The 103,662-nt window shown below is 49.7% G+C and overlaps 1 protein-coding gene across 1 annotated transcript; it reads left to right on the top strand.

Moving 5' to 3' along the window:
- Positions 1-55,149: 55,149 nt before the first annotated feature.
- GFPT2 (glutamine-fructose-6-phosphate transaminase 2) lies at positions 55,150-102,561 on the top strand. Its single transcript, XM_003943945.4, has 19 exons — positions 55,150-55,273; positions 69,176-69,283; positions 70,872-70,970; positions 71,833-71,958; positions 75,843-75,901; positions 76,544-76,678; positions 79,117-79,178; positions 82,567-82,646; positions 83,164-83,281; positions 87,271-87,434; positions 88,886-88,981; positions 89,083-89,180; positions 89,475-89,595; positions 91,943-92,100; positions 93,069-93,183; positions 95,561-95,688; positions 97,922-98,089; positions 99,986-100,147; positions 101,655-102,561. The coding sequence occupies exons 1-19, from the start codon at positions 55,267-55,269 to the stop codon at positions 101,697-101,699; spliced, it is 2,049 nt and encodes a 682-aa protein (XP_003943994.3). The 5' UTR covers positions 55,150-55,266; the 3' UTR covers positions 101,700-102,561.
- The last annotated feature ends 1,101 nt before the right edge of the window (positions 102,562-103,662 follow it).

The raw sequence follows: 103,662 nt of genomic DNA, 5'->3' as shown, positions 1-103,662 counted from the left end.
ACTGTACCCAGTGTGTAGTCTTTTATCCCTCACCTGCTTTCCATGCTTCCCCCTGAGTCCCCAAATTCCATTGTGCCATTCTTTTTTTTTTTAAACCTGATCAGTCCTGCTGCAAAATTGTGCCATTCTTATGCCTTTGTGTCCTCATAGCTTAGCTCCCACTTATGTTTTTATTTTTATTTTTATTTTTTTTTTGAGATGGTTTTACTCTTTTGCCCCGGCTGGAGTGCAGTGGTTCGATCTTGGTCCACCGCAACCTCCACCCACTGGGATCAAGTGATTCTCCTGCCTCAGCCTCCCCAGTAGTTGGGATTACAGGTGCCTGCCACCAAGCCCAGCTAATTTTTGTTTATTTGGTTTTGTTTGTTTGTTTTTAGTAGAGACAGGGTTTCGCCATGTCGGCCAGGCTAGTCTGGACCTCCTGATCTCAGGTGATCCACCCACCTTGGCCTCCCAAAGTGTTGGGATTTATAGGCATGAGCCACCATACCTGGTCCACGAAGCAGGTTTCTTTAACACCCCTCAAAAGATTGCACCAGCTCACAGCAATGGATCCAAACCAAGAAGTCGTCTCTGAATTGCCAGGAAAAGAATTCAGAAGGTTGATTATTAAGCGACACAAGGAGGTACCAGAGTAAGGTGAAAACCAACCTAAAAACATTAAAAAAATAATAATACAGGAAGGGATTTAAAAGTCTCCAGAGAAATAGCACAAATAAAAAGCAGTCACAACTTCTGGAAATGGAAGGCATGCTTAGAGAAACACAAAACATGCTGGAAAGTTTCAACAATAGAATAGAACAAGTAGAAGGAAGAACTTCAGAGCTCAAACACAAGGCTTTCAAATTAACCCAAATCTGATGGACAAAGAAAAAAAGAATTTAAAAAATGAACAAAGCTGCCCAGAAGTTTGGGATTATGTTAAATGACCAAACCTAAGACGAATTGATGTTCCTGAGGAAGAAAAGAAATCTAAACGTTTGCAAAACTTATTTGGGGGACTAATCGAGCAAAAGTTCCCCAGCCTTCCTAGAGATCTATACATCCAAATACAAGAGGCTCAAAGACCACTCGATAAATTCATCCCCAAAGGATCATCACCTAGGTACATAATCACCAGGTTATCTGAAGTCAAGATAAAGGAAAGAATCTTAACAGCTGTGAGGCAAAAGCATCAGGTAACCTGTAAAGGAAAACCTGTTAGATTAACAGCAGATTTCTCAGCAGAAACCAACTTGTTTTTTGAAGCAAAATGCAATAAGTATATGCTTAGAGAAAATATTGAAAGGATATTTTAACAAAAAATTACCAGTTATTTCTGGGGGGATTTGAGGAGATTTCTTATTCACTTTTAGATAATTTCCAACTTTTCTCTAATGAACATTATTATTTATATAATTAGGAAAAAATCATTAAACACTCATAAAATAACACCTAGGAGTATTGAATTCACATTGAGTGGTCAAAAAAAGTTCTAAGACGTTAAGTTGCAGATTACTTGGACAGGTGGAGAGTTCCCGTGAATTACTCTTAGAGGGAAAAGGCAGAGCCCAAATGTGGTGAACATCCTCATTCCAGCCTTGGACGTCTTACCAGCTCAGGTAGAAGGAAGAGAACCAGCACAGATGCTGGTCCCTGCTCAACAAAGCAGTGGGGACTTGAGGCTTGATTTACTTTTCATTGTCTATCTTATATTGCCTAAATATTCCATTAAGATAGAAATATAAAAACCTGGGCCAGGCGCGGTGGCTCAAGCCTGTAATCCCAGCACTTTGGGAGGCCGAGGCGGGTGGATCACGAGGTCAGGAGATCGAGACCATCCTGGTCAACATGGTGAAACCCCGTCTCTACTAAAAATACAAAAAATTAGCTGGGCATGGTGGCGCGTGCCTGTAATCCCAGGTACTCAGGAGGCTGAGGCAGGAGAATTGCCTGAACCCAGGAGGCGGAGGTTGCGGTGAGCCGAGATCGCGCCATTGCACTCCAGCCTGGGTAACGAGCGAAACTCCGTCTCAAAAAAAAAAAAAAAAAAAAGAAATATAAAAACCTAACACATCAGTCATCGCCGTGGGCTCTCGTGAAGGGTCCCATACCCCCACCTCATTAGTTGGCCCTGGGGACACACATATTGGCTGAGTACTAGCTTCCAAAAAGGTATGTCCATGTGCTAATCCCTGGAACCTGTGGTTACCTTATTTAGAAAAAGGAACTTTGTAGTTGTGATTAAGTTAAGGATCAGGAGATGAGGAGGTCATCCTGGATTGTCTGGGTAGGCTCTAAATCCAATAATAGGTGTGTTTTTAAGAGACATAGAAGAGAATACACACATGGAGGAGAAGGGGCTGTGAAGACTCAGGCAGATATTGGAGTGATGTGGCCACAAGCTAAGGAAACCACAGCCACCAAAAGTTAGAAGAGGCAAAGAATAGGCCGGGTGCGGGGGCTCACGCCTCTAATCCCAGCACTTTAGGAGACCAAGACAAATGGATCAGAAGGTCAGAAGTTCAAGACTAGCCTGGCCAACATGGCGAAACCCCCTCTCTACTAAAAATGCAAAATATTAGCTGGGCGTGGTGTCAAGCATCTGTAGTCCCACCTATTTGGGAGGCTGAGGCAGGAGAATCGCTTGAACTAGGGAGGCAGAGGTGGCAGTGAGCTGAGATCACGACACTGTGCCTGGGCAGCAGAGTGAGACTCTGTCACAAAAAAAAAAAAGAGAGAGACAAAGAATGGATTATTCTCTAGAACCTTGAGGCACCTTGTTGAAACACATTGATTCTGGACTTCTGCCCTTCAGAACTGTGAGAGAGTAAATTTCTGTTGTTTTAAGCCACCAAGCTTGTGACAATTTGCTAAAGCAACAAGAGGAAGCTAACATAGCTTCAGAGGGCCAAGACCATTGGTATGGCATCCTGCCCAGGCCAACTCAGTCCAGAAGTCAGACCCCAGACAGACTGAGGAAAAGTCGTTCCAATCTGAGGTGGGAGAGCAGAAGTGTAAAGGCAGGGGTCATAGCAGGAAACCAAGACCTCAACGAAGGAGGAGCACAGTGTCCTTTGAGCAGGGACTCTTGGGAGGCCTATGGGTTATGCTATGGAAACCTCTCTGCTGTGCACGTTACTCAACATTCCATCCTTTGGCAAGTTTGTGCCTCAGTCAGGATAAGAGAAGCCATGCTCTCAACTCTTAACGAAGTGTAACAGCAAAGCTTTACTTCTTCCTCATGTTACATGTTTACAATAGGTTATCCACGGCTTCTGCTCCATTTTTTAAAAATTTATTAGGCAGAGAGAGAGAAAGAAGAGAGAGAGAGAGAGAAAGAGAGAGAGAGAGAGAGAGAGAGAGAGAGAGAGAGAGAGCGCTCCAACGCTGTCTTAGGAGGGGATCCCAGAGGGGGAAATCCCTCCATGTTTTATTTCTCCAGAACTCAGGCTTAAAAAGCAGCCACCGTTTCAACAGTCATTTCAATCGTCACCATGGCAGAGGGAAACTGAGAGCTTTGGCAGATCTTGCATAAGCAATTAAATGCTTCAGCTCATTTGTCTGACTCAGTCGTCCAACCACACCCAAACACGGAGGCTGGGAAGTGTGATCCTATCATGTGCTCAGAAGTTGAAGCTAAAAATATTTTGTAAGGCAGGGTGCAGTAGCTCACACCTATAATCCCAGCACTTTGGGAGGCCGAAGTGGGAAGATTGCTTGAGCCCAGGAGTTTGAGACCAGCCTGGGCAACATGACAAAACCCCCCATCTACAAAAAAATACAAATATTAGCCAGGCACGGTGGCGCACGCCTGTGGTCTGAGCTGCTTTTGGGAGGTTGAAGCAGCAGACTCACCTGAGCCCAGGAGTTCTAGGCTGCAGTGAACCATTATTGTGCCACTGGCCTCCAGCCTGGGCAACAGAGTGAGACCCTGTATATATATTTTGTAAACAGCTTAATAACAGCACACTTTCTGTGAATCTGAAGCCCTAGGTCCCACTGATCTTCCCATGATCACTGCCCAGCACAGGCCTTGCTGACATTATGTTCAGCTACTGTTGAGCAGCAAGAAGGAGAGGAGGGAGGAAGGGAAGGAGAAAAGAATGTTTGATGTGTAAAAAGTGTTGGAGATGGTTTTCCTAAGGAGCACTGAAAACGGAACACAGTGGAAGCCCCATCAACGTGCTGAACGCGAGGGAATTGACTTTCATTCGTGTCTCCTAATTGTGACTTGTTTTGTGTCATGCCTGCAAAGCCTGGGGTCAGGTGAGTGGCTGGTGCTCATGGAGCCAACCTGAGCAGTCAGAACACAGGGTTGGCCTGAGTGACCACAGACAAGCCTGGGTGCCAGGCACCATTGCGGCCGAATCCCGGTGAGCCAGGGCATGCCTAGTCCTGCACACCACTGCATTCACTTGCTCGGTTCTGGAAAGTTCTGTCTCAGCCAGTATCTACATCCTGCCTCTAATCGGCCCCTCTGGATGACACCACAGGCCTATGACCTTGCTTTCGTTTCAGTTTTTATCCTTGGATTAGTTTGACTTGTGGCATGCAAGTCTCAAAATGGTTCACAAGAAAGAATGCAGATAGTTCCAGGTGTGGTTGGATCCAGGCGTCTAAAGCCATGCTCTGCTTGTCTGTTCGGCTTTCTTCTATGTTAGCCTCATCCTCAGACTGGTTCCTCCCCACTTGGAAGCCGTGACCTGTGAGTCCAGGCCACTGCCAGGAGCATAGAAAGGGCTCAGTAAATACTCTTACGGGAAATGAAATACATGTGCAATAAATAATGGCCCCTAGTACTCCAGGTTTATCTCCTGACAGCTTAGCAACTTCGGGGAAAAGACGGTAACTTTCCAAACCCGAGTCCTTAGGGCCCACTCTCATTAGTCTGGTGTGGGTTTGGGTCATATATTTGTCAGCATAGGCTAGACTTTGCTATGGTAACACATAAATCCTGAGATCTCAGTGACTTAACATTATAAAATGTTACCGCTCACGTCATAGTCTAGTGTGCGGGGGGATGGGAGCTCTGCTTCAAGGAGTCACTAACATGTCTGGGCCCCTCCCATTTTGTGACCCTAACATCTTCAGTGTGAGGCCTCAAGGTTATCCCAGAAAAGCAAAAGAGACAATGTCACACCTGGGAGATATCGCGAGGTGCAAGCCTGAACATGGCATGCATCACTTCTGCCCACATTCCATGGGCCAGAGCTGGCTTAGGAGGAGAATCACGTGGCTTGGGAAACACCTCGTGCCATATCTTGCTGTGGGCCACATGGGGCTCCCTGAGCTGATCACTGAGACCAGGAGGTCCTTGCTCTTATTGACCAGGCCTGGGCTTCATGCTCACCACTGGAGTCCAGGGAGCAGCTCAGCCCCATCAGACTGAGTGACCTGCCCGTGGACGAGGGCTGCTCCCCTGTGGGAAAATCAGGACACCTTTCCCAGAGAGGGGAATGGCTGCCGGGTGAGCAGAACTAACACAGGCTGCTAGTCCCCAGGTGACGCTTCTGGCCTCCCGCTTAGCCTCACCAGGGCCAGCATACACACACCAAGCACTTCTGTGGGTTGGGCTGGCAAAAGGGCCCGGAGCGACTTTGGCTTTATTTAAAATATTCCCAAGTAACTTCCAGATGCCGGTATCCATCAAAATCTAATTTACTGAGAATATTCAAGAATCGTTTTCATAACACAGACTCTGGACAGATCAAAGACTTGCCGTAATGTGCTGGATACCCTTAGAGGAATATGTATTTTCAGAGCTTACAGAAACCGACTATAAAACTCATATATATTACTTGCAAAAAACTTGCAAAATAAAGAAAAGTGGCCAGGCATGGTGGCTTATGCCTGTAATCCCAGCACTTTGGGAGGCTGATGTGGGAGTATCTCTTGAGCCCAGGAGTTCAAGACTAGCCTGGTCAACATAGTGAGACCCCCATCTTTACGAAACATTTTAAAATTAGCCATTTTTTTTCCAAAGTAACACTGAAAATGGAACACAGTGGGAGCCCCACGAACGTGCTGAACACAATTGAATTATGTGGTGGTGCACGCCATAGATCACAGCTACATGGGAGGCTGAGGTGGAAGAGGTGATTGCTCGAGCCTGGGAGATTGAGGCTACAGTGAGCTATGACTGCCCTACCGCACTCCAATCTAGGTGACAGGGCAAGGCCCTGTCTCAAAAAATAGTAATAATAAATAAAAATCACCATCCCATCACCCAGAGACAACCACTTTGTACCTGCAAAGATATCCACCTCTTGGTGAAGAGCTTTCAGAATATTTTTCTAGACATATGTAAACAAAAGTATTTGTCTAATCACACTTTGCATGAATCAGTCCAAAGATTCAAACCCAGGCCAGAAAATCCAGGTAATCTAAGCAATCCACATATTCCAGCCTCCATCAGATGATCCAGACAGCCACGCAGCCAAGCCCAGGCCTTCCAAAGCAGTTGCCCAGAACAAATCACTGATTTGGATGAGCAGATTAATTGGTCCAACATTTGTTGAGCACCTCCTGTATACCAGATCTGACTATGTAAGTTTGTTTTTGTTTTTGTTTTTTTGAGACGAAGTCTCGCTCTATTGCCCAGACGAGTGCAGTGGCACAGTAGCGGTTCATTGCAACTTCTGCCTCCCAGGTTCAAGCAATTCTCCTGCCTCAGCCTCCCACGTAGCTGGAATTACAGGTGCCTGACACCACACCTGGCTAATTTTTGTATTTCAGTAGAGATGGCATTTCACCATATTGGTCAGGCTGGTCTTGAACTCCTGACCTCAGGTGATCCACCTGCCTTGACCTCCCAAAGTGCTGGGATTACAGGCATGAGCCACTGCACCCGGCCAGCTATGAAAGTTGAATCCAACATCTAACTTCATATGTAAGTATATGTCTTATATCTAATTCATATTTTAAACTTATTTTATAAGGAAAATTTTTCTGTAGTTGCTAAAATCCTTAGAAGTGTAATTGTAATGACCACATAAAAGTGTACCATATAATTATATAACCATTATTTTATTCAAGTCTCTAGTCTTTAACATTTTAAATGCTTCGCATTTGTGGATTTTTCAACAAGTAATCACTACTACAATCTACATATGTTTATAAAATTTATTTCTTCTCACAAAAGTAACCAATTTTTATCACAGAAAATGAAGATAGGGAAAAAAAGAAAATTAAAATCTGTTCTTCTACCTTCCAGAGCTAATAAGATGGCTATACATAAATACACCACATATTTGTTTACAAGTAAAAGTGAGACCGCTTAAAAATATAAACTGTTGTGCCATTTTCTGATTTCTCCGTACGCTTGAGAATCTTAAGAGGGCCAAGTTTGTGGCCATGTTTGAGGCCGATACATTTTCCCGTCCCAAAATGTTACATGAATGTGCACTTGAATGCATATGTCCCCCACCCACCCCACTACAGTCACTGTGCTGTGATTGTCACTTGCGTCCATTTTCCAGCAGAGACCTTGGCTTGAATTCTGGTGACATCCCAAGCAGACGTTGTGCCTGGCAGTAGGCCAGCCCTCAGGAGACAGGGCGCTCTGGGGCCACGTGGGCCTCCACGCCGTCTGTGTCGTGAATGATGCTGCTCTGAAACCCAACTCTGCCCTGAGCCCCTTCTCTGGACATGTGGCAGCTGCTGGTTGCCGCCACTGCTGCCTCCTATCTCTGCATGGTAGATTTGGCTGTGTGTATAGTCCCACAGCGCATGGGAAAGCTGGATGTAGTAATTTCCTTATAAAAATAGAATATAGCAATTGGGCATCAAAAACTACTATCGACAGAGTAAAAGAGCAACCTACCAAATGGGAGAAAACACAGCTGATAAAGGATTAATACCCAGAATACATAAGAGAACTCCTCCAACTCTACAACAGCAACAACAACAAAAGCCTGATGAAAAAATGAGCAAAGGACATTTTTCCAAAGATGTGCAGACGGTGAACAATCCCATGAAAAGACACTCAGCATCATGAATCACTGGGGAATGTGTGTTAGTCTATTTTGCATTTCCATAAAGAAGTAACGGAGTCTGGATAATTTATATTGAAAAGAAGTTTATTTGGCTCACAGTTCTGTAGGCTGTACAGGAGGCATAGCACTGGCATCTACCTCTGGTGAGGCCTCAGGAAGCTTACAATTTTGGTGGCAAAGGAAGGCAAGGCAAAGCGTCACATGGCAAGAGAGGAAGCCAGAGTGAGAGGGAGGAGATGCCGGGCTCTTTTATTTTATTATTATTTTTTTATTTTTATTTTTATTTTTTTGAGACAGAGTTTCGCTCGTTACCCAGGCTGGAGTGCAATGGCGCGATCTCGGCTCACCGCAACCTCCGCCTCCTGGGTTCAGACAATTCTCCTGCCTCAGTCTCCTGAGTAGCTGGGATTACAGGCACACGCCACCATGCCCAGCTAATTTTTTGTATTTTTAGTAGAGACGGGGTTTCACCATGTTGACCAGGATGGTCTCGATCTCTTGATCTCGTGATCCACCTGCCTCGGCCTCCCAAAGTGCTGGGATTACAGGCGTGAGCCACAGCGCCCAGCCCTATTATTATTTTTTAATTTTAATTTCAATTTTTTTTTTGAGACGGAGTCTTGCTCTGTTGCCCAGGCTGCAGTGCAGTGGCGTGATAGCTCACTGCAACCTCCATCTCCTGGGTTCAAGCAATTCTCCTACCTCAGCCTTCCAAGTAGCACCACCACATCCGGTTAATTTTTGTATTTTTAGTAGAGACAGGGTTTCACTGTGTTAGCCAGGATGGTCTTGATCTCTTGACCTGGTGATCCACCCACTTTGGACTCCCAAAGTGCTGCCATTATGGGCATAAGCCACCATGCCCAGTCAATTATTATTTTTTTTTTTTTGAGACAGAGTCTCACTCTGTTGCCCAGGCTGGAGTGCAGTGGTGCAATCTCAGCTCACTGCAACCTCCGCCTCCTGAGTAGCTAGGATTACAGGCACCCTGCCACCATACTTGGCTAATTTTTGTATTTTTAGTAGAGATGTGGTTTCACCATGTTGGCCAGGCTGGTCTTGAACTCCTGATCTCAGATAATCCAGCCACTTCAGCCTCCCAAAGTGCTGGGATTACAGGCTTGAGCCACTGGATCTGACCTATTTTATTTTTTTACCCAGGTTGGAGTGCAGTGGCGTGATCTTGGTTCACTGCAACCTTTGCCTCCTGGGTTCAAGTGATTCTCCTGCCTCTGCCTCATGAGTAGCTGGGATTACTGGTGCCTGCCACCCTGCCTGACTAATTTTTTTGTATTTTTAGTAGAGATGGGGTTTCACGGTGTTGACCAGGCTGGTCTCAAACTACTGACCTCAGGTGATCCACTTACCTCAGCCTCTCAAAGTGCTAGGATTACAGTCGCCAGCCACTGCACCAGGCCTCATTTAAACAACCAGATCTCGTACGAACTCATGGAGTGAAAGCTCACTCATTACCTTGAGGACAGCACCATGCCACTCATGAGGGCTCCATCTCCATGATCTAGACACCTCCCACTAGACCGCCCCCCTCCAACACTGGAGGTCATATTTCAACATGAGATTTGGAGAAGACAAAACATTCCAACCATATCAAAATGCAAACCAAAACCACCATAAGACACCACCTCATATCCACGAGGAGAGGCACCAGCAATAGAGGAGAGAATACCAAGTGTCATTGAGGACGCAGAGCAGCTGGGAACGTGCACTGCCGGTGGAGAGGTAGAGTGGTACAGCCACTGTGGAAGACACTGTGGTTTTGATCCCTCAAGAAACTAAATAGAGTGACCATATGATACAGAAATTTCATGTCTGGGTATAGACCAAAAGCATTAAAAGCAGGACCTAAAAGATATTTGTCAGCCTGTGTTCACAGCGGCATTATTCACCATCGCCAAAAGGTGGAAGCGGCCCACGTGACTGTCAACAGGTGAACAAATAAACAAAAGGTGGCACAGAACCACGTGGACCATCATTCAGCCTTAGAAATGCAGGACATTCTGACACAGGCTCAATGAACCTTGAGTCATTATGCTAAGTGAAGTGAGCCAGGCATGAAAGAATAGATATGGTATTATTCCACTGATATGAGGTACCTAGAGTAATCAAATTCACAGAAATAGAAAGCGGAATGGTGGTTTCCAGGGGCTGCGGGAGGAGGAATACCGATTTACTGTTTAATGGGTATAGAATTTTGGTTTCGAAAGATGAAAAGAGTTGGAGTTTTGGAGCTGAATGGTGCTGATGATTGTGCAGCAATATGAATGTGCTTAACACTAGTGAGTCTACACTTTAAAAATGGCTAAGATGGCAAATTTTGTTGTTTGCATTTGACCATAATAAAAATGTTGGAGATGTAGTCCCAGCTACTCAGGAGGCTGAGGCAGGGGAATCGCTTGAACCCGGGAGGCGGAAACTGCAGTGAGCCAACATCGCGCCACTGCACTCCAGCCTGGCAACAGAATGAGACTCTGTCTCGAAGAAATAAAAATAAAACATAAATTAAAATGTTGGAGAATAAAAAGTTTTGGAAACATGGTGGTGACGCTGCACACCGGGGTGAATGTAACTCACACCACTACATTGTACACTTAAAAAACAGAACAAGGCAAAGTCGTGAGGGCCACTTCTGAGATTAGGCTGTAAAGTGGTGGCTCCGCCTCACCTGCAGGCTCCCTCTCTTGCTGTTGCTGGCTCCCTTGGATGAAGCCAGCAGCAGTGCTGTGCGCTGCCCCACGGAGAGGCTGATGTGCTAAGAAATTGAGCGTGGCCTGTGGCCAACAACCTGCAAGGAACTGAGCCTCTCAGTCTGACAGCCTGTACATTTTGCCCACAACCATGTGAGTGAGCTTGGAAGTAGATCCCTCTGCAGTCAAGCCACCAAGCCTTGGGATCATTTGTTACACAGCAGTAGATAACTAAGAAGAACTGAGGGAGTATGAAAAGCTTGTGGGTTTGTTTCTAAAATGAAAATATTTTTAAACATTAAATGTTGAGAAGATTTGCTCTAGATGAGAGGAGACAAAGTGGTCAATCACAAGCCAAAATCAACCTGGACATGGGCTTGCTGGTTTTTTCCCCTCCTTTGGACGTGGGATGGCCCTCACAGTGTTTCAAAACATTTTGCACCAGCATTTAGAACTCGGGAGAATCACAGGCACAATAAGGTTGCTGGCCTCCCTTGACAAACTGGAAGCTGGGCAGCTGTGATCCTCACTCCAGCATGGCAAATGCCAGCAGAGGTTTATAGTGCTGTGGTGAATTTGGACAAGCACCTCCTGTCTGTCATAAAGCACACTGCTCTGGGCCGGGCACAGTGGCTCACACCTGTAATCCCAGTACTTTGGGAGACAAAGGCAGGTGGATTACCTGAGGTCAGGAGTTCAAGACCAGCCTGGTCAACATAGTGAAACCCCCGTCTCTACTAAAAACACCAAAATTAGCTGGGCATGGCGGCGGATGCCTGTAATCCCAGCTACTCAGGAGGCTGAGACAGGAGAATCGCTTGAACTGGGGAGGCAGAGGTTGCAATGAGCCCAGATCACTCCATTGCACTCCAGCCTGGGCGGCAGAGTGAGACTCTGCCTTAAAAACCAAAACAAAAAAACAAAAACATTGCTCCTTATTGTCCCCATTTCTGAGGCCAAATGTCAGCCGCAGCTTATTGCATTTCTACCTTATGGTAGAGTTAGGAGAATGTTAAGATAAAGCAAAACACTACTGCCATGCCTCCATCAGTGGACAGTGAAGACGGAGAGTCTGAAGTCCAGACGGAGCCCAGTGGGATGGCCCATCTCTGCTCCATGTGATGTCTGCTGAGGCTGGGATGCCTGAGGCCGTGTCTTCATTAGTCTGTTCGGTGCTTTGTCTAGGATTGCTCCAATTGCCAGGGGTGGCCCAGCTGCAGTAGTACTTCTGAAACCTCGGTTCCCGCCGTTAGTTGAGTTCTTCGGTTCTCTTCCTCGTGGTCTCAGGACATTTCCCTCTCTGAGCGGCCTTTCTGGGTCATCTTTCCAGCAGGGAGCCGTACTTTCTACATGTAACTTCTGACATGACAGCTCTCGAAGGTGCAAAAGTGGAAACTGCCAGGCCTTCTCAAGGTTCACGACTGGAACTGACCCCGTGTCACTTCTGACTCATTCTGTCGGTTGAAACAAGTGACAGGCTCAGCACATACTCTAAGGGAGAGGACTACAGGAGGGTGTGAATGTTGGGAGACATGACTCACTGGGGACCGTCGATGTTGCAAGATGTGTCCATGCTTCCCAGGAATACTTACAATTATGCTATTGGAGACCATTCTGGATTTTCTCCCTTGGAAATAAAAAGATGAAGGAGAAGCTGACCCCAGAGAATAGAAAAACGTGGAGCTACTTGGATTACACACTGAGAAAGTGAAAAAGGGTCTGGCAGCTGGAAGCTGCCACAGGGGCCATCATGTTCCCAAATGAATATAAACAACTTTTGCAGAATATCACAATAACTGGGCAAGGCCATCCCATGAGCATGGCAGCGCTAGACAGAGACAACCGCACAACAACACAAATACCAAACACGGTCTCTCTCGGGCTCTTTTTTTTTTTTTTTTTTTTTTGGTGAGATGGAGTCCCCCTCTGTCGCCAGGCTGGAGTGCAGGGGCACAGTCTTGGCTCACTGCACCCTCCACCTCCCAGTTGAAGCAATTCTGGCTCAGCCTCCCAAGTGGCTGGGACTACAGGCGTATGCTACCACGTCTGGCTAATTTTTGTACTTCCAGTAGAGATGGGGTTTCACCATGTTGACCAAGATGGTCTCCAGCTTTTTTTATTTAATTATTTATTTTTTTGTTTTTTTAGAGACGGGGTTTCACCTTGTTGGTCAGGCTGTTTCAAACTCCTGACCTCGGGTGATCCACCCACCTCAGCCTCCCAAAGTGCTGGGATGACAGGTGTGAGCCACCGCGCCCAGCCAATCTTTTTTTTTTTTTTTTTTTTTAATGGAGTACTGCTCTATCACCCAGGCTGGAGTACAGTGGTGCAATCTCAGCTCGCTGCAACCTCTGCCTCCTCAGTTCAAGTGATTCTTCCGCCTTAGCCTCCCAAGTAGCTGAGACTACAGGCATGCAACGCCATACCCGGCTAATTTTTGTATTATTAGTAGAGACAGGCTGGTCTTGAACTCTTGACCTCCTGATCCACCCGCCTCAGCCTCCCGAAGTGCTGGGATTACAGGCATGAGCCACCAGGCCCTGCCTTTTTTTTTTTTTTTTTTTTTTTTTTTTTGAGACGTAGTCTCCCTCTGTTGCCCAGATTGGAGTGCAATGGTGCCATCTCAGCACACTGCAACCTCTGCCTCCTGGGCTCAAGGAATTCTCCTGCCTCAGCCTCCTGAATAGCTGGGATTACACGTGCATACCATCAAACCTAGTTAACTTTTGTATTTCTAGTAGAGATGGGGTTTCACCATATTGGCCAGGCTGGTCTCAAACTCCTGACCTCAAGTGATACACCTGCCTCAGTCTCCCAAAGTGCTGGGATTACAGGCATGAGCCACCAGGCCCGGCCTACAATTGGTTCTTAACACAATGACAACATTAACCTTTCTTGTTCTTCCTATCTCGTAGGTCAACGTTATGAAGACTCATCAAACTTCCCGTCTCCTGATGGCACCCAATTCAGAACCCACCTGCATTCCTGACAACTCTCCTTCGGCTCACCAGCATAAGCCCACATCCCAGAGGCCTCGCCCAACTCAGTCCTTCCTGTCTGTGTGTGCTCTCCAGTGGCAGCCCGAGCTTAAATGACAGAATGGTCCTGGTGGTCCTCAGCTGGGGGTGCTGGGGCAACAGGTGTTCATACATTCTTTATTCAATGACTTTTACAGTCTGACCCACACTTCTTCCTTCCTTCCCAAGGCTTTAAGCTGCCGCTCCCAGGGTCTGACTCCATTTGCAGCACTCTGGCCCCGTAGGACTAGCCTAGTTACATGGACCTCCCGGGATGGGGAAGCACCGTCTTAGCACTGGCCAGAGGGGCAGCTTCCAAAGGCCTGACCTCAGCACATGCAAAGGGTGGAGTGCCCAGTCGGACCTGGCGGGCTTCCAGGTGGGCACCCCTATCTGAGAAGCAAACCTGCTCACTCAGATGAGTGAGTAGGCTGGACTGGGGAATTGACGGACCTCACCTGTTGAGTCAAGGTCAGCCTCTTTACTCTGTGTCTCTAGTGAGGGACAGGGCCCAGCTCCGACCAGGAAGGTTCTGGTGGGAGGCCAGCTCTGAAGAAGCCATGGGGAAAGAATGCTACACTGTTAGGGAAGCAAAGGGCAGAACTGAGGGTGGAGGTCAAAACCCATCCCTGATCAGAAGAGAGGATGGAATCAATGGGGAAAGCAGGGACAGGCTGAAGCCCCACAGGTGGCGATTCTGGCCACCATGGCTGAGGCCCACTCAATATGCCTGCCATGGGCAGATGCTTTTTTTCTTTCTTTCTTTCTTTCTTTCTTTCTTTTTCTTTTCTTTCTTTCTTCTTTTTCTTTTCTTCCTTCCTTCCTCTTTCTTTCTCTCTCTTTCTCTTTCTTTCTTTTTCATTTTCCTCCCTTCCTCCCTCCCTCCCTCCCTCCCTTCCTTCCTTCTCACTGTCGTCAGGCTGGAGTGCAATGGCACTGTCTCGGCTCACTGCAACCTCTGCCTCCATGGTTCAAGCGATTCTCCTGCCTCAGTCTCCCAAGTAGATGGGATTATAGGCATGTGCCACCACACCCAGCTAATTTTTGTATTTTTAGTAGAGATGGGGTTTCACCATGTTAACCAGGTTGGTCTTGAACTCCTGACCTCAGGTGATCCAACCTGCCTTTGTCTCCCAAAGTGCTGGGATTACAGGCGTCAGCCACCACTCATGGTCTACTTTCTTTCTTCTTCTTCTTTTTTTTTTTTTTTTTTGTAGAGATGGGGTTTTGTCATGTTGGCCAGGCTGGTCTCAGACTCCTAGACTCAAGCTATCTGTCTGCCTCAGCCTCCCAAAGTGCTGGAATTTCAGGCATGAGCCACTGTGCTCAGCTGGCAGATGCTTTATAAATTCCCCCACAAGCATCTGTTTTGGGGGTCTCAAGACCACCCATGAGTTTGATGTTTTGCTAGAAGAGCTCACAAGACTCAATAGCAGATTATATTCATGGTTAGGCTTTATGACAGAAAAGGATACAAAGTCAAAGCAACAGTGAAAATACATGCCCAGGAAGCCCAGAAAGGCCAGCACAGGCTCACAAGCCTTTCCCCGACTTGGGGTCACACAGGACATACTTTTCTCTACAGCAGAGAGCTGGAGGGATGCAGGGAAAGTATCTCTGTCCAGGGAAGCCCACTCAGGACTCAGGATCCCAGGCTCCTACAGTGGGCTGTGCACATAGGCACTTCCTGCTTGGTAACCAAAACCCAGGACTCCCAAGATGAGAACAGATACATCCACTTTCTTGTAAATCCTGACAGCTACTGAGAACCTAATATCATTCAGCATGTCCGCTGATCTGGACATACACAAAAGCATCCGATTCTGAGGACCACATACCCAGGGGTTGCCCAAGGGTCAGTTTTAGCTCCAGGCCCCCCTGGGAACACACAAGGGTTCAGCAACCACACATACTGTGTTAAGTCCTTCCTCACAGCACCACAACAAGCTTGCTAGGAAGACTATTAGCTTCTTTCCAGATGAGGAAACTGAGGCTAAGGAACACAAAGTGACAGGTGCAACTTGAAGCTGGGGCCGTGAGGGGAGGGCACCTAATAGTTAAGAGCCTGGACTCGGAGGACAGATAAGTCCGGTTCCTAGAGTTGGTGCTGCTCTGAGTCCCCGTATTGCCCAGTGTTCCGCCCATCTGTATAACAAAAATAAAAATAAGACTTATCTCAGAGGACTGTTGCTAGAAATGCATGAAATAGTTCAATGAGGCCAGGTGTGGTGGCTCACGCTTGTAATCCCAGCACTTTGGGAGGCTGAGGAGGGCAGATCACCTGAGGTCAGGAGTTTGAGACCAGCTTGGCCAACCTCTGGAAACCCTGTCTCTACTAAAAATTTAAAAATTAGCTGGGCACGGTGGCGTGTGTCTGTAGTCCCAGCTACTCAGGAGGCTGTGGCAGGAGAATTGCTTGGAACCTGGGAGGCGGAGGTTGCGGTGAGCCGAGATGGTGCCGCTGCACTCCAGCCCGGATGACAGAGTGAGAATCCATCTCAAACAAACAAACAATCAAAAAGGAAGGAAAGAAAGAGTGCAGTGGAGGTGGTTAATGCAGTACATAGAGCACTGTGTGTGGGTGACGCATGCGTATGAGCTATCAGGACTATGGCGATGATGATGTGAAAGGAGAAAGGAATGAGGAGGTGAAATTGCTCACCAGAACATGGAAGATGCTCTGTGACGTGACAAGATATGCACCTTTGCTTCCAGCCCCCCAGAACCCCACCGCACTATGCTGGGAACGGCAGATGGGTCCTGGAGAGGGGATCATGGCCACCTCCTTGAGACAGGTCCAGGCTGTGGGTCCCTGGCTTGTTGGCATGTCAGTTCTGATGGGGTCCCACAAGGAAAGAAGGCTGGGGGCTTGGTAGGGGAAGAGTGGCTTGAAGGGCTTAACCAATACACACAGGGTGTCTGGGCCTAGGGAAGCCTGGGCCCCCACTGGTCTGTTCTCCTGTGCCCAAGAGGGGAACAGTCCCCAGGACCTGCAAACTGTTCTTAGGCCCAAGCTTGAGCTTTGGGTGTGTCCCCAGGTGTTTACTGGGGGCAGAACTCCAGTGAGATCCTCTGCATGGCTCACCCGGAAGGGCTGGTAGCTCACTGAGCAGCCGGGTTGGTGGCCACCGTCCAGCCTTCAGAGGGGCAGCTCAACTCAGGCAGAGGGAGTGGAGGATGTCTACAACTGGCTCTGCCTCCTGCGGGTGGTCACTGTGCGTCTCTGGGCCTCAGTAACCTCATTTGTAAACGGGTGCAATGTTCCAGTGAAAAGCAGAGAGTGTAGATGGCCATTGGAGGCCATGCCAACCCACAGACTTGTGGTAACATTTCGAACTGGTTGCCACATTTTAAAATCAGAAAGCATTTCCCTAACATCTGAATTGCAGCTTCTCTTTAAAGATGGGGTGGGGCCGGCTCTGTGGTCTGGCCACATGTGACTTGTAGTTCCACAAAAGCCACAGGTAGCTGGTGCTGGGCAGCAGCCACCCCTGCAGACAAGGAGCTCCCTTCCCAGTTGGCCACAGCCCCAGCAGCTACTGATTCTCCAGCACAGGCCGCCATGGTGACTCTCCCCACGGGCGTCAGAAGAGCCAGGTCGCACCAAAGCCTCCTCAGCTCCAGTCAAGGCTCCACCGAGTTTCAACTGTGCCCTGATCCTGCACAAGGGAAGTCACCCTTCCACCATCCAGCTGTGGACATGTGCAGGGTGGGTGGGGATGGGAGGGGGTGATTGCAGAGGCCCTGAGCGGGACACACTGCTGAGTCCTCCCCTTTCCCCTTCATGCCCAGGTTGGGGATAATGGAGCCCCCGAGGCAACCTGAAAGAGGTTGGCAGCCCGCCTCCCGGCCTGGGGTTTGTGGCCAGAGTGGAGAGCACTTGGAAATTGACATAGGGGCCAGGTGGGCCGGGAGGGACGGGAAGCAGCCTTCCTCGCTGTCAGAGCCAGGTGTTCTCAGGTGCCTCCCTGGCGGCGAGGGATCCCCATCAGGAAGCTCGCACTGAGGACCTGGAATGTGGAGTACTCAGCTGCATTGAATCTGCGCGGCTCCTGGGGTCCCTCTGGGAGGAGAAACAGAGGAAGCTGGAGGCCGACGGATCAGCATGGCCAGGGTAGCAGTCCTTTGGCCCTTGCACTTGGCCTTTTTCAGACAGCCCTTCTTGGTATCCCAGCCTGGAATCCCTTTCCTTGTCTTTCTTTGGCAAGCCCCTTCAAGGCACAGTGGAAAAATGTCCTCCTTCCAGAAGCTTCCCTTGACCCACAGGCAGAATAAATCCCTCTTTCTTCCGAGTGCCCTGTGCCTTAAATGTTCCCCTCTCTGCTGCTGGCTGGCTGCTCTGTGTTGTAATAAAATATTCACATGACCATGTCCCCACCAGACCCTGGGATCCCAGAGGCAAGGGCCACCCCTATGTCCTCAGTACCTAGGCCTGGTATACCGAAGCACTTCTCACCCAAGGCCCACAGGGCGCGGCTGGCATGTATTCGTTGCGTAAGCTGCAGACCCACCCCCAGGAGCGAGGCCCTGTGGCGTCAGGACCCATGTGCAGCAGGCCCAGGGGACAGGAGGGGTCCGCCTGACCTCAGAGGGGTGTGTGCAGGACGAGCGTGAGGTCATGCTTGTTTACGAGGCTCTGACACAGCCCCGGTCATTTCCTCCCCACTGGGCCGCACGGCCCTCCTCCCGACTCAGCCAGCCTCTGACTTACTCTCTGGCACCCCACACGACATGGGGTCAGAGCTGTTTGTGATTTGGGACTGCGAGCACCCGGGAAGCACTCTGGCCTTAGGATGAGAGGCCCTCCTCGCGGCTGTCCTGCAGCCCCACGGCGGCTCAGCGTCTCTGCGGGATGGGGACAGACTTGTGGAGAGCCCACCCAAGGGCGCTCCCGAAAGCACGTGGCCAGAGAGACAGAGTGGGGATGGCCAGCCCTGGTGGCCCTGTCCCACCCTTACTGCTCATGGGCCTCTCAGAGAAGGGCCCTCGGGGCCCAGGGAAGTGGGTCCCAAGGAATGAGTGCCAGAGGGGCCTCAGAGACAGGGTGGGAGGGCCACGAACCTAGGTGCAGGGCAGCAGTGAGGGAGAGGGCGCTGGGGAGCCTGGCCCTTGGTCCAGGTGGCAGAAGGGCCAGCTGGCAGGGGTCAGCACAGGGATGAGGTGGAGCATGAGGGCCCTGGGGTTCCCTGATGGAAGTGGGAAGGAGCCCAATTCTACTCCTTTCCTCTGGGTTCTGCCATTTGCAACCAAGTAGAGTCATGATACCTTCAACCTGCTGGGAATAGAGTCTGAGACCCAGGGGAGTGGCGAGGCAGGCGGCCAGCAGCACGAGGCTTGAGCGCTGTGCCTTTTGGTGCAGGCACGGCCACTTTGTGGTTCCCGGCAAAAAGTCTGACAAGTCCTCACACCTCAAGAATGAGTTATTTTTATCTGCCAGGGTCAGAGACTAGGCCAGGCCACGTTAAAAAATAAGACATTTACTGCAAAGGTAGCATAGGGAAGTCTATTGGTCTATTCTGGCTATTCTCTGGCTCTTGATTTATTTTTATTTTTTGATTTGATTTATTTTTATTTTTTTATTTGAGATACAGTTTACAAACATAAAATGCACAAATAATCTTCTTTTTCTCCTCCTCCTCCTCCTCCTTCTCCTCCTCCTCCTCCTCCTCCAGACAGGGTCTGCTCTAGTAGCCCAGGCCGAAATGCAGTGGTGCCCTCTCAGCTTGCTGCAACCTCTGTCTCCTGGCCTCAAGCCATCCTCCCACCTCAGCCTCCCAAGCAGCTGGGACTACAGGTACATGCCACCATGTCTGGCTAATTTTTGTGTTTTTTGTAGAGACAGGGTTTTGCCATGTTGCCCAGGATGGTCTTGCTCAAGCAATCTGCCTGCATTGGCCTCCCAGAGTGCTGGAATTATAGGCATGAGTCACTGCGTCTGAACACTGAGCAAATCTTAAGTACGCAGGTGGTGAATTTTTTTTTTTTCTTTTTTTGAGCTGGGGTCTCACTCCATCACCCAGGCTGGAGTACGATGGCGCAATCTTGGCTCTCTGCAACTTCCACCTCTTGGGTTCAGTTAATTCTCCTGCCTCAGCCTCCTGAGTAGCTGAGATGACAAGTGCCTGCCACCGTGCCCAGCTAATTCTTGTATTTTTAGTAGAGACAGGGTTTTGTCATGTTGGCCAGGCCAGTATCAAACTCCTGACCTCAGGTGATCTGCCCGCCTTGGCCTCCCGAAGTCCTGGGATTACAGGCATGACACAGTTCCTGGCCTAAGGTTTGTGGTTTTATTTAAGTTTCTAGTTGTTCCCACTCCATTTATTAGAAAGAATTCTTTCCCATTGAGTAGCTGCGACCACAGGCACACATCACAGTGCCCAGCTCAATCCAAATTTTTTAAAGTGCCAGTCTGATTGGCCTATTCAACACCGCAATCACCCTAAGCAGATGGCTGGCTCTGAATTGGGACCCACCTGATCCCATTACTGAGCACAGCACAGTCCTTCTTCCCTGAGCAGATGACTCCAGGTATTTTTCCGCAGGACGGAGAGGTTGTGTGTGGCAGCCGCGTGACCACCATGCCCACTACAGTCCTGCAGTGGGTTGAGTGATGTCTTCCCAAAAGGTGTATCTGCCCAGAATCTGATCTTAATGGAAAGAAGAATGTTTGCAGTTAAATTAAGGTGACGATCTGTGAGATCATCCTGGATTAGGATAGGCCCCAGATTCAATGATGGATGTACTTATAAAATCTAGAAAGGAAGTGGAGACACGGAGAAGAGAAGGCTGTGCGAAGCCGGCAGCAGGGGCTCAAGCAGGACATCCACACGTCACGGAACACCACGGACTGCTCACAGCCACCAGAAGCAAGGACAGGACTCTCCTTCAGAGGCTCCGGAAGGAACCAACCCACTGACATCTTGATTGCAAACTCTGGCCTCCAGAACTTGAACTTGAGGGAATAAATATCTGTATTAAGCCATCCAGTCTGTGATAGTTCGTTACAGCAGCCGTGGGAAACAGGTATCTCCGTAGACCAATAACGGAAGCACAGTCAACGCTCTGAGCTGATGGGTGATTACAACTGGTGTACCTCACTCAGTGGGAGAGCCGCCCTCCGGAGGGTGCGGGCGGGGAGCCTCCTTTAACGCCACACCTTGTGTCCACTGCTGTGGCCACTGTCCCTTTGCCACCCCAGCAAGACCAAGCTGGATCCCTGAACTTCGGTAGGATCAGTCTCATGCTGGGATTGGGCAGTGGAAAGGGGGCGGGGCTGGTCCATTACTTCACGGTTCTGTGCCACGTTCTTCTGGCTTCTCGGTGGTTGGAGGAGTAGGAGAGGAGGCCATTTTTACTTAGTGTTGATGCCTTCTGGGAGTGGGAGATATCCAAATGTAATTCTTTCCCTGGCTCTGTGCTTCTGGAAAGTATCCAGTCTGTTCCTGACAGGGCGCTTCTAGTTGCCTAACAGGTAACTTCTAGCTGCAGTTTCCTGATGCTGGAAATGCCTCCCTGGCTGGCTAAGAAAGACCCTCCCTCTGCCCCAATCTGGACATTTACCTGAGCTGTGGTTTGGATGTCTCCTTCAAGACACATGATGAAACTTAATGCCCCACAGTGGCAGTATTAAGAGGCCATTGGGTCGTGAGGACTCTGCCCCGTAAATAGATTCAACCATTCATAGATGAATGGATTAACAGGTTATCACAGGAGTGGGAACTGGCGGCTTTATAAGAAGAAGAAGAGACCTGAGCTGGCATGTGAGCACACTTAGCCCCCTCACCATGTGATGCATATGCTCCCTCAAGATTCTGCAGAGTATCCTCATTAGCAAGAAGGCCCTCATCAGAGGCACCCCCTCAACTTTGGACTTCTCGGCCCCAACAACTGTAAAAAATTTGTTCCTTTCCTTTTTTTTTCTTTTTGAAATGGATTTTTGCTCGGTCACTCAGGCTGGAGTGCAGTGGCGTGATCTCTGCTCACTGCAACCTTCACCTGCCGGGTTCAAACAAGTCCCTGCTTCAGCCTCCCCAGTAACTGGGATTAGAGGCAGCCACCACCATGCCCGGCTAATTTTTGTATTTTTAGTAAAGATGGGGTTTCATCACCTTGGCCAGGCTGGGCTCGAGCTCCTGACCTCATGATCTACCAGCCTCAGCCTCCCAAAGTGCTGGGATTACAAGTGTGAGCCATTATGCCTAGCCTCTATTCTTTATAAATTACCCAGTTTCAGATGTTCTGTTATAAGCAACAGAAAACAGACTAGATTACTGCAAGACCTCTTGAGACTTGACAACTTAAGGCCAGCTACCTTCCAGAGATCCAGTGGCCCATGGGACGTTCACGCATCTTGCTATGCCAGGCTGTAAACACAGGCCGCTCCCAATGCACTATTTTAATGTAAGTGACTAAAATATTTAACATCTGGTAGGTCAATTCCCCCTAACCGGTTTACTTTAATAATTTTCCTATAAACTTACCCTTTGCTATACATTTTTCTATCATCTTGTCTAGCTTCCCTGCTCTCTCCACATCTCTCTCCCCATATCACAAAATGCCAAAGCACATTAAATTTAAATTCTAATTTCGGGAAAAGGGTTTTTTTAACCTCTGTTCAAATTTTATTTCGAATCTTTCCATTCAAGTTCACAGTTTTTCATTTAGATTTTATATCTTTCTTTTCAAAATTATTGCTAAGATTTTATAGTTATTTTGTTTGGTTTTGTGTTTTTGAGACTCAGTCTAGCTCTGTCGCCCAGGCTGGAGTGCAGTGGCGCTATCTGGTCCATTGCAACCTCCACCTTCCGAGTTCAAGTGATTCTCGTGCCTCAGCTTCCTGAGTAGCTGGGGTTACAGGCACGTGCCACCATGCTTAGCTAATTTTTGTGTTTTTAGTAGAGATGGGGTTTTGCCATGTTGGCCAGGCTGGTCTCAAACTCCTGACCTCAGGTGATCTGCCCGGTTCAGCCTCCCAAAGTGCTGAGATTACAGCATGAGCCACTGCACCCGTCCTTAAGATTTTATGGTTATTTTCAGTATTTTTTTTTTGTCCTTGTTTCTAGATACTTTAGAGACAAAGTTTATTTTTTAAAATATATTATATTTCCAGCCACCTTAAATTCTATCAATCCTACTAGTCTGTTTCCAAAATGTCCTGGTTTTTCAGGGTGTATGATAATCTCATTTTCCACAAATATAACTGATTAACCAGTTATTTTCTTTTTTTTATTTATTATTGTTTTTTGAGACGGAGTCTCACTCTGTCACCCAGGCTGGAGTGCAGTGACACAATCTTGGCTCACTGCAACCTCCATCTCCCGGGTTCAAGTGATTCTCCTGCCTCAGTCTCCTGAGTAGCTGGGACTATAGGTGAGTGCCACCACGCCCAGCTAATTTTTGTATTTTTTAGTAGAAACAGGGTTTTGCCATGTTGGCCAGGCTGGTCTTGACCTCAGGTGATCCACCCGCCTCAGCCTCCCAAAGTGCTGGGATTACAGGCATGAGCCACCACACCCAGCTAACTTCCTTCCACTGTTTCCTTGGCTAGCACCTCTAAAATTGTCTTGAATTTGGTAGTAATAGCAAACACCCACTTTTGTTAGTAATTTTAATGAAAGTGATTTCAGCCTACTAGTAATTGGTATGATATTTGCTTTTGGTTTTGAGAAGTTTGTCTTAGTAAAATTGTTTTCTCCTATTCTTACTTGTCAGTTTTATTAGGAATAACTGTTAAGTTGTGTTGAATTGCATTGGTACCTATCTTGATATAGCCATATGATTTTTCTCCTTTGTTAAATGTTCTCTGGTCTTCAATGACTTCTCTTTTTGCTTAAGTCTTTATTTTGAGTTGATTTTTGTGTATGATGTAAGAGTCAAATTTTATTTTCCATATGGATATACAGTCATCTCAACAACATTTTTCACTCTTGTTGCCCAGGCTGGAGTGCAATAGGGTGATCTTGGCTCACTGCAACCTCTGTCTCCCAGGTTCAAGCAATTCTCATGCCTTAGCCTCCCATGTGACTGGGATTACAGGTGCCTGCCACCACATCTGGCTACCTTTTCTATTTTTAGTAGAGCCAGGGTTTCACCATGTTGGTCAGGTTGGTCTCGAACTCCTGACCTCAGTTGATCCACCTGCCTCAGCCTCCCAAAGTGCTTGGATTACAGACATAAGCCACCACACCCGGCCTATTTTTTTTATTTTCTTACATATATTTTGAGACCAGGTCTTGCTCTGTGGCCCAGGCTGGAGTACAGCAGCACAATCTTGGCTCACTGCAGCTTCAACTTCCCGGTTCAAGCAATCCTCCCACCTCATCTTCTGGGATAGCTGGGACTACAGGGGCACACTGCCACACCTGACTAATTTTTGTATTTTTTTGTAGAGAGGGGATCATGTAACCCACATGAGGGTGCATGTGGCATCAGCCATGTCATTTTGGGCACCCTCGGGCTGTCCACGACACCTGTCATCATTAGGGGACTGCCCCAGACATCTGAAACCTAACCTTCTTGGGACCTAAAGGCCACAGATGTCTTCAAATCAAGACCCTCCTGTGCCAGGTTCCGGCCGACCAGCCCCTGAACCAAGGCCAGTGCCTCTATCTCTGCAGTGGGCACCTCCCTAAACTCCCAGCCTCATTTTGGTGTGACCGGCATTCTCATTAGGGGAACAGTTACCAAGGATTAGCGGCCCAGCCCTGAGGCCCAGGACAGCAGGGTTGGCCATCTACAGCCAGAGCTGCTGGGCCCAGGAAGCTTGGCCCATGGCAAAATGGGGACTGCCCTAAGTGCCCTCTTTGAGCTTCCTATGCCTTGCTTTCGGTGTTCAAAACCACCAGACAGAGATGCCTTTTCTTTGAAGCCTGAGTGGCTGGGGGCTGCTTTCTCCCATGAACCCTAGATGCCTCACACACACTTTCGGCTGGGAGATCATTCATTCTGCATCTGCACAGAGATGCTACCCCCTTCTAGTTGTGGTGTTGACCCTCACCAAGAAAGTTTCTTCTCCCTTGCCAGATGTTTCCCAGCAGTGCTGGCCCTACCCTCCACCTCTCAGTGAGAGCTTCTGCTTCATCCAGCTTCCTGCACATCCTGCTTCCCACCATGGCCCACTTTTGGCTGATCCTGTTTGGGAGGGCAAAAGGAATAGATTCTCCTTCACTCTTCATCTGTCCCTCAGGAATCTTTGGGATGCCAGTGGCATAAAATCACATCACACAGACTTAAATAGCAAAAGGAATGTACTCGACCATGTACCTGAAAAGCTCAGGGTGGACTTCAGGTGAGGCTTGTTCCAGCTGCTCAATTATCACTGGGAACCCAACTCTTTTATCTCTGCTCTTCCTCCCATGGTGACAGCATCCTCCTGGTTTTCCTTTGGGAAATGGTTCTTTACCCTGCGGTTCAAAAGAGGCTGACCTCACAAACTGCAGAGGTGAGGGCTCCACTCACAGGCACATCCCCATCCCTGCTTAGGGCCCCAGTCTGGGGCCAAACTGGCCTGCAGGAGAGTAGGCCATGGAAGGCACAGCCTGCAGACCAGAGGACTGCAGGCATAAAGAGCTTCCTGGAGTACCCTTAACTGAGGGGTGCAGGGTGAAGGAGAGTGTTTCCTATGAAGGTACAGCCTAAACAAAGGCATGGGGGAGTGAGGCACATGGTGGGATGCAGGGATAAGCCAGAGACATGGCTGCCAGGCAGGACAAGGCAGGTCCCATGGGGGGCCACAGGGAACAAGACAGTGTCAGCAGGGAGGGGCACACAAGCCCCCGCTTCGGCAAGCACACCTGGATCTTTCTTGTGGCAGGCTGTGTCCTGACCACGTGGCCTTTTCTGCAGCTTCTTCTTCCTCCCAAGGGACCCTGTCTCTCCCCGCAGCCCTGCCAGCCCTGTTCCCATCACCCTGGCCCGGTCCAGCTGCTCAGCTGTGCTCCGGGCCACGTCTGGAAGTCATTAGCAGATAGCAGGGGCCTCCTGCTATCTGCACCCAGCCAGGAAAGCAAACAGAGCTTGGGGTCAAGGGCATGAAAGGGACCCCGGTCTTGGCTCCAAAAGGAGACAGCTGGGAAAGGCAAAGGGGGGCAGGGGGCGGTGAGACCTACGCTGGAGGGCAGGGAAGGGAACTGAGAGGATGTGCGGATCTGGGGGCTGTGGTTTCTTTGCAGAGTAGAAAGGGACCTGAACTGGGCTCAGCAGGCAAGTGATAGGAGGCAGCAGTGACAAAGGTGCCTGCAGGTCACCACGGCCACAGCTCTGTCCTCACAGAGGAGGACACTTGGGCTCAGAGAGGTGAAAGGGCTCCTCGAGGGCCTCGATAGGATGGTGCAGGGCTCCCCTGGCCTTTCTGGGACCCTCCTCTGGCCATTATGATAACATGGGGGCAGTGGGAGGAGGTGACCCACCCAGGCTGGAGTGGAGAGGCAGCTGTGGAAGCAGTGCCCTATTGAAGACAAGGAGGAATGCCTAGGGCTGGCCCAGGGTGGGTGGAGGCTGGGGGTACATCTCGGACCCTCCTACTGTTCTGAGAAGCAGCACTGCTTGGACTCCTTCATTACCCAAGAAATCTGAGGGTTCTGGTTGTCAGACTGAGCTCGTGTCTACAGGAGTAAGCGTGGGAGTCAGGCTCTGGCATTGCTTGGAGGGCCAGCCCAAGCAGGTGCCTTGTACTCATGGCTTACTGAATTGTCACCACCATCTAGGGTAGCATTAGCCTATTTTACAGACAGGAGACTGGCTCAGCAACAAAGTCACCTATGCAAGTTCACAGTCTGAGGACTATAGCCACCGGGGCCCTCCTGCCTCAGGCTCCCTCAGTCCTGGGTAAATGGGAGGGGCAATGGTCAGGTGTGTGCCTGGGAAATGAGCAAGAAGGGCCGGGCCAGCCTGCTGGGCCTTCACCCTGTGGGAAGCCCAATCCCATCTGTCTCCCTCCCCGCCAGCACGCTCTTGGGGTGGGTATCTTGTTCCCGACCCCCAGAGGTGGAGCTTTCCTTGTGCCTTCTTATTTAAGGTCGGGGCACAGGGTAGGCTCGCAGTTGGAAGGACCAGGTGCTGGAACTCTGCTGAACAAAGTTTCTTTTCTTCAAGGCCAGACTGAGGCTCCCCACCAGGGAAGGAGGGGCTTGGCCCGGCCATCGGCTCCACTGGAAGAAAGCAAGGAGTTCTCAGACTAGGGGCCTTCTCTGTTTCAAGGCCTACAAGTTCCAAGTTCTGAACTGGTCTCTGTGTTCATCTTCAAAATTTTGTCAAGAACTGGCTTCCAGTTTTCAGGGTGGGAAGCTTCCCGCGTGTCACCAAGACGGCTCCAGGGCTCTCCGAGCCGCCTCCCTGGCTCGCAGGCACCACCCTGAAGACAGAAACATCATGCTGCCATTAAAAAATATACAATAAAGAAGCAATTTAAAAAGATATGTTTCCAGTGGTGTTATTTGGAGTTTTGCCTAAAATAGAGAGCAGATAAACCATTCAGAAGTATCTTTATGTCTAAACAGGCCGATCTCCTCTTTTCAGACTTGGCAGCCCTCCAGCCTCTGCAGGTCCAGGGTTCGAGGCTCCACCAAGAGTCATCAGGCTTGGTTGGAGCCAGGCACCCTCTGACCCCCACTCTACCCTCCTTCCCACCCCCACACACTCCTCAGTCGACATGCGCTTACTGAGTACCCACTGTGGGCCCAGCACAGGTCTAGAATCTGGGACTATAGCAGTGGACAGAACAGACAAAGCATCCCCCCGTCACAGAGCTGAGGCTCCGGTGAGGGAGGCAGACAGAAGCACACTGTGCGCTGAGGGCGTGGGAAGGAGGGAGGTATGGGGACCCGGGATTGGGGCTGCGGTATGTACAGCGTTTAGTGTTTGGGGAAAAGTCTCACTGAGAAGGCAGTGCAGGAGCAAAGACCCAAAGCAGTAACGGAGCAGCCTACAGGATCCCCCGGGAGGAAAGAGAGCTCCCGGCAGAGTGGGGAAAGGCCCGTCATGGAGCAGAATCACTCAGGGGCCAGCCGTCCTGTGCAGCTGCAGTGAAGCCACCGAACACGAAAGTGGCAGGGGAGTAGGAGGGGAGGCAGTGAGCTTGCAGCTCTGAGCGGAGGCCAGACAAGACCTGGAGTCCAAGTCTCCACGTGGAGGATACACTTGTAGTGGGTTGAATGAGGCACCCTCTCACCCCCGCTGAAAAAGGTATGTCCACATCTCGGAACCTGTGAATGTGATCTTCATGTAATAATCTCAAGATGAGAGCATCCTGGATTATCCAGGTAGGCCCTAAATGCAAGGATGTGTCCTTACAGGAGACACAGTGGAGAGACACAGGGAAAACGGGAGATTGTCACAGACCACCAAGGTAGCAACGGCAGTTATGCATCCGCAAGTCAAGGGACACCTGGAGACACCAGAAACTGGAAGAGGCAAGGAAGGAGTCTCCCCTAGGCCCTTGCTGACACCCTGATTTGGGACTTCCAGCTTGCAAACAGTGCAAAGAGAAATGGGTATTGCCATCGAGTCATCCATTTGAAGCAACTCGTTATGGCAGCCACTAATTAACACTCACTGCAAGGGATGGGGGTGCAGGTGGAGAAACCACCGGGGGGAGGGGTGCTGCAAGACACAGCCACCCAAGTTCATCAGGCCTGCCGTGGTCAGCATTGGCCGTATTTACTCACCACCTGAATTTTTAAAAAATGTGCCTCCCTGCTTTCACTTAAATAAACTTATTTTAAAATGCAATATTATATCACTAAGTTAAATATAAAACTAGATTCATCTCCCATAAACAGAAGGGAACCATGAACGTTAATTCAATGAAAACAAAACTTAACTCCATTCTAATGACACACCCTGCTGCCCTACCAAGGTCTCTGAGTCTGTGGCCTCCTCTTGAGTCTAAAAACATAAAATAGGACTAGTGTCAGAGAGGCGTCAATGGCAAATTGGCATCAAAGAGAGATTCTCCTGCCATGTAACTCCATGTCCCTAGAGCCGCTAAGGTCAGCAACACCCCCACTTTTTAGGGCCCACACCTAGACAGCAGAGCCCTCAAGGCCAGGGTCCCCAAGCCTCGGCTGGCCCAGCCAGAGTGACTCCGAATGACACCAGCATACAAAGTTCAGACTGAGGCATGGGGAATAGTGTTTCCACGATGGGATCGGGTCGGGGAGGGATTTGCTGCCCTAGGGAGATTGGAAGAAGGCAGTTATCTTGTATCAGGAAACTTGGTGGGTCGAGTTGAGGGAAGCCACAGGAGCCAGGCTAGGACCCAGAGCTGATCCCAGAGGAGACCCCTGTGAAGAAATGGTTGAAATTGGTGTGAGCTTTCCTTTTTGACGGTGGAGACAATCCCATGATGAACCCACTTTGGTTGGTTGGTAGTTTTAAATGTTGAGAGAGAAAGTGAAGTGCACAAATACGTGGTCGCAGATCGGTTGTGCCCTGCACGGTTTCTAAGTCACATGCACTGACTCCGACTGGAATTTCTCGACCCACAGAGCCAAAACAGCACTGTGCCTCAGACGGATTCCTGTGGCTGGGCTCCAGGGCCCATGAAAAGGAGTGACACAGGGCACCATGTAAATACCTGTCTGGTTCAGACACAAGCTTCTTTACATCAAAACAGCATGAAATTGTAGGAGACCCAAATTTCAAGCCGGGAATTCAGGAGTGCGAGAAATGAGTGCCAGGTGACTTTGGTTTGCCTTGCAAATGCAGTTCACACCCTGCCCTAGGAGCTCGACGATGGGGGTGACCAACAGGACTTCCTGATAGGGAGTGGCCCGGCAGGGTCACCTTGGGCTGGCCTTCTTCCTTTGCTACAGGTCTCAGCTCCTCCCTGACCGCAGAAGGACAGCCGGGAGCACTGCACTCTCCCTTGGGCTTTTCTGTACCCTCTCCACACCTTAGTAGGAGTCTCTTACTAAACTCTCCACGAAAGAAGGAAATTCTGCAATATTTGATAACACGGATAAATCCGGAGGGCATTTTGCTAAGTGAAATAAGCCACTCAGAAGGACAAATACTGTGGGATTCCACTTATATAAGGTGTCTAAAATAGTCAGACTCGTAGAAGTAGAGAATAGAACAGTGGTTGCCAGGGACCAGGGGCTGGGTTTCTCAATGGCTTACAGAGCTCTGGTATGCACGATGGAGAAGTTCTAGAGATCAGCTGTATGACGTAGTGCCCAGAGTTCATAATTCGGAATTGCACACTTTAAAATACGTTAGTCAAAAAAATTAGCTGGGCGTGGTAGCACGTGCCTGTAGTCTCAGTGACTCAGGAGGCTGAGGTAGAAGAATTGCTTGAAACCAGGAGGTGGAGGTTGCAGTGAGCTGAGATTATGTCACTGCACCCCAGCCGGGGTGACAGAGTGAGATTGCCTCTCAAAATAAAAGAATAAATAAATAAATAAAAATACATTAGGAGGGTGGCTCTCATGTTGGGTTCTTACAAAAATAAAAATAGAGGAACAAAAAGAAATCTTTAGAGTTGATGGATATGTTTAGTACCTTGGCTGTGATGGTATCCCAGGTATATTTATAGCTTCAAACTCACCGAGATGTATACATCAAATGTGTGCAACTTTTGTATATCAGTTATAGCTCAATAAAGCTTTCAAACAAACCAAACTCTCCTCAACTCACCATAGTTGAATGTGCCCCAGGAAACAGATCCTCAAAATAGTCTCTGGGATCTGGTTGCTCATGTAGTTGAGGAACACACAGATCACACCTCCTCGCCAGAGAGAAATTGGACATGGGACATCTGGCCTGCGGTGGCATCGTGATTACTCAAAGGATGGCTGGTAATAGCAAGAGATAAGAGGCCAAGGCTTTGGAACAGCAAGTGGCTGCCACCCTAGTTGCTATAGCAACCATGGCCCAAGGAATAGTATCTACCCTAGAGCATCATTTTTCTAAATGTGGCCCCATCCACAGGCCAGTGTCATCCAATAACCGCTTTTTGTTGGTCAGAAATGAGACAAGCTCAGAAATTGATTTAATTTGGAAACCTTTGTAGCGTTTTGGTTCAGTTGCAACATCTCATTGCATCCAAGAGCATAACCAGCGTTCTCATCATCAGGTTCTCATCTTATTGCGTGAGGTGCACAGTTTGGGCATCACGGAGCCCACATGGTGAGTCTCCTGCGATGCAGGACAGCCCTCATCACACACGATGGGACTGTGGTATTACTACATCTGAGGTCTTAAGGTCAGTCTTTTCTGTGACCCCAAAGTATTTAAAATACAGAATCCATTTTTTTCACTGAAAGGTAATTTAAGCTTAACTCCTGACTTCTGCAACAAATTGTTGGGAGTGACTAGCAATGAAGCATGAGAGATGAACTGGGAAAAGACAGTATCGCCTGCTCCCTCCTGGATAAAATTTTAAAATGAATTCCCGAGCTTGCCGAGGTCAATTTAAAAATCTCTGCAGTCATTTCTGTCAGCACATTTCTGTGTGGCTGGCTCCTGCACCACTAAAATTACTAAAACAAGAATCGAAAAACTTAGATATGTATTACCTCCCAGGATGGTGCTGTGCTGATTCAGCCTAGGTTAGATCAACAAAGAGCAAACTCATCACATTATCTCTTACAGTCACCAAAAATGGGAATCACTGTTGGACTCCTTTTTGTTTACAGTTGCAAAATAACAAAAAGTTACTAATGTAAATATGACTATTTATATTAATCACCTAATGTACATTTTCAGTGACTATATTGCTTTTGTAATTTTTAATCATTTTTCCCTATGCTGTTTGTTCTAGTTATATTTATAGAAATGTAATTTTATATATGTCCAATCTAATATTTTGTCTTATTGCATTTTGTTTGTCTCGTTTTAAAATTTTTTTAGTAATTCTTTTTTTTTTTCTTTTCTTTTTTTGTAGAGATGGAGTCTTGCTCTGTTGCCCAGACTGGAGTACAGTGGCGTGATCTCGGCTCACTGCAAACTCCGCCTCCCGGGTTCAAGCGCTTCTCCTGCCTCAGCCTCCAGAGTAGCTGGGACTACAGACAGGCACCATGCCCTGTTAAGTTTTATATTTTTACTAGAGACAGGTTTTCATCATATTGGCCAGGCTGGTCTCAAACTCTTGATCTCAGGTGATCCACCCACCTTGGCCTCCCAAAGTGCTGGGATTACAGGCGCGAGCCTCTGTGCCTACCCTGTTTTTTTTTGTTTTTGGTTTTTTTTTGAGGTAGGGTCTCACTCTTTTACCCAGTCTAGAGTGCAGTGGTGTGTTCTCAACTCACTGGAGCCTTCACTTCCCTGGTTCAAGGGATTCTGCTGCCTCAGTCCCCCGAGTAGCTGAGACTACAGGTGTGCACCACCACACCCATATAATTTTTGTATTTTTAACACAGATGGAGTTTCCCCATGTTACCTAGGCTGGTCTCAAACTCCTAAACTCAGGTAATCCACCCACCTCAGCCTCCCAAAGTCCTGAGATTACAGGCATGAACCCCTGCTCCTGGTCTAGTAGTTTTATTATTATTGTCATTATACTTTAAGTTCTGGGGTACATGGGCAGAATGTGCAGGTTTGTTACATAGGTATACATGTGCCATGGGGGGTTGCTGCACCCATCCCCAGCCCGTCATCTACATTAGTATTTCTCCTAATGCTATCCCTCCCCAATCCTCCCACCCTCTGCTATCCTTCCCCTAGCCCCCCACCACCTGACAGGTCCCGGTGTGTGATGTTCCCCTCCCTGAGTCCATGTGATCTCATTGTTCAACACCTACTTATAAGTAATTAGTTTTTAATGTATTTTGTAAAACTGTCAGTCTGCGGTGTATTAGATTTTTTTTTTTTTTTTTTTTTTTTTCAGACAGAATCTCTCAGTCTTCCAGGCTGGAGAGCAGTGGTGTGATCTCGGCTCACTGCAACGTCTGCCTCCCAGGCTCAAGCCATTCTCCTGCCTCCACCTCCCAAGTAGCTGGGATTACCGGTGCCTGCCACCACACCTGACTGATTTTTTGTGTTTTTAGTAGAGACAAGCTTTCACCATGTTGGCCAGACTGCTCTTGAACTCCTGACCTTAGGTGATCCACCTGCCTCAGCCTCCCAAAGTGCTGAGATTACAGACATAAGCCACTGCGCCCGGCCTAGAAATTGTTTAAAATGACCCTTCCCCACAGATAGCTTGAGAAGCACCATGCTAGACCCTTATTCCTAGAGTGTCCCTAGGAATAAGGAGAAATTGACAGCTAAGCACATTCCAGTGCACATGCACATGGAGGCTGCAAAGGTGCAGCATTGCAGTGACGATTAAAGGCTCGGTGTTGCTGGGGTCCATTACATATGGGAAGGACATGGGATCCTGGGACTTGGGAGAGGGACAAGTCAAATAGGCACAAATGAGACTTAGAACCCTGAAACCTCAGACTTCCTGAGTCTCTCTGGACAACAGAGGCAGTCCTCCAGCCCAGGGAACTGGCCTCCCTTACGGAAGAGCCTTTCCATGATTCCATGATTCTGCCTGTGTGTATCTGTTCCCCTTGGAGCCGCTATGCCCCCAGTGCAAATTACATCTGCCACAGCCAGACAGAGAGGTAGAGTCCCTGATTGCAGAGGACAGAGCCAGGACCCCAAAGGTGTTCTATGACCTTGCCAATCCAGACCGTCAGGGGCCCAGGGACTACAGGGAGTGGATAGGGGAAGGAGGACAGACTCCAGTGCATTTGGCCAAGGCCATGAAATGTGACATGGAGTCAGCCCACAGTCATTGACATGGATGCACCCTATGACCCTGCTGGATTTTTGTTTTATTTTGTTTTTTGAGACAGAGTCTTGCTCTGCTGCCCAGACTGGAGTGCTATAGGGCTATATCAGCTCACTGCAACCTCCGCCTCCTGGGTTCAAGCTATTCTCCTGCCTCAGTCTCCTGAGTAGCTAGGACTGCAGGACCACAGGCAAGTGCCACACGCCAGGCTAATTTTTGTATTTTTAGTAGAGACGGGGTTTCACCATGTTGGTCAGGCTGGTCTCGAACTCCGGACCTCAAGAGATCTGCCCCCCTTGACTTCCCAAAGTGCTGGGATTACAGGCGTGAGCCACTGTGCCCGGCTGGTCCTGCTGGATTTGATGTGCCGGCTGGAGATGAGGGAGAGAGGCTATCGGTCTGTGGGTTGGCTGACGGAACATGGCTGAAATGTTGGAACGTCCTGGCACACTGAGCAAGGAGTCTAGAGGCCTTGGAAAGTAGGCATTTGGGGCACTTCTTCTACTGTGGATGCCCTTGGGTGGGTATTCACAGAAGCTGCCAGTATTGTGTTCTGTGGCCATTTCAAGTGACCCACCCACACGACTTGCCTCCAGACCACCTGGCCCCCACATTTCCAATTTCATTCTTTCCGGTTCCTGCCCAGGCAGTCAAAGTGTTTGCCACTGCCTCTGAATCTGAGTATTGTACTGAGATTTTCACCCCTGGTCTCCCAGCGAAGCAAAGGCTTGGGCAGCCATGTTTTAACCTGTCATTTCTCTCCTGTGCCATCACCCACTTTTTTCCCCTACTATCACATGTGAAAAACATGGGTGGTGGCTAACATTTTTGGTTTCCAGTAGGACCAAATCACGGAGCCAAATCCACCCCACAATGACACGATAGCTCAGGGTTTAACAAACTATAAACCCAGTCTGCTCTGCCACCTGCTTTTGTAAATAAAGTTTTATTGAGACACAGCCACATTCATTCACGTATGGATTGTCCATGACCGCAGTCAAGTTGAATTGCAACAAAGATGATATGGCTCACAAAACTTCAATATTCTATCAATATACTATCTGATACTTCAATATACTATCTGATACTTTCTGGAAAATGTCGGCCAACCCCTGCTGTAGCTATCAGGAATTGTTATCCCCAACTTTGGGGACATAAAGTTTTACCTGAATGAACTGGGTGCCGAGGAGAAAAGGGGTGAGCTGTTTTGGCAATCTTCTGCCTGCCCTTCCCGACACGCCCTTCACTTTTCTCCATCCTGTTCTGTATTCCAGGAGGCTGATTATGGAACACATGGAAGGGCTCTCTTTTCCTCTCACTTCTAGTGGGGTTCAGCCCATGGGAGGTATTTAGCAGAAGGTTGAAAGGAGAGAGAAGAAGGTCTTTCCTGCAGGGTCTCCTGCATCCCACAGCCGAAAGTCACAGCTTCTATCAGACAAACTCCACAGAGCCCTTTCAGCCTCAGAATTCAGAAACTTCTCCCTCCCATTGCTCCTTAAGGCCCAGGAACAGTAACGGTTCCCTGCTCTTATTAGCACCAGAGCACTGCCTGTGTTTTCCCCACACCCTCTCCACACCTTCACAAAGCATCTTCTACTAAAATCCTCTTAAACTACCGATTTTCAGGGTGCCACCTATATCCTGCAGGAATATAAAATGTAACTTTCTTTTTTTTCTTTTTTTCAGAGATAGAGTCTCACTCTGTTTTCCAGGCTGGAGTGCAGAGGCTTGATCATAACTCACTGCAACCTCAGACTCCTGGCTGAAGCAATTCTCCTGCCTCAGTCTCCTGAGTAGCTGGGCTACAAGCATGTGCCACCATGCCCAGCTCTTTATTTATTTGTTTGTTTATTTATTCATTTAATAGAGACGGGATTTCACCATGTTGGCCAGGATGGTCTTGATCTCTTGACCTTGTGATCCATCAGCCTCGGCCTCCCAAAGTGCTCAAATTATAGGCCAGATCCACTGTGCCTGGCCATATTTATTTATTTTAGGTGGAGTTTTGCTCTTGTTGCCCAGGCTCGAGTGCAACGGTGTGATCTTGGCTCACCGTAACCTCCGCCTCTTGGATTCAAGCGATTCTCCTGCCTCAGCCTCCCGAGTAACTGGGATTACAGGTATGTGCCACCACGCCCAGCTACTTCTGTATTTTTAGTAAAGATAGGATTTCTCCATGTTGGTCAGACTGATCTGGAACTCCCAACCTTAGGTGATCTGACTGCATCAGCCTCCCAAAGTGCTGGGAATACAGGCAGGAGCCATTCTGTCAGGCTTGTTTTTTTTTTTTTTTTTTTTTTTTTAATTTTTGTAGAGATTGGGTCTTGCTATGTTGCCCAGGTTGATCTCAAACTCCTAGGCTCAAGTGATTCTCCTGCCTCAGCTTTCCAAAGTACTGAGATTACAGGCACGAGCCACCGTAAGTAAGCCTTTAACGAAGTTTAATTTGAATTTTGTGCCCCGTTCCACCAGAATTGAGTTCAGTTTTCCTTTTCTGATTATCTCCATTAGTTCAGCGTTTCATGCGCACTTGCATCACATCTGCCTCTGCCTTCTCTGGAGTTTCATGTGAATAGTGTGGCCCCCACAACTGATTTGTGAGGTACAGTCCCAGTTTACTTCTGTTGTCTTGGCATAGTAATAAACAACACCCCTCTTTACACTTAGAGTCCCTGGTTTAGACAGAAAATTATGTGGTGACCCTATGTAGAAAATGCTAGGTTGGTCTGAAGGGATAATTGTGTTCTCTGTTCATAATATCCAGCTGGCACCAGCCATACTGGCTCTTATCTAGCCTGGCCCTGAGTTTTCAGTCCTCAATGCTTCCAGCAGCCTCCTCCTCCTCTCCTGACCACAGAGCCTGCCCCATTCTATCCTTCTCTGCTCTAGGCACTTGGCATATATCAGTGAACAAAACAGGAAAGGAAAAAAATAGCCCTGTTTGAAAGGGGTTTTCTTCTGTTATATTTTCTAAAATATGTTTTTAGGCTACGAATGTTCCTCTGAATACCGCTTTGTATGCATCCCACATCCCACAGGTTTTAATATATATGTTCTTACATAATTTTAGTTCTAATGTCCTCTTCTGCTCTAGGCTTTTTCTTTTTTCTTCTTTTTTCCTTCTTCCTTTTTTTTCAGATCAAGTTTCACTCCTGTCACCCAGGCTGGAGTGCAATGGCACGGTCTTGGCTCATTGCAACCTCTGCCTCCTGGATTCAAGTGATTCTCCTGCCTCAGCCTCCAGAATAGTTGGGACTATAGGTATGCACCACCACACCCAGATAATTTTTGTATTTTTAGTAGCAATGGGGTTTTACCATGTTGGCCAGGCTGATCTCGAACTCTTGACCTCAGGTGATCCACCCACCTTGGCTTCCCAAAATGCTGCAATTACAGGTGTGAGCTACTGTGTCTGGCCTGCTCTAGGCTTATTTAGAAGGATTTTTTTTTTTTTTTATTTCAAAGGAGATTTTTCTTTTAAACTATCCTCATATTGTAACCAGAAAAATATTTTTGCTTGGCTTCTGTCTTTTTTGAAAATATTTAAATTTATTTTACAATTTTATGAACATTCCTGTTACCTTCTCTTATGTTACCCTCACAAGGCATTGAGCTAGAGTATAATTCCCATTTCACATGTGACACAACTGGAGTCTAGAGAGAGCTAGCAATGAAGAGCCCTGGGAGCAGAGCAAAGATCCAAATCCTAACCCAGCAGGCTCGAAGCAGCCCTGTTCCCTGCCATAAGAGGGTTCCAGGGATGGAGGCCATGCCTGGGAGTCCACAGAAATGGGGCTGTCTGGGGGAAGAGCCTGCTGGGCAGTTGCTTCTCAGCCTTGGCCTGAGCTTTGCACCGTCTCAGTGGGTGGTAGCAGAGGAACAGGGCTGTGCAGTGGCTCTGTCAGGCCCAACAAGACACCTGACTGCCTCTGCCCAACCCCACTCCTCAGATCCCAGGGGCAGCCCCAGCCCCCCAGCTTGTCCCTCCCTCTAGTTCAGCAGAGTGAGCAAGGGGCCAGGCAGGGAGGTTACTAAGGCCCTGCTCACTCAGCCAGGGTCCTCCCAGAGGGAGCTGGAAACAGGGCAGAAGCTTGACCAGGACCTGGTGATGGAAGCTGGGGCTTGGCTTGCAAGGGGGCACCCCAGAGGCACTGGATGTCAGGCAAGCAGCCAGGTTGAATTAGGTGATTCCTTTCAATGGGGCAGTCAGGAAGGTTTCTCTGAAGTGGAGACAAGAACCAACTGGGATGGGAGGAAGCCTTCAAACAGGGGAAACAGCAAGGGCCACGGCCTTGAAGAGGAGCAGCAGTTTTTTGTGCCATTCACTCTCTCTGCCATTAGAGAATGGAGCTCACACCCCGCTCATGGCCCTGGAGATCACCCATGCCCGACCTCCAGCTCACCTTTTGTGCACACACACACACAACCTCTCACACCACGACTGGCCAGGATACACTGGGCCCCTCTGGAAGCATCCCTAACTAAGTGGGTCGTGGGCAAGTTTAGGGGGTGCTGGAGCCCATGCCAAACCCAGGAGTGCAGCCCCACCTGAAGGGCAGGAGTCCGCACCAGCTGGTGGCCTCCTCAAGGGCCCTCACCTGCCAGATGATCGAGACAAGGCACCAAGCCTCTCAGGCCCCTGTCCCGTCTGTCCAATGGGTAGATTGGTCCAAAGGCCTGAAAGTGTTCATAGCCCCACCACAGTCTAACTCACTCACACTCCAAAAACAGGCAGCACACAGCTCATTTTCCTCGTCTGATGACAAGACAATTTCCCAAAATCCCTTTCAGCTGGGAGAGGTGACAGAAAGGCCATCTGGCCAACACCCATCCTTGCAGACAGTGATCATTTATTTCCCAGCTGTGTGTTTTGAAGAAAATAATAAAGGCTCCGAATGCCGCCGACAGGGTGGCTTTGCAGCTGTTCTTGGCAGTGACCCTGCTGCAGAACCCCCACTGACGGAGCGCCCTTCCCCAGCTTGAGCCGCACCCATTGGACTCCACCAGGGACACTTACGTTTAGCTCACAGGGAACCAGAAGCACCCGCCCCCCCCCCCCATGGACGGCCTGCCTCTCCCTGAGCTGTGGCTCTGGGACCCTCTCTGGCCTGGCTCCTGCCTTGCCTTCAGGCTTCCTCACCAACCTCTGAGCAACCATGCTGTGCCACGCACTTTACAGAGGCTGCTCTCTTCTGTCCTCGTGACTGCCCGGGAGCTAGGCTTTCCCAGCCCCATTTTACAGATGAGGAAATCAAGGCTCTGGGAGATGAGGGGGTTTGCCCAGGGTCACAGGCCTGCAGAAGCAGGCACGCGAGCACAGATCAGGCCTCTTGGCATGGGTCCTTTGGCATCCTCCCCCTGTCCCCACCTCTAACTCTTCCCATCCAGGTCACCCAACTCTGACCAGCCTCCAGCCCAGCTCCCTGTCTAAGCCTCGGATACATATTCAACTACCCATGCACCCCTCCACTGCAGAATGCGGTGTCCACTAGCATCAATTCAACCAGGAGCAAGTGTTTCTCACCTCCCCAACCTGCCGCTTTGTTGTGAAAGCCAGCCTCAGTGCTCCGGTACCCTCCAGGGCTGGATCCATGGGGCATGCCACACTTCCCTCCCTCCATCCCCTCACCAGCAGATCTGGGACCCTGTCTGTGCTTCCCTGAAGACTCCCACCCACCCAGCCTCCCACTGCCCCACTCTTCCTAAAGTGCAGGTCCCTCCAGATCACTTCTGCCTAAGGCCCTCCGCGGAGTCTCCCACAATGGAGGGCACAGGGAGGCACTGCCCAGCCTGCCCTGTGTGTGGGCCCCACACCCCAGGCTCCTGGAATCCACCTGCAACCCCCCCTGAAGTTCCTGCTTCAACCCATTGGGCTCCCCTCCCCGCCTGTCCCTTCCTTCCCTTCTGCCTGTCCCTGCCTGCCCTTACCTCCCACCTCCCAGCCCAGGCAGACTTACACATTTGTGATGGATAAAACATTTTTACGACCCATTGTCCATGCCTTGGTCTGTTAACAGCACCTCAGGTTTGTCTTGGAGATGTCCGCCCCATCCCACAGTGGGCCCGAAGCCCACATCTGGCTTCACCATACAGTGACTGGCTCAGGGATGCATGATTCCCAACACAGCCTGAGGAAATCCCAGCTCTTCCTCTGAACCTTTGGGGATGGGCACTCCCTGTCCACTGGGGTTGCTAAGTCATTAGGATACAAGCCTGGAACTTCCAGGGCCACCAGGCAAAGAAAGCTGGCCTGAAACAGCACAGAGAAAAGCAGAGCTGAGACACAGAGAGAGGAGGAGTCTTCAACATCTGAGTGCCTGGATCCAGCCATGCCTGCCCACGCCCCGTGAATTTTTCAGTTATGTGAACCAGTAAGTCCCGTTTTGATTTACACCGCTTTGAGATTTTTCTCCCAGCTGCATAGCATCAAGACTGGCTCCAGTGACCCTTCACTCCTAAGCAGGCTGGGTGGCTCTCCCCACAAGCCCCAGGGAGAGCTACCTGAGTCCCTGCACCCACTCTCAGGGACGGTCCATTTCCTTTCTTTTTTGCTTCAACTGATTTGAGGTGAGTTCTGCCCCACAGCCTGGAGTCCCCTAGCTGGGCAGGACTCCAGGCTAGACTCGGCGTCAGGGGACAGAAGCTGGGAGGAGAAGGCAGGAGCGGGCCAGGAGAGCCTTGTGCTCAGTGGAGGTCTCGGGGCCCATCACTGTGATCCATCAAGGCACTGCAGTCACAGACTACAGGGATTTTCTTGTTGGCCAGTGAGAGAACAGTGTCGCACCTCAGGTGGTTTTCCAGACAGCAGGTATAGAGGCACCTAGTGTGAAGGCCCCTGACAGTCAGGAGCTAGGACCTCTGAGTGGGCAGTCGCTGTGACCTCCCTATGTTTAGGGTCAGTGGGAGCCAAGGCAGGATCAGCAAGTCCCTTCCAGGAAAGTGGCCCCTGCCTCCAGGGTCTGCTGTGACTCCGTCTATGCACTTGGCCCACTCGGACATGCCAGGCCGGAAGGCCAGGAGTCTGGATACTGGCTTGTTTTCAGTTATTTTTGCTCACCACCGTCTGCAGACTCATGAGAAGATCCAAATCATTTCACTCCACTGATTAAGATCGTGATGTGGGACAGTTTGCACCCCGAGAGGACACAGAGCCCCTTGTTCTCCCTGCCCTGACTTCTCTGCCAAGGAACGGACTAGCCAGACAGACTGGTGCCAAGAGGCCGGTGACTCCAGCTCAGCAGGCTAGGCGGATGGAGGAGGCACCAGGGACCCCTGAGAGGAGCTGGTGGTGAGAGGGGAGGTCCAGCTCCTTACACCTCTGTGGGTACGGTCCTGTCCAGCCTGTGAGGGCTGCAGGACGCAAGCCTGGCACATGCCTCCACGGCCCCCTGGCCTCGCAGCACTCCTCGGCCCTGCTTACAGGCCTGCCACTAGTCACTCTGCAGGCAGGACAGGAAAATTATGCTGCCTCTCCCAGGCAAGAGGCCAGCCTCTCTGCTTCCAGGAACATCATGGTCAAGAAGCCTTCTCTCCAGATTCAGAGGCTCCCAATTTTTTCTGGTTGGAGGATGATGAAAAGGTTCTTAAGTTGATGGTGATGATGGTTGCACAACTCTGGTCATATACTAGATGACCCTGTATTGTATACTTTATTTTCCCCCCAGTTTTACTGTGGCATAATTGACAAATGAAAATTATACATATTTGTGTTGTACAAAGTGATGTTTTGATATAGACATACATTGTGAGAAGGCTACCACCAACAAGCTAATGTATCCATCACTTCACAGCATTATGGGTTTTGTGGTGTTCTGTTTTGTTTTTGTGGTGAGAGCACTGGCAATCTTAGCACGTACAGCATGTGTGTACTGGAAAATTACTCTCTTAGCCATTTTCTGGTACACACATCCTGTACGTGAGTTCTCCAGCACACATTTCCCCTGTCTAACAAAACTGTACCCTCTCACCAACACTCCCCATTTTGTACACTTTAAGTGGGCGAATTGTATGGTAAGTGAATTAGATTTCAATAAAGCTGTTAAACATAAAACAAAACACAATGAGGATTATGCAATACAACAACATTGCTGTAGCCCTGTTTTTCTGCTTAGCAATATAACCCGTGTCTGAGTCTCAAAGCTGCGTTACATTTCCGGGTGGGCATGTTCCATTCTTCGAGTAACCCATCCCTATTAATGGATGTCGGTTATTTTCAGTGTTTGTTAAGTATAAACAGCACCTGGTGAATATCTTGAATTTTTTTTGTTCATTATCCTATTAGAATCATGTGTTTAAGGTCTTTCATACATATTGACAAATTTCTATCTAGAAAGTTGTACCCCCAGCACTTTGGGAGGCCGAGGTAGGAGGATCACGTGAGGACAAGAGTTTGAGACCAGCTTGGCCAACTTAGCAAAACCCTGTTTCTACTAAAAATTCAAAAATTAGCCAGGCATAGTAGTGCATGCCTGTAATCTCAGCACAAGAATCACTTGACTCTGGGAGGTGGAGGTTGCAGTTAGCCAAGATCATGCCACTGCATTCCAGCCTGGGTGACAGAGTGAGACTCTGTCTCAAAAAAAAAAAAAAAAAAAGAAAGAAAGAAAGAAAGAAAGTTGTACCCGTGTATACTCTCCCCAGCAGTGTATGAGAGTGCCAGCTGCCTCCATCTGATGGAAGAGGAGAATGCCAGGTTCGAGGCTGTAGGAAGTCAAGGCTCGGACCTGCCCAGCCCAACTCTGGGGCCAGGACTGTTCCCACCCTGTAGTCGCCTCCTGCGTGCACTGGCATTTCCACCCGTCCCTCCCTTGTCTTCACATCTCCTGCTGCTCTGGGCTCTGGACTCTGGGCCCTGGGGCTGCTGCTTTTCCAGCAGCACGTGGTCCCCACAGAGTCTCAGCGCCTGCTCCCGGGCCAGGCAGGAAGTGGACGTTCACAGGAGCCCAGTTACACAAGGGTTTGCAGCTATAAAAACGCTTGCCACTCTCAGACCATCCCAAGAGGGGAGAGCAAAGGGCATGGTGAAGTTGTGAATGTTTTCACGGATTACAGATTTTACAAGTCTTAGAAACATACTAGCTGTGTGCAGATGCTGTTTATACACTGATTTAAACCAACAAGCTGTAAAAGGATATTTTTGAGACAATCGAGGAAGTAGGAATAAGAAGTGAGCATTAGACACTATTAAGGTATTGTGAATTTTGTTTGCTGTGATACTGGTATTGTGGTCATAAGAGTCTTTACTTTAAAATCCACATAATGAATCACAGGCATACCTGGAAGATACTTCGTGTTTGGTTCCAGACCATCACAATAAAGTGAATATTGAAATAAAGTGAGTCACACAAGTTTTTTGGTTGTCCAGTGTATATAAAAGTTATGTTTAGGCCAGGTGTGGTTGCTCATACCTGTAATCCTAGCACTCTGGGAGGCTGAGATGGGTGGATCATCTGAGGTCAGGAGTTCAAGACCAGCCTGGCCAACATGGTGAAACCCCATCTCTACTACAAATACAAAAATTAGCTGAGCATGGTGGCACGTGCCTGTAGTCCCAGCTACTTGGGAAGCTGAGGCAGGAGAATCAATTGAACCTGGAAGGCGGAGGTTGCAGTGAGCCAAGACTGCATCACTTCACTCCAGCATGAGGGAAAGAGTGAAACTCTGTCTCGGAACAACAAAAACAAAAGATAATGTTTATACTATAGTCTACTTTCTTTTTCCTTTTTTTTTTTTTTTTTTTTTTTTGAGATGGAGTCTCCATCTATTGCCCAGGCTAGAGTGCAGTGGCTCAATCTCAGCTCACCGAAACCTCTGCCTCCCAAGTTCAAGCGATCCTCCTACCTCAGCCTCCCAAGTAGCTGAGACTACAGGTGTGTGCCACCAAACCCAATTAATTTTGTATTTTTAGTAGAGACGGGGTTTCACCATGTTGGCCAGGCTGGTCTTGAACTCCTGATCTGCCCATCTTAGCCTCCCAAAGTACTGGGATTACAGGCGTGAGCCATCGTGCCTGGCCTACTATTGTCTTTTAAGTGCGCAAAAGCATCATGTCTAAAAATTGCACATATCCTAATCTTAAAATACTTTATTGCTAAAAAATGCCAGCACAGAGACACGAAGTGAGTACACGCCATTGAAAAAATGGCACCAATAGACTTGCTCAATGCAGGGTTGCCACACACCTTCAATTTAGTAAAAAATTAAATATTTACAAAATGTGATAAGGCAAAGTACAATAAAATGAGATACGCCTGCATTAGCAAATCAAACTGTATCAGGATTTGGTCCGACAAAACAAAACAAAGCAAAAACTGCAGGGACAGGTGGAACAAGACAGGCCAAATGTTGATAATGGCTGACTCTGGGTGATGAGTACATGGGGGTTCATCAGATTATTTTGTGTATGCTGAAAATTTTTCATAACAAAAATATATGTGTGTATACATATCCTTTAACAGAAATTTTTTTTTCTTTCTTTTTTTCTTTTTTTGGAGATGGAGTCTTGCTCTGTGGCCCAGGCTGGAGTGCAGTGGCACAATCTTGGCTCACTGCAACCTCTGCCTCCCAGGTTCAAGCGATTCTCCTGCTTCAGCCTCCCAAGTACGTGGGAGTACAGGCAGCCACCACCACACCCGGGTAATTTTTGTATTTTTAGTAGAGATGGGGTTTCACCATATTGGCCAGGCTGGTCTCAAACTCTTGACCTCGTGATCCGCCCACCTCGGCCTCCCAAGATGCTGGGATTACAGGCATGAGCCACTACTCCCGGCCCAGAAAGTTTTTCTAAAGATAATATTATTGAGAGAAGAAAGTCAAAAAGTAGTTCCATTTACAAGATAAGGAAGGTGGGTTTTGTAGATGGGCCTAGTTATTTCCAAACACATTACTGTGTCTGCAGAAGTGGAAGCCCTGTTTCATTGGCTCGGCTTGTCTATGAATACACCTGGGAGCTGTTTTCCCTGCTAGAGACATTAAGAGCTCCCTTTATGTCATTTCTTTACCCAGCTCAGGCTGGGTAAAGAAAATCTCCACCCCTAGCAACAGTGCCACTCGCTGATGTGAAGGGATGGAGCAGACACCCCAGTGAGCCCTCACGGGTTCCAGATGCATCATGGGCTGTGAGACCTCCACTCTCAGTGCTCCATGGAAAATTAAAGTTACGGTATCAGTCATCTCACAGATTATATAAACAGGTGGTAGTGCTACCAGCATCCCATGAGAAGCCTCAAGGAATTTCACAAAGATCTGTGCTTGAAAACCATATCACGAGAAGGGCCCACCTCCAACGTGCAGCGTGCATGAAGATTAAAAAACGCCTAAGTGACTGGGCAGGCTGCTTGGAAGACCCCTAAACACTGCCAAGCCCAGGGCAGCAAAGGCCAGAGGAGAGGACAAATGATGCAGAAGTCCCTGGGGACAAGGGTCAACCTTGCCATGTAAGCCAAGGCCCCCATCCAAGCAAGGAACAAAATGCCTGACAAGGCTGGGCATGAAGGCTCACGCCTGTAATCCCAGCACTTTGGGAGGCTGAGGCTGGCAGATCATTTGAGCTCAGGAGTTTGAGACCAGCCTGGGCAACATGGTGAAACCCCATCTCCACAGAAAATTGAAAAATTAGCCAAGTGTGGTGGTTCCGGCTACTCTGGAGGCTGAGATGGGAGGATGGATTGAGCCTGGGAGGCGGAAGTCGCAGTCAGCCAAGATCACGCCACTGCACTCCAGCCTGGGTGACAGAGTGAGATCCTGTCTCAAAAAAAAAAAAAGCCAAAGAAGTCTGTGCAAGCATGGCTACAGGAAGGGCTGGATCCAGGCACACGGATCTTCTTTCCTCGGTTTTGTGCCTACTCTCAGAGTCTCTCCACTTGGATCAAGTTGAAACCCCACGAGCAAAACCCCAGTCTTACTTTCTAACACTTTAGTAACTTCATGGGAAAGAGACTCTCTATTTTCTGATGAGTTCAGCAAAACTCCTCTGAGATGACACGTGCTAGTTCTCCTCAGGATGATTTAGGTCCCCCGCCCATCCTGGAGCCAGACTGTGTTGATTGGCAGCCCCTCACGATCCAGCAGGCTGAGTGGAGAGAAGGGGTAATTCCACAGAAGAAGTCAGGGTGCTGTCCCCAGTGGAGAGAGAAACAGGCACAGACGACCCCCCGCCTTCTGGTCACTCTAGAGGGTGCTGTGACTGGCTCACGTAGTAGACACCCAGGCAGGTCCTCCCTGAAGCCTCCTTCCCGCACCAGCAGAGGCTGGGAGAGTCTCATGTCCCACCCAACAGCCTAGACACACAAGGAAACAAGACCACGCAGTGGGCAGCGAGTGGCTCCAGGCATACTTTGGGGTCCTTTGGTGCCGGGCTTCTGCTTGCTTGGGATGCTGCCCATTGCCTGTCTGCACGGCTCACCCAGAACCCACCATCTGGAGAGAGACACCAGAAGTGTCCTGGGTCCCAAACCTTCAACCTCTGTCCCTGCCCTGGTTTTACAGCCAAATGCCACTGTTAGACTCAGAGGAGTCATTCACCACCACACTCTTCGTACCTGCCCACCAGTCCCGGATCTGTAGGACATCTGCAGTATGTGGAGCTGTTGCCTCAGCTGCCTATGGGGCCAGGCAGGAACCCCAGGGAGGTAGTACAGCCAGGACCCAGTCTAGGCACTGGGATGGGGAGAACTTAGAGGCACCCCCTTCGAACACACAGCCACACTCAGTGCTTGGCAACCGCTGCGCTTTTCACACTGGTCCTGAGAAACTGGGAGTCCAACCTTGGGCCTTTCTTACTCTCAGCTTAGTAGACAAGAATGCAAGGAAACAGGTGGCAGCCAGAGTGCCCAACTGTCCCAGTCTGTCCAGGACTGATGGGTTCCCTGGGATGTGGGAGTTTCAGTGATAGAACCAGGACAGTCCCGGACAAACACAGACAGCTGGTGTCCCAAGGCTGTGGCCTTCGACAGGATGATTAGGAGCATTCCTTGATGGGAGAGTGCAGTTGTAACGGGGTACCGAGCTGGAGCAAGGCCACTCCTAGACCTGAAGGGCCTGGACCCCAAGAGTGTAGCTTGTGGGACAGAAAGCCAGACAGAACCTGAGACCCATGGAAGAGATTCAGTAGCCTCCTGGAAGCCAAAATCCTGATCTCACTCCCCACTCTTCCTGGACCTCCTGTTGGGTGTCATTCATTAGCCAAGCCCACCAGAAGCCAGAGGGCCCTGGACCCCTGATGAAGCCAGACTCACAAGGCACAGAGCAGGAGGAGTGGGTGGAGAGGGGATCTGCAGGGGTGCAGGGTAAAATTGGCACAGAGGCAAAGTTTAGGTCAAGAGAGCCAGAAGTAGGCCCCTCAGAGGAATGCAAACCTGCCAAGGCTTGCAATCACTGAGGTGGCTCAAGTGAGTGGCCCAGGCGATTCTGCGCTCCCAGGTCTGCACTCCAGCAGCCCCTTTGGGGCATGTGCTCTGGGAAGCCGGGAGTTCCTCATACTCGGGGCTCCTTCCCTCAGTGCTCCTGGCCAGGGCTGCTGTAACCCCAGAGCACCTGTACATCTTCCTGGGGAAGCACGGAGACGTGGCCCTTTGCTGGCCATGGTAGCCCTCGTACAGCCAGGGCCCCTCACCTTGGCTGCTGTCCTGAAGGACTCTGGACACCAGACCGCCCTGCAAACCTGCTGGTTTCCTTAGCCAGGTTCTCAGGTCCTTTTTTTTTTTTTTTTTTTTTTTTTTTTTTGAGGAGGAGGAGTTTCGCTCTTGTTACCCAGGCTGGAGTGCAATGGCGCAATCTCGGCTCACCGCAACCTCCACCTCCTGGGTTCAGGCAATTCTCCTGCCTCAGCCTCCGGAGTAGCTGGGATTACAGGCACACACCACCATGCCCAGCTAATTTTTTGTATTTTTAGTAGAGACGGGGTTTCACCATGTTGACCAGGATGGTCTCGATCTCTTGACCTTGTGATCCACCCGCCTCGGCCTCCCAAAGTGCTGGGATTACAGGCTTGAGCCACCGTGCCCGGCTCTCAGGTCCTTTTGAGTGTGTGAGCTCCTCACCCCCTGCCAACAGCAGCCAAATACAGGTCCATCATATACAGCCCCCAAGCAGTCCAGGGCAGACACCTTCTACTGAGGGTTGAACTCCATAGCCAGCTCTGGGTTGAGCACTGCTATTAAAAAAAGGAACCAGAAACCACAGCCCACAAGGCCAAATCCTGACCCTGGCCTCTTTGTATGCCCAGCCAGCCAAGAATGGTTCCATAATTTTAAAGGATTGTGAAAGACAAATCAAAAACAAAAACCAAAAATGCAAAAAGAAGAATATGCAACAGAGAAGAGATTTTATGTGGCCCATAGTGTTGAAAGTCTTTACCTAACAAATCCCTGTCATCCCACTCTGTGAGCCACTGTCCCTCCTTCAAGCCCCAGGCAAGTGCCCCAGGGCAGACTCCCCCTGGGGTTCTACAGGGAGATGTCCCAAACAACAGAAGAGGCTCTGATGGGGCAGAGGGACTAAGGTGACCACAAGTGCTGGCCTCCCACCCGCAGCACATCTGAGCCCTCCAACAGTGCTGGGCTGCAAAGCTCTGCTCCCAGGCTTTGGCCTTTCAGGGAAGGCAGGTTTATAGAATGACCAAATAAACACAATGTGAAACACTTACCTTGAATTATTCAAAAGAGGCTCTTGTAGGCTTCTTACCCACCCCACACTGCAGCGCTGCACCACATCGGTCTCCACTCAGTGACCAACCTGCATTATTATTATTATTATTATTATTTTTGGTACCAGGAAGAGTCTCAAATGAGGAACATGACCTTATTCCCCACCACTCCCTACTGCCTCCCCTCCCATTCACCTTCCTTCCTTACATTACCCACTTGGACCCTGTGGGCGTTTGGTACTAGACAAGGTGTGCAGGATTGGCACTGCTCACTCCCTTGCCTGGCCTGCTTTTCTTTTCTTTTCTTTTTTTTTTTTTTTTTTTTTTTTTTTGAGACAGAGTCTTGCTCTGTCACCTAGGCTGGAGTGCAGTGGTGTGACCTTGGCTCACTTCAACCTCTGCTTCCCAGGTTCAAGTGATTCTCCTGCCTCAGCCTCCTGAGTGGCTGGGATTACAGGCATCCGCCACAACACTTGGCTAATTTTTTTATTTTTATTTTTAGTAGAGGCAGGGTTTCACCATGTTGGCCAGGCTGGTTTTGAACTCCTGACCTCGAGTGATCCGCCTGCCTCAGGCTCCCAAAGCACTAGAATTACATGTGTGAGCCACCACACCAGGCTTGGCCCACTTTTCCTACCTGGCCTTTGCTTCAGCTGGCCTTACAATAGCGTGCTTTTCCCTTCCTGATTTGTAGTTGAATGCCTTTCAACTTAAAAAATTCAGTTAGAATTGGAATATCACTCCCTATTTTCCGTGTGTGTGTGTGTGTGTGTGTGTGTGCACGCGTGCAAGCATGTGTGTATATTTGCCTGCTAGATGAGGAGCTACGAGCTTCTCCAGGGTAGAAACTGGGTTGGTTTTCTCTCTTCACCCACTGGCCTAGCATAAGGCAGGCATAGGTAAGTGTCCAGAACATTTGGAAAATAAATGAACAGCCACACTTTACTTCTCCACATGGTCCATGGATGTGAGGCCTCCCCCTGCTCCAGCAGGGACCCCAGCATGTACCTTTTTGTCCCTGAGAAGATGCTTTGCTGAAATAACTGAGTTATTGGCATGCGGTGAGCATAGGCAGTGCCACACAGGTGAGGAAAGGCAGGCATTACCTTTGTCAGCTGTCTTCGTCCATTTGGCTGCGACAGCAGAACACCACAGACTGGGTGGCCGGTAAACAACAGGGTTATTGCTCACAGTTCTGGAGGCTGGGAAGTCCAAGATCAAGGAACCGGCAGATGTGGTGTCTCGCAAGGGCTCATTTCCTGGTTCATGGGTGGTGCCATCCCAAGGGGCAAGGCAGCTCTCTTGGGTCCCTTAAGTAAGGGCACTAATCCCATCACGAGGGCTCCATCTTCATGACTGAATCACCTCCCAAAGGCCCTTTCTCCTAACAGCATCATCTTGGGGGCTAGGATTTCAACATATGAATTTGGGGGGACACAAACATTCAGCCCACAGCACCAGCCCCCTTCTTTGGGCCAGAGAGTTAACAGGAGCAGAGCGACACCCACCACCACTGTCTCACAGCCAATGCCTGGTGCAACATCAGATTAGAGCTCGTCTCATGAAAGCCCCCACCCTCTCCTGGCCAAGTAGAGTGGAAAGCCCAAGTTTTCCAGGATGCCATGGTACAGATGCTGGTGATCCTGGGCCAGATCCAAGCTTTGCAGCACGATTTGAAGTTCTTTCTAACCAGAGGTCAAACCCCAGCTACAAGTTTAAATACTATAGATGTGGAGAATAGCATTTGTTGGGGGTAAAAAGTTGAGTTATTAACCCTTTAAAAACAAGAAACATTTCTTGAGTTATTAACCCTTTAAAAACAAGAAATGTTTTTTGTTTTTAAAGGGTTAATAACTCAACTTTTTCCTGAAATAAACATGTATTTCTTCTGTAAGAACAAAGTTGGCCAGGCACGGTGGCTCAGGCTGCGCGTGGTGACTCATGCCTGTGATCCTAGCACTTTGGGGGGCTAAGATGGGTGGGTTGCCTGAGCTCAGGAAGTAGAGACCAGCCTGGGCAACATGGTGAAACCATGTCTCTACTAAAATACAAAAAATCAGCTGGGTGTAGTGGCAGGTGCCTATAATCCCAGCTACTCAGGAGGCTGAGGAACAAGAATTGCTTGACCCTGAGGGGAGCGGAGGTTGTAGTGAGCTGAGATCCTGCCATTGCACTCCTGCACTCCCGCCTCAGCAAAAGAGTGAAACTCTGTCTCAAAAAAAAAAGAAAGAAAAATAGAAAAAAGTTATAAAATGTATACTTAGCCCTATTAAAAAAAACAAACAAAACAAACAAACAAACAAACAAAAACCCTACAGTCATAAAAGAATGCCTCAGTTCAGCTTCGTGGCAGACCTTCTCCCAAATTCCCACAGGAGAGAGAAAGAAGGTGAAACAGGTCCATGTCACCCAGGAACTTGAGAGAGGGACACTGCGCACCCCCGCCTGCCCTGAAAACAGGGTGGGGTGTGGCCCTCTCTCGCCTCAGCCCTGGTGTGGCGGTGGGGGCTGGTGACCAAGCCATCTGCGGGACAAAACATGAGCTACATGACCCTGCCCCTTTCCCAGGCCCCAGACAAGCTTCTTACTCCTTGGAAGGATTCCTGCCTCAGCTCCTGCCTGCCTCTCCATTCCTAGCTGTCCTTGAATCCTGACCCCAGATCAGTTTTCTCAGATTTTCCCTAACTGGGGATTTTTGTGTGTGTGCCCTACTCATGCCCCATCCACCCTATCCCAGCCTCTCAAGAGGGGCGGGGGGTGGGTGGAGCAGTATGGCTTCCTGCCCTGCGCTCCGGCCTGGCCCTAATCCCTGCTACTCCTGGTGCCCCATCATCGTAAGTCTGAGCTGAGGACCAGCCTCCCTGAGGCAGGACACTCGTCCGAGTCATGACATCTGTGATGTCTCCCCTGGGTTCCCTGAACCCCACCCACTCCCCACTGTGGGCAGCACTAAGTGGTTCCCCTAGAATCTCCCTCCCCATACCGTGGAGTGATCCAGTGCAGGACCCCCAGCTGCAGGCCTCAGTGCCCTGCACCCCCCATCTTCACCACCGAATCACCTCACCAAAGGCCCTGCCTCCTAATAGCATCGTCTGGGCCTTCTGCTGAAGTTCAGGAGGCACTGTGGTCCTTGGGCTGGGCTGTGTCTCTGGGCCACACTGAGATGTACCTGGCATTTTTAATCTGGAAGGGCAAAAGGAAATCAGGAAGAACAGATAGCCAACCCAGGTCACCCTGCAGCCATAGCCCAGCCAGATTCAGGCAGAGCTGGGCTGGTGGAAACTGGTAGAGAGGACCCAGATGACAGCATGAGAGTTGGCAAAAGTCCAGCCTGGATCCCATAGGAGTTGGAGGAGGCCCTCACCCTACTGTGAGCAGCATAACCCTCCCCAGACCCTAGCAGAAATGTCACAGGGAAAACCAGCCGAACAGGGCCTGTGGCCAGAGGATGGCAGGTGCATTCCTCAGCTACCAGGACAGCCATGGGACCCAGTTTGGGCAGTTTGTGTTGGGGTAGCGCCTGGGGAAGGGGAGCAGATCTCTGGTTTGTTTGGGAGAAGCCAGATCAATGAGCAAATCTCCCACTGATCAAGTGCTTGGAAAAAGTTGTGTAGGTGAAGCAGCCAGGTCTTTGGCTCACTTGCTGGCCAGCGGGGTTGAGGCACGCCTAGAAAGTGGGGCTGGGGCCAGCTGTGGAGAGCAGCCTGGGCAGTGGACACCAGGACCATTGGGAGGAGACTCAGTCCCTGCTCCCCCTGTAAGCACAGGTATGGGGACCAGCAGAGAGAGGCACCTAGGCACGGCCCCACACCTTCACTCCTCCAAAAGGGCAGAGCCTGGGCCCCCTGATCCAGACCAAGCCTCCTTTCCTGGCTTCCTCTGGCTGCCTTCCTAACCACTCCCTTGGGCCTCAGACTCTAGTTCCAGCACGATCGAAGAGTCAGGACTGTACTTGGTTGCAAATGACAGAAGTCACTTCAGAGTACCTCAAGCAAAGATGAGAATTTATTGAGCTCTAATACTGAGAAGTCCAGGGATAAATCCTGGCTTCAGACCTGGCTGAATCCAGGGGTTCTGATGTGTGTCGTCTCCATCCTAGAACCACCTGCCTTGCTCCTATTGCTCCACTCTTCAATGGCTTCCTCTCTCCACCCCACTGCAAAGGTGATCAGAAAGTCCCCAACATCATCAGGACATCCTCCTACCAGCCGCACCACTCAGGAGAGGATAAGCTCATCTTTTTTATTTAAAAAAATTATTATTATGATTATTTTTATTTTTATTTATTTTTTTTTTTTTGAGACGGAGTTTCGCTCTTGTTACCCAGGCTGGAGTGCAATGGTGCGATCTCGGCTCACCACAACCTCCGTCTCCTGGGTTCAGGCAATTCTCCTGCCTCAGCCTCCTGAGTAGCTGGGATTACAGGCACGCGCCACCATGCCCAGCTAATTTTTTGTATTTTTAGTAGAGACGGGGTTTCACCATGTTGACCAGGATGGTCTCGATCTCTCGACCTCGTGATCCACCCGCCTCGGCCTCCCAAAGTGCTGGGATTACAGGCTTGAGCCACCGTGCCCGGCCAAAAAAAATTATTATTTTATAGAGACAAGGTCTTAATATGTTGTCCGGGCTGATCTCCAACTCCTAGACTCAAGCAGTGCTCCCACCTCAGGTTCCTGAGTAGCTGGGACTACAGGCACATGCCATCACTCCTGGGTTTTTTGGTTGTCTTTGTTTTTGTTTTGAGACAGTCTTGCTCTGTCGCCCAGGCTGAAGTGCAGTAGTGCAATTTCGGCTCACTTCAGCCTCCACCTTTCAGGGTCAAACAATTCTCATACCTTGGCCTCTCGAGTAGCTGGGACCACAGGTGCACACTACCACGCCCGGCTAATTGTTGTGTTTTTAGTAGAGACGGGGATTTGCTGTGTTGCCCAGGCTGGTCTTGAACTCCTGGGCTCAGGTGATCCCAAAAGATCCCAAACTTTCACCTCCCAAAGTTCTGGGATTACAGGCGTGGGTCATTGCTCCTGGTGTGCCTGGCTTTTTATTTTTATTTTTTACTTTTTGTAGTGATGGCTGGTTTCCAACTCCTGGCCTCAAGAAATTCTCCTGCCTTGGCCTCCCAAAGCGCGGGGATGACAGACCCCAGCCACTGTGCCAGGCCAAGCTCATCTTTTCTGCTGGTTTCCCTCAAGTCCTGGATCGAGCTGTCAGTGTCCCAGCCTGGGCCACATGCTGACCTCTGAACTAGTGCCAAGGCTATGTGGCCAGACCCAGGCCATCAACCTCCCACATGACTCTCAATGGGCTGGTACTCAAAGCAGGAGTGATGCTAAGCCGGCAGCTGCTGCAAAGGCATCCACAGGTAGTGTGCACTCATGCCATGAGGAGCTGTGACTCCTCCAGGAGGATGAAAGACAGATTTGGACCCTTCTAGGACCCCAGGAATTCTGGGGTCTTGGTGCTAGCAGAGGGCCTGATGACATCACCCTGTCCCCACCTCAGTTACAGTGGAGGCCAGTCTGGGCCAAACAACCTGATCTCCAGACTGAAGTTCTAGCCCTCACCCAGGGGACCTGTGCACCACCTGCTGCTCCCTCCTTCCTGGCTTCGCTAGGCTCTGGACCACCTGCACCAGCGTAGGGCAGCCCTGCCCAGTCCCCGGCAGAGCCCAGCCTCCTCCCTGTATCCTACCTGGAATTTTTAGCTTTCCGTGTAACCAGAGCTTAGTGTCTGCTTCCCCTTCACTTGCAGGTGCCAGGAAGGCAGGGCCAGATCTGTCCTCATTCATCAATAAGTCTCTAGCACCCGCACCCCGGCAGGCGTGATGTGGGTGCTTAGGAATGAGGGAAGGAAGGAAGGAAAGAGACCCTGCGTAGTGGAGGGTTGGGGGCAAATGGGCGGCGGCTCCTGAACTCTGAGATTTCCAAACACCACGACTCATCCAAGGCCCCTCCTTCACTGTAGTGGAGCCTCAGTTTTCTCAACCCTCCAACGGCACAACCTCCTTCCCCCAGGACTTGCAGAGCCGTGGTGAAACTGGAGAGATTATGTCAGGAAAAAAAATGGTCTAGATGAGATATAAAAATCTCTTTTTTTGTGTGACAAGACTGAGGAGGATCTGTTTAGAATTTCAGGATTTTTTAAGTTAAAAAAACAACAACAACAGATGGCTTCAAAGTGCGCAAACGTTGGGCCAGTTCTCGTGACCTTCCCCGGGAGACTAGGGGCCCAGAGTGCAGGGGAAGGGGAGGGACGGCCGGGGAACCAGGGCGGGGAAACGCCGGCCTGGGTGACTCACTGGGGGGTCGGATGCCGGCCCAAGGCGGAGGAGCCCCCGGGGTCCCTCGAGGGGCCTGCAGCGCAGGACAGATATGCCGGGGCAGCTCGGCACGGGCGGGATTCCGGGCTCCCCGGGGCCCCTCCAGCTTTGTTCACAACCTGCGGGACCCTGGCCTCCAAGTTCGGGCTCTGCAGTGAATCTCAGGTTTGAATACAGCCGCCGCCGCGGCGGTCCGGTTTTGGCGAAGTGCTTTTCTGTCTCCAGGAACCTCAGTTTTCTCACCTCTCCGCCAAGCCCAGGAGTTCTCTCCATGCAGGGTGAGAACCAGGCTTACAGGTTTCTGGAGCTCTGAAAAAAGCCTGTCACGCAGATGGGAGCGCGGCTGGAACAGCGGCTCACGCGGGTTTCCCGAGCGCGCCAGTGACGCGGGACCCCGCGCTCTGCGCCTTACGCAGACGGGCCGAATGCTCCCCACGCCCCGGGAAGGAGCTTCCCTGGGTAGCCCCGTTTCACAGACGGGAAAGCGGAGGCACAGAGCGACGGGGCCCTGCCCGGCTTCCACGCCAACTCCGTGGCTGGGTCGAGGTCTGGCCTCGGCCGTTGGTGGCCCCAAGCCCACCTCCGGGATCCGGCGCCGGGCGCCCTGGCCTTCCAGGCCCGACTGGCGCCCGGGAGCCGCCCCTCGGCCCCCTCCAAGGCTCCCGGGGGTCGGGTCCCGCCGTTGTCACGACAACCGGGGGCCAATGGGAGCAGGCGGGAGGAACAGGCCCCGCCCCGTCCCCGCCCCTCTCGGAGGGGCTCCGCGCTATAAGCGCGGGAGGCGAAGCGGCGGGAGCCGGAGCCCACGGAGCCCACGGAGCGGCCACGGCGTTGGAGCCAGCAAATCCTCCGAGCCACGAAGGGGCCCGAGCAGCAGCCACGATGTGCGGTGAGTGCCGCGCCCGTCCGAGCCGTCTCCTCCGCGCCGCCCGCGGGTCCCTGCGCCGCAGCCTCTCAGGCCTCCGCCCCCGAGCTGGCGCCGAGGATCTGGCTGGGGAAGCGGATCCGCCCCGGGCCCCGACCGAGGTGCTGTCGTCGGCCGGGCCTGCCTGCCCCTCACCCCCGCTCCTCGAGTGGCTGCCTCGGAGGCGTGGGAGAGGGCTGCCCAGCCCGACTCTCGGTCTCGGACATAGAGAAGGGGACCCAGGCCTGGTCCTCACGGAGGGAGGAACTTGGTCCGGTCCGGCCTGGACCCCGTAACGGAGGGATCCCTACCTTGTGCCCACCGAAGCCGCTGTCCTCCACTTCTCCCAGTCGCTCTCCAAGACAGCCACGCGCAGGCCGGCGCATCCGGGTGGGGGGCGCCCATCCCGGCTAAGCCCGCCGCGCCCACCGAGCAGAGGAGAGGCGACCCCGCCCTGCGGTCCCCGCAGCCCACCGGGTCGCCCTCGCGGCGTCAGTGTTCTGGGGCAGCGCCTGCGCGTCCTCCTCGCGACTCCGTGTGAACCTCTCCTCCCCAGAAGGGTTGGTGCCGTGTTGCCGCCTCTTTGCGCGGGGAAGAGGCAGCCACTGCCGGAGCCTCGGCCCGAAGCGACGAGAGGGAGTTCCGGGCTAGGAGCTGGGCCGGGCGTCGGATTCCCGCGGCGGCCCCGGGCTGTCCCGCTTGGCTGCGGGGCCGTGGGGAGGGTGGCCGCAGCCCTGAGTGCACATCTGCAATTCTTTACTCTCCTGGCTGGGCCGCCTCCGTTGGCCGGGAGAGAGCCGGGAACTTCTGCTGGGACAAAAGGTCACTGTGCTCTTTTTTTTTTTTTTCCCCCCCCTTGAGTAGGATTCAGTTACCCATTCCAGCCTCCTGTGGCTGGAGGACCTGGAGGAACTTTTGAAGCCATGAAAGGCTTCTCTCTGACTTTGCTGAGGGCCAGGGTGGGGTGCACCCGCGGTGAGCCCTGGCCGGGGTCTCTGCAGGCCTTGTTCCCGAGGCCAGCAGCTCAGCAGAAGGCAACGACCTGGGTGGAGCGGACTGCCTGCTTGGGGAGGCAGCCTCTCCCACGCCCAACAGGCATCCACGGAAATTCCTGAACCCTCAGCTAAAATCTCGTACTCCCAGACGTCATTCGCCAAGTACAGGGCCACCTTTGGGGTGTTTCTGGGGACAGAGATGAGGCAAAGGTGGCAGTTTTGCCAGATCTCAAAGCCCTGCAGGTTCCAAACCTCTCAGTGTGGCTGGCATTCAAGACTCTTAGCCAAAACTGGTGGCCTTGGAGCCAGACTTCTGCAGGAGACCCTTGAACAGGAGGGTCTGCCCCCCAACACCAGAGGCTCCCCTTCCCCCACCTTTCGGATGCCCCTCTTCCCCGACTGCCACCCCTGCCTGCCATCCTCCTTCCTACTGACATCTGGCTTTTTCCCAAGTCTCTCTGAGCTTTGGGGGGCTCTACCTCCTCTAGCTCACAAAATCACAAGTGTTTTTGTTCTGCTTCTTAAAGGGCCACACACATGTTGTCTCCTAGGGAAAGGTTGAGCTTCGGGTGTGACCACCTATATCCTCACATCTTCTGGTACTGACTTGTGGTTGTATGTGAGAAGGAGCTTGAGTCCCCAAAGGACACCCGGGGCCCAGGAGTGGCTGCTGTCCATGGGGGTGCCCACTTGGAGCCAGAATCAGAGTGTGTGCTGGGATAGGTTCCTTCGTAGAATTCCCAGATTTGCTGATTTGGGGCTGGGGGCAGGGTAGGGGAGTCGGGAGGGTGCAGCTCAGCAGGAAGTCATGGAATCCCTGCATGGGAAAGTTATTTCCTTTTCAAGAACATCAGGAGAAAGTTTCAACTTGGTGGTATTGTGTCCTTAACACCTCTGTGACACTTGCTAAGTATCCTTTGCACAGGGGAAGCTGTTCATGGCTCAGAGCAGGCAGCAGCATTTGGCTAGAATTGAATATATTGATGTTTTAGGGGGCATGATGGTCTGAGAATGTATGATAAGCGATTCTGATTTTCCTTTTATGGCTGTTTTCTTTCATCATGAATTAATTTACATCTTTGAAATTTTAATCAATTTCTACAGAAAAAAGGAGTAATGATTGTGCTGTTGGTACAAGGATACTGCAAGAATCATGAAGATGCTCCTAGAAAGAACCCAGTAAGCTCTTCACTTTATGCTAGGGAAGCTGAGGCCCTGTGAAGTCTGTGCACACTTGGCGTCTGAGCAGACCTCGTGTCTCAGATCTCCTGGGCTGCTCCCACAGGCGCAGAGACCAAAGGCCCTTCCTTATCACTTGGCCAGTGACCCTGCTGAGATTATGCCTTGCTCTCCCTTATCCTGCTGCTTCTCCCATGGGAAGCCAGGACAGTAGTTGATCCTCTGCAAACAACAGATGATTCTCAGAAACCATGACACTTAGGTTTTATAGACATCTGAAAGTTGCCAGCATTTCCTCCCTCTCTCTCTCCTTTTCTGCCTTTTTCATTCATCCACTAGTGGAAATGTCCTGAGTGTTCCAGGCCCTAGAGGACTTGAAGATCTCATGGGCGTGGTCCTCCCCTCAAAGAAGGGGCAGGTGAACTGCAGGGCCAGTCTAGAGACTGGTCACCAGCAGGGACGGGATGCCCATCAGGGCAGTGCTGCTGCCGAGAAAGGCTTGGGCATGGGCTACAGCCTGGTAGAGGACTGGCTGATCCAGGAAGACAGACATTTTTTTGTTTGGTTCACAGGGTTTAAACCTTTTCCTGTATTAGTTACCAAAGTACAAAATTGGGAGATTTTGTGTAAGTAGGTGGGAGTTTTGGCTTCCCTTGATAAAATCCGAAGATGAGCAACCCTGAGTCCTTATTTCCAAATCGGGCCTGGATGATCCCTTGGGTGATGGACACAAACTCCCCTGTTTTCCCAGCCCCTCCCAGCTGCTTCACTCACTGCTGGGACTCTGCATAACAGAGGCAGGAACTGACTTTCCCAGGAAGAAAAGGAGAGACCTAGGGTAGTGCCGCAAAGACCTGGACACAAGCATGAGCCCTGCAGAGAGAAGGGGGGTGGCAGGCATGCTGGGCTAGGGACAGCATGAGCCAGGGTGTGGTAGCATGGACCATGCATTCATGGGGATTTGGCAGAAAGGGTTTGTGCTTCCCATCACGAAGTCGTAAACCATCCTTGTGCCTCACTCACTGCACTTAGTCATCTGTGAGGGAGGGGGGAAAAAAGCAGTCACAGTGAAGAATTGGAGAATTCTTAGTTCTTGCCAGAAGGTGAAGCCCTTACCTTGACATCACCATCTTTTGTCTTGGTTGGGGTATTTGTCTCCGGCTGCTATAACAAATGACTGCAAACTTGCCGATTTTGGACAACAGAAATGTATTCTCTCACAGTTGAGACCAGAAGTTCAGAATCGGTTTTACTGGGCCCAAATCAAGGTACCTTCAGGGCTGTGCCTCCTCCAGAGGCTCCAGGGGTGAATCCGTCGCCGGCCTCTCCCAGCTCCTGGGGGCTGCCTCGTTCCTTGGCTCAGGGCAGTGTTGCTCCAGTCCCAGTGCTGGCTGCAGCCCTCCACCGTCTCAGGGGTTTCCCAATTTCAGAAAAACCTGATTTTTATATCTTTATGGAATAGCATCAGTAAACAGTACTTTTAAATGGAGAGATAATTTTTGTATCTAGCAAAATTCGCTTATAAAGAGAGATTAATTTGAGGTTATAATTTTGAGAGAAATTCTGAAAATGAATTCCACAATAAAACAATTAAGCTATTTAGGTATTTTATTTTTATTTTAGAGGCAGGGTCTCACTCTGTTACCCAGGCTGGAGTGCAGTGGTGCGATCATGGCTCACTGCATCCTTCAACTCCTGGGCTCAAGGAGTTGAGCCTCCCAAAGTGCTGGGATGCAGGCAGGAGCCACTGTACCTGTCCCCTCTTCTTAAGAATTTTTTTCTTTTAATAAAATGTAGAGTATATGTCGCTTCCCACTTTGTTTTTGGTAAAACTGTGAGAATGACCGGGACACTAGCAACTTTTCTATTAAAAAATAGAAATACCCTGTCCACGTTATCTCAGGAAGCAGAGTCTGTTATCTCATGGATTCCAGTGGTGAGGTAACTTTAACCCCTGCCGTCCCGAAGAGGCCTGGGACAGGATAGGGCTGTCTCCAGGGGAGCCAACTCCCCTTCTTACCCTGAGCTAGGTGCTCGGTCTGCTCAGGACCCCCACCAGGCCTGAGGCAGCTCCTCCTTTCTGCAAGGAGGTGGCAGGAATCACCAACAAGTGACCTTTCCCAACGTATGAGAATGAGGGCTGGGTGGTCAGAGAGGCCACAGCTCCTCAGCAGCCCTTGCCCAAAGCCCAGGGGACTCCCTACAGCTATGGGCCTCACCCAGGAGAGTGGACCTGTCCATCTTCCCCCAACACACACAGGCAGGCCCAGGCACACACGTGCACACACTCTGGAATTTCATGAGCAGTCATTGAGGCAGACATTCAGCTTGGCCATACTCTTCTGTTGAGACAGGAAGTAATCCAGTTTGCAACTTGGGATAATGTCTAATCTCTGTGAGGCTAAAAAGGACTAAAAATGGACTAAAAAGGTCAGTTCCTTCACTTCTGAGAAGCAGCAGATGGTGGGAGAAAGACGGACTCTATGAGGGGAGAGTCCCGGCCTGGGTGGGTGGTGATGGAGCTTCCCAGAGCCAGCTCTCCTTTGTGGAGCACTGGCTGGGCCTCTCCCTGGAACGGTCCCCTCACTCACAGTGAGGGCTGGGCTTTCATTGGGAAGCTGATGCTTGGAAAGTTGGAGAGATTTTTCTCTCTTTTTTTTTTTCTGAGACACAGTTTTGCTCTTGTTGCCCAGGCTGGAGTGCAGTGGCATGATCTCTGTTCACTGCAACCTCTGCCTCCTAGATTCAAGTGATTTTCCTGCTTCAGCCTCCCCAGTAGCTGGGATTACAGGCATGTGCCACTACGCTTAGCTAATTCTGTACTTTTTTTTTTTTTTTTTTTAAGTAGAGCCAGGGTTTCACCATGTTGGGCAAGCTGGTCTTGAACTCCTGACCTCAGATGATCTGCCCACCTGGGCTTCCCAAAGTGCTGGGATTACAGATGTGAGCCACCGTGCCCAGCCAGACAGAGAGATTTTTCAAAACAGCGTCACTGGAATCAGAACATGAGCCTGGCCTGGCCACTGAGAAGTTGTGTCTTCCCCATCCCCCACGTTGTAAATCATCCCTCCCCTCCATCCCTACCCTCAGCACTTCAGAGGGTGTAGAGAAAATTCCAGGAATTCTGTGCCTCAGTGTGGCTTACCTTCTGCCTGGGTGTCCAGGGGACTTCACCTCCCTGAGCTGGCCATTGTCATTATCCATCACCTAGGGGTTGAACCCTGAGCTTCAGAGGCCCCTGCCTGTGTGGACTTTCATGGTGTCTTTGCTTCTGACTTCCTGTGTGATCTCTGGGGCCTTGTGCAGAGAAAGTGCTCTAAGCCCCAGATCCTAGAAGTGAGCCAGGGCCAAAGGGCTACAGTCTCCTCTCAGAGGAATCCCTTTGAGTTTTTCTCGGTCCCTCTCCTCCTGTGACCTTTGCCGGTTTTTTTTCCTCTATAATTTTGAGAATAGGGCCCTGAAAGTCTGTCTGGAAGCTCTGGGTGGGTGACCACAGGGCACATGACCAAGCTGGATGGTTGGTCCAGGGCAGCCTCTGCCCTCAGGCCGGGCCTTTCTCCAAGCCTCCTGGGCTCTCCTGCCCGTGGAAGGATGCTTGGCCCAGGGCCATCTTTGCAGAGGTTGCAAAGTGCTCCCATTCTTTAAAAAGAACTCCAGGCTCCTGTGTCTTAGACTTTCCATGAAGCCCACATTATCAGGCCCTCCTGCCTTCTGCTTTTCTGGCCTCTCAATCCCAACCCTCTGCAGCCTCTTGGAACCTGAAGGCACCTCCAGCCCCTCTGGGCACTCAGCATCCCCCACCTGGCTGAGTCCATCCCCTATCACTTCAGTTTGAGAAATAAGACTGCTCTGAGCTTTCTTAGGCCTGATGACTGTTCCCTCTCAGTTCTGCAGGGAGATTTCCAAGCTAAGGAGAGTAACACAAAGGGGAAGACTTTCCTCAAAGAAGTTTGATATCATTGCTGCCCTGTTCTTGGCTCACTTAAAATCCTGTCACCTGCCAGTGATGCCTTTGTACCCTGTGGGCAGCCCTAGAAATGGAGGCTAGGAAAGAGCAATAGATCAAGGTAGAAAGTGACAGATGCCTTGAAAAGGGGATGGGAAGATGGAAAAAGGGGTTCAGGGAGGGAAAAGATCTTCATCTGGGGTGGGAGGGATTGAGCAGGCATGACATGTGCCTATGCCTGGGGGCCCGAGGGGTACATGTACTGGGCCGAGGGCATGCTGCAGGAGTGGGACCTGGAGGGCAGACGCTGCAGGGTGGCATGGGGAACAAGGGGGAGCTCAGGCCAGGCAGCAAGAGAGGTTGACGTCACGCTGTGGGCCTCTGGGGCAGAGAAGGTGAGAGAGGGATGTAGCTGGAACCTGCCTTGCCGGGATCACTGAGGCCCTGATGGAGAGGGGGCTGAACAGGAAGAGAAAGGTAGAGTTGGAAGCTGAAGTGTCCCGTGATGGGGCTCAGCTCTCAGGGGCAGCATCTGTTTTGGACCTATCTGGTACCAGGTGGGTGTCTCCCCAGAAGCCAGGGACCTTCTGCAGGAGCTATTTCTCACCCCTTGCAATAGGTTTCTATGCTGATTGTGGGGAGGTGGGGTAGAAGTGGTGAACCCAGGCTTGCCATCAGGCAGACCTGGCTGTCAATTACTCAAGTCTTTGCGGGTGGAGCCTCAGATGCCATCTTTATCCTTGGGAACCACAGTCTCTTGGCACAGGATGTCATGAGGCTTAGAGGAGGTGAGGTTCAGGAAGGGTTGGCACGTGGGGAGCCACTGTAGATGGCGGTGATGGTGATCTACCCTGCAGCCCACCCAGTAGGGTTTTGGGGGGCTTCCCTAGGCCCTGGCTCATTTGGTTAGAAGGCTGTCCTCGTGCCAGTCCTGGGGTCCTCATGGTGCATGGGGCTAGAGGTGTTGTATAGGGGGATGTAAACCTCTGTGTTTGAATGTCTTGGGGTTAACCAAGAGTTCAGGTGGTGCTGTGCTTTGTGTCCCTGTTGTCCTCGCTGTGGGTCCCAGTGAGCAGAGCTGCTTGTGCTTGGAGAGTGTGGCTGTCTCAGGCCCAGCTCGAAGGCTACCTTCTCTGGCATTCCTCCATCCATTCATTTATTCATTCATTCAACATGTATTTATTGAGCGCCTAAGATGTGCCAGGCCCTGGGCCAGGTGCTGGGGACTCAGCAACGGATGAGACAGATGTGATCCCATCCTCCAGAAGGTTACAATCCAGCAGGGAGCCGAAGAAAAAGACAAGGAAGCAAGTGCTGCATCAAATAATCAGGGCTGGAAAAAGTGACAGGAAATTCTTGCATAGGGAACCTGTCGGCAAAAACCTGCCCAGTGGGTCAGAGCTGCCTTTGCAAAGAGCTTGCAAGAGCCAGCTTTGCAAAGAGCTGTCTACTCCCACCGCAGAGGGAAGCCCTTTCCCACCTCCCCTTCTGGCTTGGGAGGTCCCTGTGCATCACTGTCCTTGTCTGGAGCTCTCAGTGAGGCCCCTGATGAGTCCATCCCAGTAGCTTGCAGCACCCAGCACAGCAGTGAGGACTTGCAGACCTGAGAACTGTTTACAGATGACTTAAATCTTGATCAAGCCACAGCCACATAACACATTTGGTTTAACCATTATTTCCCCAGGCAGAAGGCCAAGATGAAGTGACAGTAAATGGTTCTATTTCCCCTTTGGTTTTATTGAATGATAATCTCTCAAGGGATGATTTCTCAAGCTCCTTGCCCCATTCTATTTTAACACACTTTCTATGTGGCAGGGACTATTCTCGCCATCACCCCGTTTGACTGACAGGGAAACTGAGGTACAAACGTTTAGTGACTTGCTGGAGGCTGCACCAAAATCAAGGGGCAGAAGTGGGGATTGAGGTGGGTCCTGGCACTGGCCACAGCATCTGTGCTTCTGGCTCTGCCTTGGCTGGTGAACGACAGTGGCAGGGAGGAAGCCGACCCAGGTGGTGGCCCTGGGCCCGTGTTTTCAGGCTTGGGCGTGTGCTCTAGTCAGCCCTTCTTTTATCACCTTCTTACAGCTGCTCTTTCTCCAGGGGAGTGGAACTGGGGACCAGGGAAGTCAGGTAGGGCCGGCCCAGCTGGTGAGGTCGAGGGGCAGGAGGGCCTGGTCAGGGCAGGGCTGGCATCTCCTGCACAGGGAAGGGCCGTTGTGGCCCTGGTGCTCTGGATATGCCAGCAGGGTTACAGCAGCAGTGGAAAGCAGAACCAGACAGAGGTCTGGCCTGGCCAGATGTCCCAGGTGCCACACGATCACTCCTCCTATCCCCAGAAGCTCTCAGGTCCCCCTCACCAGAACACAGCTGCCACAGGAAATCAGGGCGAACCAGGCAGGTCTGTGTCACGTACCCCACTGTCCAAACAGTTGGTCCAAGTCAACCCTCAGGGCTTGGCTAGGACATCGCCCCATGGATAGAATGAAGTCTTTGCTTATTTAGACATTATCTAGTATCTAGAGAAGGATCATATACTCACCACCACCTAATTCACGTAGTGGCACATGGTCACATATTATACTGGCACATGGCGAAATGTCTTAACCATATAAATAGGACACATGCGATGGAAAGGAAGTTTCTGCTCGATGTCCAGTAACCTCAGAGGCTACCACTGACTGCCCTCTGGTCATGGTGCCCTTCTAGAAATGTTCCATGCTCCTCCCCCAGCCCTTGTGTAATTTACTTATGCTCTGCAAGCTTCTTTTTCCCTTGACACAGCTTGGAGATTTAGATTGGCTTCCAAGAGAATGCACAGCTTTCCTTTGCTCTGTCGAGGGCTGCCTGCAGAAGGCCCTGCTGTGTGGCTGCACTGTGCCTTGCCCACCCCTGCCAGACATCGGGCTGTTGCTAGTCTTTGGCAACCACAACGGCCCTGAGCAGCTATCCTCATACGTGCGTGCATTCATCCCTGCAAAGACATCCTCTGGGCACCTTCCTAGAAGCCCAACAGCTCTGGTCCACAGATGTGTACATTTTTAATTTTGAGAGATTGCCAAATTGCCTTCCAAAGAGGGTATGTGAATTTAAACTCTCACTTAAACTGTCAAACTGTTTGATCTTTACCGACCTCATAGGTCTGAAAAAACAGATTCTCATTGTTGATTTTATTTACTGATGGAAAGCGTTCCAAAAGGGAATTCTGACATAAAGAGCAGGAGAAATTCCTGGGAAAGGAGCTTCATTTTATTGTGTTTTATTTTTATATAATAAGAGCACAGTGTGCCTGCTGCTTCATTCACTTCAGTGCAGTAGAACTCATGGAGAATCCAGCCAAGAGGATGAGCTGCAAAAGGAAAGAAACAGAGCTTCCTTCGTGAAAGAGATTACTGAAGAGATGTCACTACGCAAGAGGGCTCACGGTGAAAATGAGATTTATGCTTTCTTGCGCAAAGACGATGAAAACCACTCCTTGGCAGCTTTTCTCACTGCAGTCCGCTCCCACGCGGTGCCTGAGTGGCCACCGGGCCTCCCGGCTGAGTGCAAACACACTGGTGGTCCTGGGGACAAGGACTGCTTACATCCCCGCTGCTGTCCAGGAAGCTGTCGTGGGTCTGAAAGTGAGAATCGTCTCACTGAGCGTGGCAGAAGTTCGTGCCTGACCTGTATGCAGGAGTGAAGCATGGCTGGGAAGAGGGGGAGCTGCAGGGGAGAGTTCCAGAGCTGACTCTTGGAGCACTCGGGAACACCATTCAGACGCAAAACCTTTTCAGAGTTGGTGATGGGTACGTCTCTGGACCTTTGCCTGTCTGCTTCCCTTAGGGAGGTACAGGTATAATTCTAGAACATTCCCAGCCCAGGATGCCAGGAAAGTTTAGTGTAAAAGACTCCAACAAAGATTTTACTGAGTTGTTCCCTCCTTTGCTTAACTGTCTCCCATGGCTCTGTGATCTTTACATTGACCAGAATTTGACCATGTCCCCACAGGGAACTTTCTGGTCTGGGCAGGGAAAAATTAATGTTATGAAAAGTTTCACCTAGGCTGGACACTGTGGCTTATGCCTGGAATCCCAGCACTTTGGGAGGCGAAGGCAGGAGGGATAGCTTGGGCCCAGGAGTTTGAGGTTACAGTGAGCGGAGATCATACCACTGCATTCAAGGCTAGACAACAGAGTGAGACCCTGTCTCAAAAAGAAAAAAGTTTCACCTAAACATCGGTGGTGATGATTGTACAACTCTGAATATACTAAACCACTGAATCACATGCTTTAGATGGGAGGATGCTATAGTACATAGCATCTCAAAACTTTTATCTCAAAAAGCTGTTAATTTTTTTTTTGATACAGAGTTTCACTCTGTCATTAGGCTGGAGGGCAGAGGTGAGATCTCGGCTCACTGCAACCTCCGCCTCCTGGGTTCAAGCCATTCTCCTGCCTCAGCTTCCCAAGTAGCTGGGACTACAGGCACACACCACCACACCCAGCTAATTTTTGTATTTTCGGTAGAGATGGGGTTTCATCACGTTGGCCAGGATGATCTCAATCTCTTGACCTCATGATCCACCTACCTTGGCCTCCCAAAGTGATGGGATTACAGGTGTGAGCCACCATGCCCGGCCAAAATTTTTAAACATTGACATTAGAAGATATATTAGTCCATTTTCTTATTTATTTATTTATTTATTTATTTATTTTGAGACTGAGTTTTGCTCTTGTTGCCCAGGCTGGAGTGCAATGGCTTGATCTTGGCTTACGGAAACCTCCACCTCCTGTGTTGAAATTATTCTCCTGCCGCAGCCTCCCGAGTAGCTGGGATTACAGGCACCTGCCACCACTCCCAGCTAACTTTGTACTTTTAATAGAGACAGGGTTTCACCATGTTGGTCAGGCTCTCGACCTCAGATGATCTGCCCACCTTGGCCTCCCAAAGTGCTGGGATTACAGGCGTGATCCACCACACCGGGACGTATGGTCCATATTAATGCTGCTGATAAAGAGACACCCACGACTGGGCAATTTACAAAAGAAAGAGATTTAAGGGACTTACAGTTCCACATGACTGGGGAGGCATCACAATCATGGCAGAAGGCGAAAGGCACATCTCACATGGTAGCAGACAAGAGAAGAGTTTGTGCAGGGAAGCTCCCCTTTATAAAACTATCAGATCTCTGAGACTTATTCACCACCATGAGAATAACACAGGAAAGATCCACCCCCATGATTAATTTACCTCCTAACAGATCCCTCTTATAACATGGGAATTGTGGGAGCTGCAATTCAAGATGAGATTTGGGTGGGGACACAGCCAAACCATATAAAAAAATAACTATCTTTTTAAAAAATAAGGTGACAAAAGTACCCCCCATGCCCAGATGTTTAGGGGCTATCGTGTGAGCTTCTGGATCCATAAATACTTAGCAGCAGCCCTGCGGCGGCCCTCACTGGGGCACTTCAGCCCCGCCAGAGAAGAGCCTGAACTGCACACACAGCTCTTACATTCAGCTCCTCTCACCTGACCTAAAGACAGCAAGGAGGATAAAAATAGCCTCCTGAGAAAATTGCCCTTGGCTGATTTTAAAAGAAAATGCCTGTAACTGCTTAGAAAGCACAGTGTACATATTTTTATATATAAATCCCCTACCTTAAAACGTGTGCAAACATATCCTGTGTACAGTAGGTTACAGTAAGAACGTTAAGTATATGCATTTGCCATACAGTAAAAATAGATTTTTTTTAAATTAAAAAGTAAAAAAATGTTAAGTATAATTTATAGTACTATTTAATTTTATTACCTATTTTTGACTGTTTATAGATTAATTTCATTAACTTTATATGGTGGGACCTTGCTCACTGTTTAGGAATATAGTATTCATTTCATTGAAGTTTAATCATTTATTCAGATGTAACACATTAACAGGAATCCAGTCTTCTCAATGGCCATAGATATTCCAAGCGGTTTCTTGTGTAATGACAGTCAGCCCTCCATTATCTGTGGGCAGGTTGTCCTCTCTGGGGTTCACCTCTGGAAAAATTTCAATCCTGGTCAGACCTTTCTCTCATCCCAGCAGAACGTAGTTGGGAAGATAAACCTTTTTGTAACCCTGGCGGCATTCATCCCGGGGCGCCGGCCAGTGGATAGGAGTGTTGAAGTCCTGAGTCGGGGTTTCTTGGTTCCACTCTGCCTCTGGATGGGTCACAGGCTCCCCAGGCTCTGGTCCACTAGGTAGGAGGAGGGCCATGGACTACCCTCGGAGGCTGTTTCGAACACAGGCTGACCCTGCGGTGACCCAGTGCCCGGCCCACAGGGAGTTCTCCATCAGGAGAGTTGCTGTTGTGGTCTGAGAGTTTGTGTTCCTCCGTCATCCATCTGTTGAAATCCTCACCTGCAAGGTGATGTTCTTAGGAGGTGGGGCTTTGGGGCGGTGATTAGGTCATGGGGACAGGGGCCTCACCAGTAGGATGAGCGTGCCCTTATTTAAAAACTCCAGAGAGACCCCGCGCCTTCCACCATATGAGGTTGGAATGAGAAGTCACTGTGTGTGAGGAACGGGCCCTCACCAGACACTGAATCTACCGGCACCTTGATCTTGGACTTCTCGGCCTCCAGAACTGTAAGAATAAATTTCTGTGGCTTATTACCCAGGCGTCTGTGGTATTTTATTACAACAGCCCAAGCCAACTAGGACAGTTACTGTGAATGTGCCTGAAACCCAGTGACGTTTCTATGATCCCTACTATTGCTTCCCTCCATGGATACAGATACACACTCATCACTTACTCTGTTCCACATTTATTGAACAGGACTGGGTGCACACACACTGAGGAGTACAAAGATAGAAGCATCAGCCTGCCCTTGGTGGGGACTGTGGGTGTCCCATGATGTGAGAGCACTGAGGTGGGAAAATAAATCTTCTATGCTGTACTTGCAGGAGGCACATCTGCCCGGGGCGGGGACTGGAGCTGAGCTTTGTGGTGGGGAGGTTTTCCTAAGCGGCGGGGGAGAGGATGAAAGCACAGAGGGATGACAGGATGGGGTGTGCGCAGGGCAGGAGAGAGGAAATCAAGGATCCCTCATCACAAACTGGGAGTGGAGGACTCTGGAAGGCAGAACCAACACAGCAGCTGACTTCCTGTTTGGAAAAATTTTATTTTGAAATAGAAATACAGAAAGTCAAGTGGAACGAAATCTTCTTGGCTCATAGGCCTACCTTCAACAAAAGGATTCTGCAGGGGCCAAGGGGCATGAGATGGTTTTATTCTTGCTGTCGTAAAAGTAGTGCTTATTTAAGGGCAAGCTCCTGCCGTATGGCGGGGGCCCGTGGAAGTGAAGACCCCAGCGCCTGTCCCAGCTGCCCCAGGGACTGCTGTCACTTCCTATGGCGTTCCTAGATGTGTGCTCTGCACATCGTGGAGTGCATGGAGGTGGGGACTTGCGGATGTCCCAAGGTAGTTGAGTTTCATTGCCGGCCTTTGCTATTATGGACATTGTCACAGTAAAAGCTGCCTCCTGCAAGTACAGCACAGGATAAGTTCTCAGCGGTGGAACTGCCAGCCGAAGACATGTGGCACAGGCTTTCTGGGGTTTTTTGGTCTCGGGGGAGGAAGGGGTGCACCATTCTTCAGCTGTGCCCGGGCAGGCCCACAGCCACCTCTGCAAGCCCCCAGGAGCCCTTTGTGATGCCACCTTGGTGCATCCCCAGAAGCGTTTTCTTCCAAACAGGAACCGAGTATTTTATGAATGCTCCTTTTTTTTTCTCTCTTTGAACAGGAATCTTTGCCTACATGAACTACAGAGTCCCCCGGACAAGGAAGGAGATCTTTGAAACCCTCATCAAGGGCCTGCAGCGGCTGGAGTACAGAGGCTACGACTCAGCAGGTGGGTCTGCGGCCGCCTGCCTTGTTTCTGGGGACGGGGCTTCCCTGCTCTGCCCTCACCCGTCTCCTCTGTAGGGGGTTTACAACCCGGGCCTTTTTCTGCTACCTCTTTATGTTTCTTTTCAATATAAAAATAACACTGTCCGGTAAAGAAATTTGAAACCTTTAGAAAAATAGAAAGAAGAAACAAGAGTGAAAAAAAAAAAAACCAGACAAGTCCCTTCCTCAAAAGTCCCCCCATCAGGAAGCAGAGAGGGTACAAGGCTGCAGCCACACAGTGTGAGTAAGTCCTGGACAGCTGCTCTGTAGCGCGGTGCCTGACCGTAACAACACTGCATTGTTCACGTAAAAATTTGCCAAAAGGGTAGATTTTTTATTTTTTTGTCGCTCAGGCTGGAGTACAGTTCCAAGAAATTGGCTCACTGCAGCCTGAAACTCGTAACCTCACACAATCCTCAGCCTCCTCAGCAGCTGGGTCTACAGGTGCACACCACCTCACCCGGCTGATTTTTTATTTTTTGTAGAGATGAGGTCTCACTGTGTTGCCCAGCATAGGCTCAAGTGATCCTCCTGCCTCAGCCTCCCAAAGCACCGAGATCGTAGGTGTCAGCCAGTGAGCCCAGCCAGGAGGGTAGAGCTCATGTTAAGTCCTCCTATCACACACAACAATGCCTAAAGAGGGCAGGAGGAAGCTCCCGAGGTGATAGGTTTATGGCGCAGCCTGCGGTGGTGGTTTCATGGGGGTGTCCTTGACTCCAAGCCCATCAAGTTGTAGACATTATGCACAGCTTTGTGTGTGTCAGCCCTACCTCAGTGAGGTGGCTTCATTAAAAAAACGACCCCTGTCAGTCTTTGCATTTGTCTCTGGTCGCTGTTGTCTGTTGGGACGGTCTGCGGCGGAGGAGGGTAGAGGTGTTATACGCCGACATTTTTTGTTTTTACCGAATTATAATTGCGCGCTTTTGTGATTTTACATTCTTCTCTTTTCACTGAGCATTTCTATGATTCTAAACTCTTTCTAAGTAGCTTTCTCAGTGGCTACACGATGCTCCACTGGGCGGCTGTCTCAGAGTTCAGGCCTCCATTCACTACAGAGGTGGACATTTAATCTGTTAACCCTGTGTAATTACGCAGCCCGAGGAGAGAGGGGAGCCAGATGATTTTAGATCCCTGTCAACTCTTAACAGGAGGCAAGTCCGATGGGAGGAACACTAATGCAGTGGAGATACTGGCAACAATATCACAATGCGGAGAGCCCTTGGGATAAATCCCCTGCCTGGGCCATTGCCATCAGCGGAGGCCTGGTATCGCCTGCGGTGCGGAAGCGTCCCGAGGGGCTCACCCTGGGCAGGAACGGGACTGGAGGCAGCTGTGGCCCAGGAGGAGGCAGGAGCTTCCCTACTTGCTGTTAAGCATGGCCATGGTCACAGCCTCTTCTTTCAAAGTAGATTTCCTGAAAACTATGCAGCTCTCCAACCTGCCATTAACAGACTGCCCGGGGCGTGCCGCCCTGACCCTGCAGAGCACCCGTGCCAGGTGTGTGAGACAAAGCTTAAGTCCCCAAATAACAAATAATGTCTACATCACAGGTGTGGCAATCGATGGGAATAATCACGAAGTCAAAGAAAGACACATTCAGCTGGTCAAGAAAAGGGGCAAAGTCAAAGCTCTGGATGAAGAACTTTACAGTAAGTGGAAGGCCTCTGAGTCGGAGGAGGGAGTGCAGCAGGAGCCGCTTTATAGGATTGTATTCCAAAAGCACGGGAGACCAAAAGTCTTCACTCGTCCCAGTTCAGATAAACAGAAGGAGCGTTAAGCCCATGCTGTAAAACTGCTTCACAGGGTGTGGGATGGTTTATTTTAGGTGGTGGCAGCACGTGGATAATTTTTTTTTTTTTTTTTTTTTTTTTTGAGACGGAGTCTCACTCTGTTGCCCAGGCTGGAGTGCAGTGGTGTGATCTCGGCTCACTGCAACCTCCGCCTCCCAGGTTCAAGTGATTCTCCTGCCTCAGCCTCCTGGGTTTACAGGTACCTGCCACCATGCCCAGCTTATTTTTTGTATTTTTAGTAGAGACGGTGTTTCATCATGTTAGCCAGGATGGTCTCGATCTCCTGACCTCATGATCCGCCTGCCTTAGCCTCCCAGAGTGCCGGGATAACAGGCGTGAGCCACTGGGCCCAGCCATTTTTTTTTTAAGTGTTAATAGTTACATGCAGTAGTTATTTTAATTATTCTGGCGAACAATACTGCTTTTCTGTTTGTAGTAGGGATATAATCATTTTCTTTTTAAAGTGAGTTTATTTCTGTGAAGAAGTGAGCTAAATTACAGAGAAGTAGTAAATAGTCCTCAGCACAGGTGGTTCGTGGGCCAGCCCAGACTCCCGTGGTGGGACCTGCCATACCTCACCCCAGGAGTCCGGGGTGCAACACCAGCAAGAGCCCCTACCTGGCGGGTGATGTGACTCGGTGTAACGACACCAGGTCGACTTCACAGTCCCAGATCAAGGATTGTTGTTAAAGTGCAGCAAACTGATTTTCCTTCCATTTAGAACAAGACAGCATGGACTTAAAAGTGGAGTTTGAAACACACTTCGGCATTGCCCACACTCGCTGGGCCACCCACGGGGTCCCCAGTGCCGTCAACAGCCACCCCCAGCGCTCGGACAAAGGCAATGGTACGTGGCATGCTTCCCCGTCCCCATGGTTCCACCTCACCCTGAGCTGCGTCAGGGCCAATCCCTGCCAGAGCAAGTTCCACGCCCACCTGTAACTGACTGCTCAGCCTGCTTCATCTTCCCAAGAGAATGCAGATGTCCGGTATCCCGGAGCTCTGCTGGTGGCCTCAGGAGGCAGGCAGCCTGGTCCCAGGGTGGGGCTGGCCTCCCGAGAATGCGCAGGAAGACTTAACCAGGAGAGCTGCTAGCTCCTTGGAACCCAGCCCGTGAGTGGGATGAGGCCGCGTGAGGGACTGAGGGGCCTGGGCACTGTTCCTCCCCGAGAGATGGAAATGTTCCCGAAGGCTGTGCCCTTCAGGGAAGGATGGGTTCTGTCCTCATGCAGCTAAACCCACCTCTTCCCCGCAGAGTGGTCCGGGTGAGGGCAGGTGCTGTACTGGTCTTGGTTGGTGTCTGAAGCACCATGGGGCCCAGCAGGAGACCTCTGCAGCCAGGGGCTTAAGGTTTAGAGAAGAAGGGGCTGCAGCCAGAAGCCCAAGGGCTCTTCCCAGGTGGAGAGCCCCCAGCTCAGCTTGCTTCATGTTTTTAAAAATTGAGAGTCACTGTGCATGAAAGTCCAGACTCATGGAGGAAAGACTGGTAGGTCCGCAGTTCCTGGTGGCAGCTCTCAGGGGTCTGTGGTCAGCCCCCAGGGTGCTGGGCCTCCTGCAGTGGGATGCAGTGGGATGCAGTGGGCATGGAGCAGCGGGAGAGAGGATCTAATCCCTGTCGCCTCCCAGGCCTTCAAGGGCAGGCAAGAGTCTAGGACATAACGTGGGCCTTCCAGGGTGAGGCCTGGTCTGGTCTTGAGCCACTGAAGCCCCCAACCTGGACATGCCAGGGGAGGGTGTATAGCAAAGAGACTGATTTCTGGAGTCAGCCAGACCCCTCCCCCCAAGACATCCTCTGGCATAGTGTAAGTTCTTGCCAAGCCTAATGTTGGATAGGACCAAATACATCAGAGCAGTTACTGGGGGCTTATTAGCAGGCACTAAGCCTTGATGCTTGACAAGTCCCACTGCAGTTAATCCTTGTGGAAGTCAGCCCACTGGAGCGCAGCCCCACCCTGCTTGCTGTCCCCTACTCACTGTAGATGTGACGGGGGCATGAGCAGGCACCCCCACCACCAGCAGAAAGTATGGTGGTACAGCTTCTCCCCAAAGCATTCTGTAGGGCTTCACCAGCTCACCCTGCCCAATTTGGAAGGGAAGGCGTCCCCCAGAGAATGAAAGGAGGGCTCCACCCACCCTGCTCAGCAGAGTAGCTTGGTAGTAGCACAGGAGTCAGGGCTACTCGTGTATCCACGTGGTCAGAGTCTTGAGGGAATGAGGTTTTTGCTGGCGCCTGTTCCTTGGGTCTAGCCCATGCCTTGAACCACAGGGCATTTCATGACTGAAGCACATACCCTGTATCCAGGAGGAGGACCGCAGATCCCATGGTGCCGAGGACCTAGAATGTACATCTGGCCAGAGCCCAGGTCAGATGCAGAAGCTGGTCCCTGGAGCAGTCATGCTGGCTGAGAAAACACTGCACCTAGACCGTGTGTCCTGAGATGTTGCCACTTCAGCCACAGCCTCCTGCTCTCCCAAGTGACAAAATGAACCTCATCAGAAAACCCCCCACTTCAGTGCAGACAATGATTCTATGTCCCCAAAGCAGGGAGGCTCCAAAAGACCCACCCACACCCAAACTTGGACACTCTAGCCCTGACTCAGGATGAGTAATTGAAGAGAAAAGAACAGGGCAATAAGCAAAGATTTAAAAATTTCATGAACAGCTCAGCAGTGATAGCTGAAGAGCATGCTTTGAAGGAAGTCTGAACACCCAGCAACTACACTGCACAAGGGCATTACACAAAGATTTTGCATAGACAACATGGATTCTAGAAAACAAGTTAATGATAGGATCATGGAGAGATAAAAGAAAATGTGACAGAATTAAGAAATAAGAGAATAGTGTAAAGAAACTGTATTACCCTAGATATGAAAAAAGTGGGGAAGGGGAGCCAGTTAATATGGATTCAGCATATGGGTAACCGGTGTGCCCAAGAAGCAACCAGAGCACAGAGAAGTCAGCACGTCTGTTGAAACTGGGCTTTTCTTATTCAAGCCCTCCCATTTTTGGGTGTAACCTCACAAAACAAACAATATGATTTTTTTTTTTTTTAGTAGAGGAAACCATGGTGAGAATAAAGAAAAAGGATAGTGGAAAAGGTTTTAAAAGATGCTGTAGGAGAAATCTTTGCTCAACTGAAGGAAAACTTGAATTGCAGATCCCAAGAAGGGATCAAAAATAGTCAGGCGGGGAGCGATGGCTCATGCCTACAATCCCAGCACTTTGGGAGGCCAAGGGGGGGCCGGTGGGAGGTCCCCTGAGGTCTAGAGTTCGAGACCAGCCTAACCAACACTTGGAAACCCTGTCTCTACTTAAAAAATGCAAAAAATAGCCAGGCATTGTAGCAGGCACCTGAAATCCCAGCTACTCAGGAGGCTGAGGCAGGAGCATCACTTGAACCAAGGAGTGGTGAGCCAAGATCACACCACTGCACTCTAGCCTGGGTGACAGAGCGAGACTCTGTCTCAAAATAATGATGATAATAATAATAATAAATAAGACTTCACAGTGATGCTTTGAAAAAGAAATTGTCAATATTTATGCAGTGCATCCAACATCTAGATACCTCCTGGTGGAATTATTGAACCTCAAGGGCAATAGGGAATCTTTCTGTCCTCTAGGAGCAGAGGAAAGGGGGGCTACTTGGCCAGAAAAATTCTCAGGCTGGCCTTGGACCTTTCCCTTAAGGCACTCATGCACACGCTATTCATTGAGAAAATGCAGTGGGGTGGAGGCAAACACATCCCTCACTGCACCCCAGGGTCGGTGGGGGTGCCACCTGTGCAGGAAGCCACCCACATGAGCAGGATGTGTGGCAGGCCTGGGGGAGGTGGGAGAAGCTGCAGCCAGCAGATCCTGCTGTGCAGGAATGTGGCTGAGCTTGGGGATCCCAGAACTTCTGGGATTTTTTCCCCCAAGAAAACCAAGATTTTAAAGTGAACACTCAGAATTTTAAAAACTCAAATACTGGGGCAACTGTGGTGGTTCATGCCTGTAATTCCAGCACTTTGGGAGGCCGAGGCAGGCGGATCACAAGGTCAGGAGTTCGAGACCAGTCTAGCCAATATGGTGAAACCCCATCTCTACAGAAAATACAAAAATTACCCGGGTGTGGTGGCGGGTACCTGTAGTCTCAGCTACTTAGGAGCTGAGGCAGGAGAATCACTTGAACCCAGGAGGTGGAGGTTGTAGTGAGCCAAGATCACGCCACTGCACTCCAGCCTGGGCAACAGAGCAAGACTCTGTCTCAAAAAAAAAAAAAAAACCCCACAAATATTTTTACAACACAGCGTGGGTCAAACAAAGAAAGCATGTGGCTGGACTGTCAGTTGGAAATGCCTCAAGTTAGTTGGGAATCCCTGGAATCATTTCTGGAATGAAGGCATTATTGCCACTAGACATGAACCCCAAAGCCTGTTTGACATTACAGTAGCACACAGGGGAGAGCTCTCTGCATGGTCAGGCTGGTGGTTGCAGGTCACCGAAAGAGAGATATGTATTTCCTGGGATTCACATTGTAGTAGCTGCTGCAGTCTAGACATCAGTGCTAATCCCTGTTTCCATTGTAGTAGCTATCAGTAGCTATCAGTGCTAATCACTGTAAACAACGTGCACCTAAGTCTTTGTGGGCCTGGAGTTTGCAGAGAGTTCTCAAGCCTTGAAATTATCTCTCTTCACATCTGACTTGAACTTCCGTCTCAATAGCATTTCTCTCTTAACTTTTCTTTCAGAATTTGTTGTCATCCACAATGGGATCATCACAAATTACAAAGATCTGAGGAAATTTCTGGTAAGATGCTTCCCCTAGGTAATGTCTCAGTTCCATGGTATTGGTCTCCCCAGAAACTTTCCAACTAACTCATTTCCTCACGGAAACCAGCGTGGGAACTGAGACCCACACTCAGCCACGTCACCATGTTGAGCAGAAACTTCTGCCTTGGCTGAGCCAGGCCCTGCAGATCTCGTCTGAGGAGATAACAGGGCATTAGTGTTTATCTCAAGGGGTGCTGCAGATTCCCAGAATCAAAATAACAGGAACTTAGTTGTATTAAAGTGTCTGCATTATATAACCCAGCCTCGGAGTTGGAGTGGGAAGTCAGACAGTGTCTAAAGTTTGAATGGCTTTGTGGTGATGGTTGGGATGTGGGTGGATTTGACTCAACCTATTTTATCATTTTGACTGCTGTTATTTTGCAATGTCTAGATTAGTGGCAAGGGCGAGCTTCTGAGGTGGGATGATCTCGGGGCACCCTGGAATGACTCAGAGGTGTTTGGCTGTGCGGTGCTGGCAGACATTTTTTGTCCCTTCCCAGTTTTCCCTGTTCTTGACTTAAGTCACTCCAAGCATAGATCATCAGGGATGAGAGGGAGTTGGCCAGGCGGGCGTTGCCCGATGACCACTCTCACACACTCTGTCGACTGCATATTCCAGGAAAGCAAAGGCTACGAGTTTGAGTCAGAAACAGATACAGAGACCATCGCCAAGCTGATTAAGTATGTGTTCGACAACAGAGAAACTGAGGACATTACGTTTTCAACATTGGTCGAGAGAGTCATTCAGCAGTTGGTGAGTTACAAATCCCATCTGTCTAACTCATTCCTTCATTTTTTTATTTAAAACATTTTTTTTCAAGCAGCAAGTGGCAAGGAATCCATTATTTTTTGGAATCCCTTATTAGATAAACTTGCACACAGTCCTGAGGATAAAAGACAGCTCATTTACAGTGTCTGACCTTAAGATACTACACTCTTGTAGACCTGGAAGACATTCTGTGGTTTGGTTAATCGACATCGAGTAGAAAGTGCCCTGCTTCATTCTGACACTTCTAAAATTGTGACTAGCATTAGAGTCTATGACTTCTTACAATGCACACGTGAACTTGGTGGTGGTGTGCAGGAGAGGGTTGTGGTACCAAGGGAGGATGTCATTTTGCATTTTTGTTGTTGTTGTTGTTGTTGTTTTTGAGACGGACAGAATCTCACTCTGTCACACAGACTGGAGTGCAGTGGTGCAATCTTAACTTAGTGCAACCTCCGCCTCCCAGGTTCAAGCAATTCTCCTGCCTCAGCCTCCCAAGTAGCTGGGACTACAGGCATGCACCACCATGCCCAGCTAATTTTTGTGTTTTTAGTAGAGACGGGGTGTCACCGTGTTGACCAGGCTGGTCTCAAACCCCTAACCTCAAGTGATCCACCTGCCTGGCCTCCCAAAGTGCTGGGATTACAGGCATGAGCCATCATACCCACCCTGTTTTTGTGATAGCCCTATCAGAGCACGTCTGTATGAGGAACAGAATGGCCCAAAAGAGGGAGAGAAGGAGAGAGATCGGTGACATCCCGGAGGACAGGGCCCAGGGAGCTGAAGTCCCTGAGAAGGGAGCACACACTGGGGGTATTTTCCAAGGGGAGACCCCCATGCTGAGGAGGAGGTGGAGCAGACACAGGCCCATATGGGGCCAGGTAGGAGGAGAGGGCTCCAGGCCTCTCAGAGCCCATCCTCCCAGGCGGCAGTGCCACCCAATAGTTCCCCCAGGGCCATGGCAGCCGGGACACTGGCCTGGAGTCCAGAACATTTGGCAGGCACCACCTTGTGGCTTAAAATATATTATTCTTTAGCAGGTGTTTTCAGGGTCTGATTTAAAAAGGAAGTCTACTGTTGAAACCCTTTTTGTCCTCTCCCGTTTTTGGAGGTCCGTGATTTAGAGGATGTGTTTATAAATAACAGCTTATCCCACACTTAATGCACTGGATAATGTACATTGAGCCAGTTAGGTATTATAGCACGCTGTTTTTTTCTTTTCCATTTTTATTTTGAAATTTCAGAAATACTCTCTCATAGTAACACTTAAACTTAAGACTTTTCCCGTCTGGGAGAGTACAGGGCTCTTTTTGGCAGAGAAGGAGCAGCGTGGTTTTTTTTGTTTGTTTGTTTGTTTGTTTTGAGACAGAGTTTCGCTCTTGTTACCCAGGCTGGAGTGCAATGGCGCGATCTCGGCTCACCGCAACCTCCGCCTCCTGGGTTCAGGCAATTCTCCTGCCTCAGCCTCCCGAGTACCTGGGATTACAGGCAGGCGCCACCACACCCAGCTAATTTTTGTATTTTTAGTAGAGACGGGGTTTCAACATGTTGACCAGGATGGTCTCGATCTCTTGACCTCGTGATCCACCCGCCTTGGCCTCCCAAAGTGCTGGGATTACAGGCGTGAGCCACCGCACCCGGCCTGTTTTTTTTTTTTATTGTTGACAAGAGCAGCAGCGTCTGCCTGAAGCCCCCTGGTTTGGGGCAGTTTGAAAGCCCTGCTGAGGCCTGGGGACGCGAACTCAGGTTCCTCTAGCCTTGCAGCTGAGTTGGCAACCTCAAACCCGACATGCTGACCACACAGGTCTGGGGCTGCCCACGGCTCCCACACTGGGAGGATTTCATGTCAAAATTCAGATTTGCAGCTGTTTATATATAACTGAGCTCAGCTAGGGTTGTGGTAAATTGGTACAGGATAGTCAAGATCTAGGGGAGACTTTTGCACCAAGAATTTAAGTAGAAAAAGCCTCTGGAGTCTTGTGTTGGAACTGGATTCTAGTTCCAGCTTTCCACAAACCAACCTCGTGTTGAGCTAAAGTGCAGTTCACAGGGGCTTGATGAGTAGGTGCGATCCCTGAGCAGGGCAGGGCAGCCTGGTCCCAGCTGTCATTTCCTGTGACTCTTACTGCCCCTGTCCACCCAGCTGGCACCCCGCTGGGCTCCCTGTGGGCCTGGGCAAGCATGCTGCACGTTGCTCACCGTGGAATTCACACATGTTGGTCTGCGGTACTTCCTGGGACACTGTCTGTTTTGCTTTCCCTCATGACATTACCCCAAAGGCGCTGTTCCTGCACTCAGCTCCCTGAGGGACCCCGGGACCTCCCACCAGGAAGAGGGGCCCAGGGAGACCCATCTGGGGCGTGGCCAGGCTGCAGCACCATGGCTGATGGAATGAGTTGACTCTAAGTTTGTTTGTGTGTTTTCAGGAAGGTGCATTCGCATTGGTTTTCAAGAGCATCCACTACCCAGGAGAAGCTGTTGCCACACGGTAAGGCAAAACACACTGGCATTTCCCATAAGAAAGAAATAAAATAGTGTCTGGGGGCAGTGGCTCAAGCCTGTAATCCCAGAATTTTTAGAGGCCAAGGTGGGCAGATCACGAGGTCAGGAGATCGAGACCATCCTGGCCAACATGGTAAAGCCCCGTCTCTACTAAAAATACAAAAATTAGCTGGGCATGGTGGCATGTGCTTCTAATCCCAGGTACTTGGGAGAATTGCTGGAACCAGGGAGAGGGAGGTTGCGGTGAGCTGAGATCGCACGACTGCACTCCAGCCTGGTAACAGCAAGACTCCATCTCAAAAAAGAAAAAAGAAAGAAAAGAAAAAAGAAAAGAAAATCACATAGCTTGAGAGAGAAGGGAGAGATAGGGCCTCTGGCATGCTGGAAGGCACCTTTGGTATCTAAAGGACAACTGTGGCTCAGCCCTGGGGACTGTACCCCACTATCTCTATGGCTGGTGGTGCTCCACTTATGAATTTTTTAAAAAAGAAACCAGAAAGTTGGATTTTTATTTGAAATCTCCAGATTTTCAGAGGTAGGCAACAAATTCCAGTTATAAGTAAACTTGTACAGATGGGGCAGATCCAGGTTTTGTGGGGCTTGAAGTCTGTACAATATGGGGCCCCCCTTTAAGAAAAAGCATGCAAAATTATGAACACAAAACTAGGAAGCAAAGTGAATACTGATTTGAATTCAGTACAGAAGAGGCCTTGAAGGCCCAGAGCTGAAGCTTCACCTTCACAAAAGGAGCATCCCAGGAATCAGCTTAGAGGCCTGGTTCAGCCCATGTGTACCTCTATTATGGTGGGCCCCCAGTGCTGTGCGGATTTACAGAAGCAGATTAAGTGCCATCCTGTTTATATTCAAATGGGTTGATCATCCATCCATCCACCCACCCATCCATCCATCCATCCAACCATGTAACAGATATTTGCTGTGCACTTACTGTGTGCTGGGCCCTAGGGACTTAGTGACATCTGACCTGGTCCCTGCCTTGAAGGGCTAAACAGTTGTGCAGGAGGGCAGAGAAGAGCAGAAGATGGTGATGCCCTGTGCTGGGCCCCAGCACAGGACATCACCTTACCTGGCAGAGGGGCAGTGGTGGGTAGCCCTAGGCAGGAGGCTGCCTGGGGCAGGCAGGCAGTGGGGAGGAGCCAGTATGAGCAAAGGCAAGGGGTTCAGAGGGAGTGGGACCTCCCAGGATCCCTGTTGGCAAGGTGGGTTTATTGTGGAAGGGCATTGGTGGGACAGAGGCTTCCAGGCTCAGTGTGTGCTTAGTGACACCTGCTGTGTGCCAGGCGTGGGAGCCAGTGGTAAGCAAGGTGGCATGGGCTCCAGGGCCTCAAAGGCTGCAGGGAGTGGAAAAGCAGACAGAGGCCGGCTCTGTATGGCCTCAGTGCCCTGCGGGCTGCAGGCTTCATTCTGAAGCTCCAGGGGAGACATCTAGAATGAACCTGTGTCTTTGAGAGACTGAGCCAGAGAAGGTGAGGCTGTCTCTCCCAGACTGTCATAGTATCTCGGCAGGAAACAGCAGGAATTTATCATGATTTTAAAAATCTTTTCTAAGACTGGAACTAATTTGCCATTTGGAATTTAATTCCTTCAGTTCATAGAATTATAAAATACCAGTTGGTTCCTATCAAATTTAGAAGCCCTTTTTTAAAATCTAATTTTATCATGATGTTACTATTTTAAATGAGCTCAGAAGAAAGCAGCACGAAGAAGCAATAAAACTTTATTTTTTAAAATTACTTATAACTGAGGGCTCTATAACCTCCAGGACAATCTTTGAGTTGTCTTGGGAGAATTATGCGTCTCAAGGTCTAGAGAAACCTCAGAGCCCAATCTACAACAGTAAAATTTAGGGGAGTCATTTGCCAAGAAAATTAGGTAACCATGTACTTTCTCACTGCCATTATTATAAACTGTTTGTGCTAGGTCCCCACTGGACCCAGAACGACGTGTCAGATTTCCTTTACACAATAAATGATGGAAATATTCAGGGTGTTCATAGCACCTTCCTCAAAGCCCCAGACTTTGTCCCCTGCTTCGAGAAGTCGTAAGTGGGATCCAAACAGGACAACATGACTGGAAAGCAGGGTCTGTTATTGTTGAAGAAAAATTTAGGAATTGCAGTGAGTCAGGCTAACAGACCATGGATATATGTGGGCTGGATTCAGGCTGATGAACAAGTACTTAATTAGTTTCATTGATCTAGCAAGAAATTGCTTCAGGTAGAATGTTACCCAGTTGTATTCTAATTCATGTGTTTGAAACAGCTCTCTTAAATTGTCTTATTACAGTGTTCGTCTGTTCTTCTTGTTAATAAATTAATGTGTAGAGGGGGAATGGCACACATCCTTTATTAACTACTAGAATTTACCTGCCTGGGTTCTAAGAACCGCAGGTTTAGAATGCGAGCACTGCCAGAGTGAGACGCTTCTTTCTGTGCACACCCATGGTGAATTTTATTTGCACACTGTAATTTATACGAATGAGCAAAGGATCAGATTTTGGAGGCAAGATGTCATTAAAATAATGAGATCTTAATCACATGCACCACTAGAAGTTGTAAATAGAAGGAGATATCCTAAAGGCTCTTTCCTGAAGATTCCCTGCCGAGGTACTCAGAGAGCCGGGCTCCAGTGGCTGAAACAGAGATGCTGAACGGGAGGCCTGAGTGAGGGCCCTTCACCTTGGCCGGCTGAAGACTTCCCAAGATACTGCCTGTGGCAGTCACTGTCCCCTTTATGATGAAGTCTACCTGGTACAGGGTGAAGATGCTCAACTTCATCCACAGGGTGTCACTCAGGCAGAGACAAAAACTACCCAAGAAATTGCCTTGTATCACCTACAAAGTAGAGAATATACAAAAGTCAATCAGTCTGGTGCCCACTAATGCCAGAGAACTGGGCCAGGGGAAGGGAAGGAACAACAGGGGGCTTTGGGCAGATGGTGGGTGCAGAGCCCTATTGTGGTAGGGATGTGCTGCCGCCGAGGCTGGGCGGAGACCCCGAGTGCCCCTGCGCCCCAGCAGCACCTCCTCCACTGCTGAACACTCAGCCTCTGCCGTCTAGCCATGTGGGTTGGTCAAATGTGGGGACTCGACTGGACTGCAGGAGGCCTGGCCTGGGAGGGCAGGGGTGGGAAAGGTTACCAGGCTTACTGGGTAGGTGGGTGATGCCAAGTCAGGGTCCTGGAACTCAGGACCTGGCCTTTTGGTCCTGTGCTCCACACATCCATCCTGTGGGACCTAAACAGGATCCTCCATCCCTGGGAAAGGGCTAGATGTGGGGATCCCACCTCAGATGCTGGGCAGACACCCAGCCCTGGGCGTCAAAGGCGATGGGTAACTGGATGCCTCCTCCCTACAGGAGAGGCAGCCCCCTGCTCATCGGAGTCCGCAGCAAATACAAGCTCTCTACAGAACAGATCCCCATCTTATACAGGACGTGTAAGTTTCTCAACAAGGACTGGAACAGCGCAGCTGCTGCCCGGCGTCCCAGGACTCAGCAGCTGCTCTGGCACGGTCAGCTCCCTTCCGAGGCAAGGATGCCCCACTCTGAGCCAGACCCAACGGGCACACAGCTCCAGGTCTAGAAGGTTTTCGTGCAACTGAGACTCGACTCCATTTTTTTTTTAAAGCTTTTTACTATGGACATGAATGTATCATGATTTTGTATGTTGTCAAACATAGACAAAAGTGCCGTTGTATAATGGCAACTGTGCCTTGATTTGAGCGCTTCTTTGGTTTGTTTTTGTTTGCATTCCTCTCACACTGTAGCCATTTAAATGCTTTTGCAGCGGTACTGTGCTATTTGGGGATCTTTTACAGGATTTGGCTGACGCAGCCAAAGCTAAAAATTGCAAATTTCTCCCACATATATTCAGAGGGGAAATTGGTTCCCTGCTGCATGTTATGCAAACAAAACATCCCAATGGAATTTGCAACTCATTCCTCCATTTGCTAGGCACTCTGGAGAATGTGAAGAATATCTGTAAGACGCGGATGAAGAGGCTGGACAGCTCCGCCTGCCTGCACGCCGTAGGTGACAAGGCCGTGGAATTCTTCTTTGCTTCTGATGCGAGGTAACTGAGCCTTCTTCTCTTCCCTTCCTGGGATTATGTAATCAAAGAATGCTTGCCTAAACACTGCAGATTCTTACTCATCCTTCCATGTGAGCTGTCGTGGCTCAGCAAGTCGCAGGGCCAGAGCAGAGTTCAGCTGTCCCTGGCCCTGGGCCTGGAGTCCTTGTCCTAGGAGCACCTGTGTGACTGTGACGGGCAGCCCTGGTGGCCAAAGGCCAGGTGCACTAGGGGGCACAATGCTTTCAGCCTGCATAAAATAAATGGGTTAGTTGCCAGTGTTGGAAAATTGGGAGATGCCACAGGAATATCTGGATCTCTAGCTTCTCTGGAAGAACTAGCTGATCTGGGTACACTGTGCTACCCTCTCTCAGGCAGCAGGTGTCTGGATCTGCTCAAAGCCTGCTCCCTAATTTAGATGGGTCAAGTGTCTCCACACCTCAGTCCCTCCCACACCCCTCCCTGCCTTTGCCTGATGTGGGACCATTTGTGAAAGACAGAGCCAAGATGTAGGGAGTATTTCATTTGACTCTAAAGTCCATATTCTCATCAGTCCACCAAATAATGATTTTGAAGAGACAGAGAGAGAGAGAGAGAGAGAGAGAGAGAAACCGAGAAACCAGAACACTTTCCTGCTATTTGAAGTAGAAAACCCCTGTAATCACCTCTAGTACCTTCTTCAAGGACCCAAGGCTTGGGTCTTTGTTACGTATTTCCATTCTTGATGGACTTTCTCTTTCCCAACCAGCTTTTAATAGAGTCTCACTGTGAGGCAGGGAGGACACCAAGCCAGGTCTCCTGGAAAACGGGAGTGACAGGGACGCAAGGCCTGGTTAAGTGCACAGCCAGCATCGTACTTAACGCTGAGGTAGGGGCAGAGCTTCCCAAATGGTGCCCCTTAGAACATGCCTTCAACGAGAGGCTGGTCTTTTTTCAGTGATTCAAAAAAACACACAGAACTGTAGTTATTGGCATTGTGCCACTGGAATTTGTTGAAGCTTTTATTTCTTAGAAGTTTGTCAAATAATTGTGATCTTAACGATCAATAGTAACTTATGTTCAGTGAAATAGGGTAGATGTTTCTTTAAAAAAAAAAAAAAAAGCATGAATGCCTGAAAGGAGAGGAAATAGTTATTTGTAGGCAATACTATTACACATTTTTTTAAAGCCAGCCAAAAGTCTGTTAGAACCGATAGTACTGACAGCTGGGAATAAAGGTGTGGAAATCCTATATCGTGGCCTTAGCGTCTGACCTGTGTCTGGCCTGAGTGGGACCACGTTCACCTTGTTCTCCAGTGTCACCTCATGTGACCAGGCACGAGGCTGTCTGCAAACGTTAAGTGAACCGAAAAAGTACTACTACTCACCACAGCTGGAAAGAAAATGCTTTGATTACATTCCTTAAAGTAAATTTTAACAAAACTACTCCAGGACATATTTGAAGAAGACTACAGAAAGTTTCCATGAGAATGTAAGAAATTTGAATATAGGAAGAGAGTCCACATTCTTCAGTAGGAAGGCTTAATATTCTTATCTTATTTATTTATTTTTTTTTCTGAGACAGGGTCATGTTAAGTTGCCCAGGCTAACTTAACTAACTCCTTGGCTCAAGGGATCCTCCTACCTCAGCCTCCAGAGTAGCTATTTTCAAAAATTAATGGACTCAACATTTAAAATTAATTTAATGATTACAAGTTATTTTTTCAAAACATGGATTCTCCCCCAAATTAATCTGTGAATTCCGTGCTGTAACTGGGACCCTCCAGATTCTTTTGCTTATGCTTTTGGAACTTAGGGAAGTGATTCTGTCACATGTAGTAGAGAGACAAGAAAACCAGTACGTGCTGAGAAAGAGGAGTGGTGGGCAGCCCTCCCAGATGTGAGCACATTATGCAGCTTTGGGCAACGGTGGCCGGCGTGTGCAGGGCACAGTATGTGGGCCTCGCCAGGATCCCATCCAGTAATCACTACAGACCTCTGGGAAAGGCACAGCTCTCTCCTGTTTACAGAGGTGGAACCTGAGACAGGAACTCCAGGGGGTTATCTGTATTGCCCAGGGGCACAGGACTGGTAAAGAGGCAGGCCCTGAGTCCACCTCAGGCCTAACTCCTGGGCCAGTGGTCTTAATGACCAGATTATGTTACTACCCATTTTGTAAATAAAATAATTACATTTAAGCAAACATATGTACATGCATGCATAAATAAAAAACACACAGGCATCATACATGGTTGGTTAATGCGACAATGTAAGCAGTGTTGATCTCTTGGAGACAGGATAGGGCCATTTTTACTTCTTGTCACTCCATATTTGTGCTTTTTATGCAGTGGGTTTCGTTTAAAATATTTTTTACAGTACAGTGGCTTGTGATCCGTCTTTCTCTTTCTTCCCTAGGATCTGGCTGGATCCACTTCTCTTAGAGCCTTAAACCTTGATAGTTTCTCTCTTTACCTTTGCACCAGGAGTTCAAGTGTTCATTTTCTGGCAGTCACATGTGGGTGTGGCTCTGGAGAGAATGAGAGTGTTTTCTTTTTTTGTTTGTTTGTTTTGAATGGTCTCTCATTCTGTCACCAGGCTGGAGTGCAGTGGTGTGGTCTTCTCCAGCCTCCCGAGTAGCTGGGATTACAGGCACCTGCCACCACACCCAGCTAATTTTTGTATTTTTAGTAGAGATGGGGTTCACCATGTTGGCCAGGCTGGTCTCGAACTCCTGACCTCAGGTGATCTGCCCACCTTGGCCTCCCAAAGTGCTAGGATTACAGGCGTGAGCCACCATGCTTGGCCGAGAGTATTTTCTCTAAGAGTCCTTCAAGCCCAACCTGATGGGTCATACCACAACTATATACCGTTAATCACCTTTCTTTTTCATTTAGCAACATTTCAAACTTAAAATTATTTTAAAAAGACACTTTGTATGATGATCTCAAGGGAGAAAAGTCATTATTCCTTTCCATACAGAGAAAGTTATAAAAATAAACACAATGACCCTGTGTTTCTTTGGTAAACATAGCTTGTAGATTACTTTTAGGGCCCCTTTGTGTGCACGTGTGCACGTGTTTAGGAAACTAGGTCTTTTGTCCTGATGAGTTTCCCATTGTCTGGATTTTGCTGAGTGTATCTCCTGGTGTCATTTACCACGTTCCTCTGTCCCCTGTGTTTTCTGTACACTGGAGGTTACAAGTATTAAAGGCTCGGTCTTATTTAGGTTTGATCTCTTTTGGCAAGACTCCATAGTTGATAGTGTGTCCTTCCATCAGGAGGCAGGTAATGTCTCACACCATCTTTCTTTTTGTGCTAAGAGCCATCAGGAGTTTGAGTGTTGCCAGCCTTACCCATCCATGATAAAGCTTCGTTCAGCTTTTCACTTCCTGGTTTCAATAGCCATGGATGGCCCCTGATTAGAACTATTAAAATTAGGAGTTCATAAGTTGATAATTCTATTATTTCTTCCTTACTGGCTATATCACTTCTTAGAGAAACTTGCTTTCATAGAGTATGTGGCTGTTCCGAAAGACAGATTGTTTAGATTCTTTCCCTACACGATTCAGAATAATGCGTTGGTTCTCATGTATCCTCCAGAGATGACATTGTTTGGATCCTGATTTGAAGAAACCAGTTATAAAAAGACAGCCATGAGATTATTGGAGAAATGTGAACATACTGAATATTTGATGATATAAAACAACTATTAATTTTAGATATGATTGTGGCATTGTAGGTTAAAGTAGTTTTAGAGCTATATGCTAAAGTGTTTACAGAAGAAATGATATAATGTCTGGGACTGGCTTCAAAATAATTCCTTGGAGAGGGGAGGGAAGAGTGGGGAAGAGGAGGAAGATTCACCTGCAAATCAATGCTTTCAGTATGTCGTCTCTGTCCCTCCTAAAATGCCAATGACCTGCCCCCACACATGGGGAACAGCAAGGGGCTGCGGCCTTGACACTGCTCAGGGCAGGGTGCTGATGATGATGCCTGTGTTTCCCTTGCCCCAGCGCTATCATAGAGCACACCAACCGCGTCATCTTCCTGGAGGACGATGACATCGCTGCAGTGGCTGATGGGAAACTCTCCATTCACCGAGTCAAGCGCTCGGCTAGTGATGACCCATCCCGAGCCATCCAGACCTTGCAGATGGAACTGCAACAAATCATGAAAGGCAGGTGTCCTTGAGAGTCCATGTGCAGCAGCCTTGGGAGCTGACCCTCCTGGTAGCACTCCTGAGACTCTCTGCCTGGCCCTGGTAAAGGCCACAGCCCTCCCACCCTCTGTGGCCACCAGGACAGGGCTGCAGGTGTCCTATGGCTTGCACAGTTGAGGGGATGTGGGGAGGCTGGCCTGGCGCCTCCAAGGGTGCTCCTGTCTGCAGCCAGGTGGCAGGTCCTCCCTGCTAGAACTGAGCCCAGCGTGTCAGCTGCCTTCCTTCACCGACTCTGGAGGACTCACTCCCACCCTCAGGCATCATTTCTCCTCTGGGTGGGAGGTCTGCAGTAATGAGGGTGGGGGGCACACTTTCTGCCTACTAGGAGAGCCTCTCTGTCTGCATCCACCTCCATCTCCCTGCAACCTCTACCCCACAGTGCAGCCTGAGCAAACTTTTAAGAACACGAATCAGCCCCTGTGATCATCCCCCTGCTCAAGGCCCTCCAGTGGCTTCCGACTGTTCTTGGAATAAAATCCAAACTCCCCGCCACAGCCCATAAACCCTCACACCGCCAGAGCCAAAGCCTGGTCCCACCACACTCAACCCTCTGTCCCACTGTGCTCCGCCACAGCCCTTGCGTTCACTGTTCTTCTCATAGGACTGGTTCCTTTTCATCATCTCCAGCTCCCCTGAAATGTTACCCACTCAGAGAGTCCTTCTCTGCTCCTGTGTCTGCCATGGTCCCTCCCCAGCCCTTCCCCTACGGTGGCCACCCCTTACTCCCCTCACTTGCTTCATTCGCTTGTCGCACCAGCGCCAGGTCATGGGTGGCAGGCCGGGAGCACCGGCAGTGTTGGCATAATGAGTGTGCGTGTCCTAGAGAACACCGTCTACCCCGCTGTGGGCGCCTCCAGAGCGTCAGGCGCAGCTGCTGCATCAGGATCTCGAACACCTTGCAGCCCCGCTGTCCCGTCAGCACCATCCAGCCCCACTCAAACCAGAGCACTGGAAATGCCTGTGCGGCTGGAAAGGTTTTTATTACAGAAGCTAGGAGGGTATTTATTAAAAGGAAAATTGCCTATTTCTTTGGGCCTGCTTAGCTGTATTTCCCTAACTTGGTGGCTTTTTGGGATTAAAGCACTTTACTTTCTTTTGGTCTTGCTAAGGGGAGCACAGCCCAGAGGGACCAGCCAGGCCATTTGTTAGTTGCATCCTCTGGCAAACCCCTCCCTTCCTCAGCCTGCAGGGTCCAATATGCAAATTGGAGATGATAGTCATGATTTCTGACCTGCTTCCCTCTGAAGGTCCATGTCAGGCAGGATGATCCCTGGGGATGCCTTTGGGAATCTGCAGTAAACTTTACAGGAGTTGCGATCACTACTGCATAAGGAGAAGAAGTGAACTATTCCTAACGAAAAGCAGGAAACATAATGAAATTAAAACTGACCAGATGTTTATTGGACCAGGTAACTTCAGTGCATTTATGCAGAAGGAGATCTTCGAACAGCCAGAATCCGTTTTCAATACTATGAGAGGTCGGGTGAATTTTGAGACCAACACAGGTAATTCCTACATTCAGTGGGGAGCCTCTGCCTATGCCTAGTCCCAGGGAATGCGGTCACTGTGTAGACTCAGCGTTAACACTCTGCCGTGTGCCCTGCAGTGCTCCTGGGTGGCTTGAAGGACCACTTGAAGGAGATCCGACGATGCCGACGGCTCATCGTGATTGGCTGTGGAACCAGCTACCACGCTGCCGTGGCTGTAAGTGTGACACGTGCGTGGGGAAATCAACAGCAGTCTAGGGCCAGACACTGGGCTTCAGTTTTATCACTCTTGGCCTTCTGAATTTGGCTAAGCCATTGTACCCATTCCCATGAGCTAGCGTGAGAAGTGACACGGAGCTCTTTTATATTCGAGGTGGCCTGTGGGTAACTGAAGTCCCCTCGCCACCTGGACAATGAGGTTGCACGTCACAAACTGTCCCTAGAAGCTCAGCTGCTCCATATCCGTGTCGTGCCTGTGACTGACTTTAGTCCCCATGTTTGTTGGCTTCAGACGCGGCAAGTTTTGGAGGAACTGACTGAGCTCCCTGTGATGGTTGAACTTGCTAGCGATTTTCTGGACAGAAACACACCTGTGTTCAGGGATGATGTTTGCTTTTTCATCAGCCAGTCAGGTAAGGGACATAGTCACGTGGCTAGCCTTGCATCAGGTCAGCTCGGGGGTCTCTCCTCTTCGCCTTCATCCAATTAAGTCCCCTGCATGGCCACCCTGTGCTGCAATCCCTCTCTTGCAGCAGGTCATTTAACCCTTAGAGCTGAGGATTACTGTCACTCTTGTACGAGGAGGGCAAGAGATGTCCAAGGCCATGCCGCCAGGGCGTGACTGAGCCGGAATTAGGCTGGAAATCCATACCTATTAGTTTTTCTCCTGCCCTGTGGCTTCTCTCTCTTCTTGCCTATCCAACACTTCAAGGACCACTTACTGAGGTGCTCATAAATGTTTGCTGATTTATGTTAATAGAAAAAACATCTCCTTTAACATTCTGTTAGGTTGAGAGTCATGTGGAGGACCCAGTGTGGGCTCTGTACCCAAGTGGCCAAGCCGTGCTGCCTGTGGCATGCAGTGCCCATGCTGCCCGGCAGGGGGAGGTGTGGGGAGGTAGTACTCCCTGTTAGGGCCAAGCTAAATGCACCCCATCTGGTGCCATCCCGACACCAGGCTTGGACGTTTTCTTCAGCTGCCTCAGGGAGGTAGGTGATCCAGGGCCATAGGCTTGGAATCTCCTTGAGCTCATGGAGGATTTTTGAAATGTTTTAATTCTGGAGAATTCTAAACCTTTATAAAAGTAGAGATATTCATATAATGAATTGCCTAGCCTCAGCACTGATCAACCAGCCCAGCTGGTGCTGGTCAGACACACTTACATTAAGCCCTCTTCTCCATAGGGTTACTTTGAAGCCAATCCCAGACATCATGATATTCATCCATATAAATACTTCAGGATGTATGATTAAAATGATAAAAGAAAAACATCTAACCACAGTGTCACTGTCATTACCACGACTAAAATATTGATGGTAATGCTCTATTATCTACTGGGATTTTTTTTTTTTTTTTTTGAGATGGAGTCTTGCACTGTTGCCCAGCTGGAGTGCAGTGGCGTGATCTTGGCTCACCGCAACCTCCGTCTCCTGGGTTCAAGCCATTCTCCTGCCTCAGCCTCCCAAGTAGCTGGGATTACAGGTGTGCCCCACCACGCCCAGCTAATTTTTGTATTTTTAGTAGAGACAGGGTTTCGCTATGTTGGCCAGGATGGTCTCGATCTCTTGACCTCGTGATCCACCTGCCTCAGCCTCCCAAAGTGCTATTATTATAGGCGTGAGCCACCGCACCTGTCCTCTATTGGGACTTTTAGTACTGCTTCCATTTTCAGTTTTAAATACCATTTCCATTTTGTTGACAAGCGAAGAAAAACCAGTACAGACACACCAATCATCTCGCCCACCACCTTATGACCTGTGTTCGCCTTTGGGTTTATGATCCCATCAGAGTGTAAAAATATTTTATAAATTGGTGGGAGACATTAACAAAAGAACAGAGGTGGACTTAATGTGAAAGTAATGCAGTGGCAGCTTCCAAGTCCCTCTGTGTATAGAAGTCAGCCCTTTAATAAAATTGAAAAAACACCATCAAACCCTAGGGCGAGGGTAATAAAAGATCAAACCCCCTCTCCCCCACTGCCACCACAGTACCCCATGACACTCCAGTGCCATAACTCAGGGCTCTGAAGAAAGAAAAGCAAGGGAGAACTGGGGCCACCCAGCACCAGGCAGCTCCTGCCTGCCTGCAAAGCTGGGACAGATACAGCCAGGAGCAGTGGCCCTGCAGACAGAACAGCCTCCCGACTCATGAGGATTTCAATGGTTTTGATTTTATAGTCTGGCTTATGCTGAATTTAATTTGAGTTGGTTAGGAGGGAGAAACTGAGGGAGTTTGTGCTGTTTAGCTTTATTCTAAAAACAATTTGAGTCCACACTGACAGGCTTGTAAGAAGTGTTTCCTTTCAAACAGGATCTATTTGAGAAACACCACTTGGGGACATTCCTGCTTTTCGAATGTGAAATCTGTTCCATCTCAGCACATTCTGAATAAGGCAGCTTTGAGTTGCAAAAACGCTGCTGGGGGCCAGGCCCACCTGTCACCAGCTGTATAGCTTTGATCAGAGCACCAATTTCCTCCTGTCTCTCAGCCCTCGTCCTCAAGAGGAAAATGGGGATGATGGTCCCTATGGGATTGTCACGAGATTTAAATGCCAAAGTGCTTGCCACATAAATAGTGACAAATCTCGAATCTAAGAGTCAACCAAAAAAACGGTTGAGCATGTGTTTGCCTTTCTGAACACCTGCTGGCTGTGTCTTGGGCACTGATTTCCATGTAAGAGCCAGATGTGAAAGAGGAAGGGGCTTGGGGTAGGGCTTAGGCTGGCGGAGTGAGGCACTGAGAGGGCCCCTGTGCGGCAGGCGAGACCGCGGACACACTCCTGGCGCTGCGCTACTGCAAAGACCGCCGCGCCCTGACTGTGGGTGTCACCAACACCGTGGGCAGCTCCATCTCCCGAGAGACCGACTGCGGCGTCCACATCAATGCAGGGCCAGAGATCGGTGTGGCCAGCACCAAGGTAGGAGGAGCCACGGGCCCCCCTCCCAGAGAGAGCGTGGTGGGGATGGCGGGGGGCGGGGGTGCACCAGAGGCTGCAAGGTCCCCAGAGGCCGCTCTCCTTTGGCCTGGATGCACTGGGCAGTTGCGCCCTGCTCTTTCCCCTTCCCACCTCACCCCTTTTCTGCCTTCCCTTTCCCCTCCCGTCTTGGATTCCCATCTCTTCATTTAGTCTCATTTGATTCCCATGTCCTTTTCCTATGTTTCGTCTATGTTGTCCTGTGGATCTCTGAGCACCTTAGAGACGCTTATTTTAAAGTCCTTTAGACCTGGCACGGGGCTCCCACTTGGAATCCCAGCACCGTGGGAGGCCGAGGCAGGAGCATCCCTTGAGCCCAGGAGTTCCAGACAAGCCTGGACAACCCCGTCCCTCCAAAAATAAAACAGTCTGAGTGCGGTGGCTCACACCTATAATCCCAGCACTTTGGGAGGCCAAGGGGACGGGCAAATCACCTGAGGTCAGGGGTTTAAGACCAGCATGTTGAAACCCGATCTCTACTAAAAATACAAAAAGTAGCCAAGTGTGGTGGCACGTGCCTGTAATCCCAGCTACTTGGGAGGCTGAGGCAGGAGAATTGCTTGAACCTGGGAGGTGGAGATTGCAGTGAGCCGAGATCGCGCCACTGCAATGCAGCCTAGGCAACAATGAGACTCTGTCTCAAAACAAAATAAAAATATAAATAAATAAAACTTAAAAAATAACCAAGCAGGTAATACACACTACAGGTGGTGCCTGTAGTCCCAGTGACTCGGGAGATTGAGGTGGGAGAATTACTTGAGCCCAGGAGGTTGAGGCTGCGGTGAGCCATGGTCTTACCACTGCCTTCCAGCCTGGGCAACAGAGTAGACCCTATCTCAAAAAATAAAATAAAGCATAGTTGATGTAAAAAGTGAAAGTCAGGTCCTTGCCACCTCCTTCTTTGTGCACAGGCTTATACGAGTCAGTTCATCTCTCTGGTGATGTTTGGTTTGATGATGTCTGAAGACCGAATTTCACTACAAAACAGGAGGCGAGAGATCATCCGTGGCTTGAGATCTTTACCTGGTATGTTCCAGAGTTCGGCTGTCCGTGTTCTCAGATCTAGTGGACTGTTGCCAGCCACTCTCCCTTGACTCTGGCCTGTACAGGATGTTGTTCATTACTCCCTTTTCCTAAAACTTTCTAGCCATCCCACCTCCCTCCTGGAGCCCCTGCTGCCTCTGACCTCATCCTGCTCAGCCCTGCCCCACCCTGGGCTGCCTCCCTGACCTGGTCCTCAGCGGTGCCGGTGCCGAGCACTTTCCCACCGCAGGGCCTTCACGCTGGCTCGTTCCTCTGCTAAACCATCTCCCTTCAGCTCTGCATACAACCGACAGCTTCTCATCTCCCAAAGCTCAGCTCAAATGTCACCTCCTAAGACCCTCCCTAGCCACACCTAACAGAGGCCCCAGCCTCCGCCTCAGCACTCTGTGAAACCTTAGCATGCTTGTTTTCTTTATAACACCCCTCATGACCTGAAATTGCCTGTTCACCTAGTGACTGGCTTGTCTCCCCACCACTAATGTGTTAGTTAGCTCGGCAAGTACACAGCCATGTCTACCAGATCCGCTACTGGACAGCTGGTGTCTAGCACAGGGCAGGCATACAGTAGGTGCTCAATAAGTACCCAAGAAAAACCAAATGGCTGGCCCCAGGCCCTTCCTATGGCAGGCACTCCTTGGCAGCGCCACCACACTTTCCCCACTTGCTGGGCAGCAGCACAGTCCCAGCTGTTGTAGCTGGTGAGCTACAATGTCTGTCACACTGAATCATGACCTCCTACGGGACCATGGCCTCCCCTTCTTTCATTCATCCACCACATAGATATTAAAAACCAGCACCATGCCCTGCCCCGTATGCCATCCCTGGCCTGCCAGGATAAGCAGCAGCTCACCTCCTTCAGCCACTCACATGCCAGAGTAGGAGAGAGACCTCTGTGTGCAGCTCTGAGAGGGGGAGATGAGCCAGCCTTCCTTCAGGCTGGCATGGAGCACTCACTGGGGGCAAGACATCACGGGGCTTCTGGGGGATGCTCTCCCAGAGACAGTGGGAGCTAGTGCCTCCCTGGGAACCAGGGCCAAACCCCAGAGCAGGCAGTGGGGAGAAGGCCACCATAGAGAGTGGTCAATTCCAGGCCTTCTGGGCCTGACACTGGCCAAGACAGCATGCTGAAGGTTTATTTCTGAGAAAAGGCATTCTTCCTTTAAGCCAGAACGTAACCATGCAAAACAGGACCCAATTCTGACATCAGTGGTTCTCAAGGTGTTATTCGCACGTCCTGGGTGTCTACAAGGCCCTTTCAGCAAAACTGTTGACATACTAATACATTTTTATAGTAATTTTTTTTTCTTTTTTTTTTTTGCCTGTGTCTACATTTGCAAAGGCAGTGGTGGCTGTGCCTGACTCCCAGCACATGAGAAGGCCTGCTGGTCATTGTGTCCTTCACTACCACACACCCAGTTTCACTTAAGAATGGCCTCGATGGCCGGGCACAGTGGCTCACGCCTGTAACCCCAGCACTTTGGGAGGCTGAGGCGAATGGATCATGAGGTCAGGAGATTGAGGACATCCTGGCTAACATGGTGAAACCCCATCTCTACTAAAAATACAAAAAATTAGCCGGGCATGGTGGCGAGCACCTGTAGTCGCAGCTACTCAGGAGGCTGAGGCAGGAGAATCACCTGAAACTGGGAGGAGGAGGTTTCAGTGAGCCGAGATCATGCCACTGCACTCCAGCCTGGTCGACAGAGTGAGACTTTGTCTCCAAAAAAAAGGCAGACACTAAAAAGATTTGCAAGAACAAAAAAACAGTGCCACTCTTCTAATTCTTTTTGAAAATGTAGTAATAGATTTAGGGTTGTTACTTTAAAGTGAATCAATATTTTTAAATTTCTTAGTGTTACCTTCTGATCTGGTACATGTTGACGGATTTAACTCAAAAACAAAGGCTTTTAGGGATGTGCAATAATTTTCAAAAGCATAAAGGAGTCCTGAGACCAAACAATTTGAGAACCAGTGGTCCCATTTACAGGGACTTTGTCTTGAGACACAGCAGCAAAGGGGTGCTAACTGGCGATGTCAGCTCTGTCTTCAGAGGGTGCTTTCACATCTCTGAGTCTCAGTTGCCTTACCTGCAAAATGGAGTGAGAAATGATGCTTCCCCACCTACCTTCTTGGTGCTCAAGAAAAGTATTCCACAATATGAATCCCCACCCTAACAAAACCCTGGCCAGGAGCCCAAGTTATTTCCTATAATCTAAGTTTTAAACGAATGCAAAGAAGCAATGGGTACTAAGTGATGTGAGTTTCAAAACGTCCTCTTAAACCCCAGCATTTGTCTTCATGAATATTGCTTTAAAATTGGCGTGACGGGCTTTCTCCTTCTCCTCTGTGCATGGCTCAGAGCTGATCAAGGAAGTGCTGTCGCTGGATGAGAAGATCCATGACCTAGCCCTGGAGCTTTACACACAGAGGTCACTGCTGGTGATGGGGCGGGGCTACAACTACGCCACCTGCCTGGAAGGAGCCCTGGTGAGCTGCCACACTCAGACCCCACCTCCACGGAGGACAGGCACAGGAGACCTGGAGGAACCAGCCAGAAGGAGGGCAGGGCAGTGGGCTTGGGGAGAGCCAGGCCTGAGGACCCCTTGGCCAACCCTGTGACCTTGCCCTAAGCACCAGTTCTCCACCAGATTTCTAGCCCTGGACACAGAGATGGGTGACATGGCAGGTGCCCACTCCCAGGGAGCTCCCAATCTACTGAAGAGAAAGGGACAGGGCACCTAGGTTGTGCCCCTCTAGCTGTCCAGCCACTGCCAGGGTCCACTTAAAACAGCTCACTCAGACCTCATGAGCTGCTTCTGAGAGATTGGCAGATGCTATTCATCTCTCATCCAGGAGGAAACAAAGCCTCCAAAAGCTTAAGTATCTCACTCAAGATGACGTAGAGGACCTGAATCAGACCTGAGTCCTTGGGGACCCGAGTCCATGTGGCCTTTGCTTTTTTCCACCACCACCAAAATTGCAGGGTGGGTTCTCCGCAGAGTTTTCCTTGCTACCTCTCAGACTTCCAAGGGGGAGTTTGAGATCCTGAAGGAATGAACTTTGAAGGCTCTGCATTTTCAAAAATTGGTGAAAGGCCGTTTGCCCCCTGCAATAATAAAGATCCACGCCAGCAAAGAGAAAGCTGCTGGTGCAGGGACAAAGTGCCAGGACCACGGGGCTGCCCAGAGGGTGGACAGAGAGCCATGCAGGGACCTGTGTCTAGGGCTTGCCCTCTCCTCACTGTCAGCATGCCATGCATGGAGCAGATGCTCAGCCCAGGTAACAGGGTCAGTGCTCCAGGTAAGGACACAGTGGCCACCAAGACCAGGGCGTTAACCATGGCCCAGCTGGGCTGCCATCCTCTCCCATCTCCTCTCCACTACCCCCATTTGAAAGATAATGCCAGGCTGGTGCAGTAGCCTGCACCTGTAATCCAAGCACTTTGGGAGGCCAAGGCAGTCAGATCGCTTGAGGTTAGGAGTTCGAGACCAGCCTGGACAACATGGTGATAGCCCATCTCTACTAAAAATACAAAAATTAGCCAGGCGTGGTGGTGCATGCCTGTGATCCCAGCTAGTTGGGAGACTGAGGCAGGAGAATCACTTGAACCCATGAGGAGGAGGTTGCAGTGAGCCAAGATGGCACCATTGCACTCCAGACTGGGAGGCAGAGCGAGACTCCCATCTCAAAAAAAAAAAAGAAAGAAAGACAATGCCAGTTGTAACTGGTTACCAGAAGCAGAGTTGGTTTCCCTGGTCTTGGTGGGGAGCACAGGCCTGACCTCAGTGAGCTCCGTCTCCTGCATCTGTCCCCTGGAGGTTCTGACTCCTGTTAAAGGAAGCCAAGGACAGGCAGGTGCTGCTTCTGGGGATACAGTAGAGGCAAGGCCTGGGGGTGCACTGTGAGCCCCCAGATGACTCTGCCTGATGGGCTGGGGACTCAGATGCAGTAGCTGAATGTGCTGGTGAAAGATGCATATTGAACTGAGCCACCACATGAGTCTGAAGAAAAAAGTGTTTAGGTGGCTGCTGGCACGAGCCAATGGCCCTCTGTGGTCACTGGGAGGCCGGCACTCCAGCTTTCTACAGCCTCCAGAGTGCAGCCACTCTCCTCATAGTGTTGCCCTGACCCAGATCACCAGAGTTAGGAGTCAAGAGATGATTTCTTTGACCGTCTTACCGTTTCAATGATGTGGATTTGTGGTAACTGAATAGAGACGGGTCTATCTGAACATAGGAAGAAATTCAATTAACACCCCAGTTTGTGCAATTTTGCTTCGAACCACCCTTCAGAAGTTATTAATGGGCGAATGCTTAATCAAATAATTAACTGAAGGTGTAGCTAAGCAGAATACACTGCTGTCATCATAAATGTGGCTGGCTAGGGAGAAGAGGGTGGGCTAGGCTGACTCCGACTTATCTGTCCTAATGGGTGGCTGTGCGTGGGACTGGAGAGAGAGAGCAGCAGTGCCCAGGGCCAGTGTGGGGACACAGACTTTGTGTCCTGGGCTGGTGCCTGCCCTGGACAGTAGCCAGGCCTCTCCCCAGGCCCTTGCTGGTGTCCTCAGTGCTTTCAACCACTCCAGGCATCTGTCTGCCTTGTGACCCTTGGCTCTCTGCCTTCCAGAATCATCCTTCTGGTTCCCCTTCTTCCCCTCTGGCTGATCTGCTCCAGCCCCATCTGCCCAGTGTGACTCTGATCTCACCTCCTGTTTTCCCAGAAAATTAAAGAGATAACCTACATGCACTCAGAAGGCATCCTGGCTGGGGAGCTGAAGCACGGGCCCCTGGCACTGATTGACAAGCAGATGCCCGTCATCATGGTCATCATGAAGGATCCTTGCTTTGCCAAATGCCAGAATGCCTTGCAGCAGGTCACAGCCCGCCAGGTGAGGGCTCTCTATTGGACTGGGCCAGCTCTCTCCTTCTTTTCTCCATGCATGCCCACCTCACCACTGTCTGCCAGCACCAGTGATGGATGGATGGTCTGGCCAGTGAGTAGCTGTGACCACACACTCTCCCCTGGGCCCCCTTGTGAGGAGTACATGCACTTGGAAAGGAATTGGTCAGCCTGCAGCTGTCCCACACGGCTCTTCAGCAGGGCCCAGGAACCCAAACTGCCATGAGCAGTGCCAAATCCTGGCCTGGCGCTCAGGGGAGGTACTCCTGGTGGAGATCCCTGGGGCAGGGTTTCTCCAGGTTCTGTGGCCAAGCAGCTCTGATGTGAACTACCTGGAGTTAGGTCAGATCTCACAGGGCAGGGGCATAGCTTCACACAAGACTGCCCTCGCTTCAGGCACCTGCTGCAAGCCACAGGTCCACCTACACATCTGAGCAACTATGAATCGAAGGATTCCTACTCTTCCCACTCTTCCCTCAAGTTCATTCATTTTCTAGAACAACTCATAAAACTCAGGAAATCACAATACTATTACAGTTTTATTATAAAAGACAAAAATCACAGCCAACCTGGAAGAATGAACCCATGGTGTGAGGGCCCCAAATGTGGAGCTTGTGTCCTTAGGATGTATCACTCTCCCGCACATCACTGTGCATCACCAGGAAGCTCCCGTGAGCTGCTAGCTTCAGTGTCCAGAGTTTGTATTGCGGTTTTATTAAGTGGCAGGATGGAGTGAACCACTGGCCATATGATTGAATCAGTGACCAGCCCCACTTTTGTCCTTGGAGGTTGGGAGGTCAGGCTGACTGGCTCGTGTCTCAAAGCCCTAACCCTCTAATCATGTGGCTGGCCTTTCTGGCAGGGTGAGACCGCATCCTGGGAACTATCTGCAGGCACATCATGAGTTACCTCCTTAGCATCAAGTCAGGTATAGTCCAAGGGATCCTTCATAGATAAAAAGATGCGTCTATCATATGGGGAAGTCCAGAGGCTAGGAGCTCCCTCCCTGAAACCAGCCACAAAGACCAACCAAATGCTTTGTACACAGCAGCTGCCCTGAGGTGCAAGGGCAGTGTTCATGAAGTTTCAGGAAGGTGAAATCCAACAAGGTGCCCCGTCCAGATGCTCCCACACCTGGCTCAGTACCGTGGTCAGAGTGAGGGTATAAATCACAGTTGCATTATTTCCCCACTGAAAACCCTCCCTCCCATACCTTCCTGTCAAGCCACAGAGGCCCACAGGCCTGCGTCATCTGGCCCTTTCCTCGTTTCGGAGTTCCAGGCACTCCAGCTTTCCTTCTGTTTCCCACTCGTGCTGTGCTCAAGCCTGCCTCCAGGCCTTTGCGCTGGCTGTTCCTGCTGTCTGGGATGCCCTTCCCACAGAATGCTTTGCTGAGAGTTGGCCCCTCATCATGTAGGGCTCAATTCAGATGACTCTTGTTTTGAGAGAGCTTCAGAGACCTCACCAGTCTCCCAGTCACAGGATGTGATTATCCTGTTTTCTCACCGTGGTGGCATTTCTTTGGAATTCATCTTTATTTATTGGTTTGCTTGTCTAGGTTTTTGTTTTCCACCACTGGACTATGAGCCCCACTAGAGTTAGGAGTGAGTCTGCCCTGCTCTCAGCAAGGTACAAATGGGTGCCAAATGATGCAGCAGGATGGTGATGTCCTTACCAGGGAAGGGGCAGAAACACACCAAAAAGCATCAGACACTTTGTCCTTTCCAAGCATTTGTGTCCCACACATACCACCTCACCTGTGATTCAGCAAATACAAAAGAGGACTGTTCGCATCACAGTAACATAGCTTCCAGATAGGCTGCGTGTGTCAGGGATTGCTTCTTTCAGAGATGATCTATTTTATGATCCTATTTCTCTGCTCTAGGGTCGCCCCATTATATTGTGCTCCAAGGACGATACTGAAAGTTCCAAGTTTGCATATAAGACGATTGAGCTGCCCCACACTGTGGACTGCCTCCAGGGCATTCTGAGCGTGATTCCGCTTCAGCTTCTGTCCTTCCACCTGGCTGTCCTCCGAGGATATGACGTATGTCTAAAAACTGCGCCTACCAGCAGAGGGGAGAGACATAACCCCAAAGTTCCTTTGTCTTCTTTAAATACTTGGACTAAATAGTCATAGGAGAAATAATTTCATTTAAAGTAGCTTTCTTTTTAAAGTAGCTTAAACCACCCCTGCCCCCTCCAAGAAAACAAGCTGGAAACTGCAAAATGTATGGAGAAGATTATGACGTTAAATTACAACCTGGCTAGGCGATGTGGCTCACACCTGTAATCCCAGCACTTTGGGAGATCAAGATGGAAGCATTGCTTGAGGCCAGGAGTTTGAGACCAATCTGGGCAACATAGCAAAAAACCCCACCTCTACAAAAAATTTTTTGCATAGTATTCCGTCACAATCTTATAACATGATTTTCTTAATGGTTACTTAGCCAATCTTCTACTATTTAAACTGTTCTCAATTTTTTGTCTTCATAAATAACACAGCAGCAAACATCCTTGTACATACAACATTGTTACGTTGTCCCACATTAAGATTTGTCCTTAGTCTAACAAATTATCTAACATTTTGGACTCCTAACATGTATTGCCAAATTATGTTCCAGAAAAGAACCAATTTTTTTTTTTTTTTTTTTTTTTTTTGGTGACAGTTTTGCTCTGTTGCCAGGCTGGAGTGCAGTGGCACAATCTCAGCTCACTGCAACCTCTGTCTCCCAGGTTCAAGCGATTCTCCTGCCTCAGCCTCCTGAGTAGCTGGGACTACAGGCGAGCACCACCACACCCAGCTAATTTTTGCGTTTTTAATAGAGACTGGGTTTCACAGTGTTGATCAGGATGGTTTCAATCTTTTGACCTCATGATCTGCTGGCCTCAGCCTCCCAAAGTGCTGGGATTACAGGTATGAGCCACTGCGCCCGCCAAAGAACCAATTTATGATCTCACAGCAAGTGTGTAAGAACACACAGTTCATAATGCAAAGAAATAGAAGTTTCATTACAACTTTGAGAAGCTTTTAAAAGAACACAATACAAGGAATATAATGAATATCTGAATATGTACATATCATCCAGAGCTGATATTTGCTAATATGTTGTCATATGTTTTATCTTTTTAAATATCTAAATGTAATAAGACCTTGCAGATACAGTAGAAGCCTATCTATGAACCATTCCCACATTTCCTTCCCACTCCACCTTCAACAAGTCACAATGGAATTCATGTAAATTCTTCCAAGAAAAGTGAATTTTTAATAGTACACATCAAGTTACCTGTGTTTAAAAGCATAAGCCATATTTTTAAAATCATGTTAACAAATCATGACAGACATCAGGTGCACAATCAATGTTTATTGGGGGACTAAACCTTACACAGTTAAATGAAGCTTCTGGACTAAGGAAGTAGGTCTCCAGATTGGTTGGAGGTTACCATGGTGAACATTTGTCTCCTTATTTTCAAGTACTCTGAAAATTGTCCTTGTGATACAGCACGTTGCTGAGATCTGTGGGGTCCTGAATACCTACTTTCTTACATTTTAGGTTGACTTTCCCAGAAATCTGGCCAAGTCTGTAACTGTGGAATAGGATGAGACCGTCACAAGACCATCACCACCTTTAATCTGATTCCAGACCTGTCCCAACAGCAGTGATGCTACATGGGAAGAGAAGTGGGCATCCAACTTGTTCTGCATCTTCCTGTAGAGTTTGACAGTTTCCACGTGCCTTCTACCCAAGTGCTTTTGCTTACAGCAGATACTGTTTCTCTGTGTCCTGAAGTCGCCAGAGGAGAAGAGAATCATTGTTTACACATGGGGATCAGAGCAGACTTCTCCACTATCGTGCAATAGAGATACAGCTCTCTTCAGAGTAACTGTGAACCTTTTATAACCAACACTAGAGTTAGTTTTAAAACACAAAATATTTATAATGACGATTGTATAGCTTTTAAGTTATTTTTCTAGTATGTGGCTTTCTGTAGCCATGGTAATGGCCAAACTGTTCATCCCAGCTACCCATGCGCTGTCTCCAGGCTTGCTCCTGGCAGGTGGCATTCATCTCAGATTTGAGCACAAGGCATTGGCCCTCTGGACTCCTCTCTCCTTCACTTTCCTCTCTAGGCTGCTCCTAAATCCTGTTCCCTGACATCCATGAAGCCCCTCCAGCCATCCACCTATGCCTTTTATGAGTCCAGTTGAAATCTCAGCCTCCTCCTCCATTTTATTCTTGTGTGTGGCCCAAATCTCTCCAACTCTCCAACTTCTGTTTAATCTGATCATGGCTCTTTTTAAGTCCAGGCAGCATTTTGGTCCCTGCTCCTTGTCCATAGTAAAACAGCTTGAAATATCCCATGCAAGAGAGTAGTTTCAAGTGGGCAACTCTGCTCTCTATTTAAAAGCGTGCACAAAGTACTATGCAATGCTAGGACAATAAAGAACATACCAGTTTTTTTGTCTTGTGTGTTTGCATTTTGTTATCCTCATTCTTCCTGTGTGCTCTGGATTTTGAGGACTGTGCAGGAGCTCAGCAGTGTTTGGAGGGGCAGCCCTGTTTGTTGGTAGCCATTGGCCTCTTCCACACCTGAGACCTGTGGGTTTCTAGTAGGAAAATGAGGACTGTTTTCTAGGATACAACAAATGCAGGCGATTTGGGACTAAGTAGAGGGGCCACTAAACCTGGAGACGGTTGGCCAGAGCCTGGAGACAGCATTTTCCCCCAATAAACCTATTATAGTTCTTGGTTTTATTAATACAATCTGGCAGGAGGATGGAAAGCCAGAGGGTTCTGAAGTTTTGTAAAGTTGGAATTTAGGTTCCCCACGTAAGTGCTATCACACACACCCTGAATGATGTCTTCATGACAACTGATGTGTGTAGCACTAGTATCTCATTAAACCCTGTTCAGGATTACCTATGGGCTACTCGGCAAATTTTCATCCCCTTCTACGCCCTCCGCTGTATCACAGGGGCTGGAAGCCTGGGAACTACATTTCCAGGCTATCCATAAGTGAGAGGCACTCATGGCAGACTTGGAAGATGGTTGAATGGCAGAAAGCATATTTTGTATTTCTCTCTGGCAGAAGCAGATAGAAACATGGCTTTAGCAGACAGGGAGTTCTGCTATGGCCCTCGGGTGCTTCCCAAAATGTACCCACCTCAGCATCCCAGGCAGTGGTGACCATGAACAGAGGTTTCCTGTGGCTCCTCCAAAATCCCAACTCTGGAGAGCTGGCAGGAACCAGGCACTGCAGGGCTTTTCCTGACTTCTGTCCTCCCAGCCCTGGGTCAGTCTCAGGGGAATGCCTAGAATGGTTTCTGTCCTACCAATCAATCCGTGAGCAATACAACTTCCAAGATTAGGAGACTACAAACTAGCCAGAACATTCTTCTCTGGACAAGACCTAGAAAGTATATTTCATCCTTATGCCCAAGAGGTGATCGCCATTCTTACTTTTGTGCTAATTGTTCCCTTGCTTTTCTTTTTTTTTTTTTTTTGAGACAGAGTTTCACTCTTGTTACCCAGGCTGGAGTGCAATGGCGCGATCTCGGCT

This window comes from Saimiri boliviensis, chromosome 20 (assembly GCF_048565385.1).
Source record: "Saimiri boliviensis isolate mSaiBol1 chromosome 20, mSaiBol1.pri, whole genome shotgun sequence".
NCBI lineage: Eukaryota > Metazoa > Chordata > Mammalia > Primates > Cebidae > Saimiri > Saimiri boliviensis.
This window is presented reverse-complemented; position numbering and strand designations above follow the sequence as displayed.

Excerpts from the sequence above, each read along its gene's own strand:
- GFPT2 (XM_003943945.4), top strand. Across the intron at positions 70,971-71,832 it reads TCTGGATGAAGAACTTTACA|AACAAGACAGCATGGACTTA; the intron begins GTAAGTGGAAGG and ends CCTTCCATTTAG. Across the intron at positions 76,679-79,116 it reads AGAGAGTCATTCAGCAGTTG|GAAGGTGCATTCGCATTGGT; the intron begins GTGAGTTACAAA and ends GTGTGTTTTCAG.